The 144179-nt window shown below is 38.1% G+C and overlaps 1 protein-coding gene across 2 annotated transcripts; it reads left to right on the top strand.

Annotated features, from left to right (window-relative positions):
- Positions 1-9373: 9373 nt before the first annotated feature.
- On the top strand, positions 9374-109640 carry PLCL2 (phospholipase C like 2). Of its 2 annotated transcripts, none has more exons than XM_085568682.1 (7): positions 9374-9436; positions 10558-11098; positions 63574-66060; positions 69353-69556; positions 84847-84922; positions 99655-99764; positions 108385-109640. In XM_085568682.1, the coding sequence occupies exons 2-7, from the start codon at positions 10787-10789 to the stop codon at positions 108562-108564; spliced, it is 3369 nt and encodes a 1122-aa protein (XP_085424808.1). In that variant the 5' UTR covers positions 9374-9436; positions 10558-10786; the 3' UTR covers positions 108565-109640. The 2 variants fall into 2 exon arrangements, with proteins under 2 accessions (XP_085424808.1, XP_085424812.1); XM_085568686.1 differs by lacking the exon at positions 9374-9436 and adding an exon at positions 15679-15781 and having other exon boundaries at positions 10960-11098.
- Positions 109641-144179: the final 34539 nt, after the last annotated feature.

Below are 144179 nucleotides of genomic sequence, written 5' to 3' on the forward strand. Positions count from 1 at the left end.
CATCAGTGGTTGTCTCTTCCTTGATGAAAGTGAACATATGGTACGCCCAAGCATGTCACTGTGAATGAAATAGAATTCCCTTCAGGGTAGCTAATGTAGCTGTGGTTTTGCAGGTCATATTCTCAGTTGGTGTGGCCAACCTAACTTCATGTTCAGATTAATAATTGAGAGTGTGGCAAATTTCTCAACTGCTGCCTTTTTACAAAAAAAAAAAAAAATGTCCTGTATGTAATTCTTCTTATTTTCAAAGCAAAATACAGATATTCAGATAATCTTGGTAGTTTTAATTAAGTCACCATTCACAAGATGTAAAATATGTAATGCCAAGCTGCTGCCCAGCACTTTTTGCCTCTCTGGGAATAACTGGGAATAATTGTCCTGTTTGTATTATAACAGTTTTTTGCCAGTGTGAGAACCAGGAAATGAGTATATCAGCTAGGCCTGACTATATGTACTTCCACACACAGCTAGCATGACTCTTTATGCTCAGGTAAAGCAGAGAGGGGACTAGCTAATTGTAGTCTGCATTTGAAAGGAAAGCAGCTCTGTATGTAGAATGGTGTGTTTTAATACCTGGTGGATTTGTAATGGTCAAACTGTTGTTCTGAAATGTACAACTAAGACAAAAGCTTTGCTTTGCCTGCTAGGTATTTCAAGGAAATTTGTGCTAGGGAACTGAAAGGTTCAGCTACAAGGAAAAGGAAGAATTACTATGGAGTATATTTGTATATCTTACACTAGTCCTATCTAAATTTAAAAATATACTAGACAATTTCAGGAAAACTAGTTCACGTATAATGAAACAACTGTAATGCCTTAGGGTAAAATTTTTTCTTCCACTAAATCAATTTTGGATTCCCACTGGATTAATAAGTCATTCACATATCAAAATCTTAAGCTGATTTCAAAACTCAGAAATTCAAATAAAGTATCTATTAAAAGTACCTACTGTTTTTCTGGCCAATTTTTCTCTTTTCCTTGGACAAGTCATGTTTACATTTACAACCAGTATTTGTGAGATTTTTTCCACACTTTGTACTGGGGAACAGTGCAGTACATTGTTCTTTAGCTTCATTCACTCCTTTCACATAGTTTGTCTTGCTGGAAACATCTATTTCATCTGCTTCACCTAACTTCATCTATTTTTTTTTCCCAGAGAACAGCTTTGTATTTTATTGGGAAAACCAAGAATACTCAGAATGTGAAAACAAAGAAAATAGTTGTGAATGTGTGTGTATGTGTGTCTGTGTGCGCATAGTCATAATCCAGAAATCATGCTGATAAACAATGTGAAACAAAGCATTATTAATAATTCAAGAAGCTAGGCAACAGGGGAAAAAAAGTCTAAGAAATTGGTTTTTTCTTCCAGATGAACAATATTTAAGGAATTTAGGTGGTGCCTCTTCAGTAAGAAGAAATTACTGAAATAAGTGGAATTGAGAGTTCTGAGATAATTGGTCAGAAAAAGAGCTAGTTTTGAGGAGTTGGGGTAAATATACCTGCACTTCTAAATGCCCAGGGAACCTTTGTGAAGCTTTAAAAGATAGGAAGTTAACTAACTTATAACTTAAGTAACTCAGTGTCTGAATTTCATTGCCTATCTTATGTTAAAATGCTGTACTTAATGAAGATCAATCCAGATAATTTTCCTTTCATTGACACCATCACCCTTTGTACCCTTATTATAGCACCTTTTAGCTGAGACTTCAAATAAGATTTAAGTGTATGAGGTGCCTTAAAATAATTTAAACAAATGAAAAAATAAAGACGCAGACTGGTAGAAATCAGTGGGTATACACTGATTAATCCTTTTGGCATAACACAGTGCCTCAGTTCTTCACTGCTCTTTATCCTAAATTCCTTCCAGCTACACACACATGATGCAGAAAACATTTTTCTAGAGAAAGATGACCAAGTGCTCAGGAAGACGGCCAGAAATTTTGGAGGTCCTGATTTCTAAATTACCCAGAGAATGTCTGTGTGGTCTTTTGGGGGCAGATGCAAGATCACACTGTCTGTGTTCCAAACTGGATGGCTACAAGCCAGGTCTGAACTGGATCCATATATTTATAGGGTCTCAACAGCAGTAAGCAGCAAGCTGATGTTGAATGGGGCTTCTCTCTTACACAGGTACAAATATAATTAATTTTAAAAAGATAAAAATCAGTAATTTGATCTTCTTCTTCATCAATAGTCAAATTCATGTCTTGTTTCTTGCTTAGGAAGAACTTAGGAACTGAAGGGGAAAAAATAAAGAATTTTAAATAGAGAAAAAATGCAGCATCTCTTTCCACAGAAAGTGATTTTATTAAGTACTGAAATGAGCGATGTCAAATAGTCAAGCATGCATTTAAGCCTCGGCTGTTTCTGCTGGACAAAACACATATGGAACATATCAGTGTTGGCAAGGTAATCTACAAATCCCTTCTTCAGCTTGTGTCTGTGGCTCCCTCATTGCACCTGAATGTGAGGAACTCTTGCATTCATAATCATTCCATGTGATCAGTCTAGTTTCCTTCTTCCCCTGTACAGCTCCTGTACAGCCCCTTGGCAGCTAAGTTAAGTTATTTGAATTTTATTTTGATATTATATTTTAGGGCTTTTTTTGCAATAATATATTTTTCTTCCCTCTCAACAATCTTATTTAATTTCCATCTGTTTTCAATTTTGTTTTTTAATTCTAATGACTAACAGTTCTTATTCTTGTTCTGCTACCATGGTTCTTTGGCATTATCTCCCTCTCTAATTTCGACTGCTCTTTTGCTCAGTGTTCAGTCTTCTCTTTTTTCCTGTGTCTATATTAGTGCTATGGAATATGATAACAGTAATCCTGAAACTTATTATAAGTAAATGTTTTTACCATTATGTCCTATTTTCCTTCTCTACTGTCCCTTTTCATGAATTTTCCTCATTCATGTTCTTCCTCTACTATTTTCCTAACTTTTCTGGAGTTTCTCCTGTCCTTAAGTAGTAACTTAGGAACGCTCAGAGCATTGAACTTCCTTGCAAATTCTTATCTTGGATGGAGGGGGAAAAAGTAATTTGTACAATAAATTCAAGAAAAATGTATAGATCCCTACAGAAAGGGGAAGTCAGATGAGAAAAGGAAGGATGGAAGGGCTTTTTCTGTACAAAAAGGAGTTAGAGGAGTGCCAGCTGCAACAACTTTGTTTTCACAGCCGCCTGATACATGAAGTCAAAATGTGAGAGAACTAGAAAATCTTCAAATACTGCTTAGTTTTACTGTTATCCCAACAGAGATTCTCACTCCTGGTGACTCTTCTTCCAGGAGTAGGTTGCTATAGCAAAGAACAGAACAGAAGCTGGGAATTTCCTTCTGGTTTTTGGCAGAAAAAAGTGGTACTTTCCCTTTACTTCAGCTGCTTTTTACTGAGAAAGTGAGTATATTACTGCATTAAGGCTGTATATTAACATAGAGATTTTGTACAAGAATATATTTTCTGAAAATTCAGAGAGTATAGGAAAAGTTGCATTAGTGGTCAGGATCCTGAATTTCATGTCTGGTTTATGCAAAATATAAATGTTAAAATGAAATTAGGAAGACTGTTTTCTGTCTATTGACTCCTGTCAGTTTGTGAGAGTTGTATAATAGATGTTTTGTTAAGGTGTTCTGACCTGAAGTTTCAACCATAAACCTATTTCTAGTAAAAGAGTTTTGAATATGCATATATATAGCCATCTATAGCCATCTATAAATACTGTAGTTTTTTAGCATTTTTAGAACTAAAAATAAAGAAAACAAATATGACTTGACTTATGCTGCAAAAGTTGAAATATTGGATAAAAAATTAAATGGTGGAATTGACTTCTGTTAAGAACTGTACTGGTTAGTGCAACATACCCAAATCTCCCATCTCTAAGGGACAGGAACTGATGTTAATTGCTAATGTGAGCAATACAAAAATTAATGAGATTAAGGAACTCCATGACAAGCTTTAGGATAGGATACAATCTCACTGGCTGTTGTCTTGCAGTCTACCAGTATCCATGTCAAACAGCACAGAAAATTATGTCTCCCATGTGTTACCAGACCTTTCAAAACCTGCTTCAAATAATTAGTGTTGTGTGATTTTTCTCACATGACTGAAAAGAAATGCATTTATGTCTTACAGTATAACAAGTTTAATCAGCTCCTCTCTCAATCCCTGTTGTGGGCATATACTAAGAATAAAATGTGATTTCTTCTAATTCAGAAAAGTTGCTAGGCTAGAGTAAATTATGTGGATTTTGACTGCCATTCAATAAAAGCACTTAATTCCTCTTTTATACATATATATTCCTCCTTCTGTGGTATTGTGTTGCAAGATTTCTAACAAGACAAACTGACACCAGCACACAGTTAATTGTTTATCAGCAGAAGTGTGTATGTGTTAACTCTCCCATTAAACCCTCAAAGGTGAACACATAACACACTGCAACTCCTACTTAGCACATGTAGACCCAGTGTTTACTCTTGTGGACATAAGAAAATGAAGACAATTATAGAAGGAACTCAGGCTGTCAAAAAAATCCAACTGATATTATTTATCTACTCGCCTATAATGGAAAAGATGCAGTTTTTCTCAAAGGAGTGAAAGTGCTTGATATTCTGCTATGATGAGAATTCACGAAGCGTATAATTCTGAAATTACAAATGAAACATTTATGTCTTTGAGTAAATTTAATGAAAGCTTTTGATCACTACTAACATTTTTGTTAGTTTAAGGAAGTTTGGGTTTGAAGCTCATTGTGGGCTATTTTATTGGCATGCTCCTCAAAGACAGAGTCAGATGCTTCAAATGACAAAAATAGATGACTTATGAAATGTCTTATGTTTCATGAGTCAAATGCTTCTGTATATACCCAGTATTTACTAACAAATGTAAGGAGGGAAAAAATGAAATCCAATCCTTTGCAGAATCCTGGTGCTCCTCTGGTTTTTGTAACTGTAACTTCTCCTTGGAGGGCAGATTACAATGCCAGAAGATGGGAAACACTGTATGTATGTTCTTTTTAATGATGCATCAGAAACACTTCAAGAACAGGTTTGTTGTCCTGGTCTCTCTGATAAAACACATGTGCCTCTGCTGAAATGGGCATGATGCAAGTATTTTCCAGGGTGCCTGCCTTTCCTAGTAGAAGAAAATGCAAATTTTGCTCCACTGAAACTTTATCCAAAAATACATCAAACTGTATTGCTACAAAATAAGTTTTCCGAATGGTGATATTAAAGACAAACAAAGATTTGATTTTCAGCCTTTTCAAGAATGGCAAAACAATAACATGTTATTAGCTGTAATTTCCTGTTAAGATAACTCCAAGATTCCCAAAAGAGTTACTCAGATTTAGTGCCTAGGTCAAGACTTTTTAAAAAGACTTAATTTCTAGTTTGCAAACTGAGGCCTTAAGGGAGGCCTCTGATATCCAGTAAGTCCCTCCTGTCTGCTCTTTAACTTTCCCTTAAAGACTTCTCTTTTAATGGTCAGGAAGGGAATACTCTCTTTCAGTTTTTAAAAACCTTGATCTTTATTAAAACATATATACAAAGAGTCTCATTTTCATAACAAGGTGATTTTAAGCTATGTTGCAAACAACTAACCACCACAGCATGATAGTCTTAGAGAAACAGTTTAGAGAAGAACTGTTGAATTATCTTGATTTAGAAAAGCACTCCTTCTGGATTCAAGAGCCTGTAGAGGAAGAGTAGATTTACTGTTAAGCTCTTCTTAATTCTGAACCATTACATTGAGTAGGCTGGTAGCCAAACTAAAAGGCATTATAGGTAGGATAAAGAGCAAACATTCCTTAAGCTGTATTTAATAGGCTAAAATGGTTGAGCTGCTTGATTAAAAAAAAAAAAAAATCCTCACACTTGGAGTTATAGAATCCTCAAACTTAGTTATAGAATCATAGACTATCTGAAGTTGAAAAGGGCCAACAAGGATCATCAAAGTCCAACTCTCAGCTGACTCCTATAGTCACTGTTACTACAATGAAATTTCCAAAATTGCAAAAAAAATTATTTTCATGTACACAATGTTAATAAATGCTCTGCAGTAGACAAATCTGTCAATTTATGTTTTTCTACCTCTTTTTGCCACCTTTAGTGCACATTGTACCGTCTGCACATTTTATGTGCATATAACACACCTGCACTTTACAGATGTTGTATATAATAATGCATTATTTATAGATAAACTTTGCTTTGGATTAATTATGAATCAGATTCTGACTGTAATGGGACTGCTTAAACATGTATACTTAATTATAAACAAGTATAACAAACAAGCATGTGCTAGATTGTGACCTGAACAATCAAGTCGAGCAATTTAAATTATCACCAGAACGGTAGAGATACTTACAATAATGAAAAACATATTTCAAGCAGAGGTGTCAGAAAAGCAACATTTAAACAAGATAATTGCTAATTAAAGTTTTTCATGTTTGGAATAAAAAGTATTTGGTGTATTAGCAATAATCCAGTATTTGGCTTCTTTAAACACTAGTTATTTAGTCACTGGTTAGGGGTTTAAACATATCCTGTTTCTTGGCATGTTTCTACTGCCACACTGTTTGAGTTAGAAAAGTTCAGTGGGTAATGTTAGCTTAGCTGCGGAACTCTGATATTTAATAGGATTTTATGAAAATAGCTAATATGTGCACATGGCAGCAAGTTCTCAGAGTTAAATATTGTCATAGAAGGGTCTCTTGATTCCATTATAATCCTTATTTCATTTAACAATTAAACAAATAGAGCCTGCTGAGGCCACTATTGAATAATGATAATGAAAAAGTTTCTTCGCCCCTTGATCTTCAAAAAGTTCTGGCAAAGAAAGTACATAGTTCACATTAGTATCACATGAACTTCTTTGGAAACCTGAGCTCACAGGGACAAACAAGGTCTCTGTGAGCTCAGTCTTGGTGACCATTTCTGGGATTTGGTTTATCAGAAATGCCTCCTTCTGTATAGGGAAATATTTTTCAACTTAAAGCATTTAAAATGCATCTGAATAAACACTGTGCTAATGTAAAGAAGTCCTATAAAACAGAATGGCCAAATAAGAAAAATCAGTGAATGGTCATCAATGGTCTAAGAAGAAATCTTAGATTTGGGGAATTTGCTACCTCCATCTTTCTAGCACAACCTTTCTAGTTTAGTGTTTGATACAATGCTTTTATCAGTAATTAAATTTCAATATTTAGAATACGCATAATACAGATATTATTTTATTGATTTGTGTGCATATATCCTTAAGACTAGATTCAGAAGTTTAACTATTTCCTTTGTATTGAATCATCACCTTCACAGTCAAAAGTCTAGCAATGTCTGCAGATCTTGATATCATTCATTACAGAACTGCCAAGACTAAAGTTAAATTATTTATTTTTCAGCATTGTTATCTTGTTTCTATACAGGTTGGGCAGATAAGCAGAGTTGAAAAGGGTTTTTTTAATCTTTTTTTCTCTGAGACAAGACTGATCAAATTTTGCTAAAGGCCTTAAAACTGGTATTCTACTATGTGCATGTTAAGCAGCAAGATGACAGAAAACACACATCTTCCTCGTCAGTTTACTGGCAATGCTCTGTGACAAATGATTCTAATAATATTTTGTACCTGTTGCTTATAAATTTCATCGTTCAGAAGAAACAGTGACACTCATAATGACAAAATGTCTCCTGAAGGGATGGTTTGTGATGTCCACATCTGTAGATACAATACTGGGTAATATTTAATATTCAAGGCTGACTTTTCCTAAGTTAAATGGTGAGGCAAGATGTTCAGGCAAGAGATGTTCGCATAAGGGCAAATGGTAAAATCACTGTATTACCAGCTAATGAAAACCACAAACTTTGGCTATTTCAGATCTTAAGTTTAATATTAATGTCCATAGTGTTTACAGTCTAAATCCTGCAAATATTCACGTTTTCATTTAACCTTAAGCTTTGTTAATAGTTTGATTAAATTGGGACCATATATGAGTCATGTAGCAGTGTCAGGTTATAAACTTACTTGACCCACTAGAAATGATACGGAATAAGTAATATTCTCCAAAGAGCTTCATACTTTCCTCCAATCTGCATCACATCTTATGGTTCCTTTTCTGCTGCAGTGACAAACGCCATTGTTCAGATTGCAGACAGCATATTGAAGAAAATGCTCTTTACCAGCACCAGTCTGTAAGTTGGTGGCTGTTTAATGACTGTGGGGACACAGATGTGAATCTCTTCAGGAAGAGGAGATTGAAATGAGGGCTTTTGTGCTCCAAGTGATCTAAAGAGTAAAAACAGGCAGAAGACATCATCCATGTGGCTCTGTGTTTTGGAGGAGTGAGCTGTGCCTTGGTGTTCTGAAGGAAAAGATGGAGGTGCCTTCCTTTTGGAGACAGCTCAGGACAGGCAGTCACAAAGGTACGGTGGCATTGCTCTGCAGTCCATGGTAAAGCCGTGGAGCTAAGGACAGCGCTGAAAATTTATCCTGCAATCCACTGTTTTCACCACCAGTAGTATGTTGAAGGGGGATATTTATGCTGCCTTATTCAAGCTATGTAGGATAGGTATCCGATCTTTGTGCCAGCAGTTCCAGGCACAGTCAGTCAGCTCCTGAGGGCAACTGAGGGAACCTAAATTAAAAGTGTAGTGGTTTCATTCGAATATGATCTGAGTCAAGCTCCTGCATTAAGCACTTCAGCCAAATGCTGAAGGTCAGATGGTGTGGGCCATCTTAGGTGTCTCTTTGCTCAGTTTGACTCTGCACTGTTATTTCTGAGATTTCCAATTTTGCTGATGTTCTCACTGTATTGTCTCCCCAACTGACTCAATTTCTGAATTTCAAGCAAAGGGCTAAGTGCCTCAACTATGGCATTTCATTTCCCTTCATTCAACTTAATCGTGAAATATCAAGCTCTTGCAACATGCAGCTGTGTTATGAGGTATAAATAAATATGTGGCTTTCTGAATTACTGCTCTTCCTCCAAGTCCCTCCTGTTTGTCTCATAGCAAACCTAGACGAGTGTATATGGGGTATGGGAGGGTACTCCGGCCGAGAACGCTGTGCTGCGGACACGAGCGAAGGTAACCATCGAGTGCAGTTTCCGTCAAGCTTTTAATATTCCAGCACTCCATCACATTCGTTCCTTTACTAATTAACGGTTCTAGTTGGACTAATTGGGCTCTCATTGGGCTGCCAGCGCCCGATAGGGCGCGGGAACAGCCGGTCCACCGCCGCCCGCCGCCCGCCGCCCTTCCTGCCCGCCCGAGCGGCCGCAGCCCTCGGGTGGGCAGGGCGGGTGAAGGGCCCGGGGCCCCGACGGGAGGGGCGGGAGGAGCCGGGCGGAGGATGCAGCCGGGCGCGGGGGCCCGGGGAGCGGGCTCCTTTGTGGCGGCCCGGAGCCCGGGCGGGAGGCGCGGGGCGGGAGCGCTCGGAGGAACGCTCCGGTGAGCGCGGGGCGCGGAAGGGGCGGCGCGGAGCTGCCCTCGGGCGGAGCGCCCCGCGCTGCCGCAGGGGGTGCTGGCGGCGGGGCCGCCCATCCGCGCGGGGCCGGCCCTGCACCGGCGGCGGCGGGAGGGGGCTGCCCGGATCGCTCGCTCTGCCTTCTCCGGAGAGTTTCCTCGCGGGGGCGGCCGGGGCTGCCGCTCCCCTCGGCGCTGCCGGCGTTTCCCCCCACGGGACTGCTGCCGAGCATTGGGCCAGGGAAGGCGGCGGCGGCGGCAGCAGTAGCAGCGGAGAGCGAGAGAAGCAGCCACATGAATCAGTTTCTCTCTGTATCCGGCTCCGGGCAGAGGCGGCGACCATAGCGAGGAGGAGGGGAGAGGGGGGAAAGCGGCTCCTGCAGCAGCGGCAGCCGGGGCTCGGCTCGCCGCCGAGGTGGGTAGCGGGGCCGCAGCGTGCGGGCGGGGGGCGGCTGCGGCCGAGGATGCCGCGGGGGCCGGGGTGCCGCTGCCCGGCCGAGCTGCCTCGGCTCCAGAGCGGCTGGATGTCGGTAGGCAGCGGGAAGGGAGAAAAGTTGCCGAGGGCGCCCCGGGGCTGCCCCGCGGGGCGGCGACGGCGCCCCAGCTCCCGTTCCGCCGCGTCTCGCCGGCGCTCGTGGCCGGAGAGGGGCTGCGGCGGACCGTCCCCGCCGTGCGTGGGACGGGCTTTCCCCCGGGCCGGAGCCGGAGGTTTTGGGGCGTGTTGTTCTGCAAGTTCTCTTTTCGCTCCCGCTTCGTTGCTTCAGCGATTGTGGGTGTCGCTGTGTCCGGGTGAGAAAATACCGCCATCAACGCCTCTCGTTTTTCCCGGCTGAACAGCCCCAAAAGCGCAGTTCCTTCGGTCCCCTCCAGCCTCCGCCGCCCCGTGGCGGCCAGGGCGGGCGGGCTGGTCCCTGTCCCCGCGGCGGGGCTGCGCTCTGCCCGCTCGGTGGCCCCGGCGGGTCGCGCCTGTGCGGGCGGGGACCCGGGCAGCCCCTCTCCTCCCACGCGTGTCCGTGTCTGCGCGCAGGGCAGCGCGCCGCGATGCGACGCTCCCCCGCCTCGTGTGAGGACCACTTGTCACGTTTCGTCTCCTTTTCCCTCCCCAGGTGCTGCGGGACTGGTGCTCGCCGAGCCGCCACCGACACGTTTCGTCCGTCCCCCCTCCCCTCTCGGAGCTACGCGGCCTCGGCTGCCAGATGCGCGGGGGAGAGAGACTTAGGCTCGAAATCCCCCGATCGTAAATAGAGAGAAAGCGGAAGGAGAGCCACCGGCGAGCGGCCGCGGGAGGAGGGGAGGGGGGCAGCGGTGGTGCTCCTGCCGTAGCCAGGGAGGCTGATGGCGGAGTTTGGCAGCGGTGGCGGCACCGGCGGCGGGGGGCTGCCCTCCTCCCCGGGGCCGGTCCAAGGCAAGGTGGCGTTCAAGGCAGGAGATGGGGAAGGAGGAGGAGGCGGCGGCGGGAGATCCCGCTTTGACAGTGCGGGCAGCCGGGTTTCCAACGGGGACTGTGCCCAGCCGGGAGCCGGTGAGGAGCCGGGATCAGCTCCTCCTGCAAGCCCGGAGAGCAGCAGCAGCAAAGAAAGAGGATTTTCCACCAGTCAACAACGAGAAGGCAAACCCGGCATCCCCCGGAGGAGCAGCATAATTAAGGTAAGAGCTCTTGCTCCTTTCCATCGGGGTCTTTTTCTCTGTGACAGAGGCAGGGAGATAGATGCAGGCAAGACATCGGGTTCACAGAGCCTTGGCTCTAGATGAAAGGACAGGCAGCTTTTTTCTTTCTCTTTTTTTCCTCCCCCCTGTGGTGAGGGGACTTGATTTTTCCTTTGTCAGAAGTGGACAACAGTGAGAGGATGTCTTTGTATATGTCCATGCTTGTGGGTAGCAGGGCGTCATGATTTGAGATTTATTAAAGTAGAAGGCTCTAACTCCTGTTAGGAAAGGTGAGGGAAACTAGCTGGCTTGTGACAAGACAACATGGGCACCAGGCTGGCAGAGAAAGACATGAATTGCACAGTAAGCTTGTTATTTGGGATGCACCTGTGCAGAGCAATTTAGTGGCTCCATTGGCTTGTGTGTGTGACAGGCACACAGCAGGTGATGAGAGATTCAGGATCTCATTGGGCTGGGGGTGGGAGAAGGTATAATAGGGAACATTCTTCTTGTTAAAAATGACAGCTCGTTTAGCAGTAGGCTGAGTTGTACTTCACCTATAGAAACATCTTTATACATAGCTGCATATTCTGAATGCTTATGTTTCAGCTTGAAAAGTAGGGGGAGCATTAGTGGTAGAATGTAGCTTGGGCAAAAAGGAATGGGATTTTTTAAAAAAATACAATTATTTCTACAAATATGCTCGTTTTGGTTTCTTAAATCCACAATTCCTGAGATATTGGGTTAGATTTCCCAGTTTCCAATGAAAATGTTGAGAGAACATAGAGAAATTGCTCCAATGGTATAACAGCTGTGAAATGAGGCACAACTTCAAGTACTTAGGATCTGAGTTTAATCAAGATCAGCTAGATCTAAATTAAGCTAGATGTGTTGTCTTCTTAGATATTTATATGCTTCCAAAATCAGCTATGGTAGGATGACCTTGGCTGTTTTCCAGACACCCACCAAAGCCACTCTATCTCTCCCCTTCTCAGCTGGACAGGGAAGAGGAGATAGAATGAAAGGCTGAAAGGCTCATGGGTTGAGATAAGGACAGGGAGCAATCTCTCAGAAATTATTGTCAAGGACAAAACGTGACAGTAATTTGTTAATTACAGTTAATTTGGGGAAGTTAATTTGTTACTAATCAAATCAGTATTGGATAATAATTAAAACCAAATCTTAAAAGTACTTTCCTTCCATTCTGCCCCTCTCCTCTGGTGCAGGGGAATGAGGAAAGGGGGTTGTGGTCAATTTGTCACATACTTTTGCTGTTCCTTCCTCCTTATGGGAGGACTCCTCACGTTTTTACCCTACTCCAGCATTGGCTCTCCTCCCATGGGAGGGACCATGAACTTCTATAGCCTGAGTCTTACCCACAGGGTGTAGTTCTTCATGAACTCCTCCAGTGTGGCTCCCACATGGGATCACAAATCCTTCCAGGAGCCCTCTCCAGTCTGGGTTTCCCACAGGGCTGCAGACCTTTTCATGCATCAACCTCCTCTGCTGTGGAGTTCTCCACGGGCTGCTAGGGGACAGCCTGTCTCAGCATGGTCTTCTCTGTGGGCTGCAGGGAAATCTCAGCTCCAGCGCCTGGGGCACCTCCTCCCACCCCTTCACTGACCTTGGTGTCTGAAATATTGTTTCACTTGTGTATTCTCTCCCCTTTCTCTGGCTGAAATTGCTTCTGATCAGTTTTTTTCCCCTGCCCTGTTAAGTATTATCCCAGGGCACTACCACAGTCACTGTGGGGCTGGCTTGGCCATCTGGGAGCTGGTTGGCATTGGTTATGTCGGTCACAGGTGAAGCCACTGGCAGCTTCTCACAAGAAGCCACCCCACTGCTACCAAAATCTTGTCATGCAAAACCAGGAGACATTCTACCCCTTATCACCTCATCCATCATACAATCTTCACAAATTTCAGTGAAATCAACAAAAAATAATTCTCCATGCCAAAATCAAAAACAACACCATCACAACACCAAACAAAACACACAAATCACCACAATTAGAACATAAATTTCATGCAATCAGTCCTTGTTTTACCCGTTATCTCTGTTCTGTTGCTTGGCTGATAGAAGACTAGTAGTGTATTGAATGTTGTGTTACTGTCTCCTGGGCCTTGCTGTAAAAACCAAGGGGAGAGCAAGGGCAGTGAGCAGTGGAACACATTTGACAGGCTGTACCCACCCTTCCTGTTTGAGCAGTGATGCTGGGTGTGTGTGTGTGTGTGTGTGTGCTAAAGAAATCATAACAATGGACAGGGGGCAGCTGAGTTCGGTATTGGAATAGCTTCATATTTGCTGGATTTGCCAGTGATATTTTTTTTACAGGTCTGATAGTTTTTAACAATTTCTTGATTCTTCTGTGGTAGCCCAAGGAAGACAGTAGTGTTGTTTGCAGTATGTACCATGCTGTTCTACTACTTTGTAGTGTATGATTTAATTATGCTGCAACCTTCTGCCTCTCTGGGGACCAAGCAAGGTCACAGTACCTAGGGATTTGTGATATATTAAGATCAAGAAGCATGAGATAAGGAAATAGGTTTTGAATTACATTTCATGGCTACTGAGTCAAGGTTCTTAGTTTCTACAGCAATGATAGCACTTTGGAATACAAAATTATTCAACTTTCTGCTATTATTGCTGCTGAATACTGTTTTGCAGATGTGAACAGTAATCTGTGCAGCAGCCAAGAACTGATTACTAAAACTTTCTGTTATTATTTGAATACTTATTTCGAGTGGAAAAATGTGACAACACTGAATTTAAAGTTATGTGGTCCATATTTATTTTAGATATGACTGTTTTTATACTTCTGGGAAAAATCACTTGTCTAAATATATTCTGAATATGATTCTGCCTTCTTAGTTCAGCAGTTCAGGTGGTTTGAGTCCAGGTGTGTTGGTGCCTGGTTTTCACTTGAAGGCTTCTGGAACATCTGGCATGGGTAGTAAGCCTGAAGATGTTTCTTTCCTGCTCTTGCAGAGCAGAAGTCTGTAAAGAGTGGAGAAAGTAAGATGTAATATGCTTTTGGAAAGTGTTCCTGGAGTTATAATAGCTTATAACCGCTGAGAAGATACAAAGTAACCTTAAGGAACAGGTCTATTCCATGCAGATATAGATTTCATGTGATCATGAAAAACATGACTTTATAGTTGACCTGTAAAATGCACCTTTATGGAATATCTAATACTGCCAATTACTGTGTAGGTGCTTCGGTCACAAAGGGAAAATTGACATTTGAATAATAGTTCTAGTTCAGATTAAATTCTTTAGAACCATATGTTTGTGCATGAAAATCAGGAGCACAGATCCATGTTTTATTTTGGTTTCAGTCTGTGCTTCCATTGGCTGTCTATTTTCATAACTCTGAGAAGAGCAGTTGCTGCCTTTTTCCCTTTCCTTTCTTACTTGCAGTCTCTGTTCCCTTTTTCCAGTAGCTCCATATTTTTTTCTGTCTTATTTATTTTGTGCACCTGCTAATTTTGACTTTTTCTTTCTTGTTTGGTATAAGATGATGTACTCTTCGAGACTGAGGTGTCACCTAGGATGATGACAGGTGGTACAGCCGCTGTTACTGGAAAAAGTAACACAGTCTTTATACATAGCAGTTTACTTGGCCTTTCACTCTCATGTATCAGCTGTGTTTAGGCTGAAAGGATTAAAGATTGTCCTCTTCATTTGTAGCAATTTTTATAGAATTGACTGTTTTATTGATTGCCTTTGTTGAACCAAATTTGAGGGCCGGGACTACATATGTGTGTTTATAGAGACTTTCTGTTTCTTATTCTGTATTTATGAGATTCTGATTTTTCAAGAGGCAATAGTGATGATACATTGTGCATCCCTGGGATTAAGGTTCTTGGATGCCTGACTTGTGAACTAATTTATATACCACTTGTTTGTATGTAGTGGGTTTTGGGGTGCCTGTTTTGTTTTTCCATAATATTTTCCTTGGTGCAGCTATCTGTGATTTTCTATTATGTAATTTCCTACAACATTTCCTATAATATTCTGTGCAATTAATTTACATCTTGCAGTTCAAAGTGGGTTTAAGCATCCTGTGAACTTTTCTTAGCTCCTCTGACAGTTGGCAGTGAGCTTGTTTTATTTTTGTGCGAGGTTCCTCCACGCCTTTCTTAAAGAGACTTTAAGGTGGTAAGTGTTTGAGAATCTTTTAAGGCAGCAAGTGACTTGTGTATGGGCATGTTTCCTCAGAGCTGCCTGCTTCCAGGGGTGTCCAATAAATGCTTACAAAACATGATGGTTTCCCAAAGCTATAGACCTAGACAGAAAGAGATCCATGGGGATAAATATGTCTTTATTAGGAGACAGGTTGCAGTAATAAAATGAGAAGAGATACACTTAGGAGAGACTGCAGTTATTTAGGAAGGCAGCAGTGAGAAACACATGGAGGAAGGTGGCTTTAGCATTCTGTGAGCAGAAGTGTTTTTATCAACATGTCTGTGGAAGCAAAGTCCAGGGTGGTTTTTTTGCATATACCAATACTGATCTCAGTGTCAATAAATTTATTGCCTGATAACTTAAACAAATTTGCATAGTTCTTTTTTTCTTAGGTGTCTACAATCAAGTTTTCATTCTGTAAATTCATGTACTCTCTGAGCATTGTAAACTCCTAACTTTCAAAGCCTGGATGAAGAGAGGAACCAGATTTAACAGGTAGATACTCTAGGGTATAATTTTCAGCAGAGCTTTGCTTTGAAATGAGACATATCCGTGTCTTTCTGTGACAAGGGATTTAGACAGCATGTACATCAAGATCTTCTTTCTTGTTAGAATAGCAGTAGATGTTGCTAACTTGTTCAGTCTTCTGTGATCTCTAGTTCATACTGTAAACCCATTTGTATCAGGTGTAAAAAATATGAAATATGAAAAATGTTGGAAAGTGTTTTCTCAACTATGATTGTTTTAAAGGCTTTAATATAAACCCTTTTGCATTCCTGGTAAACGCCAATGTAACATTTTCAGTGGACTTAGGTTCTCTGCAGTCTTAAATTATCTTAGCCACAATGTTTGCAAGTCTTCATGGAGGCCCAGGAGTAGGTCATACATATTTGAATTCCATCTGAAAGAATATCAAGGAATTAGGTTGCTGGACTCGTTTGATGTATATGAAATTCTTAATTTTCAATTATTTTTCATATTGCAAAGAAACTTGTGTAATGATGCAAATAAACTTGATTAAGCAGTCTTTGGCCCAAAGAGCTAAGATTCCTTAAGTCTGAAGAAAACAGCCATGAAGAGGGAAGAAGGAAAAAAACATATTTGGTTTACTCATGCCCTTTCCCTTGGAAACAAAATACGACACTATAAGTGGAATTTCTTCTAGTTACACAAGATTTTTGGAAGAAGGTCGTGGATGTCCTAGCAGTAAAAGATATTTTGCCTAGAGCACATGTGCTAATTGACACCAAAAATGACAGCACAAAAAAAGCATTTATTTAGGAAAGAAGGCTGTGATAGTTGAGCTCCCACTGCATCTTTCCCTGTACAGCCATTCAACTACACAGCCAAACTAGGTTTTTCTGAGAGGCAGTTTCTGGATTTGTTTTTGTTTTTGTTGTTTTTTTTTTTTTCTTAGTTTTTTTCTTTTTGTTTCAATGCAGATCTGTCTTATCTCTTTGATTTGTCAGTATGAGAGACCTGAATAGCTGCTTGCAGCTCCATGAGTCCTGGGGCTGTCTTAGAGGATGCTGTCTCTGTGATTTGTTAGACTTTCAGCTAGATTATAGAAGGTTACCAGCACCTATCCATATTTGTATTCCTTCTCCATCCTCTACTACTGATTGTGTATTGGTTTCCTATTTTTTTAAAAATAGAATATAAAAAAAAATATATTTAACACCATAAAGAGCATATCCTCTGTGATACAAAAGCTGCATAACTTAATATATATACATTAGACTTATGTATCAGGCAGTTTTCTTCTTGTTAAGTGTGACACTATGCCACAGCCACTGAGTGGGTATGTTGTGCAATCTAGTTTTTTTGCATGAGTAATTTCTGTAGACCACAGTAATCAAAATTTTATTTGAAGATATGCAACACATAAAAAAAAGTTGTTTGTAGAAATGTATACGTGAGGATACTGCCTGTGATTTAGTTAGCTTATGTATTACACCCCACAAAGAGAAGTACTTTTTCCAAAAGCTGACTTGGAGTGGAAGCTTAATTTAGATGAATTTAGCTTCTCTGACTTCTCTTCTGGAAGAGCTTGTCTGTCTATTTCTCTTGACTGAGTAAAGAGCTTGGCTCGTGTGAATAATAGCAACTCGTTCACCCCCTCTGCCCACAAAAACTTAGACTATCCACAAAACATGTTCAGTCTGTTCAGTAGTGAAAAATTAATTAGTGGAATTAAAAATCATTATGAATACCATTATGAAGAGGAAATGATAAAATTGTGATAAAATCAGCATTGTGTATGTGTTGAAGGAGGTTTAAAAATAGGGCTGGAAGAGACCTCAAGAGGTCAGTGTACTCTGCTCCACTGCTCTGCTACAGGATCAACTGTTAATAAATTTCAGTATGATGCTTTTGTCTTTTAATCACCTTTTCATTATGATCCTTCTATGCAGGCTGCTGCCCGATTGTTCCCCTTTGTAATGGGCAAAAGCAATCATGTGCAAAAAGCTTGTACTTGTCCTACTAACTGCATTCTAATTATTTCAGATTATACCTTCAACTTGCCAGTTTCTTTCTGGTTTTAACTTACCTTCTAACATGCATGCAGCTCTTCCACCTTCAGGTAGACATTCTGTTTTAACTATGCTCTCATTTTATCACACGTGGTATGTGATTTTTTTTGTTTTTTGTTTTGTAGTTGTTGTTAAGTGATTGTACATTTCCGTACAAGATCAAATTATATATTCCATGGTTAAAATAAAAATGGGTTATATTTATTCTTTACCACCTTTGAATAGAGCAATACGATGTTGCAGAATCTATTAAAAAATACAATTTATGAGAAAATATTGTTCATTCTAAATATATTAAAATAATATATATTAATATATATTAATATATATTGGCAAGTACAAATTGATATTATTATTATTATTACTGGATTGCAGCACTGGCACAAAAAGGACCCTTTGAAAGGAGCTGGTTTATTTGTCTTTAAGGAGAGTAAGTAGCAAGTGGCCTTTTTCCCTGCTGTGCAGCTGTGTTTATGAAGAGTATTGTTACTGTTTTACAGTCAATCTTCGCATCTGGCATGCCTTTTAAACAAGGGGCAGTGCCACACTGCACTTTTCCCTGTTGTGGAAGACTGTGCATGAAGCAGTCCTTTGAAAGGATTGTTGCCTATCCTCTTGACTGCAGTACATCTCTTAATATCTGCTTAAATGGCTTCTTTTCCAGAGCCGTCTGTATAGACTCGTCTGTCCCTTGTTTCTGAAGAGGAACATCCCTGATCCACTCACCTGTTCCCCCCTAGACCACAAAACATGAATGTTCAAAACACTGAAGGGTGCACTACAGCAAGTGACTGGAAATTGGCAATACTGAGGCTCACAGTGTTACCTGGTGTAGCCTTGGGAAAGTAAAATAGCTGTGATTCATTTCTGCCTCTCTTGGGATTCCTTTTAATGTCATTAGGTCTTTTGGATTAAGTAATAAAATATCCCTGAGTACTTCAGATTGTATACCATGCTCAGGGATCTTTTCAGATACCAAATATTCACATTCTGGAAATAATGGCATGCAGACAGGAAGTATCTTTAAACAAACAAACCAACTCCTTTTCAGAATAGCAGCTGACAGTTTTCTAAAGTGAACAATAAAAAATAGCAAGATATTAAGCTGGATTTCAAAATAAAGTATAAATATCCTTAAAAAATGAAACTTATTTAGGTGTTTCATTTTGGTATAAGAAATGGGCACCTTACAAGTATATGGCAGATACCTGATATCATGCCTATTAGTGTAATGAATGTCCTAATGCCTTTGCTAGAATTGATTAAAATGGTTTGATATTTTCTTTAAATGATGAGATAATCAGTATTGCAGAAGAAAAAGAACTGCTGCTTTTTTTTTTTTTTTTTTTTTGGTAAAAAACACATCCACAGAATTTTCAAGATCTTTTTATGGCTGAGTTTCTGTGATTATAACTTTCCCTGCCTATTTTCTTATATTTGTTTTTTTTTTCCTTACCAGCATTATTATTTTGCTTACACTTAAAAAAGGCAGACCATTATAGAGCTCTGTGTGTGCTTTGATGTTTTAGCATCTGTGAATATATCCCCATCCTTTACTGCCCTTTTTAGTGTGGGATGGGAGAGGAAGAAGCAGCAGCAGAGTGGTTTCTGTTATGTGGAGTACCTCTTATGATGGAATATCCAGGATGCTTTATATATTTAATTACCTAGTTCCTTGTGATAAAAGAGTTTGATGCTGTCAACTGTTTGCTGTAGCTGCATTCTATAAAATAAAATGTAAATGACTGCTTATTTAGAAAAATATAATTCCATTGCTTTGTATTACCAAAGCGTAGTTTCGACTAAAAGGAAAGGAATTCAGCTTGTATTGAAGCTTTTGTTAAGAATGTTTTCTTTCTATTGTTGGGGGGTTTTAGGATAGGCAGTTATTTATTGATTTTAAGTAACTCCTGTGAACACCAAAAAAATGCAAGACAGTGACTTTGTATACTCTACCATGCTTCTTTTTTAGTCAATTTAAACAGAATGAATCTCTTTCATGCATATTGTAGCAAATGTTAGTTTCAGAATTTCTGAAATAATACTTGCATCATTGCAATATTCATGTTTGCAATATAAATACATACATTTTTACTACATAAGGCAGGAAAAATTCAGTAATAGTTGGAAATAAATCACTTCAGGAAATAGCTTGAATCAACTGAAATGTATTTTGCTGTTTACAGAGGATGGTCCCTAAATATATATATGTTTTTGAGATATATTGATGGCAGTTTATTACAAAAAGTCAGTGTTAATTCTAGAGTTCAAGACTAATACTTATGTGAAATGAGAATGTATTTAGTCATGGCACATTACTACCACATAGTGGAGAAAGCTAGGTCAGACATGAGTAGTTTGAGTCCCTGTAGTAATAAGTTTCCTTGGTTTTGAAGACCCCCTCAAGAGCTCTACATGGCTTATTGGATGTACTACATTTGTTAAACCCAAGTGTCCTTTAATTTCCCGTTGTTCTTTCTAGTCGTGTTAGTTGCAGAGATGTGTTTCACAAGCATTGTTTGAGGTTAGCACTTTTCAGCTTAAATAATGTCTTCCATGTGCCTCCTGCATGGTCCTTCTTCAGGGGGCAGCCAGCCCAGGCTGGAATCTGCTCTGAGTGGTGTATAGTATGAAGGCACCAAATGCTTTCAGTTGGTATAAGAATTATCTCGTGGTATTTTGTAGATTTAGAAAGATGCTGTGGAATTTCCAGTGTTGGTCTTTCACTAGCCTGCTTGGCCTGGATCTGGTTTGTGTCTGTCACCTCATCTGTTGTGTCACCCTGCCTGCTTGTCCCTCCTTTTCTTGGCTCTCTCTGCATCCTTCTTACAGCTTGGCCTTCCTGCCTCAGCACTGACAGCCTGGCCACACTCTGCTTTTTGTCTGGAACAGCTGGTGGAGAACCTTTTATTCCCAGCACAGGGCTGGAGCAGGGCAGAACTCGGTGTGCTCTGTGCAGTACTTGGTGTCTGCTTGTGGATCCCCAGAAGAGGAGTGATGAAAAGGGAGTGCAGATTCCAGTGCAGGGTGCCCAACCTTCTCAGTGGGTCGGAGTCCCGCGGGCTTTGGGGCTTGAACCTGTCTGTGATGAAGGCTGACTGCACAGCTTGGGGTAAAGGCATCTGTTTCCCCCAGCCTTCAAAAGCTCCCAGCCCTTGTGAATTTTAAGGATGGCTGCTGGGGTCAGGCTGAAAAGTCCACTTGGCTCATGATGCTGCCTCCAACAGGAAGAATGGAAAAAGTCTCCTTTCCTGACATTTGCTTCCAGCCTTAAGTGATCTGTGGCTAAGGCGCATTTAATCCTTACAGGTAGTTTTTCCCTACCATTAATTGTAAAAGGCCAGTTTGACTTTTGGAGGATTTTAACATCCTATGGCAGTTTCTTGACTAAGTGTTGTGTAAAGAAGTCCTCTTTTTCCCTCTTTCTTCTTTTTCTTTGCATGGTTTTACTAGGCAGCTGTTTACTTGTTTACCTGATATCCTCTGGTTCTTATGTTAGAACAACATTTTCTCTTTTCCACAGAGGAGCTGAGAGGTGTTCCTCACATTTGCCTTACGTATTTTTTTTTCTGAGCTAAAAAATATTGATGTTTTAGTGATGTTTTAGTTGTTCCACCTATTGAAACTTTTCTATGCTTTTTTAATTTACTCTGGTGCTCATATATTTTTTTTTTCCTTCCATTTTATTAATTTTTTGCAGTGCAGGACTAAAATGGTATTCCAAATGTGTGCCAGTCAAATATGTAAATCCATTATGACATAATGAATGTTTAGCAATATTGTGATACTAAATTGGACCTTAATTTATTTATTTTTAGTGTTGTTATCATCAAATATTTAAATGGTATCACTGCTGCTAATTGGCAGTGGGAGAGTGCTGTTAAAACCTTTTGCTAAATATTTAAAACCTTTTTAAAGAACTGTGTAAGAAGGGCAATGCTGCTGCTGATACTTTTGTTGGAAGTGGCTGCCATTAACTTCTTTGCAGGAGACAGTTCTGTTAGAAGACTTATAATGTGTTACAAAGTCTTTTCATGGTGCTGGTGACACCATTGCTGATTAGCACATTGAGCTTCTTGCTGTGGTTGACTTTCCAGGTTCTTGTCCAGCACTCATGTTAATGGATTTTTTAATTCAAGCTTTTATTTCTTTTGCTTTATAGTGTCTGAGGCTCTTGTGAATGCCTGTGTCAGAATCCAGAAGAGTCAAGAAGGCATTTTTATTCTTTAGAAAACTCACACAAAGTATATCAATGAGATCTGATAGCTTTCTGAAAATAGAATTTTTAAAGTTTCACTTCACTTCATTCAACCAAGGATTAAAAAGATTATTAAATACAGTAAGCAATGAAGGACAAAGATAACTAGAAGTTTCTGTGTCCCACAAGATTGATACAACAACATTATCTTGGAAGGAAATCCCAACATTGTTGCTTGTCTGTCTTTCTCCTTTGATGAAGAAAACTGGTTTTCCTTTCCCTTCTTCTTTACTTTCTTACTACTGAGAAGGAAGTTTCACTTCAGAGAATTATTCAACCAAGGATTAAAAAGATTATTGAATACAGTAAGCAATGAAGGACAAAGATAACTAGAAGTTTCTGTGTCCCACAAGATTGATACAACAACATTATCTTGGAAGGAAATCCCAACATTGTTGTTTGTCTGTCTTTCTCCTTTGTTGAAGGAAACTGGTTTTCCTTTCCCTTCTTCTTTACTTTCTTACTACTGAGAAGGAAAGTAATCCTTGTTTCCTTCTCAGTTGGGCTGCTGTGTTGACACATACCTTTGTTATTACTGAATTCCTGAGGATTTTTGAATTCTCATGCTTTTGTGTGACCATTTTGTGACAAGAGTCCAATGTCTGACTTAAAATTTCTGAGCATCCCTGTCAGCAGCATTATCTTTATGGAATTAAGTCTAAAAGCTTCAGTTCATTCTCCTGCTTGTTCTAAAATGTCTAATTATGTGCTATTTTTTTTGTGTAAATGACATACACTCAGCTGGAGTAGCAAGAATAGAATGTGACATGGCTTTTCATTTTTTCACATGTGGAAATTAATATTTCTGTCCATAAATATTGAGCTTAACCTCCAAAAATAGTAGTTTAGGAGTTCTTGCCTTGCTGGGAGAAAACTCACGGTTTTTTGTCCTCATAATTGCTGATGAATTTTTATATTAGTTGGAAATCATAGCTCAACTTTCAGTGGGTTCAGCTGCAGAAAAAATATTTTTTTCTTCTATATCTAATCCCAAATTCAACTCAGTCCTTAGTGAATATATAAAATTCACCATAATAATTTGAATGCCTTGTGATTAAAGCTTTGGCCAATAATAATGATTTACAAGATTAACCACTCGCCATATACCTAAGAATCTTGAAATAACTTTAAAAAAATATTCTAATTTATAATACAATCTTGCAAGCCATTTTTTCATGTATTAGAAGTATTCTGAAGTGAATTTATTGAATTACTGAATTCATTTCAGTTATTTCTCTCTTTTTCTGGTGAATTTAGTAAAATTACTTTAAGGGCTGCCATTAACTAAATGCATCTTTTGCTGGGAAAAACCTGTCACCTGGTGATGTAATGTAGTGCCTGATTATCCACCATCACAGAGGCTTTACGTAAATCTGCTCAGTGTACTTTATCAAATGGTGCCTTTGGCTGAGGTGATGGAGAAAGAAAAAATTTCTGATCATTCTGTTAAAATATAGTGTAGATGATAAATGTTTAAAAAGTTTTTGTGTGAAATAAATACAAATAATTTTTTTTAGTATATGAGACAAAGAGAGAATACTATTAATGAATCATGGTAAAAACTACTCCCTCCTTTTTTTTTTCCTCTTATAATTTAAACTATTTAGAATGCAGTTCTGTATTCTAGAAATGTACACCCTATGATTCTTTCTTATTCTAAATGTCTCATCTGCACTGCTTACAATACTTGATGGGAATAAGTCATGGACATCTGCTGAAAACTTCTCTTGGCTGCTTTTATCATAAGCAAGGTGGGCTTTTGTGTTTGCTTCTTTATTCCAGGATTTTTTTAAAATATAATACAGACTTAACTCTAGGTCCAAGAAATCTTATGTAGTTGTTAACATTGTACTTGCATAAACCTTCCTCTTTTTACTTGCTTAGGAGACTTTGGTGACAAACTTCTGGGAGTCCTTCTAGGACAAAGTAAATTGTATTGGTCTTCCTCTGATCAGGTGCTTATACAGTTAAAGATTCTTAAAATGATGTTGTTGACAGATAAAACTTCATAAAAAAAGAGCAAGGCCTCATTTCAAAGCTCTCAATTTATTATACTAGGAAGGATGAATAAAAGTTCTGTATTATTTCAGGCCAACAACTTGGCAAGAATTTAAATCTGAGTCCAAGGTTCCTGAAACCAGAGGCATGAGAATGCAAGCAGGTTGTAGGGGAAATACAATGAATTCACAGACAGCTGAGATATCACAGTCACAATGTTTAAAGGTGTTATTTGGAAAATCTAATATTCCATATGACAACAAACAGAAAGAGGTATGTTAGGTGTGGAATATGTTCCTTTCTGCTAAGTAGAGCAGTTTTTGAAAGCTGGTGGAAAAAAGAATGGATTTTTGGTTGTAGGTTAGGATGAGTTTTATGCAAAGAATAACATGACTGAAGGAGGCAAAATATTTTTGTGTCCTTTTCATACAGCTTTGGTAGCTCACAGTTTTCACAGATTTTAGCACCGTACAGCATTGTGGAAAGCTTGTATGTACTAGTATTTTGCAGTGGTGTTTTTTAAATTTTTTTTTTTCTTTGTGGAATATCAATCAATTTCTTGCTGGGAGGTGTCTTGGGAGATCTTATTGTGAAGCGCACTGTTGAGCACCAGCAAAATCCCTCTGTGGCCTATCAAATCTTTCAACACTACGGTGTATGAAATGAATGTGACATTTCTTAACCCTCTTTCTGGAAATATGATTCTTTTAATTATGGTTCTTAGTTTATAAGATTTCTTTTTTAATATAGACAGAATGAAATTTGTGTCTAATATTTTTGTTTTGTTACTTCCCTGTTTTTAATAAAAGTTACGGTCATCTTGGGGAGCAGGCTTCTTCCAGTGGGAAAACAAAACAAGACTGCCATTCTTGCACCTGCTATGTTGAGGAAAGGGAGAGAGGCAACATTTTAGAGAAAATAAAATATGTTTGAACTTGTGTCTTGCATTATACTACTGCTAAGAAATATTCTCATCCAGCTGTGTTCAGGTGATACAGGAGACCTCTCTTCACTATGTCTGTGGTCATTCTGTGCCTTACATTAGCTGCAGTTCTGTGAGGCAGAAATTGTACTGCTTAAAACTTCATTTCCATCTCTGTTATCTTTGTAGCTTGCCAAACTCATTACTTGTTTTAAATAAGCAATGAAAAGCCATTTCTTCTTGCCTCCAGGAAATCTTTGTTTTAATGTAATTTGTTACTGTAAAACACAATAAGAAATGTACTAAAACTCTAGGAGACTTTGAACCAAACTGTTACTGAAAAATTCACTTACTTCACATTATGCCTTTTCTTTCAGTATTCACAATAGATGACTGGGAGAAGGTGACATCTGCTAGAATTTTATAACACTGTTTTGCTTACATGTAAAAATTTAGAACTACCCCCTCCCTCTTCCCCAAAACATAAACCCCACATTTTAAGCTGTAACTGGAAAGATTTCAGAGGTTATGGGTAGCTTTTCTCGAGTTAGTTGCCCAAATTATTTTGGAATTCTTTACTGTAGATACTTGTTATACTTAGCTGTCATAAGTTGTTTTCCTTCAGTTATTGCAGAGATTTTCAGGTCTGAGACATTTGTTTTTCACTTGTGTATGGTAGAGAAACAAGATCTCAGAAATCTATGTCAGGGGCAGAAGCGTCATTAAGAAAATCTTTCCCAACAAATGCTTCAGAAAGAAATGGGGCAGTTTTCCAACTAGAGGAAATAAGCAAATGATGCAGAAAGCTGACTTTTAAGGTGGCATAATGTAAATCCTTCACTTTTAATTCTGTCCATGTTACCCTTCCGCTTTTTCGTGATTTTGGGGTTTTATGTTTTTGGGGTTTTTTTGTGTATGTGAGACTGGGAGGTCTCTTGTATGGCCCAAGTGTTATGTGAGTGCTAGTAGTTGACCTGTGTTGGTAGTGAAGAACAACTAATAGAGTAATTTTATTTATCTCTACTATAGCATTATTTTATTATATGTGGTTCTTGATTTTCTAGCATGTATATTCACTGTGTATCACCCCATGTTTTTGAAACATTTTCTTTAAAGGTAGTTGCATAAGGTGGTGTTACTTTCTTGGGTTAAACTTGTAAGCTTATTCTGTTTAGTGTGATGTGCAGGATTAATTGAATAGACTAGTTTTAGTTTGGTGGATATATATATATATAAAATATATATATAAGGGGAAGATGAATTTACCAGGAAGACAAAATACTCAGTTTAATATGAATAAACCAGAATTGTAGTTTTCATTATATTTTTTCTTGATTCATAGGAATGTTCCTGCTTCATAGGGTTCACTGGAAGAGCCAGATGTGGGAATAAAACAGAATTCCACTTGCATTTAAATGTGTCAGTATAAGCTTAAAAGCAGAGATATTTAAACTATTCCTTATTTAATTTGAGACTAATTAAAAATAGTTACTTTTGGGGTTTATTTCATGGCTTGGAGGTTATTAAGTACACGGGAAGAGAATATTGAATTGCTGTGATGTTCCTAATGGGCCAAGCAGCATCATGTCTATTTCGGTACCAGTTTGCTGTTCCAATAAGTTTGTATTGTTAAAAAACCATGCAACAAAGCAGATCACAGCCTTAAGGGAGAGTGCTTATTTAAAGGAAAGAGAGAAAGTTAGAGTACTGAAATTTCACATCTTTTGTTCTCAAGTTCTTTAACATTTCATTTTACTTTAGACTTTCAAGCAGCCAAGGATAAAGGATGGAAAATATCTCAAAACTACCCTTGAGCTACAAGGTGGAATGGTTTTAAATGAAAAGAGATGTAGAGTAGATGCTATGAAGAAATTCTTTATTCTGAGGGTGGTGAGGCACAGGAAAGGGTTGCCCAGAGAAGTTGTGGATGCCCCGTTCCCAGAAGTGTTCAAGGCCAGTCTGGATGGGTCTTTGTGAACCATATCTAGTGGGTGGCATCCCTGCCCATAATGGTGGTATTTAAGGTCCCTTCCATTGTCAGCCATTCTGTGATTATATATTCCTCTTGGGGCCATCCACAAAGGTGGTGGTATGATTGTTACCATGATTTGCTGCAAAGGCTCTCTATGCAGGTTCCTCAGTAAAATGCTTCTGCCTAGCTTGTGTTACTGTTGGAAAACAGAAGGTGGATTTTGGAAGCTCCTAAACTGGTAGTCATGAGCTGCTGTTCATTGGTGTGCTGTAAAGCTGGCATGGTGTTGCAACAATCTGCATAGTCTGAAATGGATCAGAGACTTAAAAACTGGAATATAAATTAAAGTCAAATACACAAATAAACAAATTCCTACATACACATAATTTCATAAGCTGTGTGAAGTCTTCTGTTAAGAATGGCCTTTTTACATCCAGCCCATCATCCTATCTCCAGCGGGCCTGCAGCGGAGTGCTTGAATGTGGGCTCTGAGAAGCATGGAAAGGAGACAAAGCTGAAGGTTGTTTAGGCAAAGGATAAGCAAGAAGACAGAATGAACTGATGCGTGTGCCCACTAAATAGATGCTAGATGGGGAAACTGCTCAGAAGAGTACAGGGAATGCAGTTGCATGGCTTGGTAAAGGCAGAACTCTCAAGAACTGAGAAAGGTAATAACTCAGTGCTGAACGTCCAGGCTTCACTGTCCCCAGTCCACAGGTGCTGGCTGGATTCTAGCCCTGGGAAGGACAAGGTATCACATTTAAGCCCCTCTAGACCCAGGTGCTTCCCAGTGGGGTCACCCTGAGGATACGGTCGGGCTGGAGCCGCGGCAGCCATCCCTCACTGCTGCCTTTGCCTCCTTGGCTGTTGATGGAGCCGAGGCTGCCAGCACAGGGCTCTGAGAGCTGCAGGAGCAGCCGAGCATGCAGCTGTGCAGCCTCACCACCGGTGTGCCTGAGAGGAGCTGCCCAGGCTGTAACAGCCTCAGCAGGAAGCAAGGACACCAGCCCCTGTTGTCCCAGAAGCCTCAGGGGGCACAAAGGAGGAGACAGGCAGTGAAGTGCTTTTACTTTTCATTACTCAAGTTTATTGTTTCCCCCTGCTCTGCTTTTTGCAGGGAGAAGTGCAAGGATGGACTAACCTGTATCATTATCCCTCAATATTGACCTAGTAGTTTTCAGTGACCTATTGCTCAAGGGTTCTTGGGGTCAGCAGTGGTATTCTCATATTTAGTATGTACATTTAAAGGATTGGTTTTGCTCCCATTTTTTTCCCAGTTTCTTTTTCAACCCTGTACACTTTGGCATCTGTGGCACAGCCCATGGCTCAGGGTTTTGTGTCTTGGGTATGCTGGTGAGGAAAAGGTACCCACTCTTCTTTATTTTGAATTTGCAACCTGCTAATTTCATTTGATGTATCTTTATTCTCTTTATAGGGTGAGATGGTGAGAATTAATTCCTTATTGTTCTTTGTTTTGCTTTGTATTCTGATGTCATGTTTGCTCTCCTATGAAGTAGTTAGGTATGATGTATAGATAAAAGATTTCTTAAGACTTCGGCATCTTATTTGAAACTGCCCTGTCTACTTTGAAAACATTGAAATATTTTATCAATAATGTGCTGTGTCCCTCAGCCTCTTTTTCCTCAATATGTGAAAGTAGATTGGTCACACTTGAAATCTCAATGCATAGGGATCTTGTAATATGTTTTGATGGAGTTAGTTTATCTGATTTAACTGTAAGGCACCTTTCATGGATAGCAGAACCCTCTACACTAACTTGTTTTGACTTTATGAACTTTTGTGCTGGCAGTAATTTCCTAGCGATAACCTTCATTACCTGGAGTTTCTGAAACATCTGCCACATCAACATCCTCATTTAAGTTTTGACATTCCTGTTTCTCCATCTTGTTTGTCTGCATTATTTAAATATCTCTTTCTGTTTTATCCTCTGTCTCTACTGAAATATAGTCACTTTCTATCCTCTCTCTTGAATATATAGTGTTAGTGTGGTTATTCCACAAAGGATTCATAAACTGTGATCTATTGAATCCTTCACAGCTTTTCTCAGGTATTAAAATTTAAAAGGTCACAGGAAAGTATTGAATTAATTCACTGTCACTGCTCTTTTTTGGTTTAGAGGAATCCTTCTTCTAGCATGTGTTCACTGTTTTCCAATTTCAGCAAATCTACTTGGAATTATTCTTCCTGGAATTGGACTCTCTCAGGAGATGGTATATTACTTATTCTCCTCCCTTTCCCTTCACCTCTTTCACCCATATAAGAAAAAAGCCCTTAGCTCTGAAAATGATTGGAACAATTTGATGTCTTCTGTGTGTGGGAGAGAGGAAAGTTATTTTCTTCATTCTTGATGCCTTTTTCTCTTTTTGAGGAGTTCAAGCTGGTCTTTTGTTAACAGAAATTGCTTGCTGCTTGAATCCATTAGCAAAGTTCTTGCATTGAACTTAAGGATACCTGTGGCAGTCTCATGGTGGGTACTGAAATTATTCCTTCACACTCAGCAGAAGTGGGAAATGTGGTGTGTACAAGAGAGGAAAATGAGCAGAAAATCTTTGGTGGTTGTCCATGGTGTTTAGTAATATATTGGTGGGAATTGATAAAATCCAGTTGATCTGAAGGGTCCTTAGGTCAATCTGAATTATTTGGAACTGAAGACTATTCCTCAGAGGTGACAGTTCTCAGTGTTCATCCCTAAAAACGGAGGCTGCAAGAGAAGTTTTCTTCCACAACTCCTGATAAGGATTCAGGCTTTAATGCTGCTGTGTATTTACTATGTGAACAAAAAAAGATATAAGAACTATTTATGGTATTTTTGTGCTTTTTAAAAACCAGTATTTTTTATTTTTAATTGTAATTCTAAGTTAAAAAACAGAATTAAACACACATCTCAGAATTGTAAGGAAGATGACCTTGTAAGTCTGTTTGCTTATAATGCCAGTTTCTGCCTGCAGGATTCTTAGGAGTTACAGTTTTGCTTTCAAATGAGAAATTTTTTTGTTACTTTTGAAACTAGTTGAATGCTTTGAACTCCAATCTATGTCAAGAAGTTTGGGAGAACCGTCCTTTCCTCCCAAGGGAAATACAGAGAATGGATAGTTCGTCAGAAGATTGTTGGACATGTTTTCTGTCTAGAGTACTAGAAACCAGAGATAATTTGGAAGTAGGATCTAGAAAAAGCAATCTGGACTGTGACTGGTTAGATTAAACAAATGGTAGTTTCTGTGGTACTGAGAAAAAAAATGGAAATGCTTTGGCAACACAGCTGTTGAATGGCATGGTAAAATGTCTCCTTCTAACTTAAGGATCTAAAATTATTTCCCTGACTTATAGAAATAGATAAAGGTTTAATATCAAAGTAATGAGAAGAAATTGAAGAAATGAGTTGGTAAGTTTTCTTAGTCAGATACTTACCCATTTTGTTATTTCTCAGCAGCATTTTTCTTGGCTGTTTTTTTCTCCATGTTTTTTTTCTCTATATATTGGTATTTTAAATACAAGAGGAGAGTGTTATTAATCCCAAGAAGATGCCAGTGGTGATCCTTTTTGCAGAAGTCAGGGTTGAAAAGGATCTTAAACTTACCACATGTAGTGGGTTGGTTGACCTTGGAGGGCAGCCAAGCACCCACACAGTTGCTCACTTGCCTGTCCGTCCCATGACTACAAAAGCAAAAAAAACTGCTGGTTTAAGAGAAAGACAGTGTAACAAGTGAAAAAAAGAGGAAAGAAAAAGAAGGGATGCAAAGGAAATTGCTTTCTACCTCCTGCAAGCATCTTGGTAGCTCTCAGCAGTCAGACCCTTCCTTACTGCTACCTGAGATTTGTGGCTGAGCATGAGGTTATATATGGTGTGTAATATCCTTTTGACCAGCTCAGGTAATTTCTTCTGTCTTTTTTCCCTCCCAGTTTTTTGTCCACCCCTAGCCCATTTGCTGGAATGGTGGCAGAGTGAGGGGGTGAAAAAGGATCCCTAAGACTGTGTAAGCACTATCCAGCAGCAGCCAAAGCATTGCTCTTATCCACACCCTTTTAAACACAGGTTTAAAACACAGCTCCATACAGGCTGTAGAGAAAATCAACACTGTCAGCCAGACCATGAGTTTCCCATGTGCCAGGGTGGAATCATCAGAGTAAAACAAGTCCTTAAAATAAATACATGATTGTATGGTCTGGAGTTTTTCTCTGCATATTTCAGTTTGGCACACTGATGTCTTTTAAATAAATCTCTTCTGGTGGTTTGATGTTGGTGAATGTAAAGGAGTATGATAGAACCTTTGTACAGCTACTATGGCTTTGAAAAGTGATGGCGTTTAAATGCTCAACAGCCCTCAGAATACTTAATTTTTTAGGTATTACATACATTAATTAAAGATTTTGACTCAATCTGTCATGGAGATTGAAAGCTAGGGCAGTGTGCAGGCCATCAAGCCTGGCTTTATAACTGCTCTGTCTTCAAACTTCCCTGGCTGCTGCCAATACCATTTTCTGTCTCGTCTGCAGTCATAGATGCATCTTCCTGTCATTTTGCCAGTTCAGGAGAGTGGCATTCATAACAAAAAAACTCTTGAGTCTGTTGTATATTTTCAGCCTTAACAAGAAAAAAAAAGACAGATGTTGGTCATTTGGAAAGGGGTAGTTTCATTCCTTTCAGTGCCAGAGAGCTAAAATCTTCATAGATTTTCAAAGTACTAGTTTTGTTAAGAGTAACAAGGGGAGACTTTGATCAGTTCTACGTTTCATTTCACAATCTATTGAGTTCGTCAAACTTCCTTATAACTTCAGAAATCATATGTCGGTTTTTAAGAATGTAGGTCAAAAAGTCTGATAAGATAATATTTTAATAGCATTGTAAAACAATTGCTTCTGAACGATAAAAATTTGTCTTGAATTCTAAGAGGAGGTGCTATGCCTTGTAATCTAAAGTACTTATTTTTGGGAAAAGTAAGCTTATCTTTCACATAAAAACTGTTGCACAGAAACTGTAGAGAAATGTTCATAATTATTGTTCCATTGTTCAGGCTGATTTATATCCTTTTTTATTATTATTCAGCTTAGCAGGAGTTAGAGAAATAGGTCCTGGATTTTGTATCTCCTGTTTTTCTTTTTTTGTGTATAGATATTTACAATAGAACCTTAAGTTGACTGGTACTGAATGCCCTTGTGTATTTTAGTTTGCATAAAAGTTTGGTTTAGGTGGTCGACTTAATATAACTTACAGTTAAAACCAAAAGTTTCTATCTTTGTGTAAAAACAACTAATGATTTCTGATTCTCTTAGTTATTCTTCAGCCTATATGGGTTTTTATAAAAGTATTATACACTTAGAGAAAATGCAAAGCTTGACTTGAAGCTGTAACTTAACTACATTGGCACAAATAGGTGCAATTTTATACATGAATGGTTTTGAATTAAATGAGAGATAGACCAAGTGCTAAATTAGCATTAATTGAATTGGCAGACATCTATTACTACTTTCTGTAGCCATCAGAATATTGCCAGCTAAAGTGCTCTTTGCTTGACATGTGAATGCATATTGTACACTCTCTGCTTAATGTTCCTTTGAATATTTTACAAAACAAGGCAGTGCTAATTTTACCTCTGTTTTGTTACAGAGCTCAGTGTGTGAGTGCCCTTAAGCACCTCAGGCTCTTCTTGTGCTTTTGTACAACACAGATGGGGGAATGGGAAAGCCCTTTTGCCTGATCTTGCACTTTGGTTTGCTGTGCAGCACTCTGGCTGTGCTGAACAGGCCAGCAAGCAGCTCATCGGGAGGCTTGAGAAGCAGACCAGGAAGGCAGCCGGACTCTGCGCTGTTACCGATGGAAAAGTACATTCCCGAGGCTGTCACAGCCAAAAACATCTGTGAATGCTCTGTCTGAAACAGTAGGGAGGAAAGGTTAAAAAGAAGCACAGTAATAATACTAGAAGCAGGAGAAAGCTGTGCCAAGACAGTGTTGGATTTATCCTCTGGTCAGTTGTCTTTCTCTCTGCAGTAGTGGTAGGACAGGGTGTGAGATGCAGACTGTGTTTCATTTACACCACACAGAAGCTGCAGGGACAGGAGTGCTGAGCTATCAAACAAGTTTTGATCAACTGTCTCTACAATGACAGATAGTTGGGGTTTTTTTTTGTGCATTGTTAGGAAAAGTCCTTTACTCCTACTAAGGCATGTTGGTCCTATTAAGCTTGGTGTCTTCAAACTGTAAAAGAGAAACTGCTCTTGTTTTAAGATTTGGGAACAGAGCAGTATTGTTAATGCTGGAACCAAGAACATTACACTGTTAAAAACAATACTTTGAAGTTGGTATTTTTATCATGTATTTCCTTGGCATTTTTACACTTACTCCTTAGTTGTTGCAACTTAACATATAAAACTTACCAAAGTTAAAGACTGTGGGAAGAGCATGGTTCTTAATTAGCATCCATTTAGAAGTTAGGGAACAGTGGTGGGGAGGAAAAATTTACTTTGCAGAATCTAATAGTTCTTCTGGATTCTAATACTTATATGCGTTACTGTGTTCAGTCTTTGAAGTATAAGATAATGTTGGTTTTTTTTTTTAAATGCTTGGAAGCTTAAAAATAGAAAAAGATTACATTTAATAGATGAAGGTAGAAAGGATTTGTGAGATGTTGTTGCATGTTACACAGCCAGCTGCATTTTTTCTTGGTGGAGTGCTCTAATGAAGACAAACCTTACTTACATTGCACTTGGCACTCACTAAAGCACAAGTAAGTGGCTGTTATATGGCTCAGTGCTAAACATATTAGTGCAAGGGTCATACCAGTAAAAGCAAAAAATTAACTTCTGGTGTAGGGTACAAGAATTTTTGCTCATGCTGTTCTGAAAACGAGATTGGACCTGAAAGGTAGTGTTTGCTAATTTTAAACAATGAGATAATCATCACACTTTTCTGCATTGCCTCCAAAAGGTGTCACTGTGAGTAGCTGGCTCCCCCGTACTTCATTAAGCTTACCCGTGCAAGGAACCTTTCTTCTAGATTCTGAGGTCATCTGAACAGCACTGCTTTTTTGACTTGTAGTCAGAAACAATAAAAAAATTGCAGATAAGCTTCAGTACTTTAAAATAATTGCATGAGCAAAACCATTTCTCTGAGTTGCAGGAGTATGTAGTTTGAAGATAAATGAAATTAAAAATACAACTTTTCAATTTCTTTTCAACTTTTATCAGACTGCTTGTAGTATTTAGACAAGGAGCAGTATGTTAAAACACAGTAAAACAATAGCAGAATCATGCAAGCTTGAAAATAGATGGTTGATTCTTAGGTTTCTTGGATATAATTAATAAAGACAAGATTGCAGAAATACACAAATAAAATGACCACTTTCGGAATCTTTTGCATAAAGCTTTGTACTCCTGCAGAGACAATAGCAGGCCACAGCAGCCTGATTTGGTCTGCCTAATGCTATCTGATCTTGGTCACTGTATAAATATACCTTTTGAAAGGAGTAAGAAAGGAGGAATCTTTAGTTGGAGACCTACTCATTTAAGATGCAGATGTTTAAAACTACTGATTATTAATGATAATGGTTTTTAATGCTATTAATAATAGTTAATATCCTCATTCCAAGGAATAAGAAGGAAAATAGTTCTGTATTGTCATGTCTAAATGTGCCTGCACAACACCATTCTGAGGCTGGTGCATTTACTTTGAAAGGGACTTGTGTGCTGGGGAAGGAGTATTATCTCTGTCCTGAGGACATAGTTTCTTGGGACTGAGTTTCTTTCCACTGCTGCAATGTTTTTCAGTAAAAAGTGGCCCAAAGGTGATAGGTTAGTTACCATGTGAAATGTTGCTCACGAGTCACCACCTCCTTTCTTCCTTACCCTCTTTTCCTTGTAAGGCTTCTTCAGGCTGCCTTTGCCTTTTCCTTGAGTTCCATGGTCTTGCAGGTCAAGCAGAACTTTCCAATCTTCATCAACTGGCACAAAATCCAGTCCTAATTTCTTAAAATCAATCAAACAAAAACACTACAGAAGTAATGTGACTTTTGCCTTCTTCACCAGTGCTGATTGTTTTCCTCTGGTTGCCCTCATTATGCTACTTTCTATGGTATATAATAACAATACCTTGGTGTTTCCCTCACTTCTCTGTGCATTATTTTCCTTTTATTTGGCCTTTCTTTAGGTTCTACCTGGTTTTATCCTATTTCCCTAGGTTTTATTCCATTGGGGCACTCTCAAGGACTCTTACCTTGCTAATTGCAAATGCTGTTTTATTCCCTCTGTGCTGTTCATTCTGTGTGCCCTGTCAGCGGTGAAAGGCAGTATATCTGTACATGATTTAATATTGAAGGATCTGGTAGCTCAGTGTATGAAAAAAAAATCCCAATATTTTAATGACACATTCAGCCTTGTTGTTCAGCAGTTTGTAGACTCCAGAGCAAAACATATGGACTCTTGATTTATTTCTGTAAACTCTGAAACCGGCAGTGTCTAATAACTATATTCAGGTGCCTTTCCTAACTGCGCCTCTGGCATTATCACAACATACTGTAGTAATTGTTTAACTGACATAGTTTTGCATCCACTTCTGTTCAAACTTTGGAGGTCAGCGTAGAGGTTATGTCTCTTCCTACTGCTGGCCTTCAGGAATTAGTGAAATGTGTGCAAACATGTGTAATCTCTCACCCAAGAGCAGAATAAATTTCCTGGGATAAATCTGTAGTTAGTATGCTTGCAGTAGCTGTTAGTGTTTGCTTAGATTTTATGGCATGGCAGCTAGAAATGTGGGTATGTAACTAACAGAAATTAGTTAATTACCAAGCAGCAGCTTCTACCAATTGTAAACAATGATAGGTGTAGAGTGCAGCACTGCCATTAGCAGCCTGTTTTTGTGACATGTATGCATAAGTACACAATCCACATTTTATAATTTAGTAAAGCTTAAAATATTTATATTTGCCCTACTGACATCACAGTTTCCTGGTGTTTATTTCAGTATGTATGTGGTTTAAAAGAAGTTCATGTGAGATAATGGCTAAGACTGTTTTGAAAGCTACTCCTACTATTCATATAGAATGTCATCTTTCACTGAGGACTTTGTGGGTAGAGAATGCTAACGTTACAGATCACAAGGTAATCGTAATAAGGGCTTGAATTTGCTAATGTTATATACAGTGCGATGGCAGAAGAATGGGTAAGATATTGACTTTCAAGTTTCCAGGTATAATGAACAAATGCAAATCAATGTTATCCATTGTTATTAAGGCCTGTAATAGCAAACTTCCAAATCAATATAGGTGTTTAAATAGCTTCATTAGAAATCAGAACTTGAAAAGTATTTTGTGAGTGGTGTTGACATTTTAAGGTATGCTGGGTTACACCTAACCATTAATATAATGTTGTGACATATACTTAGTAAATGCAGAGTATCAAGCACATTCCTTACTGCTTTATTGAGAAGCAGAAGGATTTTTTTTTGGTATGTTTGATTGTCAGTGGTCACACAAAGTAACCCTCTCAACCAAAGCAATACCACATTTGGCATTGAAAGTTGCCTGAATTGCCCCAATATCTGAAAGACTGTTTGATACAGAATAAATTTTTGTTTATCAGATCTGTATTGTTTGTTTATTATGATCTATGTCATTAGAAGAACCATGTAATTGTTTTCATGCATTGATTGTGTCTGCAACCCTTGTGTTACTGTAAATAGGAGATATAATACTGAAAGTGAAGTGTGTGAAGTGCTGATTGCTTAATAAACATTATTACTTCAATTACTTATATTTATCTGGGTACTTGACTGTGCTGCTGATGCAGTCACAAGTTTAATAATATCTAAATGTGTTTACATTCTGTATAGACAAATATAGAATGGGAGAAGAGATCCCTGAGAAACATGATATAAATTAATTGCTAATGTAGATATTACTAAAATCGCTATAAAATGCGTTGAAGTTAAAGGTATCATTTTAGTGTTCACTGGGTTCTAAAGTCTTTCAGAGATATTCTGAAGTATTTCACATGATTGTCCTGGTAGGGATTGCATTCTGCTGCAACATTCAAATCTTGTTGGACTGGGTTGCCCGAGGAAATTTTTTTTCGAATGTAAACATACACCAAAAGATGAGTCTGCAGTTTTTTTACATTTCAAGTAGTAAGGTGCCTGGCCAACAAGAAGTCTTGATGCCTATGTGCTTCTTAATTGGTGAACTTTTGTAGGCTCATGTAAGAGTACATGAAAATGAAGTTTCATTTTGACCATACAGCCAAGAAAAACACAGAAATTGCAACTTGTTGCAAGAAGAGGTAACAACAACTGTTGACTTTGCCAAATTCAGGAGGTAATCGCAAATAACCATTTTGCTACATTTTCAGAATATGATGTCCTCACTGGCAAATAATATTTAAAGGGAAGAAATATATATTACTTTTTGATTTTTGGAAAGTAAAATCGAAAGAGCATTTCAAAGTGGTGTGATGTAAGTTTTGGTTCAGGTTCTATTTTTAGAAGCACTGTGTATATATAAGATTTCTATACATTTATGTGTGCATGGGAAGAGATAGAAATGAATAGAAAACATGTAAAAGCTGTACAGTAAAAACAGTGTAATGGCTGTTGGTATGTTTGGACTCAGCTTATACCCCCCCCTACTCCCTATTCCCCTGACTGAGATTAAAGTCAGGATTCTTTAAGGGACTCATGCTGAATTGTTCTTGAAGCTGTCTTGTATTTAATATATCTCATTACCTACCAACAGTGATCAAACCTCAGATGTACTATTTTCTGCTCTGAATAAGTAGCACTAGCTTTTAAAAGCATGGAGCTAATTTATTCTGCAAACCAAATCAGGTCATCAGTTTTCATTATTTTTATTCTTAGCTGACTGCAATTCTGTAAAATTCAAAATATGCCCATAATAGCAGTAGTAGGACAAAAGATGCTTTAAAAACTGCATTAGTAAATTGAGAAATTCTAGTTTAAAATTGAAAATGCATAAGTTACAGATGAATCAGACATTTTTTCTATGTCTGATAGAATATGATGTAGAAATATGTTGTATTCTATCAGACATAGAATATGCATTAACTTTGTCATAAAAATACTTCACTCAAAATATATGAGATATAAGTTTTGGCAGCATTGTATCTTTCTGAGTATTCTATAATCCAAATAAACTTCCAAAGTTCCATAATCAGTTGTACAGCCTGGGAGAAAAGGGTATGCCTTATTTATAGGATGATATAGCATGAGGATATTCTGGGGCTGATGAGAGATTTCTGATTACCATCTGCTACAACTACTCAAGTTTCAGAGTGGATTAACTCTGTATACCAAGACCTTAAGATCTTAAATCCAGCTGTAGGCTGTTTATCAGTAGTGGTAGACTATGTAAAATCTCCTTTAGTAGAGTGTCTGAGCCCTTGTCTACAGCAAAAGAAGCTTGGCTGTTGGAAGTCAGTGTTAATGAAATGGTTTTTCAGGCAAAACTCAGATTTTTATTTCTTGAATGCCACTTTTCCATTTTGGAGAAGATGAAACTGGAAATGTAATCAGTTTGGTCTAAAGGTGAGACACTGGCCAAAATGACATTGCAGGAGTTTGCCAAATCAGCAGCTACAGTTTTGCTGTCTAAAGATGCTGAAGATGAGTGCAGAATATGCCTTTGTTTGAAATTCTGAGTCTGAGACATCTGATTCAGTGCAGATCTTGAGATTCTTGAACACTTGTGCATCTTTCTGTTTAGGAACACAAGGTGTTTTACAGTTGAAGAAATGAGTCTTTACAAAAGTAATTGTAAAGTTTGATAGCTATCTTCAGGGAGCAGAGAACTTTAAGAACATGATGGTGAAGTTCTCATGTTAAGCCCCATTCTTGAAGAGGCAGCTGTATTAGGTAGCTATATATTGGCCAGCTGGGTGATAGCTTTTCATGGGCATCTTAATTTTGCCCACTTTTTCTCCCTCTTTTTCACACCAACCTTTAGGAAAACCACTGCAATAAAATAATGTTAAGATAGCTGTTTCCTTTTTCAGATTTCTTTAGCATAGGCTAATACATTTAAAAGCTCTAGGTAGGGTACTACAAGAGGAGGAGACAGACAGCTAGGTAGACATTTAAAGTATTTACTGATGATCTGTGTGTTCTTAGAGAAAGTCAGTTTAAAATATAGAATTACCTGTGTCTAAAGGAAGACACTTGATTGCATCAATAAGGATAAAAACCCCTTTCTTTGGAAGAATGCCAAGCCCTGATGTGACTTCCCTTGTGCTTCAGTTGTCAGTCTGTCATAAACTTCCTGCCTGACATTCTTCTGTAGGAATTGGCTTTCGTTTTAGGGAAGCTTTTTGCTATGGCTATATGATTGCAATATAACTCTGGTACTCCTCATGCTAAATAATTTTTTAATGTACTGTAGTTTGTAACTGTAGCCTGGCTGAAGAAGCTTCCTAGTTGAATACATTTTGCATTCCTTCAATCTGCTGCATCCTCTCTAACTCCTGATGCAAGGTTCCTCTGTCATTTGAACCCTACAGCCTGGGAAGTGGGGGCAGGGGAGCTTCTTAATTATTCTTGAAACAGCTGCAGCAGCAAAGAGAATAAACTGTACTTAAACTCTTTTTGGCCCAGTGCTTTACCAAGCTAATCTTAGTAAACATGTTTTGTAAAGCCCATAAAATTAAAATGCATGTTCCAAGAGGGTTTTTTTTTTGTGTGTGTGTGTGGGTTGATTTTTTTTCTTTTATTTTTTTAATTGCAGTGGTTGATTAATTAATGTTTGTGGTACAGTCAGTGGCCTTATGAGCGGTAGTTAGAGGATCTTGTGGTTGGGGACTTGGCAAATAATTCTAAATGAAAAACACTTGCTAGTTTTTGCAAAATGGGTGGTAATCTTTCTGGCAATCTAAAGTAGCATTATTAGATGAAAAAGCACATTTTCGCTGTTTACTGAAGAATTTGCTTTCTAACTCTATGTTATCCCTGGATTAATACAAAATTGGTTTTACTCTTTCTTGTCTTTTTATCTGCCAAGTCTTTCTTGTCTTTTTATCTGAAAAGTACACAATTGTGACATTTCACAAAACATAAAGGACCATGTTTAGGAAATTATGAGTAATTTTGACTTTCTCTATCATGATTATTGTTGTTGGAATGCATGCTGTGAACACTTTTTTAGTGTCTGCAAGGGAAAAAACCCCACACATGAACCAAAATGTGCATAGTAGAATAAGCTTCCTACAAAGTTATGTAAGGAAGTCCATGGAGTCTGTGAACAATAGGATCACCAGTTATGTTCTGAAATGTCTAGAACAAGCTAGTTCTAGTGTAATTTTAAGGCTGTTCAGTCAAATTCTGCTTACTTGTAGTGCATTGCAAAACCAGAGTACTTGGTTTTAACATTTGGTTTAAAAGCAGGTCAATAAGGGAAATTTGGTTGCTATTCTGCAGGTAGTAGTTAGAGAGTGCCTGAGCCGAGAATGTTTCCCTTGGGGAAATTAGAGACAGTCATCAATTTTGGAAAAGAAAATTATTATTAAAATAGCATTACAATTTCTTTTTCTCTTGTTTTCTAATTTCTACTTGATTTTTTCAGTTTTTGCCTGAATATTTTTATAACATTATTTCATGTGCTTTACAGTAACTCCTAGAAGACTTCAGGCATGTTTTAATTTTGCACATTGCTAGCACTTAAGAAATTCAGTTGAAGGCAAATAATATGTGTAATAAAAAGAGGGGAAGATACCATTGTTTGATTCATATAAAAATGTGATAGTATATTTGATTAGAAATGCAGCTTTTATTTTTTGCTGTATAAGAGGTAATTTTTTCACAGATAGTCATTATTATAACTGTTTCTTACTCCACTGTGTTTTCTGCTAATTTATGGATGTTGACTTCAGAGGTTTAGAATCAGTTGCAAGGATGGGTTGCAGAGTAGACATGATCTTCATTCTCTGGCATTGTCTGCTTTGTCTGAACTGGATAAACTTATTTTTAGTAATCTATAAGTTTTCAGTTTTGCCTGTTTTTACACACAAAGTTTATTCAGGTTAAACCTACAGAGTCATGTAGACATGGCTCCAAGCAGACATAAAGAATCCAAGAATTACCTGTATCATAGAAACTCCAAATCAGTCCCTTATGTATGTGTTTGTATATATGCTATGGCTTTCTAAATGCAAATGTTTCTAGAGGAGATTAGAAAACAATTGTGATTCAGAAGTACATGGATCAAAATATTCTTCCCTCTTTCCAGTCAGAATGTGTAGCTAATGCCCTTCAAAATGTTTGTTCTGAAAGTACAGGATGTTCCTTTGGGAGTAATTCACTACTCACTTGATAGTAATTGAATATGTCTTAAAATGTTTGCATTGAAATGTGAAGGGCTAACACTCTCTGGGAGGAATTTCAAGACTTAGAGAATGTTGAGAATGTCACTTTTTGCAAGAGCAAAGGAGCTTCTGCTTCATTCTGCTATAGGTATGATCACTTGACTGTGCATTCAGAAGTAAGGAAATGCCTGGGAAAGTTTTCTGACTCTTGCTCCTGAGAACAATATTACACATTTTCATTGTTATAAAATGTGAAGAATGTACTGTACAGATGTAAAGACATAGCGAGTATGTCTGGGTAATAGTTGGAGACCAATCTAAACAAACATTTATAATTCTGTTTTCATTTTCATTCCTTTTTGGTACATTTCACTGAACTTTCAGAATGAATACCAGCTATTGTTTTTTGTTTCCCACTCATATAGTACGTGCAATATTTTATGCATCATTTGGGCCTCAGATGTTGTGGGTGAACCTTGTAATTCAAATAACATTTTTCATTGGAAGGAAAGTACATTGTTTCTAGAAACTCTTGTAAACAGTTTTTTCCAGTGCTTATCTATATAATTTATTGAATGCACTCCCCCATAATTTTTAGATCTGGATAATTCTTACTAATTGTAAAGCACTGAAAAATCAGGTTGAAATGTGTTGTTTAAGTTTTGAAAGCTTGTTGCTCTGAAATTGGGGCACTTCTGCATATGACAAATGGTATAGAAACATTCTGATTCAATCAAAGCACATAGGGCAGAATATGTGTAATGCAGGTGGCAACATTCGATGGAATGCAGGATGCAGGGCCTTGTGCTTCTTTTCAAAGTAGTAACTATATGAGACTGGAAGATGGCTATTTGCCCATTCTGTTTGACTTTTTGTGTTTACCAGTATTTATATCTACACAGCCAGTATCCCCAAAATTTCTCTCCCCTTCCAGGTAGAATAATTTTTTTTTTTCAGTACAGTTGTAGATTAATTTATTAGAGCATGTGATAAGCAATGATTGGGAATCATGGCTTGGTTCCACTGGAAAAATAGGTACTTTTTCAGAAATTTGAACCTTTACTGTGAAGTGTTTTTAACTCTAGAAAATAAGATATATATAAGACATTATTTTAATATTGAAAATAAAGTGTATAAGAAAGCCAAAGTATAAGAAAGTAGTTAGTCCTTTTTTTTTTTTTGAATTCTCAAAAGCATATTACTTTTTAAATGAAAAAATTCTGAGAACGTTCAAAATTTTTATATAGATTTTAAATTCTTAATATATTGTGGAGGGTTTTTTGCTTTGTTTTTGGTTTTTTTTAGGCATCAGGTTTGGAGAGTGTGATGATCAGTTTTTCATCTGTTACCACTGTGCTGAAGAGGAATAGGGACAGCTATTTTGAAAGTGGTTCAGAGCTGTGCTTTATTCTGTCTGGAATACTGAGCTTGGAGGATGATGCCAAAACTCTTACTGATCATCTGAATGTGTTTTGTTGAAAGAATATATAGATAATGGAAGTCCACTGGCTTTTTTACTGACTGATGGCATCTTCTAGAAATGACCTTTTTTTTTTATTCTGCAGGCTGGCTTGTCTAGTCTCCTTCCAAAAACAGGACATCACAAAGAGCAGATACTCTTCTATATTGCTGATTAAAAATTGTAGCAAAATGTTTATAAACGAAACTAAATAGAAAGCTGTCATACTTTCAGAGAATAGTGCAAATTAGTTTCAAATGTAAGAGTGAGTATAGTAAAGTAAACAAATTAGAAAGTTCTGTGTGGCAGCATGACTTACTGTATGTGAATGGAAACATTTTTGATAAATGAGAAAACACCCAGGTTTTGCTGTGTTTTCTCCAAGCCTGTAGTCTTTTCTATAAAATATATCTGTTTTTTATAAAGCCAGCAGGAGACAGATCTTTTGTATGTGCTTCCTGTCTGAAGGGCTTAGACAATATGTTTGCCATATAATGTGTTTTCCCTTTAATGATCCAGAGATTCAGACAGATCTCTTTACTTAGCTGAGGGAAAAAAAAAAAGCCAAAAGAGGCAGTATTTATTTTTCATGGCAATAACTTGGGGAAAATGCAGTCACTATCTGTTCTGTCAGCATTGATGTACTGAGCAGGTGCCAGGTCTGCATTGCCAGGACTTCCAGCCCAGATGTTGTTCCAAGTGAGCTGCAACAGTCTCTTGGCTGTCCTGCAAGCCATGCAAGCAATGGAAAGCGTCAGGATTTGCATGAGCCAGGTTAGGAGCATTGCTGGAGTTGGGAGGGGACCATACAAGATGGGAAGAGGTTGGTGGAGAGGAGTGAGCATGCTTGGCAAAATCAAGAATATGGTCAAACTCAAGGCTTAGTGTGACATGAGACCATTGTGGAATCTGGTGATGCAAGAGGACATGGCTCAGGCAGTGGTCAGGTGTGTTGAGGCTGAGAATTACTGTTTCCCTCCCCATGTTCCCCTCTGTTACTTTTGTTGACAGGAATTCTCCCTGAAGCACCCTTTTGGACTTGGGCTGTCTTGTAGGGCTGCAGCAGCTGCGTGGGTTCGATGCAGTGCCGTGGGTCGCAGTCATGCATGGTACATGCAATTTTAACATAAAGTGTTAAAATTGTGTCTTGAAACTTCTGTAACTTACAGTAGCTTGTGTGACCTCAGAGGTTGCCCTGGTAACTGGTGTCCCAGGAGCCTCTGGAAATACACTTGAAAAATGTCTCAAAGTCTACATGCCAATGTCTAAAAATATTAATTATGTTTATATTTAAAACTGGTTATCAAGGTGGTTTTGGTAGCAGACTTCCCCAATATAAAATAAGAAAGATTGCATGCACTTCAAAGTTATGCGGCTTAAAAATTCCTAAAAAGGCATCATGAGCACTCTCTGAAATGATAAACCATTATTTGATGATGCCTTCTACTTTAATAACATAACTAAATAATTGAATTAGTGTAGTATTCATTAGAAGAATGAATTCTGCCTTCATATGACATGAAAAGGAGATGTGTGGATTAAAGTACTTTAATACTGTTGGTCTCTAAAAGAAGGAAGGCAAGAGGATACAATTTTTTGACTGGGAGACAACAATAATGCTGCCTTAAGCGCTTCTTTTATAAAAGCTTCAGTAGAAAACAGTTATGCAATGGCAGAATGTTCAACCTCTCTTCATCTTAAGGAATAATTCTCATAATTTTAAGCATTTCTTCCCTTTCTTTGCCTCCCACTCTCTTAGTTGCAGACCTGGAGCATAAACTGACTTAGCAGTGTTGGCAGCTTGCATTTGTTTATGCAGTTCAGAGGAAGTTTGAGCTGTGTTAGTACCAGCTTTTAGTTGGAAGGTGCTGAAGTCATAGAATGCCTGCTCTCTCATAGTTACCTTGGCTTCTAAAATGCTTTTTTTTTTTTTTTTTTTTTTTTTTTTTTTTTGGTTTTTCATGATGAGCTATAAATAAAAATGGTAGAAAGAAGTCTAGTTTGTTCCATGTAAGAAAAAGTGGGACTTCTGAATCCTTACTTAAATCTTGACATGTGGTGAGGATTTAAATTTAGTCACTGTACAGCTTGGTTTCAAAACATACCTCAATTGAATTTCCTTAGTAAAACAAGAATTTAGACTAGTTCTACTGTAATCTCAATAAAATAAGAAAACCAGAAAAGTATACACTGCTGACAATTATTGGATGGTGAATAAAAGAATTGAACAACAATGTTAAAATATCAAAGGGTGTAACAGTGTATGCAGCCAATATGTTTTTGCATTTTGTAGTAAAGTGAGAGTGGTCCATTCCTGAAGGAAGTGCTGGTTTATTTTTCAAAGGGCATCAAAGTGATATTCTTTAAACCAGTTTGTGGTTGCACAAGTAATTTGTACTAAATACTGTCTTTAAATAAATGAATAATCTTACCAGGTGAATGTTATGACTGTATTCAAACAAGCTTCACAATGTTACTCATTCTATAAATACCGGCCTGCTGGGATAACATGGAAATGAATGAAAGAAAAACATATACAAAAGTACTATTCATCTCTGTTGCTATATTTTAGGGAGATGACTATAGGTACAGAATATATGATCAAACTCTTTGTATTTCATGTTCCTGAATCTTTGTCTTATCTCTATATTTTTCATCATCTTTGTCATTCTTTGTCTGATGACAGCAAGTGACCCATTTTCCTCAAACTTTGGCTACAGTAGTAGCATTTAAAGTTAGTTAAAACAAGTGAATCTTACACAGTGAGGCAGAGTTGCAGTCTGAATTTGGAACATTTTCCTGAAACTGGTTAAAGTCTTAGGATGAGAAGCATCCAAAAGATTTGCTGTTGTTTAGCCTTCGGGTTCAGCTGTTCAGTTTGTTTCTGGAAGCAGCCAGCGGATGTGTCTTCAGTCTCACCAGCAGCACTTGCTGCCTTCCAGTCACACATTCTTGAGTTTTCCACACACTGCCAGATCCAGAGCTGTGACAAGTCTGCCAGGTTTGCTTGAGGAGTCTTGCATTGCTAATGTGTATCTTGTTCAGTTATGTCCGCGACAAAATGATATGTATGGCTGACTTGCTATTCATAAAGTTATGTTTATACCTGGAGTGGGGTTTTGGATACAGTAATTTATTTCTAATCTCAGGCAGAATTGCAGCCCTATTACCATACAACATAGAATTTTAGGAAGGTTGCCTGTGTAAACATTTCTTGTTAGCCACCAGTGTCTTATAAATCAGTGAATAATATACTTGCGTACATCCATAAAACGTATCTGTTTTCTCTGCATAACATTTTTTATATCTAGCATATGAGAACAAAACTAAAATTATATTTCTGTAGCTGTGATACATTCACACGAAGTGCAGTGAATAGCTAAATGGAGGAGAAAATTTTTGGATATGTTTTCGTGCATCTTAAAATATAATACTGTTGGTATGATGTTACTTCACCTACTATTAGTTAGTTAGGAACTGAAAAAGGATTACAGTCCTGTAAGATTTGCTTGAAATCGAACGTGCATTAATGAGGAACTGATGATGATGTTGGACTGTTCACTTTGGGGTTCCTTAAAAGAGTGACTGATTATTGCCAGGGGTCAGGAAAATGGATCATTTAAAAAGCTTTGCTGGAAGAGCTGAAAGTTGAACTCCAAAAATAAATAGTTGTTCCAGAAAGTTATGGTCTATGTAATAACAATAACATTTTGGAACTTTCTCATGGGTTTTTAAGTGTATTTTAGTATTGTCTAGCTTATAGCCATCCAGAGTTACCTGGTAGTGTTATACTAGGGAAAGTTGGTGCACGTGGTGCTACTTTGTGTTTTCTGTATTGCTTAGAAATTAACCAGAAACTCTGGGAGAAGCATAGACTGTAAGTCATAAGTCTTGAAGAGCACAGAAGATAATATCTTGAAGTTTTCAGAATGTTTATAATCATCATTAACAAGCTAATCAGTAAACTGTGGTATGTATAGTATGGCTTTTAAGGATTTTTCAACACTGTGTCTTTTGTTGTTTTCTCATTAACCAGCAGGAAGGTTGTGTGCTCAAAGGGTATCTTTTCTCTCTAATATACAGAATATAGAGATATTTATGTGCCTTAACTGATCATTGGACAGGTCTGAAGGGTGGTGATGAATGGAATTATATCCATCTGGTGGCTGATCTCAAGTGGCATTGCCCAGGGCTGAGTATTGGGTCAGCTCTGTTTAATATGTTTATCCATGATCTGGATGGGGGATGGAGTGCACCCTCAGTAAATTTGCAGGTGATGGATGCCAAGCTGGGGAGGAGCGTTGATCTTCTGGAAGGTGGGAAGGCTCTGCAGAGAGATCTGGACAGGCTGGATCAATGGACTAAGGCCAGTCATGAGAGGTTCAACAAGGCCAAGTGGTGGGTCCTGCATTTGGGGCACATCATCCCCAGGCAGTGCTAAAGGCTGGGGCAGAGTGGCTGGAAAGCTGCCCAGCAGAAAAGGACCTGGGGTGCTGGTCAACAGCAGCTGAACATGAGCCAGGAGCAATCCCAGGTAGCCAAATAGGCCAGTGGCAGCCTGGCCTGTATCAGCAGTTGTGTGGCCAGCAGGACCAGGGCAATGATTGTACCCCTGCATTGGGTAGGCTGATAATGATTAGTGAAACAAGTTATTAAACAATAAGCAAAGAGGTTTGTAACAATGGATAAAGAAGCTGTGGCCAGCATTGGCACTTTGTTGAGAACACAAACAACTGCTAAATTATACTGAAATTATAATAGGTTGCAGCCAATAAAAACCTTCTGCATAATGGATTTTCATTCAGTTTATGCCACTGAGCACACTATCTTTAGGACCAAACCTCCTAAAATGAACTGTATTTAAAACAAACAAATTACACGGAAATGGTTCTAAGTTGTGATAAAAATGATCAATAGTACCTGTATCACTAGCGTGTTAACTTTTCTTTTTCCAGTTGACAGTCCTTTAGCTATTTTTAAGACCTATCGATGAAAACTGTTCATACTTTGCTGAGGAGGACCTTAGGGTCCTGGTGGATGAGAATCTGACATTTGGTCAGCAATTCACCTTTCCAGCAGAGGGCTAATGGTATCCTGTATGTATTGGGTAGAGTGCTGTCAGCAGGTCAAGGGAGATGTCAGCTTAATTTATTGATTACTAAGTGTTCTTGGTATATTTGAGGCACAAATTGTGCAGGATTATCTATCAGCATGTAAAGAGCTCTCCAGTTACTGTTATCCTTTGAACAGATGTGCACTGAATTGTCTTAACAATCAGTCATCAGTAAATGTGATTCTGAGTATCCCGAGGCTCAAAGCCCCCTGCCCCAGAGGAGCAGTCTGCAGAAGACTGCTCCAGTCACCCTCGTATGGAGCTCTGATCTCCCTGAAGAAAATAAATCAATTGAGATTAGGGTAATCTGAGGAGAAGGAGAATTTCTGAAATCTTGTGGTTTAATTCGGGTGTTGCAACACAGATGAAAGTGTTTTCATACAAGGAAGTTTCATGACTTGCTTGTGTCTGTCACCTGTCAGTATCTGCTAAGGGCACTGGAATGGCTGGTTTTGGTCAGATGCAATTTGCAGCTATCTTGGTAGAAAAAGAAGGTGAGGAGTACAATGCTGGTTTTAAGCACTTCAGGCAGTACGTGAATTTCCTACATTGAAAAAGACACTGTTTACAACAGTGGGGATTTTGACACAGGTTAAGATCTCTTCTGAAACCTTTCCTGTTTTCTTTCAAAATTGCTGGGAACTTCTGTGGGAAGACAGCAGGTCAGGCTCTGATGAGATAAGCTTCTCTGCTGTCTTCCCTAGAAGCGATAAGGAATCTTAGTCTGTGTAGTAGCAGAGAACTTTTTTGTCTTTAAAGAGGCAGGTACTCTACACCTGCCCTTCTTGGAGCAGGGTTTGATTGATAAGTTAAACAACAAGCTTTTGTTTTTCTTATCCAGCCCTCAGGAGTTCTCAGCTGTGCTGTAATGTCTGCTGAGGAAATCTCAGTGAGAGGCAATAAAGACTTCAGATGTTTAGATCTCAACATCATATATCCGTTCCATTTAAGTGAAGCCAGAATGAAAAAAATTGAAGGGAAAAAATTTTACATTGTGGAAAGTACAAGGTGATACCAGCTCCAGTAGGATTGTGTTTTGTGGGTTGACTTGAGGATTGAAGGAGGCATGAACTTTTGATCTATGCTTTTTTTAATAATCTGAATTTTACTGATTCATTTTTTATTTCCAACTGTCTGGTTTTGGCAAGTCTATGGATCATCTTTAGATCTCCACTTTTATCAGATTTATTTGAAATAAAGAAATAAGTTTTAAAGTTAGGAGAATGTGTGTCTCTTATGCATTCTTAGATGATGTGATCCCTAGGATTATTTTCCTAGGAAACCATCTAAAACATAATATATGGTTCATTGGTAGCCCTGGAAACAGCCTGCTTCTGTCTCAATCACTTCTATCATCATGGAGCTTACTCTGCCACGATTTCCTTCCTTTTCATAAATCTTTTAAGAAATATTTTTTATTGTAACTAAATGCCATTGTACGAAGTGTGCAAATACTGTGGTAGGGGAATGATTCTGTATAAACTGGGACATTTCTGCTGTATTTGAGAGCAGATAATTTAACAGAGATATCTGAAGGTTCAGTTCCTTAACATTCTGGAAATAATATTGTGCTGGATGAGACTGGCAGAAGATGATAGGTATTTAAAAGAAGGGTATTTATAATAAATTACTGAGGCAAAAATTTATTCTTTATTATGTCATGTGTGCAACTAGAACTGTTCTTAAAAAATGTTAAAGTAAATAATCCAATGCAACAAGCTGGGACCAAATTGTTGTTGATTTTCCAAATTTGTAAAGTTTGTGTAATATTTCTGCAGGTTTAAATAGCTTATTTACACTTGGTTGGAAGATTGAGATAGAGTTGCAGCATAAAACAAGGTGCTGAAATAAGCATTCAACATATATTGAATGAGAAGTTATCAAATGTCAGTGTGAAATAGTTATACCACTTATTGTTTGTTCCTTTCTACTGCACTATACTGCCAATTAAAATCTAGTGATTAGATAAAACTGGCCAGCAACAAGCTTTTGCAACCAGGAATAGACAGTACTTCAATATTGCCAGAATATTTTTGCTGTGTTCAGTTAACTTTTTGTCTCAGAGAATTGATTGATTTATAGTATTTTCAATGATAATGTGACTATTTTTAGTTCAGGATTCAAAGTGGGAAATAGATACTGAATTATATATTCACATTTGTATATGTGTATAAAATGAAGTATTCAAATAATAAATATTTGAAAAGCTAACTTTTCAATTAGCTATTGCATCAAGTTAGTTCAGCATATGATTTTCCTTTGGATGTGTTTTTTCTGTTCTTAGTACAGAAATCTAAATCTTCCAAAGCAGCATTCCTTTAATGGCACATCTGCTTCCTCTCACTTCTTATGCTTCCCTTTAGCCCTTCTGTAGTTTTAAACTTCAATTCTGTTGAGTCCAATGGGGCAAGTCATGTTGTAGTATGAATTTACAGAAACATGTGGAAATATGGGTAAAGCTGGTTGAAGATGTGCTTCTAAAGTGTTTTGCATATAATCTATTTCTAAAGAAAACATTAAACCCCAAAAGTTTTGAATTTTAATGTCAGTGCTATTTGTTGCCTTTAAAAAAAATTAATAATCTCTCTGCTTTGGTAAGAAGTTAAGGATTTACTATTTTAGTTTTTATATCAGTTAAACTATTTGGAGGGTTCTTAAATATATAAAATGTTGTTCCTTCAGATTTCATTATGGCATTTGAATGCTTGCCTTTCTTTTCAGGGTTCAAGAGTAAGTAGTAATACCAAAGGCTTGTCTGCTTTTGACTAGATTTATTGGTGTAGGTGACACGAGGGCTGGCTCCATTTTTAGGGACCACACAAATTCTAAGAGCAGGCTTTTTTTCTTGGCATAATTCAACTACTGGGAGGAGTAAGGCAGGTAACCAAAAGACACTTTTGCAGATATAACTGTGTCCATTCTAGTACTTTTCCTGGTACACTGGTGACATTTACAGCTAGGATTTTCTTTACATTACTGTCCACTGTACAGACAAACTTTGAAGTACAATCTAAATATACTCTCCACCACATCTGCATTAAACTATCAGCATGCTTTAGGTACACAAGTGGCTCCTGTGACACATTTTCAGTTCTGATTAACAGTTTTAGGAAAAGAAAACATTTTTTTCACAAAGGTTTCCATGTTGAAGATGAATGTTTAAAAAATAAAACATGAACTATTCAAATAATATGTCTGGAAAGTGTTGTATAACCAGTAGTTATAACAAAAGAGAAGTTGGAAGCTTGGAGAGTGAGGGTGTTGACTGTAAGAGAACAGTTCTAGTTTCTGTCTCTCTGTTGCATCAAACAAGAATAAAACTTCTCTCCTTAATCATTTAATCACTGTGAGTTTTCATGGTGAGTGGCTATAATGTTGAGATAAGGAAAATTTATATAGTTTCTAAGGATTATCTAAACTTTCCTTCTTCAGCCTTTTCTTGCCTACCCCTGGCATGCACATTTTTTCATGTTGATTTAGGCAGGGGAGTCTTCATGGTGGGACCCTGAGCTGATTTCAGAGGACAGGGATAGCTGTGAACAGAATCAGTGGAGGCCTTTGGTTTCAGAGTGAGCAGAAAGTAATTAAATTTGAGGAAAATAGATGAGATCGTTGTTTTGCTTCTGTGATTGGTTTTAGTTTTGGATATCATGGGGATTAATTTTTATGCTCTACACTGTAACTTTTTGAGTATTTGTTATATGTAAGGAATTAAGAAACCTGCATACAGGGTACTGAGATGTGGTATGTGAACATAGTAATGAAAGATTAATGATATTTCCCTTGTATGACTTAGTGGTTTAAAACAGGAATCTTGTTTTCCTAGTAATATTTTTTCCTCCACAGAAAACAATTATGGTACTAACATATTTTCATTATTGCCTGTACCAAATATTAAATACAGCGAGTTTTGAAAATTTAAAGTTGGATTTTTTTTTGTCTCACATGTTATAATGAAGTTTGAGTGCACACTGTATCCTTAGCCTTCCTCCACAACTAGAAGGGTTATAAACTGTATTTGATAATATTTTTAAGTTCTTTTATACTCTTTTACCACCCCAAGTGCTGTAATTCTAATTTATATTAAGAATTTCTCAGCAGCTACTTGCTGAGATGCTGCTGTTGTAGATGAGAATTTAAAAATTGTCTTCAGTGTATTTGCTCTTGACTCTTGCATCCTTTAATATCTTGGAACTGTAATGTCCTGTAGTGATACTTCTTCAGCATTCCTCACAAGGAAACTTGTAGCAAGCAATCAAAATAGATCCCTTTAAAATACCAAAAGTCTGAAGAAAACTGGTATACCTGCCAATTTTTATTTTTTTGGTTGTAATTATTTGATAAAACATGCTGACAGCTTATTAGGTTTGATTTGTCAAAGCTATGAACATTTATATAAATATAAAGATCGCCTGCCTTGCTTTTTATTTTGCTAAGGATAAACAAATACTTTATTTGATTTTTGTAGTCTCTCTCATGTCTTTCTGTTACAGGCATCTTGTATTAAATATTTATAGTTCACTGTTCTTTCCTAAGTGCCTGTAACTGTTATGAATAATTAAAGTTCTCCCCCCCGAGTTAAGGGGGGGAGAAGGGCATTGATGTAGCATTCAGCATGAGAATTTCCTGTAATTTTTTGACAACTCTAAATTTCATACACCTGAAAATCAGCAAGGAAAACAAGAAACAGCCTTATGTGGTTAGAAAAGGTACTTGGGTACTCATGTCTTGTCTGCCCATGTGATAACCTAGTAAGTGTATTGTATCTATATCATAAGAATTGTCCTTATAAATCAACAGCTAGTTATCACTGTTTAATTATCATTGCCACCTAAGTAATAAGGCTGAAGTAGCAACCCAACAATTTGCAAGACAATATTAGTTTAGCAAGCTGCACGTTTCTAAAAGTTCCAATTTTTGTATTTCATTTAATACTGAATTATTCACATGAACTCTCTGTAGTGTTGAAGAGTTAATATTGGTAATAGTCACTCTCCTAATTGACAAAAAGGAGCTTAACTCAAACCACACAAGGAGAACAACTCAGTCTGTGAAGTTCCATTTCTTTCTTTAATGTTATTTTGTGATATTTGCTAATCCAATTAAAATTAGTCCAGAAGCAAATCTGAAGACGCCATTCATCAGTCACTAGAGTGAAGAAAATCAGTTGATGAGTTGAAAGCTGCAGGGCAGTGGTAATGATAGTTTTTAGAATGAAAAAGAAATTTACATTTTATTACTCTATATCCTGAATGTCTGACTTGGAATAAATAACCTATATATGATAGTTTTACTTCCTGTTGTTCCCTGGAAAACACTCAGCGACAGGAAAGGACACAAAAACACCAGGAGCTTTCCAAGAGAACAGATGACATTTAGTTTGAAATTTGGACAAAATACAGAAATTGATAGTACAGGTGGAAGTGAATGTTTTGCCACATCAGGGAAGGTAAAAATGCATCATTTAGTCATAATATTGACCTGTAGGGATGTGTGAAAAAGCCATTCCTGTAAATCAGATAGCACATTTGTGGTCAATCTGCTGTATATTTTTTGTCAGCAAGAGATGCTGACAGTTAAGGGAATATCATGTAGACTTCCTCTTACAGTAAAGGAGAGAGACGAGGTATTTTTCTGCTTTCTGACTAAATTTGTCAGTCATAACAAACACAATTATTTTCATTTGTTGGCTGCATATGCAGCATTGAAAATAAGAATCTTGTCTGCATGGAGTAAGGCATTGTTTTCTATATTATAGGGTTTTTTTAGTATTTAAATTTATGTAATTTCATGGAGCACATACCTGTAGTGACATCCTAAGGTGTACACTCTAGAAGCTTGTTTTTGTCAGGTAGTTTGTTCTGGGTTGTTTTGAATCAGGTAGGATAGAGTCTTGGCCTGCTATGCAGGAAAGTTGGTAAAAAAACAAGTAAACCAAAGCCAGCACTTTGTGGGAAAATCTGGAAAAGCTGCTGAGAAGGCTTTCCCAAGAGTGGAAAAGGGTTGGGAGTCTTGAGCCAGTGCTCAGTCTCACCTCTTGCTGGTGATGCTGTTGGCTTCTCTTTCCCTATAACACTGAAGGGCAGCAGCAGAGGGAGAGGTGAAGCAGCTTTCTGCAGAACCTGCATCTGAAATTACAGAAATCTTAAACATAGTTATTCTGTTATATTTCAGAGTCACCCACATGCTGTACTTTTTCTTTAAAGGCTGACAGCTGTGCTACATATTTTACCAATTTGGTCAAATTGCTGATTATTACTGAAACAAGAAATGGAAAAATGCCATTTTTCCAGTACCAGTGGAACAAACATGCAGCTAGGAATTCTTGAAGGGGATCTGATACTCAATTTCAGAGTGCTGCATATTAAATCTTGTAGATATGTCTTGATTAGAATGCCCCGAATGTATCTTAGCTATAATGTTTGGATACATAAAATGTTATCAAAGACCTGAAAATGAAAATGCTCAGTGTTTAAATAGGTGTGCATGTGTGCAGAAAGAGCATCTTGCTGGTCTTGGGGATAACTGGGAAAACTCAGAGCCTTCTTCTCTCCTGAGTTGTGCTGAAACATGTTGAACCTTTTTGTTGAGCCAGTTTCAAATCCTTTAGTACCATTACATGCAGCATCAGCTTTGACATCTTCAGTTATTATTCCAGCTAAAAGCATCTGTACCTTCTATTACTTTTCATGATAACTGATGGCAGAAAAAATAAATGGTTATAATAAACGTAAGTTTATTGGTAGTAGTTAAAATTACCTGTTTATCATAGTTTAGATATAATTTCTTAGTATGTGAGAAATTAGAAACCTAAAAAGCTCTCTACTTACTTACCTAGGGTTAAAACTCTTCATGCCATCAATGAATTTTTAACAGCTTTCTGTCAGTGCAGTTTCCTCAGTTTAAGGCTAAGGACTTACTAACAGCAGTTTTTCATAAATTATTATTGCAGTTTATATGGATTTTGTTAAGATGTTGGTTATTTGGATCTGAAATATGCATGTTCTGTTTTTGTTTGAGTTTGTGAAGCTGGGATACCTCTTTTGCTTCGTTGGAAATGCTCCCAAGAAGGCTGAACTGTAACCGATTCAGTGACACTGAGAACCAGACATTCATGCCAAGCCCAACTCAGGCCTTGGCTCTTTCAGTGCTCACAGCAGTCTGGGGAGTTTCCTTAAATGCTTCTTATTTATTTCCTTTTCAGATCAGACTTTTTTTCCCCACTTGCCCCTGCTAATCTGTATTGGAAATTAACCTCTGAAACCAAATGACCCTTCATTTTAATTTCATAAATATGCAGGTGAACTCATACAAGAAAGAATGCCTCAATAGTGTTTGAATTTTTGTTTTGCTACTGCGTTTTAATGTGCAGATATAATATTGTGTATACAATATATTAATGTGTTGTAGAATTATAATGCCATACATAGTATAATATAATTAAATTATAAAATTGTTATAAAATGACAGAAACTTAGAATAGTATATCCTAGTATTCCTGCTAGAATGCCAACATAAATGGCATAATGGAACTGCAGAATGTGGAAGTCTTAGTTGCCATAGACTTTTTAAAATTTAGGTCAAAGTCAAACATAGTAAAAGTAGCTCCAAGTCCTTTATTTTCAGCAGAGTAGGCAATATCAGATTGTTTACTTTCTCTTCAAAAGAATATGGAGTGGATTTGTGTTAGAGCCGAGTGAGAAGTGAGCAACATCATCATGCCCGTGGATGTCTTTGGCATATTTGTGGAAGAAGTGTCTGCCTTGGGCTTGATGATCCTTGTGGGTCCCTTCAAAACCAGAATATTCTGTGAAACTGTATCTGTGCCGTGGAGCACAGGGAAAGCTCCCCTGTGACATCCTGTGAGAGCACTTGAATAATGAAAAACCTGAAGATACTTGACACATCAACATAAACTTATTAAAAGATGGTTTCTTTACTCTTGGTAAGCTGATCAAATGACTAAATAAGCTCTCCTGTAGGAAGTTTTGCAAAGAAAGCCTTTAGTCTAGACTATATTTGCAAAACCATATGCAGTTATTTCTTGGCTCGTCACAGTCTTTTGAGTTAAATTGCTGCTATAACAGCAGCAAGGCCAGCACAGGCTGCTGTTTTTCTCTGCTGTTTCTAATAGGTGGTGTGAAAGTAATTTCTCTCATGTCATTGAATCATAAACTTTCTGGTGTCCTATTTTCTTGAAATGAGGCAGAACAAAATGAGTCCAAGAGCCTGAGAACCTCAATTCTGTCAGTTTATGATGCTGGCAGTTCTTTCTTAAAGCTTGTATTTATGTTTTATGTATTTGTGAAATTGTTGCTGTACTCTGTGAGGTGGACCAAGATGAGAGATTTTGTTTTCCCTAAAAGAATTATGTTGGAAAAGACCCTCAAGATTATTGAGTCCACCACAGAACCTAATGACATAAAACTCTACTGTCAGTTCACGTAGGATTGGATTTCAACAGAAGAGTTTCAGCTACATTGATTTTAATTGAATTAATTTCTTGATAAATTGAGTGATTCTGTTATTTCCTTCCATTTTTGATTGGTTCCTTGCTTCTAGTGGTTAATTTGAACCAGTTCTGATACTTAGCTGGTCACATGGAAAATTGTTTCAGCTCACTAAAATTGCAGAAAACTAATTTGGAAGAAAATAGATTTTTTGTTTCCTGAGGTAGTGAAGTAAATTAACTTACTGTGTGTTAGACAGCTGCTAATGAGGGCCTGAGGAGCTGAACTGGGGAGAAGGGAGATGCAACTGGGGCAGGAGGAGGAAGAGGCAGGACAGAAAATTAATGTTTTGAAGAGGGGCTGAAGAGAGAATTGGTTTAACTGTATCATGAACCATGCAGTTTGCTCATCTGAAATAATATAGGTCATTTTTGTTTGAATATTGAGCATCTGCATCCTTATTCCTTTAATCACAGAATTACTTTACTAAAAAAAACCACAAAGCCAAAACCAAACCAAAACAAAAAAACTCCAACCAAACAAAAAACAACAACAAAAAAGTCAACCCGGTATTGTTACTTCAACTAATCACAGTTTTGTTCCTCCTCATTGTTATTTATAACATGGTGTAACTTGTGTCTGGCTGGGGTCAACCTGCCACACATTAGAAAAATATGTTCCTCTTCAAAGATTTCTGCAAACAACAGATATGTCACGAGTACCAGTTTTTGGGGAAATATTTAAATGCTGAGCGCAAATATAGTGATTCACAACAAGTGGGAGGACTTGTGTTTTCCAAATAGCTGATGTTTTGTCTCTCCTCAGATAGCTGTTGTTCCAGTGGAGGACTCTGCTTTGTTGTGCACTGCTCGCAGCTGTGTGCAGTTGAGCAGCGGCTGCTCAATCTCTTGGCCACAATCTGATTTAACACGTGCCCGTTCTGGAGTGTTTGGGATCCTGTCAGCTGAGCTGCTGATTACTTGGAGAGTGTTTCCTTGTTCTGGTTCCCGCATGCTCTGGAAGCTTTGGGCAGCTGGCACAGCATTAAAAAGAACGTGCCTTTTCCTGAGTGTGGGTCACTGGGTTAGTGAGAATCTCCAGTAATGGCAAATGGAAAGGTGCTGACTGGGAAGAGAGGATGCTTGACTGGAGGAGAGGGGCTGAGTGGTGGCTCTCAGCAGATTCTTCTGCTGAGTTGTTGATTCCAGGAGAATTAGGCTGAGAGAGAGAGGGTGCATCGAAGACAAGGATGTAGAGCTCCAAGCTCCTGCCTTTGGGGATGTGGGTCCTGATGGTGAAGCGCCTTTTCTGCACCACCACCTCTCTCCTTCCTCCTCCCAGCTCTTTTCTCCCTTTTCCTCTGCATTCTTCCAAGGAAGAGTCTCACTCTGCCTTGAGCTGCATGTAACTTCTGAAGTCAGGGCTAAATTTAATTACCAGATATTTTCCTTCCTTTCTTCCTATTGCCTCTTTTACACAAAAACTTGCTTAGCTTCTTTTATAATGCTGTATTCTGTGTTGCAGAATGAGTTGGCAACTGTGCATCGGTAAACTATATATAATATGATTTTTTTTTTTTGTACATGTTGGTAAAAACAAGTGGTCCTGTTCATCATTGCTGTTTCAGTTACAGGTGTTTTTTTCAAAGAAAACCCTAAATATTTTGTGCTAAAAATATTTATAAAGATGATATGATATTGACATTGCTTTTGTAGTTAATTTGCTCATGTACACTAGCATTTATATCTCTAAAATCACAAGTAAAACCTTGGAAAAGACTAAGTTACTAATATTATAATACTTTTAAGAAAATGCATTAAGAAAATTAATATTTTAATGAACTAATTTAAAGATGTGCTTTTTTCCCCTTTGAGTAGACTTAATTATGTATAGATATGCTTCCTTAAATATCAGGAAAATCTATAAATTTCAAAGTTTTTGTTTTGAAGAAAAATGCTTAAGAATCTTAATTAAATAAACAAAGCACCAATTGTATTTTTTTAACTTACCACTTCCTGAAACAGGCTTGTTATACATCATGTCTTCAAGCTAGGTGATTTTGCAATTACTGCTGAATTGCATTTGATGAAAACAGCCAGTTCTTGTACTCAAATTGGCTACATGAGTATCACATCTACTATAAAAAAAAAGAAATCCATGAGTTGCATAGTGTCAGAAGAGTCGTGCACTCTGTGTTCATTATGTAGATCATCAGGCTGCCTGTTCCCATCATAAAGTATTGAATTTTACTGAAACTGTTGGCTACAGAGGTACATTAAATTGCATCAAAATAGCTTTCATGCTGTATTATATGAAATAATGGTGTAATTTGATAAAAATGAAAATTACCACACTTAGGTCTGGCCTTTCTTCTCACCTGCTCACCTGTAATTGCTCAGTGTTAGCACACCACTGGCCTTATATGCAAAAAAAAAAAAATAAAAAAAAAAATTGAAAACTCTTGAGATGCTGTACATGATTGCAGTCTTATTACTACATCTCTGTGCAGACCTTTCTAGGCTGAATGGTTCACATTTATCTTGTTTCTAAGCCTGTTTGGGATGAACTAAGTAGGCATTCTTGAGACTGTAGCTCCTACAGGCAATGTGCCATCATTGCCTCAAGGTGTGTGAGTTTTATCAGAGGTTGTCAAAGCTCAGCCCTTGGCAATCAAAAATCCTGCAGTGAGGCACTGCACTTCAGGGGGTGTGTTTCGTATTCTTGTTTTGTGTTCTTGTTTTTTGTGTAATTGCTTGGCTGGCAGAGCACCCAGCTACTTGTGGAGTGGCCGGGCTCTGTCCCCTCTGCCTGGGCATCTGTCCCCTCAGCCACATGCTTGAGGGCACTCAAGATGAGCACGGGCTTTCCATGCTTTGGTGCACTTCTGGTATATAGAAATGCATCTTTATGGTTAGAGCATAAACAAGCAGCCGCAGGACCTGTCGCCTGGGGAGGTGTGTATTGAGTGAAAAAAATTTTCAGTGTTCAGGTCCTTGCTACGTGGACTGAATTTTGCATTCAGGGTCACCAAGAGAAAAGTTTGTTTTGTGACATCAGGGACTTTCACTTCCTAGATGAGTGCTCAAAATCTTTCATTGTGTCACTTCCTCTTGTTACCATTGTCTTTTCTGTTTGAAGTCCTCTGTTCTGAAAAAAGCAGATGTCTTTAGTCATGGAGAGAGGCAGGATCACAGGCACCCATCTCCAAAGTTTGCATGGGCTGGTGTGAGGAGCATTCTGTACTGGCAGGTGGAAGGAGTGTCCTGCACTGTGCTCCAGCTGCAGCCCCACACTTGCTACTTTGAGGGGGTTGGCAAGCCCCTGCTTTGGGTTGTGTTCTTAATTTCACTGGACCAAGTGGTACCTAAACATCTTGGCAACTCAGTTTAAATATTTTTTAAGTACTGCTTCTGGGGCATGATTTTTTTGGGCATTTACAGGTCATAAAGTTCTTTCTCTTTTTCCTTTCCTCTGGGAGGTATTTACAAACCATACACTACTCAGCATTTCCTCTATCATCCTGATCTGTTACATTATCTGCTTGAACTCTGCCCCTATCAGTAGCAGTGGTTATTGCCTTTTAGTAATTTTATCATAAAGTTGCATAAATTAAAAGCATTGCAGTTAAGGAATGATGTGCATCTCTCTTTCAATGTCTGATTCAAGATTCTTTTTTGTCTCCAGAATTCTATTTTGTACGTAGTACTGTCTTAGTCACACAGCTATTTTTTTTGTTGGTACCTTGAGAGGAATAAAAAAGTGTTATCATGGATTTATTCTTCCTTCCTTGTGCTTTTGATGCATTTTCTCCAGCTGTCTCTGTCTCTTAAGTGCCACAGGTGACAGCTGGGATTATTTCTGTTTTTTAAACTGCTAGATGCTTTTCTTTCTGTCACTAGGAACTCCTGGATAAACTTTGTGTGGTTGCTTGTAGTGGTTAGGAGCAATGTTTCAAAACAGTTTTATCTGTGGTCTTGTCTGTTCCTCAAAACGTCTTGCAGGTGACCTTGGCTGGGGCACAAATAGCATCAGGAAATGTGTTGATGAGGTGGTTGTTCTGGTTTCAGTGATTAAGTCTTATGAAACACAGACAAGTCTTATGGGGAAATCCTGTAATGATGACAGGACATGCTATAAACTGTAGATAGACATGGTTCTTCATTGTGTGAGAGATCCTAGAATGACTGGAAGTTGTTTCAGCACAAAAGTTGTTGCTGCTGCCTTGGACTGAATTATGCATCTGTGCTGTAGAGTCAGCGTCACTTTGAGCATGTTGAACAGCAAGAACCCTGTAAGTCTTACGAATGCCAAGAAATCACTCCTGGGTTTGTTCAGATACATGCAGTTTTCTGCTGTGCTATTCTTTTTGATTCAAGGTAGACCTAAGGCCATGACTTTACCCAGTTCATGAATGCCACCTCACTTTTGGGGTGAAATCCTCCACATCTTAGAGCAGAATAAATATGTCTCCTCCATGCCAGACTATATTGCCAAGGCTCACAAGTGATTTTCAGACAGTTTGTGCATGCTCTATGCAATTGTGTTCTTAGCTTGTAGAATGAGAGTTTCTTTTCTGTGTTTTTTTCAGTCAGGTGGGTAATTCAGACAGGTGAACTCTTCTCAACAGTGTCTTTTATAAAATATCCTTGAGGTTACTCTCATCACACAGAGATTGATCATGACTTCCATGTCTCAGTCAGGGTGGGGTCTTGGCACAGACAATCTGGTAGTTCAGGATTATTGATATCTGGAGAAACAAAAATTTATGAAGGGTGTTCTGGAGCTCAGAATGTTTTCACAGTAATTCACACTGTGGTGCTGCCTTTATATAAATAATCGGAGTGGCTATACTCCTTTACCCTGCAAAAATGAAGAGTACTGCTGAACTGGCTGTGAATTCATCTGGCAGGTGGCAAGATAACTTTTCAGGTGATATATTGAATGGCTTCTCTGATCCACATGCATGAGCTCCAAGTAACCAGAACTGGCAGTGGAACTGCCTTGAGATGGGCTTGTTTACATCAGATGGCATCAAGGAATAGAAGATATTTCTTTTCTTTTGTGGTTCAGTGGCTTGGATCGGATATGGTCCTGATCATAGAGAAAGGTGTAGACCTTTCTTCTGTTTGTGGTCAGGTAAGGTAATACTTGCCAGGTCTTGATGGTTCTGGTGTCAGGAGGTTGTCTATCAGCTATCTCTCAATCAACAGTATTCCTCCCCCAGGTCTGTGGCTGAGAAATCTGGAGCATTAAGGAGTTCCAAAATGCTTAATTCCTAGTCCTGAATGTCATTGCTCATTTATGTGGGACTGTCCTTTGCCACTTTTTCAGATTAGGAGATATAAATAGGTAGACAAAAAAATTAGGCTCAAAATAGAACAAAAACCTCTGTAAACAAAAATCACTTTTTTTTTTTTTTAAAGTTAAGGAAATTTGCTGTTGTTTGAAAACAACCCTTATGCCTAAACTACATGTAATGAGATTCTGAGAGTCAACCCTGTGCAGTATACATTGCAGGGTTTGATCTGCAGTTGGAATTAAAACAGTCCTCTGCAGGGTTATTCACTTTTACTGGTCTCCTGAGAACTTGAACAAAGCAAATTCTGCTGTCATTAAAGGTACAAGAATAGTATGGTTGATTAATTTTCTCAAACACAGAACATCAAATATTAAGGCTGCTCACTTTACTAATCATTGTTTTCAGTGAAAGACTTTTCAGATGCTTATAAATTAAATTACAAAACCATGACTCTGCATTTTTAATTTAATGAAATTAAGCATACAGCACATGTGTACTGAGCTGGAAATGAATTTTGTAATAGATGGTTTTTATTTGAACATCTGTTCAGCATAGCAATCTTTAAAAATATTCTTTCACTTTCTACCGTTTAAGCAATGCTGATTTGCACTGGAATATACTTCAAATGGAAAACCATTTCAAAAAATATAAATTTTTAAAAATAAAGCTGGAAAACTAATTTTTTGTGTTGTGCTGGTTTATAAGAAGAACACTTCTAGTTAAGATATCTAATATAAAAATATTTTAATGCAAGTGTTATATTAGACTAAAAGTTAGGTCCTCAAGACACATTGCTTTCAGAAGAAAAATCCTAGCATTTTTCAGTCTCAGAAAATGCAGATAGTGAAACCACACAAGTTTCTTAAATTCAGTTGTTAGGAAATTGATTATACTTTAGTCATGACTTGCTGATTTATTTGCACTTGTTTTAATTAATATAAATAGGTACAATAAAGTTAGCTAAATTACCTTTCCCCACCTTTTTTATGCTTATATATTCTTATATACCCAAGCTTTCTCTAGGAAAGTAAGACCTCTGGGTTATCTTATTGCTTTAACAGCAATAGCAATGGTAAATCACTTTTGCTTCCCTTCCTGACCAGGTCTTCTATTCAAGTTCTTTCTAATGACATGAAGATTCTTTGGAAACAGTTAAACTTAAACTGTCTCAGAAGTTCCCTTCTGAGTCACTGCTGTATTTTCTGAGACTCAGAACTTGCAGAGTTACATCTACTCCAGTCCAGTTCCTTGTGTTTCAGTGCAGCTTCTTTAGACTGTCATGGGTATTTTCTTGCTAACGGGCAGGATGTGCGAGTGCTGTGGGCAGTCTGTAGGAAGAACATGAGTGGGTGCTCTGGTGAAGGGAGCTTTGCATAAAGAAGTGCTTGCTATGTCTTGTATGCTTAGATTAGGGCCATGTCCTATGGATTTTATGTAGTTAATTAATAATTAATAATAATATAATTAATAGTGACATAATTAATATTTCTCTGGTGTTCACAAGGGCCATGGTATTAAAGCATTATATTCTGTACTGACAGGTGCAGCAAGTATTTGTAGGAGACGGTGTAAGGACTAAGAGAAAAGCTTGCTTTCTACTGCATTGACTTTAAAGCCTGTTTCTCTCTAAGTAGGATACAACTAATAAAATAAAATGCATACATGTATGCAATAATGCAGCATTATTATTTTTGTTAGCATTCAAAACTCATTTTTTAAAGTTCTGTGTCCATCAAAAGTAGTAAAAATAAACTCTGGCAGATTACTTACGGAAGCAAGAGCAAATATTAAGGCATTATTAGTATTTTCATTGTGATATTGACAGTAAGAATTTCCATCTTACTGGTCATCACACAGACTTTATTGAGCCTCTCGATGAACTTTCAGCTTTAAGTTGAAACCTATTTCAATGTTGAGAAAAATCACACTGATAGATTGTTTTTTTCTCCCCCCCCTCCTTGTTTACCAGGATGGTACGAAACAGAAGCGAGAAAGGAAGAAGACTGTGTCATTCAGCAGCATGCCCACAGAGAAAAAGATAAGCAGTGCAAGTGACTGTATCAATGCCATGGTGGAAGGCTCCGAGCTCAAAAAGGTTCGATCTAACTCCAGGGTGTATCACCGATACTTCCTTTTAGATGCTGACATGCAGTCTCTGCGTTGGGAGCCTTCGAAAAAGGATTCTGAGAAAGCAAAGATTGATATCAAGTCAATCAAAGAAGTAAGAACAGGAAAAAATACGGATATCTTTCGCAGCAATGGAATATATGACCAGATATCAGAAGATTGTGCTTTTTCAATTATATATGGAGAAAATTATGAGTCGCTAGATCTGGTTGCTAACTCAGCAGACGTTGCAAATATTTGGGTTACTGGCTTAAGATACCTGATTTCTTATGGAAAACATACTCTAGATATGTTAGGAACTACTCAAGATAACATGCGGACTTCATGGCTTTCACAAATGTTCAGTGAATCAGACGTAGATAATTTGGGACATATACCCCTATGTAATGCTGTACAATTTATAAAAGACTTAAACCCTGGTTTAAAAACTAATAAAATTGAATTAAAATTCAAGGAGTTACATAGATCCAGGGAAAAAGCTAGTACTGAAGTAACAAAAGAAGAATTTATTGAAGTTTTTCATGAGCTTTGTACCAGACCTGAAATCTATTTCCTGTTAGTTCAGTTTTCAAGCAATAAAGAATTTCTAGATACCAAGGACCTCATGATGTTTTTGGAAGCAGAGCAGGGTATGGCACAGGTCACAGAAGAAATAAGCCTTGAAATTATTCAGAAATATGAGCCAGCCAAAGAGGGCCAGGAAAAGGGTTGTCTTTCTATAGATGGGTTTACGAATTACCTTACTTCACCAGACTGCCACATATTTGATCCAGAGCATAAAAAAGTTTGTCAAGATATGAAACAACCTTTATCTCATTATTTTATAAATTCATCTCATAACACATACTTGATAGAGGATCAGTTTCGAGGGCCTTCTGACATCACGGGTTACATTCGTGCTCTAAAAATGGGTTGTCGAAGTGTTGAACTGGATGTATGGGATGGTCCAGATAATGAGCCCGTGATTTACACAGGGCATACAATGACATCACAAATTGTCTTCCGTAGTGTGATTGACATTATTAACAAGTATGCCTTTTTTGCTTCAGAATACCCTCTTATTTTGTGTTTAGAAAATCATTGTTCTATTAAGCAGCAGAAAGTGATGGTACAGCACATGAAGAAAATTTTGGGGGACAAACTGCATACACAGTCTCCAAACATTGAAGAGTCTTACCTACCATCACCAGAATCACTTAAAGGGAAAATACTAATTAAAGCAAAGAAACTTTCTGCTAATTGTTCTGGACTAGAGGGAGATGTTACAGATGAAGACGAAGGAGCAGAAATGTCACAGAGGGTGGCGAAAGAAGGGGTAGAACAGCAAAACTCAATGACAGGGAAAAGATTCCAGCTCTGCAAAGATCTCTCTGAGCTGGTAAGCATATGTAAATCAGTTCAGTTCAAAGAGTTTCAAGTTTCATTTCAGCTTCAGAAGTACTGGGAAGTGTGCTCTTTTAATGAAGTGCTTGCTAGCAAATATGCCAACGAAAACCCAGGAGACTTTGTAAATTATAACAAACGTTTTCTCGCAAGAGTTTTTCCCAGTCCTATGAGGATTGACTCTAGTAATATGAATCCCCAGGACTTTTGGAAATGTGGTTGTCAGATAGTAGCAATGAACTTTCAGACACCTGGCTTAATGATGGACCTCAACATTGGTTGGTTTCGACAAAATGGAAACTGTGGCTACGTCCTTCGTCCTGCTATCATGAGAGAAGAAGTTTCCTTCTTTAGCGCGAATACAAAAGACACTGTGCCTGGAGTTTCACCTCAGCTGCTTCATATTAAAATCATTAGTGGGCAAAACTTTCCTAAACCCAAAGGATCAGGTGCCAAAGGTGATGTTGTGGATCCTTATGTCTATGTTGAAATACATGGAATCCCTGCTGACTGTGCTGAGCAAAGGACGAAAACGATGCATCAGAACGGGGATAATCCAATTTTTGATGAAAGCTTTGAGTTTCAAATAAATTTACCAGAACTAGCTATGGTGCGTTTTGTAGTATTGGATGATGATTACATTGGGGACGAGTTTATTGGGCAGTACACTATTCCCTTTGAGTGTCTCCAGACTGGTTATCGGCACGTTCCTCTGCAGTCATTGACTGGTGAAAGTTTAGCTCATGCTTCCTTGTTTGTGCATGTGGCCATTACTAATCGAAGGGGTGGTGGGAAACCTCATAAGAGGGGCCTCTCTGTGAGGAAGGGCAAGAAATCAAGGGAATATGCTTCTATGAGAACATTATGGATTAAAACAGTAGATGAAGTATTCAAGAATGCCCTCCAACCTATTCGGGATGCTACGGATTTGAGAGAAAATATGCAGGTACAGTTTTATAATCAATTTATTGGTCCATATGTGTTCCTTTGTATTATGATGCATATAGAATACCTGCTTCTTTAAGTATCTTGTATGTTGAACTATTTTAGTCTAATTCTGAACAGCTTTAAGAATGGATCATGTCAGAGCAGCCTTTTAGGTGAACTGTCTACTGATGCAACCTTAAATGCACACATGTATTTTGTTGAATGTGAAGTGGAAGTATGACTCCAGTGTTAGAACTCAACCATCATCCTATATTGTTGGAAGGAATATTAAAAATACACTAAAAGTATGGCGATATTTTAGTCTTAAAAAATTAAGTAAACATGTGGGAAGAATATACAACAGATAGAAAAGGGATTTTAGTGCTTGTCAGAGACTTTATTTGTACATCTAAGAATGTTTAGCATAGTTTCACCAAAGCTATGGTTTTTATTTAGCCCCAAATAAAAGGCAGTATTTTCAAGAAGGATCTATTTGCTTTCCAAGATTCTTCCTAGTTATGTTGGAAATACATGGCATCAGTACTAAGGTGTTAGAAGGCATCTTCCAGAAGAAGTTGTCCTACTTTAGATGTCATGTTAGTAAACACATTGAATTTAGGGAAAAAGTGCAGTCTGAGGTGCTTTGTTTTGTGGAAGTCAAGAGATCTCCATTCAAAAAATGTCTTACTTGGAGAGTAAAATAGTTACTTTTAACTATTATGAACTTCTGATGGAATATTAGCAGTGATCAACACAATTAACAATTGTAATTTCAAATGGACTGACTTACAAATCCTCTTGGTGTTATACAGTGTTAAAGGAAAAGAGATTACAGGAAACGTCTGAGACCTGATCCTGGATTTTAAAGGCGCATCAGTGTATACAAATTTCCTTAATTAATAATCTTATATTAAAAAGATTCTAATAGTAATACAATTTAAAGCTAATTTTATATGAAAGAAGACATTAGTACATCATGCAGCTCTCCCATTCCACTTGGTATATAAATTTGCTCTTTTAAAAGATAATTTAAAAGATACAGGGGTGATAATTTTAATTCATAAATGTTTCATATTAGAGGGTGCAATGAACTTTACTAGTAGTTAACCTACTGAAGGCTAGAATTCTGTCATGAAGAATACTGTATTTTAAGATACTTTTCAAAGAAGAACTGAATTGAGGAAGCAGTGAAAACATAGAATTTTGTGTAGCTATATTAACTCTTGAATGTGCATGCTGCAGTATGCACAGTATAACGATACATTGCAAACAGACTCTACAGTGGGCTTTCTTTGACCATGAAATAGTAAAAGGTATTTTATGTATGTTATTCTGTCAGTTGGAAAGATGTGCTATCAACTAAATTAATAATTATCTCAAAAAGCTATCAAGATGATATTTTAGGCACATGAGGGAAGATTAGTTTTTCTTAACTTTGCTAACGAATTATATAATGTGAACCATTTAAACTGTGTAACTAAGTTCTTGCAACTAATAAAAGCAAATAAACCACTCAATTAAAATAAGTACCAATATATGCCAGGGAATGTGAAATTTACTAATTTCTGTATTACTGAAATGTTGTGTTATAAATTGTTATGATTTTTATGGCCATTATATCCTCAGAAGCCAGATTATAAAGGGCAAAGATGGTTAGTTTGATTTTTTTTTAATATTAAGATGGAATAAGAGGAAAAAAGAAAATGTGCAGTAGCGAGCTTAATAGTTTCTCTAAATCTGTATAAGAATAGCCTTTTTTGTTATTTTGTTTCTATATTACCATGACAAAAGCTGATGTCATAACTTTTTACATATTAATCACTGACAAAAGTATAATATGGGTAATTGAACTGGATGTGATGTTACATGTTTAAGTTATTTAACAGTATGAGGAATAGCCTCTGGATACAGAACTGGAAGTCCAAAGGCAGGAGTTACAGCAGTAGTACATATTAGCCCTCTCCTGCCTGTCATTAATGAATATATACAATCCCTGGGTCCTCATTAATCTCTCTGTAAAATGGTTGTTCATAATGGCTTATCCATGGTACTTGTCTCTAGTAAAATCTGTTTGAATGGATTTCCCAATGTCTGTCTCTTGAGCTGTGTAATTATTGTGTTATTGAAATGTACATCAGTTGTTAAAAAAAGTTTCTGTTTCCTGGACATTTACTAAAAGTACACTCTTAAGTGACTGGGTAGGTGCAATTTAGTGTTCACATAATTTTGCATTAATATGCTGTATATAGATATTTGGAAGTCTGCTTTGGTATTTTGTTTGATAAAGGGACAGCAAAATACTTCACATTTGATTCCTGTTTGAGTTAAGGTTGTCATTATGTCTTCCTAGGAGACATGTCCACAAATGAGTCTTACCATGCCAGCAAGATGGAAAGTAATTTGGATTAAAACAAAAATTTGTACCAGATCCTTTGCCTGAGTGCAGCATGAGAGAAAGGAGCACTGAGCACATTTGTAACTTAAATATACCATATTTTTGTTTTTATTTCCTACAGGATCACAAACTCCAGACCTGCCATAGATCACCAGTTCCCAATTGGTACAAAAATCCTAAGTTCTGTACAGTGCTGACAATATTCTCATCATGAAATGTCAGTGGCTACTTGGAGTCACACTGTATTTCTAATGCTGTAAACTTTCTTTGAGTTTAAACTTACGGCTTTATATTCTACCATACTGGATATAACATATGAAGAAAAAAATCTTAGGGCAAGGTGCAGAATCAGTATTTAAGTTAAAGTACCTTAAAAAATTCACTCTATGATAGGAATACTTCAATAGTGGCGTGCTGGGTTTGTGAATCACACCAAATGGGAGCCCGCACATCTACAGCACGTCTGGACTGTAGTTCAGGTATGTTTAAAGTTACAAATGTGCTGAATTCCTCCCTCTGCTTCACTTTGCTTAATTGAGACATTCAACATAGATTTTTTTTTTCTCTTTGTGGCATTTTAAAAATGTCTCAAAAATTTTCAAAATATATGCCCACTATGTTTTAGAATTTGTTTATTCCCCTGGTTAATGCTAGCCATGATAGAGAGGAGGTATACTTGTTCTAAATGTTCTAAATAGATGTTTTTTTCTGCATTCCTTGAATTTTTAACATTTTTGTAAAATGTATGTGTAATATTGGTTCGTTTCGAAAATGCCAGTTCTTCAGGGATAAGCTGTGGTAATTGTAGCTCAACCATTGTAGCTCAAGTATAACAGTAAAGCATTTCATCCTGAAATGACAAGACTTTAAATTTCATATTTAACTGTAAAGGAAACTCTTTCTTTCCTTTTTGCAGAATGCAGTAGTTTCATTCAAAGAATTATGTGGCCTCTCTCCTGTAGCAAATCTTATGCAGTGCATTTTGGCTGTGTCTATGCACTTGGTTGGGCCTGATAATACCCCTTTGGTGGTAATGAATCTCAGTGATCAGTATCCCACCATGGAGCTCCAAGGAATTGTTCCAGAGGTCTTGAAAAAGATTGTAACAGCATATGAAATGGTGAGTAATTTTTCGTGGTTGTCTTATATTGTCTGTTTGAAAGACTTTTAAAATACATGTGTAATATACTGTACCATGCCTGTTTTAAAAGTAATTTTAACCTGTGACTTCCTATTTTGTGCTTCATTACTTGTGCTTGAGTGATTCCCATGAATGTACAGCAATGGAAATTTTCATACAGAGTAAAACATAGAGATTATTAATATACTGCATGCAAACATGTGCTTGTACACTTCAGAAGGTAAAGTGGTTATAATAAAGGGGATTTAACATGAAGAAGAGGATGTATTGATTTACCTGTTTTTCAGTAGTTTAAAACTTACTTTGTATCTATAAACCTCTTACTACTTTACATTTTCCACTTCGGGGACCTTGGTTTATTTTGGCTTTGACTCCACTGAATACAAAAATGTCAGGCATTTTACGCATTGTAGTTTTATAAGCACCTTGGCATGTAAAATTTGACACATGCTCTTTTATTTTCCTTTTCTCTATTTTTCTTACAGATGTCATTTGATTAGCCATTTTTACATATGTAAGCAACTGTAACTTTAACTTCAGACATTAAGTTTCAGTAAATACATAAACTGTGTCTTTAGAGACGGGAAATTAAACACGTTGCAAGAAAAAAGGAAGGAAGAACTAATATGCCAATAAATACTGATTTACATCTGCTTTGCATTAATTTAAGATGTGGAAAAAAGATCAAGAAGAGTGTGATTTGCAATGTCCTCCTTACTTCCACTGAAGTTATATGGCAGAATGTGATTGATTATTTATTCTTTTATTTAATCCTGTATTTGGTGGTGATAATTTTGCAACAATTTTGTGTGCTAAAATGAGAAACCTCACCTGGCAGCATCAAATCACTTGCCAGAAAAAAAAAAAAAAGAGAAAAATTAACCAGTATCCCAGTTTCATACGTATCTTGTAACTAGCTTTCTAACAAAAAAATAGCTTTAGAATTATGCTATACCAAGGTAAAAAAACCACTCATTGATAATTAGCAATTTAGGCAGAGTTTGTCTAGTTCAGTGGTGCCATAAATACAAGAAAATCTGGTTGGAATGATAGCACAGCTACAAGAAGATAGTATATATCCTCTTAGTGGTGACTTACAGGGTATCGCTATAATTAGGATGTAAAGAAGCTTGACTATTGGGATTATAGCTGCAACACATAAAGTTCTGTTTTCTTGCTGGACATATCTCTACCTGCAGTTTGTTCTGATGTGGTGGTGCTGCTTGTTAGTTATTAAGCTAGTCTAAGTACTTAAAATTTTAGTTCTAAGTCTGAAGTACATTTTTTTTTTAATATCACTTAGTCAAAGGTGACTTGTGATTCCAGAAATCGTTACAATCTAAGTTTGGCTTGTTCTTTGGCTCTCACATATGTTTTTTTTCCCACACACACCTTATACTCTATATATGATTTAAATATTTGTGTACTTGAGAAATCTATACTTCACTTATACATGTGAAAGTAATTGAACATTTTTTACTGGGGAAAAAAAAAGAGCAATTTTTTTATCTTCTTGTCCCTAAAATATAAATACTCAGTTTCAAACAAAGAGTATGATAGTGCTTCCAGTTCTAAATGATATTGAAGATAAATAAATTTAAGGTTCTTTTAATCAAATATAAGTTATAAGTTAAAACAATGAGATGAGTTTAAATTTGTGACATTTGAGTTTTGCCATTACTCTGTTCAGTTTGACAAATGATTTTAGGCAATTAAAATCTGTAGGGTATGCTGGAAAATGAAGTCAGCCATGGGAGACATATTCCCATGCTCTTATTTCTGAAAGCACATTGTGAAATATGTCAAATGCTTTCCTCAAAGAGAGAAGAAGAAATGTGACAGTGTTTAGTTCATAAAATGATATTTGCTATAGTGGCAGATGTTTAGAGCCTGACAGTTCTATAGACTGTGGTGGGGGTTGTATGATTTTGGTGTGTATTTGTATAATGAGCCCTCAAAATGAGAAATCTTACGTCATTGGTTTTGACTTGGGATATTTTTGTCACTGCTAATTAATACGTGGGTGTAAAATTCTGCTTAATAGTAAGAGTTCTTTATGCCAAATTGAGAAAGGGTAGATGTACTCTGAAAGTAATGATTACCCACTTGTCTTATCTTTCTGCTGGCTTAGGCCTCAGTACAGATCAGAATAATGTAACTGTGTCAGGTTTTGGTATGAAATCATGTGGATAACAAAGATAGAGCTCAATGTTTTTGAAACTAACCTGGGTTGGTATATCAAAAATATATGCATAGGCCTTGTGTGTCCTTTCAATGTGGCACATGTAATGGCATTCTCAAAGTGTGATTGTGTCAGGTTTATGATATTTTTAGCTAATGAAAGGATTCTTATGTGTCAGAAATACTGTCTTTCCAATAAAATTATAATAAACATAGGAAGTAATATTTACTGTTTTAATTGTTTAGAATTTGTTTACATTGGGGGTGTTTGAAGGACTTGTTGCTCTGTCAAGCGAGAAAGGATGCAAGACGTTAACAGCAGGACAGTCAGTCCACCTTGAAATAATTGCAAATAAGTGCAATACTGCAGGGGCACATTGAAAGGAAAAAGTATCTTCAGTGTAACGTAGGTTTTTTTAAAGAAACAATGTGGTAAATGATAATAAAATAGTGTATTAGTAGATATTTGGGGTTTTTATCTTTAAGCCAATAGCACATAGTGCTTTCTTAAATTATCTGCATTAACTTAATGGAGAAGCTGTTAAGTGATCAAGGCTAGTAGTTGTCATGGGTTGAAAAACCCTCCTACCCATGTTATAGGAACTGGAATGTCATTTCTGGATAATAAAAATCAAATATAGCTAGGAATTTTTGAGAAAGGCAAAAGTTTTAGGTGTGTATTTTTATTTAGCTACTCCATCCTCCTGAGTATTTTTCATCCTACCATCTTTTCAGTGTTTAACAATGTTTTATTTTTTCCTCTTGTTCATGAACTTCAGCTTCCTTTATGTGATACTTCAGCATGCACTCTGTTGGTGTCATCACACCCATCACTGATCAGTGCTGCAGACTGAAGCTTGGAGTTAAGGCAAGTGCCTCTTCCACACCATTGCATGTTTTTTAAAATGTCTTATAACCTTTAAGATAAACAGTAAGTAAACCTTAAAGTCATACTATGGAAAGAGAAAAAATTATCTCACCCTCAGTCTGCAGCATTATTCAGTGATGAGTATAAGAGCACGTCAAAGATATACTAGAGTACCATTCAAATAAAGCTAGATACTGTTGAGAACTTAACTGTCTCTGTGTGCCCTTAGTGGAGGATGAAATGTCCCATCTGCTGAGAATAAGATTTTCTGAACCTTTCAAGCACGCATTTACTTCTAAGAGAAAAACTAACACAGAACAGGCAGGTAACTGTACCTGTGTGAGAAGGCAGTAGTGCTGCTACAGTAATTATGATTAGATGTTATTAAATCCTAATTAGATAATGCTGCTAGTTCCAAATTTTTTTCAGTTTATGGGGGTGGTTTTAAATATTTTTTTTTTTCATTTTGAGGTGATTTTGTAATTCAGAATGTCTGCAGAATGCAGTAGTGGTCTGTAGTTGATTTAAATGAAATCAAACGAGATAAATAGATTTTGTATATACGCCCTAGGGAAGGACTTGAAAGCAGGTTGTGTTTATTGGTGGTGGGGGTTGTGAGATAATGAGAATGAGAAGTATTAAAAGAGAGTGACACTATTAAATTGGAAAACACCTTATCATTGGGGATGAGCAGTGCTGTAGTAAGCTTAAATCTGGTTACCTTATTTTTGGCTCTTTCCAGCTACTGACTCAATACAGCAGATTGCAGGTGCAATCGTGCAGAAGTTCATGTTACAGAGCTGGAAATTTCGGCAATAAGATAAACTAAATAAAGCTGTATTTTGAGCTTGAACTGGAAAGCAAATAATTTGACACTATACCTGGTAGAGTTACAGTCTGGACTGATACGAATAAGGCTTATTAAAAGCCTATCTGAAAAGGACTTATTGTCAAGGTTTTGGTAAAATTTTAGTAGTCCTCTCAAACTTCAGCTACTGCTTAAAACTTTAAATATTCTTCACTTTTTAAACTCATCTTGATATTAATATAGATTAATTGAGTGGAGCACTTCTTTGTTGGGTATGGTGGATTGAACTTCATAATTCTGAAGGAAGCAAAGAGTATATCCATTGCCTCTTTCATTTGGCTTAAGAGTGATTAGCAGATCTGTTTTGATTTACATTTAGCTCGTAAAATCTGTATTGGTTTCCTGTTGTTGATGTAGGTCCTTGGTTATGGTTACTGTGCAAATACGGTGAGAATGATTACAGTCATGCTGTGATTATAGATTTGAGAAACAAGTAGAGCAAGACTTTTCTATTGCAACTCAGCCTACTAATTTGTCAGAGTTATTCAGCTGAGAAGCCTTAATTCCCCAAATTAGCCTTTGAAGTTGCAAACTTCTGGGGCAGCCAAAAAATGCTGGATCCAGTGCTGGTAATTCTCTCCTAAAACTGAGTATGTTGCTTCAACTCATGCACAGGCCAAAATACTCAGTTTCTGGTGGTGTCAGGGGATGCTGAGTTCAGTGTCACCAATCTCCTGTAGTAGAATCCAGTCTCTGGATATTAAATGTTTATAAATCACATGATAACATCTACTCACCAATTGCATTGTACACTTGAAGAAAATTCAGATTTGTCCATATAGTACCTTTCCTGAGGAATATGTGACTGGCATAGACCATGATGTTCTATGTGTTCTGTGCCCTGTTGGTTCAGAATCTTGTCACTGAGCCCATGACTGTTCCATGTTACAATTTACCTCTTAGCATTATCTGGCTTATGAAGAAGAGAATTTAATGCTTTGAACAGAAGATTGAAAAGCTATTATTCCTTGCTTTTATATTTGAGAGCATAACTACAGAAAACAAAACAAAAAGATTAAAGAAGTAGTCAAAAGAACAGACATCACAGATGCTAAAGATACTGCCTGGGGAGTTTGAAGCAAATATGTACCACTTATCAAAAAACACCTGGGGAGAACAAAATGGAGGAGGTTCTCATGAAAAGAAGGCATCTTCCAAATAGCTGAAGTCACATGCAAATGGGGAAGACAGGATCCATATTTAAGCCTGCCATGGTTAAATAAGAAATAAAAGAAAATTGAGAGTGAAGAATTCAAAAAATTATCTGCACAGACTTAAAAATAACACTAACCTCTTTTCTGGAAAAGCAGAAACAGAAGTCAAAGATTATGTAAGTTCACTAGCTGATCAACATTTAAAAGAAAGACGCAGCTAAAGAGGCAAAGCCACAACACTTAATTAGTTTTTGCATCCATATACCTATAGAGATCAAGGTTTCACATGAAACGCTTCTTTATGAAAGACTAATTGCAGAATTCATCTGTAACTGAAATGCTGGCAGAAGATATTACATAGGAATGGCAAAAGACTGGGAAAATAATACATCAGAAAGAGGATATTTTATATATATATATATTATATATAAAATATATAATTATATATATATATATTTATATTTAAGAGTTCTGAAAGATCTCAAGAGTTGATGTATCAAGACTGCTAATTGTTGTGTGTATTCTCTTGCTTGAAACTGACTATCAAAGTTGTTTGTGTGGTATCAGTGTTTTAAGAGATTTCCAGGGAAGATGATGAAATTACAGATCAGACAGGCTGACATGCTGACATCTGTACTGTGAAAATGAGTAGAAACTGTTTTGAAGAAGAAAATTAGAGGAAACGTGGAGAAATGTGTCATACTGGGGAAGAGTCAATGCAGCTTTTATAAAATGAAGGGCTCATTAATCCCTTGAAGTTCTTTGTTGTCATAAAGCATGTAGACACAGCAGATCTGTCTGGTTAGATTTTCCAAAGCATCTGACAAAGTTTCCTTTCAAATGCTCATATTAGAATAAAGTCGCCATTAAATGTTTAGGCTTTTAAAGTTATTAGATATTTTCTGATAGCTAAAGTGAATGTTGGACTCAACCTGGTGCTCCAGCAGGAAAGGAACTATTAAAGACAGTTTCTTGTGTTGATTTTTGCATTAAAGGTGTGTTTTTCCAGTAAATGGATTAGAGATAGTAGGTACATCTGCAACTTTGATCAGGCTCAAGTAGCTAAGCACTCTGGAAGCTGTATGAAATAATGCTGCCCCCAGATTTGCAAAGATCATTGAGGTGTGAGGTATGTAGCTGCTTAGACTTTCGACAACTTTCTCAGTCTTAGTGGTAGTTATAACATGTGTTAAAACAGTAAATTTCAGAGTTGGCAACACAAATGCAATATTTAAACTGTGATAACACACAGTGTCTCACTGTTTCTATTATTGCCTCTGGCTTTCTACAGTCTTGCTTACTTTCATTATCAGTCTCTGCAGAATAGAACTGTCTTTATTTAAGTAATAAATGGATATAGTTTGGTGGTGAAGAGATCTAAGGGAAAACATACATCATTCATTGCAATTTAGTATATCAAATAGCCCAGGTAGTGTTTTTTTGCCATGTTTAATAAATTATAGTAATTGTACATTCTGGTTTTTGAGATGAATTGAAATAGTTACTGATTGTTTAGCTGTTAGTCTATCACATAAACTGAAAACAAAGCATTCATGGAAAATATAGTGAATAGCTTGGACAGTTTCTTCAGAAAGAGTTGTGTTGCTTATTATCAGTTTTTATTTTCCTGTTTTATAACAGCATGAAGGTTGTAATTATGCTTCCAAAAACAGAGCTACAGATGATAACCTTAGCTTGTGCTGAGTTTTTTCAGTCCACAAAGCAAATGTCTAATTTTGGATACTCAAGACTCCAGTGCCAAATGTTGTAAATTAGGAGCTGTTTTGCATTGATTGAAAAGCTCTGATAATGACAATTTAATGCTTCTGTGAAGTCAAGATTTCTGCATTTCTTGTTGAGAGCATGAACAGTGAAGCTTTTTGTGTCCTCTCACTAATCCCATTATGTCTAATGGCTGACTCACAGTATTCATAAGAGCATAAAATAATATGGCTACTTAGAAGAGGAGTGAGTGTAGCTTTCTGTCCTGTTTTAATGTAGTCCAATGAAATGTTTATGAAAGAACATAAAAATAGGTCAGATGCATAGCAACTTCTCATATGTATTACATATTTCCAACAGGAGTTTTCTTTCTCAATAAATTTTAAATTTGGTTTTTTTGTCTTTTTGATTCCATCTGTGTGAAGAAAAAATTGTGGCTATTAGAGCTGCTACTGATAGTTCTCATTTCAGAAATAGCCTATTAACTACCTATTAATTTTTTCACACAGATGATAGATTTTTGCTTCTTATACAGATAGAGAATATTTTCATTTCATATACATGGTCTTACTTATTGTCCACTTTTCATGTGGTTTTTAATTCTATCAGCTTTAGTTTTAAAAATATGAAAATAATTTTGCTACAAAAACCAGACTATCAGGAAAGTGAAAAGCAGTGACTGTTGGATTTAAAGAGTTTGTTGTCCTTGGGTGCATAGTTTGGAAAAGCGCTGCTGATTATTAAATTTACTCTGTCTTCAACCTAGTCTTCCTCATATACTTGACTAACGAGCAATCAAGAACAAATAGAAGACTCTTTAATGGAGAACTTGTGGACTGTTTGTTCCTTTAGTAGATTTTCTTAAACTGGGGGAAATTAATTCATTTTGGGATACTGCAGAATTAAGAACAGATTATGTCCTATTTTTTCTAATCCCTGCAAGAATTAGTTTTGGTAAGTGGATTTCATATCTTTTGATCCTGCAAAATATTATGTCATAATCTTGTCTTGCTTCTTTCTGGAGAAAAAAAACATTTTCCATGTATGTGTTTTCTAGACTATAAGACATTTCAAAAAGAGGTGAGAGAGAGGAAAGGTAGGCTGGAAAAGTTAAACCATGAGTCTGTTCCTATGTTTTTCCCACATAAATGGACAAACTGCCACTGTCAGGTACAGCAGTACATTTTATTCATAATGTGCCAGTGAATTCAGTAAGCATAATGGAAATTTCATCTGCTTTTTTTTTTTTTTTTTTTTTTTGGAAGAGGGCAGCAGTTTAAAGAGAAAGATAATACTTGATTACATCATAAGTTATGCTGGAGAGGAAGTGATTCTTCTCTTCCATTCAGTGCTGTGTCTTGTCATGGGTTCCCCAGTGCTAGGGAGGCAAGGATGTGCTGAAGAGTCAAACACAGGGCCAATAAGGTGATGGAGCATCTCCTACACAGAAAGGCTGGGAGAGCTGGGACTGTTTAGTCTGCAGAAAAGAAGGCTGAGGGGGATCTCATCAATGTCTATAAGTGCCTGAGGAGAGGGTGCAAAGAAGCCAGAGAGAGGCTTTTTCCATTGGTACCCAGTGGCAGGAGAAAAGGCATGAAATGAAAAATAGGAGGCTTTGTCAGAACATCAGGTAACACTTTTTGGCTGTAAGGGTGACTGAACATTGGAACAGGTTGTCCAGAGAGATTGTGGAGTCTCCAGCTTTGGAGATACTCAAAAGCCATCTGGACATGGCCCTGGGCACCCAGCCATGGTAAGTGGCCCTGCATGAGCAAGGGGGTTTGAACCAGATGACCTCCTGACGTCCCTTCTAACTTCAGTAACTCTGTGCTTCTGTGCTAAATTTACTTTCTTGTATAGTTGAAGAAATATTTTTTAACTTAGACAATACATTTGCTAAAAATCTTAGTGTTTTGAAGGAAATTTGGCTTGATGTGATGAATCCTCTGTGTGTAGAGAAGTACCAGCTAGCAGCTTGATTTTCTTACCTTGGTACTTTGGACTGTATTTGGTAGGGGAAAGATCACCTTTTGTTTATAGAGCTTTGAACTTTCTGTGCAAAACTACACACACACACACACACACACAGATATATACATATATATGTATGTATATATATATATATATATGTATATATTTTTTTTTTTAAATCAATAATGAGGTTATTATTGATTGTTGTCTTGAGCCAGAAAGCTCAATTCTTTTGACTAGATGTCAACTTTACTATAATTCTTTTTTACATAGTCATTTAGGTTGGAAGGCAACTCTCGAGATCATCTAACCCCAACCACCCCTTGCTCAAAACAGGACCAGACAGACCAGGTTGCCCAGGACTGTCTAGTTGAATAAGCTGTTGGATATCATCAAGGGTGGAGACTCCACAGTCAAACTGGAAAATCCCTTCCAGTGTTTGACCACCTAAGATTTCCCCTGAGCCTTCCCTGCTCCAGGCTGACCAGTCCCAGCCCTCTAAGATTCTCTCATATAAAAGGAGTTTATATGAGGACTCCAGTTCCTTAAATCTGTGGCTTTGTGCTGGACAGTAGTCCGTATATTTATTGTACTGAAAAACCCCAAACTGGGATGGATGGTCCAGCTGTGGCCTCCACAAGAAAGAGACTGGAAAAACTCAGCATAGGTTTACAAAAGGGAAATCAGGGTTAGCCAATGTGTAGCCTTCTACAATGTGGTGACAGTCCTGGCAGAGCAGAGGAAAGCTGTGAATGTTTTTTTCTTGGTACAAGTTGGCTTCTGTTGTTAATGGTGGTCCTGCTAGAAGCTGGATGTTTCAAAATTCTTTCTGTGTGGTGTCCACACTGTTAGAACAATTCATTCGAGCTGTGAGGTTTGCAGTCTGATTTTACAATAGTTTCCTTTCTTATTTGGAATAACATCATTCTTCTCCAGCAGAAAATAAAGGCAGGACATACAGTTTAAAACAACTCCTTATGCAGCTGCATGGCAAGCTGACCATGGCAGTTGTTAGTGAAAGGACTAAGAACAGTTCTTCTGCTTGTTCTAGTGCCACAACAAAGATGCCTTCTGGTGCATTGACATTGAATACTGGACTGCTTGGGTACAATTTATACAGACATCCTATTAGTGCTGACCATATTTTGTTTGAGGTCCTGGTACCTATAATGGTTCTTAAAGGGCATAGAGTTTATAAGGAGTCCCTACCAGAGTTCCTTTCCTTGCTGTTACTGCTTGGGGCAATGGTGGCAGCTTCTGATCCTCACTGTGTAACACATCTTTTGAAGTAGGGCAGATGATATTAGCACTTTGGGATGCCCTGTGTTTGGTTTCCTATTTTTGTGAAGTGCTGTTTGATATTTGTGCTATTTGTACCATCCTGGACTTAATAAAATGTCTGGAAAATGCAAATTACATGTTTATTACTGCTGTTAAGAGCTCCAGTTTGTCTTCTGAATATTAAAGATACATACATTTATTAGAAGTGGTGTAGTTTGTGATTTCAGAAATATATCTAATATGCAGAGGTTTGGATGAAAGTAGAATGTGAGAGCCATTTTAATGAAGATTTGATTTATACCTACTGTAAGTATAGTTTCAGTTTTTCTGTTGTAGTGTAGATCCAGTTGTATTGGCAAACACGTCTACAGATTTTGAAATTTAAATGTGTGGTGTGCTTTTCTTGCTAAAAATAACATTTGTCCTTGGTGTTGCAGTTGTGTCAGTGAAGGTGTTGTCACTCACTGAGTTCCATCCAACACAGTTTATAGTTGGTCGATTTTTCCATTTTAAAATACAACTGATGCCTCCTTGGAACTGCTACCAAGCAGTTCCACATGCAGAGGATTGGATATCCTGGGGTTTTGGAAAGATTTCTTTCCCAAGGCCTGTGTTAAATGTGATATTTAAAATATTTATAGCTGAGTTCAGTTATATATTTTCCACAAGTTGAAGGCATAAACAGAATGTTTTATCTTCTACCAGAAGACCTGTCTGTGTTAACCTAGTAGAAATAGATCTTGTTCCAATTCATCTGAAATGAAATAAATGGTTTCAAATACATTCATGTTTACATACATGTGAGCACTTGCATTGATCTGCATGATTTAACTCTTTCATAAAACAGCAAATCAGACTAAACTTTGAAAAATAAAAAAAACTTATCTTAAAAGTGTAGTCCAGACAATTATATATATAATTATAAGTAACCATTTTAATGGGAGAGTTCTGTTTTGCTGAGAAGGAGGATGGATATTTTTTCAGTATATGAGTTTTTCATTTGGTTTGTGAGGACAGCATCATGTAAGTGATGAACTGTTAACAATGCAGCTCCATCTGTTTGAAGCAACAATTGTGATTTCTAATCATCATAATTGGCTTTTTAAGGCAGGAACAAGATATATCATAATACAGATCTCCAGTCCTCACGGAGAATTCTGGACTGATAATTTAGTGTTTATTTCTGAACCCCCCTTAATATTAATAATAATTTAATTAAAAATATATTTCATAACATTTATCCATTTGTTAGAATAACTAAGTAAAATACATGATTTAACCACTAGAGTTTATAGAATATAACAAACAGATTAAACTATTAACCTGGCCTCTGCAAAAATGTGATGACTGCAAGGCACATAAAGCATACCATTCTGCATTGCCCAATTTCCACTGACCATCAGCAAAAATAGGATAGTCCAGTCTGTAATGCATACCTGAGAAATTCTCTGGTTGTGCTGAGGTTGGGGTGTTGTGGTGGGGTGGGAATTGAAAGGAGAGTTGAAGCAATTTCAGCACTATATCTTGTAAGTTCTATATTTAAAATACATTTTGGATCTTCTTTGAATCTTTACTTCCAGAAAAAAGCAACATAGGTCATAAATGTGAATCAGTATTGTAAAAGACTTTCTAGAAAATATAGCTTACTAAGCTTCATGTAGCATGTGTTCTTTTCTTAAATATGCATTGGCTAATTTGCAATACATTTTTAATGATCAGGTGGTAAGTGCTTGTTCCCTATTACATTTGTTTCCATTTCTCTTTCCAGATTTGTCACTGATAATATTGTAGAAGTTAGATGTGGTTAGAAAATACCTGCTTATTGATTGCCTTGTTCAATATAGACTAGATTAGTGAAGAGCAGATTCTACCTGGTCTTTCTCCTCAATTTCCATGACTAATTTGCCTTGGGATTTCCATGTCTTACTCTGCTACAGATGTAGTGTTTTTCAGACTGAAGCTGTTGCTTACTCATCATTTTCTATTTCATTTTTATATCAATCAGACATATACATACCAGTACCATGTGGATTAGGCTAATTTTCTGTTTAAATATAGCCATCTATACATAGTTTTTCCATATGCTATGTCTGCCAAAAGTCTTTCAGTCTCTGTGAATGTCAACATGATTGTTTTCATGAGGTTATAACTTTGGCTTGAACACCAGAAAGAATTCATATGTTCAGACACTCAATAAGAGTAATCTAACAAATAGCTGAATCTATACTAAAAGATGACTGCGTGGTGGAGAGCAATGTAAGAATAAAATTATAACGAACTTTATTAATCAAGCACAACTAGAAGGTGACACTCTTGCACACAGCATACTGCTCATACTAATGCACACAGCATACTACTGCTATTTTCTTAGGGAAGGACATAAGAAAATTGGGGTGTTCCATAATAGTGACTGAATGTTAGTTGCAGTCAACCCCAGAATTATTGCTAGCTCAGCCAGTTTTGCTCTGCAGTGCTTTTAATTTTAAATACAGCTTTGTACATATTTTAGAGACCAAAGATAATGAAAGTAACTGTTGCTGGTCTTGATAATATAAAAGTGGATATTAGAATAATTTCTGCCACATGAAATGCATTGCCATTTTTCTTCAGAAGTTGCAAAGAGGGCATTCCGTTATATCTGGGAGTATTTAGCAGCTTTCCATTCTGGAACTGTGTAATATGAAATTGGGATGTTATTATAAATTCTTCAGCGTTAGCCTGACCATGATGAAAGAACACTGATACAGTGATTAGTTTCTTTTCCTTTCATCTACAGAACTAGTAAAACTTTCTTGTTTTGTCAATACAGAAAGTAAACAAAAAAGCAGTAATGTAAGCATTTTTATTCATCTTAGAATTCTCTTATTTCTGAAAATCAGTGCAGTGTCTCAGAGCAAGTTTTCTAATCAGCTGAGACTGGTTCTCCGCTGCTTCTAAATTGTCTGATGTTCATGTAGGGTATATGAAGGAAGAAGAGCAGATAGATATGTTCTGTGTCTGGAATAGGACCTAGCTTAGATGACTTAGAAATTAGGTTATTAAACACAAGGGGTCAGGAAAACAGAGTAGGGCAGTTGTAATATTTCTTACAATTCCTTCGAAACAAATACCATGAACAGGCAACACAGTTGTTCTCTTTTTCTTATGAACTCCAGTCAAAAGAGTGCTCAGGTGAAAGGACTCATATTGATAGGAAATCCCTCTCTTATTATTGTGTATTAACATCCTAGAAAACCCCAAGAGTCATATGTGCTCAGCATTTCATTTTTCAAGGTGATTTTCAATTCAGAAAAACCTGCTTTACAGTTTCAGCTAGTTAGCAAAATAACATCAGCTGCTGGAAGTATACATCACAGCTGACATCAGCTGTGTTTTGGTTCTCCCCATTTAAGTTAATTGCAGAAACAAATGTGTTATGTGACGTACATATTGAAACAGGTAAATCCTTGCCTGTCAAGCAAATTTACAGTGATCTTATTTCAATTTATGAATTCTCTTTTAGAGACTGAATAGTAATGAAACACAGTGAAATGGGGCTTTCCCCTTGACTGATTAGAAATAGTCAGTTTGCAGTGCTCCCTATATGGATGAGATACAATATTCTCTTACTTAAATTGTCTTAAATTTGTTACACTTAAATAGTGATCAGCATAATTCTATTTATAGAATTATGGTAGTTTCTGCTTGAGTGAAAATTGATATTTATATTCAAAGAACAATCCAGTTAAAAATGTGGTAAGCTAAAGGTTTTCATTTGCAGCTTAGCAACCTGATTTTTACTTCATATATTATAATTTACATTTATTTAAAGTAACCCCGACAGCTGACATAATATATATCAGGCTAAGTAGGTACTTTAAATAGAGATTAATTGGGATGTGAGGATTAAATTAAATTATCCAGTGTGATGACCTCCACATACTTTAAAGTTGCTTTTTCACATGCTGTTTGTGTGTAGCATGAGTAAAAATTCAGGGTTTGCATAATTTTCTTTATTGGTTCAAACTGAAATAATAGAAATAGAACTAGAATTATTTTTAAATGCTTTGTTATTTGTTTAAACCAGATTTTTGTGCTGCTGACAGTTACAGAAGCCTGTAGATTAGTTTGTCTGTGCAGGTGTTTTTACTCCTCACTTGCTTGCACACTTGTCACGATCAAAAATCTGAGACTTGCTTGCCTGCTTCTCACAATTGATTTATGCCTCACTTGGAGCAATGTTCAGAAAAACAGCCTCAATGTCATTCAGCTGGAGAAGGTTCCTTCTAATACGTGTGAGGAAGTCATGCCTCTGACAGTAATTTTTATCTAAGGAAGAGTGTTAGAGAGGTGTGGGCTTTTTTTCCCCTGTAACATTCCTTTTACCCTGTAAAATGCTTTTATGAGGAGAAGTGTTCCTCCTCATAAAAGCAAATTGTGATCTCCTAAGGAAAAGCAAATTCCACATGAACATCCACATAAGTAACATGTCAAAAATTTAGTCATTGTTTTAGTGGAGAGAAAATTGTCTGCTGGAGTGGAAACCGGAGACATCAGTGGGTAAGGTGTGAAGCAAAGTTGTTACTTCCCAGTACATACCCTAGGCTGAAAATTCTGCATGGTTCCATCTCAGTAACTGTGCATTCAGCTGGGATTCCCTAAAAGGCTTTTTGCTCAGAAAGATCAGCTAAAGGAATAATTTATTTTTCCTATCCTCCACTACCAGCCTCAAGTGATTTGTTTTCTTCCATAAAGCATTGTCTCATACATATGTGCAGGTCTAGCCACAAAAAGGAAGACGTAGAGGAAAAAAATCTGGAAAAGAAATGGAATGATGCCTAGGAAAAAGGACACACTGGGTGATGAGTGATCATCATCCTGAATGTTGCAATGAACGAGGAAGAAATAAATTGCATCCAGGTTATCTCACCCAGGCTACCAAAAGTGAATTGCCTGGTTTATCATTTCCAGTTCTTTGATAGGCAGTGAGCTGTGGAGTAGACATTTTGCTCTGGTATTCACAGATCCCAGCCCAAGACTGTTGTATTTTTTATGCCTTTATGCTACGTTTAGGGCACATCTCTGCCTCGTTATGAGCAGGAAAAAGAGTGTATTCATTATGTTAACAATAAATATTAGTTTATTCATTTCAGTTCAATTGTAAGCATCATTTACAGATTAAAAATTTTAATTAAAAATTTAATTTTACTGATATTCTGTATATTTTCATTTACTTTCTCTACAGATGATTCACACCATCAGGACTCTGGTTGAAAATACAGATAGCTTATATGAGAAGATAGTGCAGTGTCAGAAAGCAGGTAAGTACAAACTGTTTTTAAAAAATATTATACAGAACTTGCAGCAATTTTTTTATTTTCCAAAACTTATAATCAATATTCAACTATAGCAAAAAGCCCCCCCAAGCAGCCAAAACTCAACAACCAAACAACAAAAAACCTCATACAAAAAAAAAAGGATTATTGTAATTTTGGCACATCCAGTAAGAGTGAAATGCATTTCAAACCATAGAAAGCAAAGATTCATAGAAGTACATCTTGAATTTAGAAGTTGCAAGTATTTTACACATGGACAGTAGCTTATCATTTCCATAAATGAAAACACAAGGTTACAGGAAGCAAAGAGAATGATCTTTCTTCACACTGAAATTTTTTAACCATTTCCTCTTCTTTCTCTATGTGAGAACTTTTCTTCTTCTGTTGTGGTAGTCCAATGTCTTCAAGAGCCTTGTTGAAGCTTGAATTGTCAGAGGAACATTGCCTTCTGACAATTATGTGACGGTAGTTCAGGTGTTGGGTTCCTGTATTTCTTTAGATCTGTTGGGTGGATGCCCTCAGGTTCTGTGTTGTTCCCACAAGTTCTCTGAAATGTTTCCTGGGTCTGATATATATTTGAAATAGATGGTATAAGTACTTCTTGACCCCTTCACAAACTGACCCCTTTTTAATATGATATTTTGTAATTTTGTATTTTTGTCATTTGGACACAACTGAGTTTTGAAGGTTTCCTGCTTGTTTTGATAGCATATCTGACCTTGTTTTTTAAGCATGCTTGTTTTCTTTTGAACTTTTAACTGTTTTATAAATAATGTTACAAATTTGCTCAGTGTGATGCATCATATTTTGCATCAGAAACAGGAATGCTGCCAAGATTCAGCCAAAGCATTTACAGCTATGTCTTGCATGACTCAGTTGGAACAAAAGCTTTTTATATACAAATACATTTTTATCTATGTGATATTTAGCATCCTGTAGCTCCTGTTATCTTCCATGATTTTGTCCCGTTCTTTGATTTGCTTCTCTGCTCTCCTACAAATTCCAGTCCCTTTGTTTTGTTTCTTTTCCCAAAAAAGAAAAAAAATAATGCTCTTACACTCTGTCTTCCTTTACAAACTCTCTCCTATTAACAGTGGCTTTCAGATCAGCAGCAAGGAAGGTTTACCCTCTCAGAATTTCTAGATCTCCCCTGGATTCACAGCATATACTCCTCGGACACTGTGAACTTTAGTCAAACCATAGGACTGTCAAAATACCTGAAAATTTTAAGTTGCCCTATTTGCTTGAAGTTGTCAAACATAAATACCAAACATAAATACCATGAGTGACAAAATACTACTTCACATATCTTATTGATAGTTGCAGAGATTTATCTAAAATACTGTGGTGGTTTTGGCTGGGATAGTTATTTTTCTTCCTAGTAGCAGGTATGGGGCTGTGTTATGGAGTGCTTTAAAATGGGGCTGATAATGCAGAGATGTTTTTTGTTGCTGCTGAGCAGTGCTTACATAGGATGATGTGTGCACAGCTTTTGCTTTACCCATTTAAATGTCTGTATCTCAACCCACGAGCTTTCTCACTTTTACTCTTTCGATTCTCTTCCCCATCCCAGCCAGCAGGAGTGAGCAAATGTGCAGCACTTGTTGCTGGCTGGGGTTAAACCACAGCAGTACTGAACACAAAATGTATTGTGCTGTTCTAAGGATATTGCCTGGTAGATGTGTGTGCTTGCTTCTTAAATCATCTCCCAATTATGGGGTGAGAGTGTGCCTTTATTTTTTAGTGGCACCAGTATCTTAAGCAGTTTAGATCCTTGGTTTGAAGTAAGGCAAAAGCTAGTTGCCCAAATTTTTTTACTTTAGGACTGTTGCTCTTCAGAAAAGTTTGCTTTCTACTAGCTTATATGGATTCCTGTAAACTTCCATATATCTGACTTTCTTGAGTCTTACCACTTTATTTTACATGGGGGACATTGGGTCCAGGAATTCTTTGCTTAAGAATGCTAAAGACTTAAAGCTTGTGCTAAATAGTGGAGATTTTGATCTCCTTCAAATGAGAACCCTCCAGCATGGTGACATAAGCCTAAGTATGGATTATGTAATAGATCCTGCTATTTAGGGCAGCTTTAGCCCTGCAGGGTCAAGGCATTTTTTAAGATGAATGAGCTGAACTGAATTACCTTTTAGTATCAATGGGTTTTGAAGATTATTTTATGACTAATTGATCTCATTATCTCAGTAGATGCTACCCTAATTACGAGTAAAAGATTATACATTTTCCTATGTAGTTTCTTGATAAGGAAAAAGCAAAATCGTGCCTTTGTCTGGGGTTTTTTCTGCTGTGGCTCCAAGAGTGAAAAAGCTGCTAAAATAAGAAGTACACAAGCTGCCAGTAAGCAGTAAATTTTTGTTGTCATAACCAGGCTTATAAGATAATTGTGTTAAATAGGCAAAGTGGATTCACTCTATTGAACTGTTTTCTATCTTAAGTTTAATAATAAGACTTTTGACCTCCTATAGAATTCAGACCTATTTTGGAAATAAATGCAGTATTATTTCCTTGGTTGACAGTCTTTTGGACAAGCAAAGATACAATTACTGAGATTGCTATTTTCAGAATTCAGGTTTTTTGCTATTAATATTCTCTGAGCGCATTTAACTATAAACATCTCTCCTCATTTTGGTTCTTTAAAATTAAACTGTATTAAAAACCTCTCTGTTTTCTTCATACCAGCATATTAATTTCAGCTCAACACATTCTATTCTTATTTAAATAGCTATTGAAAGTATTTTAGATACATGAATAATGAAAAGATATGGGAACATGATATTGCTTTGCTTCCCAGTGAGCTTTTCTTCTTTTCAAAATTAAAAAATATCCAGATAACTTCAAGATGACTAAAGTGCCATTTATTTTGTTGCTATTAAGCCAGTTAAAGATGCTGCAAGAAAATAGAATCTAGGTGCTTAAAGGGAATTTGAAGATAATCTGGTCCATTCCCTGAATCTCTTAGAGTCCTAAAATGCTCCTGTATCTTTGGTAGAGTAAAGAATCTGAATGTTCAGGTCACCCTACCCCATTTATAGCCTCCTTTGTATTCAAATCACATAATTCCTTAACTCCTCTTACTGTCTGAGCTCATCCTTGGTTAAAAGACAGAACCATGACTTAGGAATTCATTTTGTGTTCAGCAGTGGAAGCTCGGAAGAATATTCCAAATATTCATTAAATTATGGGGAGTGATAGTTACTAAACACAGCTTGCTGGTGACAAAGAACTACTGAACTTAATCAAATGTAGATATGACTGGAGTATTTTTGATTCTATAATCTTAAAAAATACAAAATCAGTAATGGTAAATTAATGAGTGTTGGGGAAAAGACAGCCTTGACAGTACCTGCAAGGAATGGTCTCTGAGATTTCTGTTTTATTTCAGAAAATTAAGTTATTGTATAGAGTTCTAGCAGTGTTAGTTTAGTGTTAATATGATGCATAAATGTGTATTTCAGCAGTTTGCTCAAACTAAGGATAAATTCATTTTAAAGAATTCAGATTCATAAAAAACATACCTATTTCTTTCCATATGGTTTTTTACAGGCATAACATTCCATAGGCATCTGTGCAGCCAGAATTCTTTTTCAGATTCTTATTTTCTGGGATCTCAGCTACACTATCCTTTCTCTGCATTTGACCATCCTAGTTTTGCCTTATGCATGTCATTTTCCTGGTGTTGTTTTGATGATGTCTGTCCCTGGATGGATTTTTACACTTTTTTCCTCATTTTGTGTCAGGACCGAGCTGCTTTCACTTTTCTTGTGTTGGCTCATTTGGTAGCAAGACTTCCCAGTGCCTACTGGATTTTCAGTCCATGTCATGTTGTCCCACAGGCTCTCTGTAAACATCTACCAGGCTACTTCATTTGAATTTGTTTTTAAAATTATCCCACAAATATAGCTGATTGACACAAGTCCTCCTACCACCTTAACCAGAATAGTTTTCATTGTACTCCCCACTCTTCCTGTATCCATCTGTTCTCTTTCTTCCTGATACTTTGATTCTGAGTTGTTGGAGCAAAGTCTGTCTTATTTATCCCATTCTGTACAGTGTCTGACTTTATTTAATAATGTCAGTAATGAATGGCATAGAAGGAGTATATTTTCTAACATGTACTTCAAAGCAGTGTCAGTAACAGGATATGGTTTCAAGAAAGGAAGTATCCAGCCATTCTGGATGCCATTAAAGATAAACACAGTACATAGTATCTATTGGCAAAAGGTTAATCTGAGCTGCTTGCAGATAAATACTGGGATGATGGCCATACAAACACTTCAAATGCTTCTGGTAGTTGAAAATTAAAGGAGTAAAATCAAATTTGTTTGAATAGTTGGAATTATTACTTCCCCTCTGTTACTATATAAACTTTCCAGCAAATTGACACTTCTACTGAGCTGTTGAGCTTTTTTTTCTTGCTATTTGTTCAGGTTATTTGTATTCTAAGTAGGTTTTTGACTCAGGTTCACCAAAATAAAACATGTGAGGAAAAGTAATATTCTGGCAGATTAGGTAATCCACTAACAGATCAAAAGACATACTCAATTATTGAGAAGCACTTTTGGTATATAGGTAGGCAATTGAGTTTTTATTTAAACTGTGAAAGGCAATGACTATGTTCCCAATATTTCTGCAGTTATCCCTGACTTGAAAGAGAATTTATGGTTTTTATGGTTTTGGTACTATGGAGTTTAGCAGAACATGTAAATCCATGTCTTCTGAAATACTTCCTCTCATCAGTAGGTCTTGACTCGTGGTTAGAAGCCATTGCATTTAAACCACTGTTCTGTAACTAGGGAGTGAAGGAATGCCTCTCTGTTATTGTTGGACTTTGCACCTGAGAATATTTAGGTTTTTTAACTGCCATCAGTAGGACATGCTGATCTTCAAGTTACATCTTAGAATTGGATCTGTTACTGTATTTTTCATGAGGTCAAAATAAAGCAATCTATAATATTTATCACCATCACATAAACTCCAATGTCACCTAAAAGATTACTTGGAGACTCCTCTCAGCCAGTCTGCATGCTTTTGAAATACTTGCTTATTGTAAATGCAGGCGAACCCAATGGGAAGAAATGACGATGTCTGACTCAATTCAGAAGGCTGAATAATTTCTTTATTATAACTATGACTAAAATACATTAATATACTATATAAAAAGGAAGAGACTAAAACTACATACTACTCTATCTGTCGCTCTTAACACAACTTGTGACTCTCTCTTGAGAGTCTGGACACAGGCAGATAGGATTGGCCATCAGGCTCAAACAATCCTCACCAGAATCTAATTAAGCACTCACTCCAGGTAAACAATTCTCCAAACACATTCTATATAGGAAAAACAAGGAGTGTTTTCTCTTTCATTTCTCTCTGTGTACTTCTATGAAAAATCTTTAGAGGGAGAGAAATGTGCATACTACACTTGCTCTTTCTTGTTTTTTCTATGTCCCTATTTTTTAATAAGCCAGTTAGCAAATTGTTTTAACTCCTTTCTCCACACTTGTCACAACATCATTTTCAATGTTTATTAGCACAATAGACTTTTCCTGGCAGTTAAGGGAAAAAGGGTGTATTCAAGTTACTCCCTTTCTTTGTTTCTAAACTTTCTGTATTGTGTCCATCATTTTTACCTATTTTTTTTCTTGTATGCTCTTTGTCCTTTCTACTCCTTTCTTCTGTATTTTTTTCTTCCTATTTGTCCTTCCTCCTCAAATAACTCCACTAAGCCTCTCTCTCCAGGTACAGCTTCACAGCAGCTCAGATTATACTGTCATTGCCTGTACTCCCTGGGTCTGTAAACCTGTTTTTCTCCTGTGCCTTGAATAGTCTTGAAACCACATTCTGCTGGGGAGGAGGGGAAATAAAGAATTGCACTAAGATCAACTTAAATAGTATTAGTGAGTAGGTGATGAGTCATTTTTCTTTATGCTCACATGTTTGTCACCATAGTTATTCACACCAGTCATACACCACATTTTTCCTGTATTACTTCTCATACATAGCTTCGTGTAATACCTTGGATGGCATTGGATTTTTTTGTGAATCTGATATATTTTTTGGGTGGATGATTCCTAGGAGACATCTCACATACTTCTTAATGATCTCACTCATTGGTACAAGGGCAAATACTTGACCAGCACAGACTTTCGCATTACTCTCTTGAGTTTGCCTTTCACGTGAAGCCTTTTCCCCCCCCTTCTGTTAATGTAATGCTAGAAGAGAAAGATTTCAGTGCAAGTGTAAGAGATTCATTACTATTGCCAGTGAAACAATGTGGGCTCAGCCAAATCTGAACACTGGGATAAAATTACCGTGTGCCATAAATCAGTATCTTTGTTAAGTCTTCATTCTAACATTCAATAAAATCTCGTTGGTCTCCCTTGAGTATCAAGACTGATAAACAAAAGATGGAAACAGCAGTCTGTGGAAAAAAGAAAAATCCTTTCCTTTGTACCTCCCATGTGTTTATGCCCTTTATTGGCAGTCTTAATTCTTCATATATGGAGTGGCTAAACTTGACCCCCATTCAGAAATCTCATCTGTCTTCACACAGGAGTATATTTGTGGAATAAAGTTTTCTGTACATTGGGGGTGGAATACCATGAGTCAGTTTTCCAGAACAACTGTTTTATTATGTGAAGGTCTGCTTCTGTGTGAATTTTGTAGAAGCATTGTTTTGGAGGAACAGGAAAAGTGTTGGTGTGGGTTTTATGAGTTTTGTCAGTTGATACTGTTTTTGTTGACTCTGGTATGTAGAAGGGTAATTTTACATAGGATTGTTCTTGAAAGTGTTTGGAAGGGTGGAGTTGGTTTCTTAACTTTTGGAAGTAACAAAGTTGTAGCATAGTTGTTACACATTTGCTCTTTTCAACTTCATTTGGTAGTGCAGCTACTTTGAATCTATTCTGATGGTGTTTCTTGAAGAATTTAGTGAGCATCTGAAGTCCTCAGTGGCTCTCCAGCATTAAAGCCTCTTACATGGAGAGCTGGATTACTGTGATTGCCCATGAGACTGCGCGAGTCTGGACTGGAAGACTAAATACTAATTTAAAGGAAAGGATGGTGCTCGGCAGGCTGTGATGCCATTGTTGTTTGGGATGTTGGAATAAGAAAGTTCTCTTAAGTATGCAATTTGTCTTTACTGTTTTTCAAGAATAATAGGGCACTGAGCACCAAACAGTTTTTAACCACTTAAGTAGAGGCAGTACCTACATGTCTGTCTGTGTCTGAGGAACCTTTCCACTTACTACAGAGATAGTGCACAGTGCCAAAGAAGTCAAAGTAATTAAAAACTACTGAACAACTAATTAAGGTACTGTATTATTTTGTCAAGTAATTATCTGAATATATTGAATGCAAATAATTCATGCCTTGAGCATCTTAAATCTGCAGCAAAATATTCTTTGAATCTGCCAAGAAATTTTGATTCTCTAGTTATGGCGTGACATTTTTTCAGTTTTTCATTTTTTCAGACTCCATTTTTGCAGTTAGTAATGACTTTTTAAAAATACAGAGGTACGCTAAGCATTAGTTTATGAAGGTTCATTTTAAATCTTTGTGTGAATAGTGTTTTGTAAGCAAAATAGATGAGAATTTACAAGTATAGTGACTTCTAATGCTTCTCTAACGTGATGGATTTGATTTATTGTTGATATGGTCTGGTAGCCAGCCTCTTTCTCCAATCTCATTTTCTGATAAAATGAATTTTAAGAGGAAATTGTTTGTGAGGCTGAAATAGCTGACTGTTTAAGGAATATAATCTAAAATAAAAATATGAAGAAACACACTTAATGCTGTAAAAAATTAAAGCTGTGGTTTTCAAAGAAGTGGCAAAGAGTAGCAGCTGTATAAGCAAATTAAATATTTATATGTGAAATGAATACTTACAGCCTAAATCCTTTCCTAGAATTTTTCATTTCCTTTATTACCATTTAACCTACACAGTGGAAGAAGAAATATTTGAATATATTAACTGATTTCTTAGATTTTTTTTTTCTTGTAAAGGACAAATTGGTATATGCAAATTATTCACAGCATCTTTGTAAGTGTTTGAGTTGAGTCTACATAGTAGTAGACCTGCAAGGTGTGGTAATCTAATTAAAAACTGAAAGGTTTTAAATGTAAGGTATTTTCCTTACATTTAAAAATTCGTAATATTTATTTAATTTTATTTTGTATTTATAACTCTTATAGAAAGTATTTGATTTGATTTTAAATCAAAGAGCTCTGTGAGAAATGAAATAAACTATATTTGGCTTGACTGAATTTAAGTGCTTCATACCTGGAATATTACCAGTGTTTATTTCATATAGATGTAGTCAAATTTTGTTTGTTACTAATTTCATGTTAGGCGTACTCAGTATATGCATTGATTGCCAGAGTTTCATCACTGTGCTATTTCACTGATAAAGTTCTTTTTTAAGAGAAAAACATTGAAGGAGAAGCCCACCTGCTGTGTAGTCATGTCTCAGCTAGGTTATAAATCATCTCTTGGCAAGAAAGCTTTCCTCAAAGAAAACAAATGAGCATGTCAGGGAAAGATTTGGCTTTAGAAATACAGCTAAGCAAGTGTTGTGCTGGCTGTTTTGCTAAAGATTCCTTGAAAAATTAGTATCTTGGTTCTCAGTTAAAGAAAAGGTGTGAATTTTTTTGCTATAAACTGAGATTGACTGCCAGGGCTTTGTGATATGCCAGGGCTTTGTGATAGGAGTTCTTACGAAAGCAAACAAATCTCAGAGTTCCAAATGTTCCTGAACTTGTACTGTACAGGTTTGTACTCCAGTTTTCCATGTTTCAGTTTCTTTTCACATCTTGATTTTAATAAATATGTAATTATCATCAGACAGTTCAAACAAAGATACATATATTGTATGTAAAACCAAAATTACATGCAGCTCAGTGACCAAAGGCTACTTTCCTTTTTAATATATGCTTCTTAACTAGTTTAAAAATAGCAGAATCACTTATGCTGCTTTATATAGCACATTTTAATGAATATCTTAAATATGGTGCTTTGGAGCTATAGTGAGAGCCCAGTAGTGGGAGGAATTGCTAACCAGCTTCCAACAGGTGTCATTTTCTAGTTAGTAATTACGGATAATGAATTTCATATGAAGTAGCTTCATTTTAAAGAAAGTGTTTTTTCAAGCTAAATACAGTTGAAGATGAGTGTTCTTTATTAGTATTGTTACAGATAAAAATTGATCTAGCTAAATTAAAAAATAAAAATAAAAATTTTATTACAGCAATCAAATTCTCTCTGAGCTAGCCACAAGGAAAAGGACAATGCCGAGGCTGGGATCCACGCTGGGTGTGTCACAGAATGACAGCCTCAGCAGAGGGTCACCCTATGCACACACATCACCCTTCTAGTACAAGTGTTTTTTCTAGGGAATATTTCACCTGAAGCTGGGATTTTGGCAATCAGCCTTTTCTTTCCGTTCAAAGTCCTACACATTCATAAAGTCTCTTTTCTCTGCACTGGGTTGGAACAATTCGGTGTCAGGTGGTGATGAAACTCCCTGATGTAGTCACAGGAACATGCATTCAGATGGATCAACCCAGAGGGTTTCAGTGGCCAGGGATGGTCAATGCCTGGGCGTTCCTGTATCACCTAAAGGAACGACCCATCTCTGGACAAGCCACAGGTATTAGCTTGCAAATGAGGTTTTGTCAGAGACTGGTTTTCGAGTATGTGGGGGCAACTCCCAGTACCTACTTGTGCATATTCCAACAATATCAAATATTACATACATCATATTATACTGGCGTGAATTATATTCATTACACATAACAGTATCAAAAATGTTGCTTTTGAGGTATATCACCAAATAATATTTTTTGATGAAAATACAATGTTGGGATTACAACAATATGCAGGGCATCTTTGTTCTATCATTTCAAGCATCAGTAGAACAGTGACACATATTTTAAGCTCATATAAACGTTTTAAGTTCTGAATGGTTTTGTATCTACTGAACATCTTTGTGAAAAATTAAACACTAAGAATCCAGAACATAAAGCAAAGCTGAAGTTCCAGTCTAGAAGCTATTCTAACAGGGCATGACTGAAAATTATTGTCCTGTCAAGGCAATTATATTGCCTTGTATGTTTTATTTAGGAAAATTTCTTGTTATTAAAGTATGTCATAGCAATAAGGCACCTTGCTCTCTGTACTGTCATTTAGTCCTTGTTGAGAATATAAACATAAATGTTCCATCAGAATATGGCAAGCATAAATACAGGTTTGACATCCTATGCATGTAACACTGTAGGTCATCCTGCAGCTGGTTGAGAAAACACAGGACTGTAGGGTCCTTAAGTCTGCTTCCCAGTATACCTCTTGGAAATTGATCATGTTGAGCTGTATTTTAAAATGAATATGAGGTTTTGATCTGAATAATTTTCTCATTTTAAAATTGATCACATACCTACATCTACAATGGTAGTATATTTTACATAAATTCTGATTTTTCTGGTGAATATCCATCCTAATACTGTCCTTTAGCTGCAATGATCCTTTGAGGTCCGAGGTCTTACCTGACTGGTCTAGAGTATCTAGGGAGCAATTGCTCCTCTTTTGGTTTTCTTTTTGCAAGACTAACCAAGCAAATTTTTGTTAGTCTTCTCAATGATACATGGTTCTTACTGCATCAAGTAGCCTCCTAGTGCTTCTGTTTTCTTCATGTCATTTGAAGTTATTGAAAATGGGAGAAGAGAATTGTGTGTAAAATTTCAGAGTGGCATCTTGAATGTAAGGTATTCCTGGGGGAATGAAGAAGTGTTAAAGCCATCTAATGCATTCCAGGGCTGTGGGAATGGGTCTGAGAGAGCTGGAAAAGCTGAGACAATTCAAACTAACCAGAATTCACTGGGGAACCAGAGATTCAGCACTGATGGGGAAAATATTATTTAGAAATACTGAGGGATTGCTTATGAGAATGCTTTAGAATAAGCAAGTGTACTGCAGAGAAGAATATGCTGTGAAATCTCTGGTTATGATGAGGAAAATTTGTTGTCAGTGTTTTGTTCACCGTTTGTTCACAAACCTGCTGTTGAATCATGCTATTGCTGTTTTGCTACATGTATTACAGTGTATTTACATGCCTTTTGAAAGTTGGGATGAATGTTTCACTGGAAAGCTGCTCTTTTTAATGTGGAAGACTTGAATCAATTATCATTTTGCAAATGCTTAGGAAATTGTGTGGCTTCTGTCAACTCACCCTTACTTACGCAGTGATGACCAGGCTTCTTAATACAGGTTATGCAAACTAAGTGCCCATAGTACCCCCAAGCAGAAACTCAGAAGGAGATCAAATAATGATGTTTGAAACCTCATCACACTGTCATAAGCAGTAGAGTGAGCACAGACAAACAAGTTAAAGAAAGCTAGAAAATAGGACTAATCCAGTCAGCTTCACTTCAGTGGAACAAAAGGTGGGATATCCACCCTCAGTGATATTGAACAGCCACCTCAACAGGGTCCTGGGCCACCTGTTCTCTCTGATCCTGATTCTGAGCAATGGGGTCGGTCCAGAGCTGCCTTTCAACCTCAGTGATTCTATGCAAATAAGGATTTTAGTAAAGAGTTTCCAGTCAAAAGAGCTTTTTAGATCTGAGCTTTCCAGCTCAAGGCAACAATCAGTAATAATTTCCTTGTAAATAAATACATTTATCCAGTGTGCAAAAATTAAAACACAGAAAATACCATCCAAATAGAAGAGCACACATCCTATGTATTCTTCATGGTCACTCAGAAAGTTGTGAATAATATCTTCCTTAACATCTACCACAATAAATGGAAACTATGACTAACTTGTGCTTTCTTTGATTGAGGTGGTATACGCAAAAATATAATGGATGATACATCAGGTTAATAGTATGCCTGTTATCATTCAAGAGCTCTCAGGCAGTTAAAAATTACTAATTGACTAATAAATCTGGAAGCAATTAAGGCTCATAAAAGTGACTTGTTTGCTATATCTTAATGAGAGTGAGAGCTGAATTTTTATTTGCAAGGAGACAAAATTGTGTATATAAAAAAGTAATTTAACATTGAGTTTTCTTTGTAAGCATATCCTAAAGGCATGTTTACATGGGTTTATATGGACATGTAATTTATTTTATTAATTTAGCTGTACATGAGGGTGTTTTTCCTCTTTTTTCATTTTTCTGTTATCTTGTAACAAGTTTAATTTTGGAATTTGACACTTGTGTTATTCCTTTGTCATAGTTAATGCATGAAATAATTCCAAGGCAAAGTGGAAGAAAACCAAGTGACAACATACAAGAAGAATGCCAAGAGGGACATAGTCAACAGTTAAATGTTGTACTGCATTCATACTCTAAAGTTTAATTGTCCATATATTGCGTAGCAAATACAATTAATTCCTTGCAGCAGATGGAAACACTGAGACAAAGAGATTAAATAATTCATTTCAATTAATCAGGCAAGAGCTAGTAATGGAAGCAGAAGTAAAATTCAAATCTGCTTGTCCCTGCTTGTATGTTTATGGTTAGTGTAGCATGATGATGAGGAGTTGGCCAGTCTGTGAGAGATGTTGAGGAGGCCCCTATCAGTGTCAGTGATCAGTGATGTTTAAGCAGGAGGCACCTGTTAGCTGAGGGTTTACATGTGTGTGCCCTGCTAGGATGATATGACTGTTTCATTTTCTGAAGAGGGGTGATGAGATGTTCCTGCCAACTTCCAAGTGCACTTAGCTGTGGTGGAATGGCTTTGGCAGGGCAGAAATGTATCATAGCATGAGTGTAGACTGGGAAGAGCATCACCACAGAAGGTTATTGGTGAACATAAAGGAGCTTTTCTGGCTGGCAGAATACACTGTCACCATTGTGTCCACATCTGTGATATCAGGATCTTCATATACATCAAAATAATCTGAAACCTACGGAGCACCAATTCCACATTTAACATGCAGGCACTCAGCATTATTCTTAGTATATCTCTGAGTGGCTTTAATTCAAGCTATTATCGATTGCCAGTGTCCACTGACTTAAAAAGCAGTAATTGTTAAGATGGAAATGAGGTGCAGAACTTCAAAAGTTTGCCAGTACATCTCAGAATTCATTGTACAGATCAGAAAATCTGTACTGTTGTGATGGCTCTAGAAGTGTAATACTGTAAATAGAGATCTGTGTATAATCTTGCCATAATCATATTGGGAATTTATTATTTTGGTTGATGTGAACAGGAAGTGGATACTTACAACAATGATGGGTTTATGTACTTTAATTTCTCTCCTGTTATTTTGGGGAAATACAACGTGAACATTATATTTGATACTGGAGAGGCAGAGCTATAGAAGAGTGATTGAAATAAAAATGTTACAGTATGTTAATTCAGGGAAAATATTTGCCATTTATTTTTCTTGTAGCAAAATTTAAAATAGCAAGAAAAGGTAGAATGAACAATTTTGCCTTTCAAATGAATCTATGAATACTTTTTAAAATGTGTGTGTGCATGTGTGGGAGTAAGGTAAGGGAGTGTACAATGAAAACATTCAGTCATCTCTCTTTCTTTTAATGAGACATGAGTGTAGGATAGAGAGATTATGAAGAAGAGATAATGTCCTTAAAAGCCAGTCTTCTCTCAGATTGACAGCCAACCCAAGTTTATGTGCTTATTCATGGTAATCAAGTACATATAAATTTAGAAGTACATACACTCCCTGGGCAAATAGAAGATCACAACCAACATAGTTAAAATTATAATTTGTGCTTTAACTATTTTGTTCATAGGTGTATGTCACAACCACTTGCCAACTTTTGACCTCAAAATACCCTTTACATTATTAATGATAGAGATCCTGGGAACACAACTGAGCTATGACTTTCATAATCCATGAAATCTATGTTAAGTAATCCATGTTAGGTCACTCTGTGTACCCATGGAAGCACATTTGACTTCTCCTGAGTAAAGGAAACTCTTTAAAGTTTATTTTTATATGGCTCGTAACAGCAGCATAGAAAACAAATTGTTTCTGCTATCTTTGCAGTGTAAAAACAAACTTTGGTTGGTCTGCTTAGTGCTTAGATCACATTAATCTGAATTTTACCAATAATTTTTGATTTGGAGATTGTCAGATACAGGTTTTATAGACACAGTAGTTTACATGCTGTGGTAAAATGTTGTTGGCATTCCTTGGCAAGTTCACTTGCCATTCCTCCTTCACAGTTACTCCTTTATTCTGTGGGATAAGGTTAAGTGTTTATTTTCTGGCATGTTTACATGACAAACTCCACCATGTAAACTGTAAGCTGGATAACTGTGATGTACATGCATAAAAGAGCAAAGCACAAAATAAATTTATTGGGCTGGAGTGGTTAATAAAATTGCTGTTTCCATCCTATAGCAACTACAAAAGGGTTTTTACATGTGGTACAACACATTCAGTTGTGCTTGGAGATTACATTTCTATAGGAAATAATTGCTGGGCTCCATCTTTGTATAGCAATCACCTAACAGGTGCTTCGGTGGATTTTGACTTAAGAGAGATTTGTATATATTGACATGTTGTAAAACATTGCATCTTACTAAATCAGATAGATTTGTGCTGGAAGAATAAAAATTCTGAAGCTTTTTCACTGTCTTTTTGCCTTATTAATTTCAAGTTCTATCTCTCTATGATCACAAAAATGCACTAAAATAGACACTATATTTGTCCCTCTTTTATTTTCTACAGCAATGGAGTTTCATGAAAACCTGCACAATATAGGAGCAAGAGAAGGCCTAAAAGAAAGAAAACTGCAAAAATCAGTAGAAAGTTTTACGTGGAACATTACAATTTTAAAGGTAATGTGCCTTCCTTTAGTTTGTTACTGTATTTTTCTGTTCAGAACTGTCCTTCTAATATTGTTACTGGTCATTACTGTGTGTCACAATTCAACTGGGTTTATTCACTTCTATAATCATAGTCAGTTAGGTTTATATAACCTGAAACACAGCAGAGTCTCAATGTGACTTGTTATTCTCGTGTAGTGTTATGGAAGCTTATTTAATTTAGGTTGTCTGACATTTTCTTCTTGCAATCTTTTAACATTGCAGGATCCTTCGTAATCTTTAATACCTGGCTGACTTTTGCAAAGTGGCTCATGCTGGAAGGCAGCTATGCCATTGTTTAAACCCTGTTCTGTGATTTGAAGGGGAATAAGTGTTAAGGTTAATGCAGTTACTGAAAAACAAAAGGGAAACTGTTACTGCTGCAGTCAGTGATTAATGTAAGAAGCAAACTATGTTCATAATCCAGGCTGGAATAAATTGCCTGTATGAGGTAGAGTCTCTCTTGACATTTTGTCCAGCACATTTGCTTACATTTTGATAAAAGAGTAAATGGTAAAGTAAAAGAAAAGCTTTCGGCCAGAGACCTTCAGGAAACTAGAACATGGAGCAGTTCAGGTTTCTTATTGGTGATCTTTGATCTCAGCAGAATATATCAAAATTTGTAGAGATAGCAAAACTGCCTCCCTTAATTTATTCCCTCAACTCTAGCTCAAATTATTCAAGTTTGATGTTTACATCCACTAATGAGTTCTTCTCTCCCACTCAATCAAATACTTCTTCACTACATTAAACTATAAACTCTGTTTTAATTATAAAGAAAATAATTTCTCCCACCTAGTTTTTATTTTTAGCTCTTCTTGACAATACAGTTCCATACTGCCTCTTCTTACAGTGAACTATGAAAGAATAGCAGTAATGCATATGTATTTTTCCAGCTTTCCATGTTGGTTTGAACTGTTAAGCTTTTCATGAGATCACTTGGTACTCCAATCCCTCTTGTGTTATACTGCACAAATCCAATGCGGGGGAGAGTCAAAAAGTGGTGAAATTTGCTACAGCATGTACAGTTAATACATTCTAAAAATATGCATGCAGGTTCTGCTTATAGGTAAAGGACCAGAATATGATATTTCCTGTATCAGAACAGAGTTTCCTGAAGGCAGTGTATGGGATGTGTCATGTATCAGTCCTGTGCTTCTGAGAGGATAGAGAAGAGTTAGTTCAGTGGCTTTGAGCAAATGTCAAAGAAATAAATTCCTATCCCTCTTTTTCTGTCAAAGGTGTCAGATACCAGCTTGGATAGGCAAATCTATTTTAATGCTTCCTGAAACAGCAGTACCTTTGCTTTGCATCTCTGCTTTACATTCTGAACATAAGGGTTGGTGGGGGGGAGGTTTGCAGTTGGTGAGTGACTGAATGTGAAGTCGTGATTTCTGCGTTCGCCAGGAACTGGAGAAGCCACATGGTAGGTCTGGCTCTGAGGAGCACTGAAGGGCTTGTATACATGTCCTTAGGATAAGCATAATTATGATGTTAGAAGGCCTTCCTTTTGAAGAGATTATTGAGAAAATCTCATCAACAGTCATTGGGTGGTATTTTTCTACTCAGAGATTAACATCCTTTCTTTTGGAAGGCACGATTTGTCCCATAATTAATACTTCAGTTAAAAAAATTGGCGAGATTTTAAGCAGCCTGTTGTTGAAACTTTAACAGGAGGCATTACAGAACATCTTTAAAGTTATTTACAGGTACTGCAGTTCAGATAGACATCTGCTAAGTGCTGTTGCTCATGTTTAGATGTACAGAAAGTTAAAGTCTGAAATTTATTTCAAGTGACACACTGAGGTCTAAACTCTTTAACTGTGGGCTATACCCATACTTTCGTGTCATATAGTTAAACAATTTCTAATATATTATACTTCCTGTCTGGAGAAAAAGATCTGCAATCATAATTTTGATCTCACTGTCTTTCCATTGCCATGTTCCCAGTTCTCAAAAAAGTATGAGAGAACAGGGATGAAAAGTGAACATCTACATTTGAGTAGAAATTGAGCAGAAGAGCAACAATCTGAACCACTTTAAGTATTTCTTTTATGTGTTGAATTCCCTGCCTTCTTCAAATTAACTTCCTTCTCAAATAGTACAAAAATGAATGTGAAAATACACAATAAATATGTGGACTCTTAGTTGTGATATAGGAATTATTGTGGGGCTCTGAACAGCCTTACTAAATAATCCTACATGAGTGCCATCCTCAGCTCCTGCACAGCAGATTCATGGCATGCTCACATGGTGTGGCTAATGTATTTTCCAAACTGATCAAGCTGCATTTTACCCTCGAGATACATATTGATTGTTCTCTTTCAGTTGGGACATTTTGACTGCAGTTGATGCAATGGAAAGTTTGATAAAATAGCAAAATTGACAGCTTAATTCTAGGTAAACTTTGTTTAGAACATCTGATGCAGTTATTGAGTATCTCTATGTGTTTTGCATGCACATGCATTACAGTTACTTCTTTAAAGGATTTAATTTTTCTTAATTTGAAGCCATGTGGCCAAATTTATGAGTGGTAGTATATTTGAATTCAGCTGAAATACTTCCATCCAATTTGTGTATGTGTGTATGCACACATGCCCATTCTTATTCACCCCATATATGTACACAGATAGATTTAACTTCACAATATCACTTGGAGTAAATTTGGTCTGTTGCCTGTCTCAGAGGTTGTAAAATGCTAGAATATTAATCTCTTTCAATTAGACATTTATTTGCTAGTAATTTATTTATTGTTACTACTTAGGCTGATAGAATTCATATTTTCTAAACATAGATAATCACATTTTCTGCCAAAAGTACACTGTTGTAGGAGGAAAATCACTCTTATGTGCTGTTGTAGGAAACTCCTACAACTTACTGTAAAAATTTATGGACTTATCTGGCATAGAAAAACTTTGATAAAAACCTTCTATAAGGCTCAGAATTTGAGATGCCCATAGGAAGAAGATAGCAGCAACTGTAAATTAGTCTTGGCAATGAACAGCTGCTCTAAACACAAAGGGAGAGGTGAATGGAAATATCTGGAATTAACGTGGGACTCCTAACTTCAGCATTTGCTAGATGTTTCTTGTTGGCTATGAGCTTTTAGGCATGTCACATTATATGATGTGCATTACTTTCTCTTTCAAGGCATGCAGTCCATGGCATCTGTTATCTCTGTAATAGCATTAGTTCTGTACCTACAGTATTTAAAAAAATGTATTTATAAATGGCACATTCAAAGCACTTACAAGACTGCAGCTTCTTACTATTTAAAAAATAATCTGAACATTTTCAATCAAATTTCCAAGTGAAGTCTGGCAGCCACGGAGCATTCATAAAGACTCTGAGAGTTGCTGGCTGGTCCTGTAGGTCCTCAGAAGACATCCCAGTTCAGTTTTAATATCTGAAGCTACTAGTCTCTTGATGTTGCTGGACTGATGGGATTTTGTCTCCTAATTAACCCCTTATTTAGAAGTTAGGAAGCTAAGGCCTTTTGTCCTGATTCCAAAACTGCACTCAGATCACATCAGCTGGGCATAGAGCATTGTAGCATGTCACAGAATAATAGAATGGCTGGGGTTGGAAAGAACCTTGAAGGTCATCAGTTTCAGCCCTGCTGCCATTGGCAGGGACACCTCCCACTCCACCAGGTTGCTCAAAGCAATGTTCTGTTGTGCTCTGAGGAGCACTTTGAGAAAGGAATAGTGGCTTCTTAAATTTCCTGATAGGAGCTTTGGGTTACAGATCCTTAATTGGTTTACAATCATTAATTGGTTTACAATCATTAATTGGTTAATTAATTGGATTGGGTTACAATCATTAATTATAGAGTTTCTTGGGATTTTTTGGGGGAAAGGGTGCTCATGCTCATTTTAAATGTCATCTGTGCAATTTTACTTTCAGTGTGAACTTTCAGGTTCACATAATTAGTGAAGAAACAGTTGATCAAAAATCATAAGTGAATACATAATAGTTTATGAAGGTAGCTGTGCTGAGACATTCTAATTGATTCTGTATCTGTCTGACTCTGAAATGGTACCTCATTTTGGATGTACAAGAACTGATAAGGACCATTTTAAATTTGTTTTCAGTTACTGTTATGGAGCTATGATATAAAAACACTACCTCTTAGCCAAAAGTTTCAAAACAAACAGAATGTTTTTAACAATGATTTAAGAAACAATAAACCAGACTAGATGACACAGACAAACTGTGCCAGAGAGATTTAAAGGGTACTGAGTTTGGCTTCCAAATTAATCCATATTCTTTATTGCTGCTGTTTACTAAAAGCTTTTGAATGAATATCAGTTTTGTTCTTTGACTTCTTTAAGGTCTTTTTCTGTGTCTGCCTAGAAAACAACTTTTTCTGCAATCTGTAAACAGGAAATATTCAAGTTACATAGTGCTCAGTTCTGTAACTGAATTGTGACCATGGTGAAGGAAAGGGAGCCATGGTTGCCTTGTGCTGCTGTGAGGAGAGCCCTCTCCCAGTGCTCTGCGAGGCTCAGATCCATCCTGCTCCCAGCTGGGAATTACCACAAGCTGCCTGATAACCACAGTGCTGGTTTTTTTTGTGTGCTTGGCAGGCAACACTAAGGGCTAAATTAGTTTACATTTTGACCTAATCTGAGGTGAAAGCCTTGTGAAGACAGCCCTTCCACAGGCAGAAACACACCGATTTGCTTTACAACTGCTTCAGATCCCAGTATTGAGTTCTCTGTGCAAACCAGCTTTGTTTCTTGGAATGTGGATATTTTGGGACTCCCTTAAGATAAATCTGCTTGCCTAAAATTTGAGCTCTTTGAAATTCTCTTGTATTGACTTTACAATATGCATTTTATCAAAGCAAGTTGCTACAGTCATTTGGGTCTGCTAAGAACGGGAAAGAGCCCCGAGTAGTCCACAGATCTGAGAGATTCCCATGTTCCAGCTTGCAGTCAGCTGACCTTCCTATTAAGTCAACAGCATCCACTGTGAAAATCAAGATGCATAAAATAGAAAGAATTGAAACTGAATCTTGAGAGCCCTTGGAGAAGAGATATTTGATACCTAACTAGAAAGAAAGCCGTTGCAATTGTTAGATGGCAGTTTTTTTCCAGATCTGGATGACTTTTTAAATTTTATGCCGTTCTGATGCATTGTATTGCTTTTCAGTGGTGTTCACTTGAATCTTTGAGGTGCATGCTGTTTCATTTCCCCAGCATATGTCTTCATGATGGTGTATCAACAGAACTAGGCACTTCATGTGAATTGTGCAGAGCTCTCTCACTTGAGCTCATGGCATTTTTGGTAGTAGTGGTTGGCTCTTGTTTTATCTTGAGATCAGGATATATCAGCAGATAATGGCAACGCAGGTGGGTTTACAAACATTTTTTGAGTTCAACAGCATTCAGAAATAAATTCTGAGCATTGGAGAAGGGGGTAATGAGCACTGATACATTTTTCTATTTCACCCTGGTCTAAACATGATGCCACTTGGTCAACAGTGTTTAGTCTGAACACTTTGTCTGCAATAATCCAGGCTTTATCCTAGATCCTGTTTTGTCTTCAAAGTTCATCTTCCCTGATTGGAATTGTCCAGACACTCACAGTTCCCTGCTGAAAACCAGCCATTCCTGCTAACCCCTGATTCCTTCTTCCCCACTTCCCTATAGACACTATTCTGTTTCCACTTGGTGCCTAATATTTTCTTCTTCCTCCTTGCCACCTCTAGAGATCCTTCCCAATGAGTGTTAATTTTCATTTTCTCATCACCTTACTGAATTTGTTGCATTCAGCAGCCTTCTCCCTGCTCATTGTTTTTGTTTCTCTTTCTCACCAGCTTTTATTCTCATTACCAATCTCTTGCTCTTTTTGAGTTGTTAGTCCTACTTGTATATAATTTTCAGGCTACTTTCAATGTGGTGAATTTTGTCAATCTGTTTTCTTTCTGTATTCCAATCCCAAATGTTGCCTCAGTCTTTCCCTTTCTCTACTCACCTGTCAGATCCAAATTTAGTGTTGTCACGCTGTGTGTGTTTCACAATCTCCTCTTGCAGTAAGATCTAGCATTTGCCTTGTATAATGCAGTCCAGTTTCCCTTTCAGCAGCCCTAGGCCTCTTGCCAGGTCAGTCCCAGAGAATGCTCTTGCAATCCTTTTCCCCATCCACTTCTTCTCCAGTCTGTCTCAGGCTCTTCTTTCCTCCCCTCTGGTCTGGCTTTCACCCTGCTGGCATTGCAGCCCAATGTTGGTGGCTTGGAGAAGCCATCCAGGAAAAAAACCCAGCTTTTTTCCTAATGCACATTCATTATCCTGTGGAAATGGAATACTGTATTGCCACATTGCTGGAGCTGTCAAGAGATGAAGGATGATCAGGAGTGGAATCCTCAGTGATTTTACTAACCACATTCAAAATCTGATTTTTGTTTATTAAAAGCTCATAACTTGGATCTACTCCCCTGTAGTAAATTAGAAGTCCCTACCCCAAAAGAGAGTAGGGAAGTAAGTATAGAAGATTGTTAACAAACTTCTGATGGCAATTCTCCATTTTTATTCTCAGAACTGAATGAACCATATGGATGAGGTTAAAGAATAATATTAAGCAGAAATAATAATAAAATATGCCAAATCTGCCAATGGCAAGAATCCTACACAGAAAGTGTCAGCTTCAGTAGTTAAAAGTTTGGCAAGCATATAAGCAACTGAAAGTGGGGTGGTTTTTTTAACTGAGAAGTTTTGGGCAACCTTATGAATAGACTGTTTGCTAGCAGCTCTGACTGTAATAAACAACTTGATTAAAATTCCAGAACTATATTCTACTAATCCATGTAAACCAGAACTTGGGTTAGAAACAGATGCACTCCAGATATGACTCATTTAGTGTGCTGGAGTGTTTTAAATTAGCTTTTAGTTATTTGTTAGTTTGGAAAAAAAGTAAGTGAATTTAAAAAAAAAAAGTAGCCCAGTTTTCTTTAGAAGAAAATATTACTGAGGCTTGTGCTATGATTGATGACATTCTAGATTTTTTTCCTCTCTGGTAATCAGAAGGAAAGACTTTGGCTATTATAGTCTTGGGTGAGGAGATGGGGAAACATTATTTCTTTGAAGAAAGTAAAATTTGTTTTCAATTTGTGTGTCTCAAATATATAATTCTACTCACTTCATTAGATAGTATTTATGTTCTGAATTGCTGAAGATGCATCAGAAGTACCACACCATGAGTGCACATGTTTTTGTCTGTCTGCTATTCTATCTCTACTCCTATATTTTTAAAATCAAGAGGTAAAGGTGCATTTCAACCTTATTTGGCAGAGGAGAGGCAGTGTATTATCTTTGAAAAAGATACTAGCATGTTGTCAAGAGAAGTGTTTGTCAGGAGGCAGAATTTACCCAGGATGGACAGACATGACAGGAGAAGGTACAGTCAGTGTTCATCCCTCATTGGACACTGGTACTGGCAGTCCCCAGGAACTACAGTACCTGGACTTTTTTTGTGTGTGTGTGTGTGTAATTTCTCCCCTTCAGGTATGCATGTCTCTCCTTTAGATATTTTCCTGTGAGCTGTGAGCAGTTCTCCCTCAGGAGCACGGGCACAGCACAATCACTTTGGCCCTTGCAGACTTGCTTTTCCTGTTTTTGAACTTCTCTGTGCACACCAGTAAGACAGACATGCTCACCATGTGCTACAGCCTCACTCATTCGCTGCAGGTGGGCAGGGTGGGCAGAAACCAGCTGCAGGGAAGGCTGTCCACAGTCTCCCAGTGAGAGCTGTTGCTATTAGAGGGCTTTAACCAATATGAAGAGATGGAGGACTGTAGAACAAGAGCCAAATGACCTAAGCCTGGGACAATTTCTCTTACAGCTTTGCTTATAACTTAATTGCTATGAAGAGGAAGATTGATGTGGCTCTTAAGGACATGGTTTAGTGGTGGACTTGGCAGTGTTAGGTTAATGGTTGGACCTGATGGTCTTAAAGGGCTTTTCCAACCTAAACAATTCTATAATTTTGATAAGGGATAGCGATAGTGCTGAACTGCAGACAGCCCTGTGAAGTCTTTGTCATCACTGTCCTTTTTATGTATTGCTTGCCAGCCTGTGTTTTCATGTGGCATGCATTGACAAGCATTGGTCCTTTACCATCCTGCTATTGAGTAAATCACATAGCTAAGGAAAAAAAAATCCCTAGGAACCAAAAAAACAGGAAAGCTTTAAATGCCTGTCTGAGGTATTAAAATCAATCGTCACAATTTTCATTATGCAGAAGCATTTATAGTCCCCATGGATTAAAAATACAGCACAGATTACTTTCTTGAAAACTGTTGGGCAGAAATTGCCCCTACCCCATTTGCTGATGCCATTGATTGGCTTCAGAGAAAACAAAGAGCTTGATTCTTTCTAACACTAAATTATCAGTATTTGAGTTTTGTTTTGGTTTTTGAGGAATTTTTTGTTTGTTTCATTGGTTGGTTTTGTTTTTGGTCTTTCTTTTTTTGTTTGTTGGTTTTTTTTAGCAGGACAACTATACTTTTGATCTGAAACAAGCAGAAGGGTAAAAGAGAAAAGAATGATGTTATCAAATGTGTATTCTGACTGCATTTTTTTCCTTACAGGGACAGGCTGATCTTCTCAAATATGCTAAAAATGAAGCACTGGAGAATCTGAAGCAAATCCATTATGCCACTCTTTCATGTGGACTTAATAAGCCAGGCACTGAAAATGCAGAAATCTCAAAGCCTCGTCGAAGTCTGGAAGTCATACCTGAAAAAGCAGGTGATGAAAATGGAGAATGAGAGAAGGCTCTTCTCGTAATTTTGGAGTTTATAACTCTGTGACCAATTGTAGCTGCATAGGACATTTGCTTTGCACTTACTGTTGGAAAATATTCGGAATTTTTAAAGCACAACTGGAGAAGCTAATTACAATCTATTGAAACTGTGAATGTATGTAGCAACTCTGCTTGTGAAGGCAATGATTTTGTGTAACATGGAAATTACATTATTGGCCTAAATATAGCATATATATGTAAAAGATACTGTAATTCAGTAATTGCGTGCTGAAAAGTTCATTGTAGTGCCATCAGGAAATGAACATTTTTAAAATGATCTAGCAGGAAATCAGTTGACAGAATTTGGCAAGATGCCTTGATTTTCAAACCAATTCAATTCAAAGGTTGTTTCTTTCTTTGCACAGTTTGCTAATTGTGCTAGTGAGATATATAATTCTTTTGAAAATCAGGTCTAAAAAAGTGGAATCCACAAGTTTCACACTATATGTAATTCAGCCGCTTGGATATTTGGGTTTGAAGTGGTATTGATTTTATTGTTGAGCCATAAATTAAAATGAGAATGTAATTAGACAGTGATCACTGACTTCAGTGCACTATAGGAGAGCCATTATGTAAAAGGAAAATGTGCAATCAATCTGATAGCCTATGTCAGAAGAAGATACCTATTTTGCCTAAGATCTTCTGCAAATGTGTGTAGATAATGTGACCAAACCGCAAGCAAAATGATGTAAATAGTTTTTCATTTTGTGAAGTGAAGTGCTCATATTAAAAAGAGTTTTATGAGATTGCTCCCAAACAAGTAAAGCTTTTAACTAAATTTTAACTTTTTTATTTTTTGAGTATTTTCTTCCTTACAGAATAGGTGATATCTCAATAAGCAGGTTTGTCAAAAAATAAATCAATTGCTGTTCTGATCTTTTTTGGTTTTCTGACAACATTAGGTAAAGGTATTGTAGCTGATATGCTCATTGTAAAATGACTATACCAACCTAGAGTGTTCTCTTACTGTTTCTGATTTAACAATAAAATGGACTATATATAATTACAGAAGCTAATAAATTTGAAGAAAAACAAGTGAAATCCTCTGGAGATCAAAATGTGCTTTTTGTTCAGTTGTGGGGGAAAAGAGAAGATGGTGATGGTTGTTGAAAAGCATTCTTTTAAGTAGTAGTCTTCAAGACATGCATTCTACATGGATTTTTGTTTTAACCAGTTCAAGATGCTCTTTCTGCACTTAGAGTGTAATGAAATCCACGTAGGTTTAACATCCCATAAAAGTCAATGGAGCTCTGAACAAGAACGCCGTTACGCTTGCACCTCATTGAATTATTAGGGACTTCATTTGTTTTCTAGTCATTATAAAATTAAAGTGGGGATGGGGTGGGATGAAAACAGTTTGCATACTAAATGTCACATCTTGAGCCTGCACTTTTAAATGTCAAACTGTATGGGTTAGGAGCAGTTTTAGAAGGTGCTAAGCTCTTTCAGTGTCTAGTTACAGACTGTGTGCCCTAATGTTAGGATCTTGCTAGGAGTGAGTTCTATTCTGTGTAGTACAAAATGAAGCTTTTTAGGCAGTCCTTTTCTGTGTTGGCAGCTGAAAGTCTTCTGATGGAACCTGAAGTTGATGGGAAACAACTTGAAATTCACATTGTTAACTGTGTTCTAAGCCACTGTGAAATTAGTCTTCCAGGACCAAATATATCACATCTAAATCTGTTTTAGGGTCAGATTTAAATTTATCTACAGCCAAACAACTGCTTTGGATCAAGATCCATCTGTACCATAAATATGCAAGGTCAGTTTCACTTAATCAGAAATTCCAAAACCTAGGCTGCTGGAATTTTATTTCTGAACTTAAGTCCTAACTGAAAGATGTAGGCTGTGGGAAGATGTCATCACTGTTCACATTATGTTTCAGAGAGACCTAAAAACCAGTAAGGCCCCTTTTGCAGTCCTGCCCCAGCACTGTTTTTATGGCATTTACAGAATGACATAATTTATATCACAAATGAAGCATTTCTGTAAGAGTCTCTTCCTCCAGCCAGGTTATCAGAACTGATGTCTTGGGCATTCTTAGCATTGACATATTTCTGTTTAGCACATTACAACCTGAACAGAGGTGAGGGAACATTGAAAGGGTTCAACACAATTTGATGGTTTTTCCTTTGTCTTAAGGCAAAAAGTAGTAAGTGAAAATTGATTATCACATAGACAAGATTTTGCATGTTCCACTCTTACAATATATGTAATTGTTGATTACAAAACGGATCATGTTCTGCATTGTTGTATAATTTTTGAGCAATATAGATGCATAATATATATTTTTAAAAAGTTAAAATACATGCATTTAGCTAACTGACCCTTTAAATCTGTTAGCATCTGATTTTAGTGCTGATTCCTTAAAATGGAAGTCACTTTTGTGCATTATTCATTCTCGATCCAAAACTGTATGTACTATAAAATCATAAAATGAGCTGTCATCATCTTTCTGAAAGATGATGTGTAGCTAAAAGTGCTTCAGGAAGTTTACATGTTGCATGTTAAAAGAGTTGGATAATCACTTGCAAGCAAAGTATCTGGCTCTATTGTTAGTCCAGTGATGATGATTTCAACACCAAATGTATGTCTGGTTTTTTCAGTTGTATTTTCTTAAAGCATTCTTTGCATCCATATTATTAGTCCATTTTTTTTACAATGTTTATTTTAGGATATATAGAGAGATGCAACCAAGCCCCAGCAAAGTATTCAAAACAAAATTAAACACAGATTGACTTTGCACTTTTTGGGGGGTCTTTATTTTCTTAAAAGTGTAATGCAGTTGAACTGTTTACGTAGTCTTTAGCTGTGGAAGATTGATCCAAAAGATGAGTGACTGTTTACATGACTGCCTTTTAGCTTTTGTTTGGCTTCAATAATCATTGAGTGACTACAGGTATATGTCAATATATAACTCAATTTAAAATTAAAGGGCAATTGGGAAAGGAAAATTCACATACAGATTAATCATATAGACACTAATAGTTAAATCTTTTTTTGAACACAAGAAAAAGTTTAAACAGTGCCTGTTTGAAAAATGAGCACCTCCAAACCTCATCTGCATTCTTCCTCCCTTCCTCATTGGTTTTGCTTGGTGTGGTACATAGCAGCCATTGGATATTTAACCACAGAGCCAGGACCATGCCTTCCATCCTCTGTACACACCAGCCAGCTATAGCAGACAACTCTGTTCTCCAGGCATTCCCCCAGCAGCAGTTACCAAGGGGCACTCCTGAGCCTAGTGATGCCACCAAAACTGTGACAGCCTTCAAAGCAGAGCTGAGGGCAAGGCTGTACTGTTGAAGCTGTGGCCTTTCTGATGCCAGTGGTGCTCTTTACTCAAGTCAGTATGACTGGAATTTAAGTGTAGTTTTGCAAAATTTCCCCTTTTTCTCTACTCCTTTCTTTTTACACCTTCATGTTGTTCTGTTGCTGAACAAAGAATGCTAGAATGGTGCCCTGCACAATTTCACAAGCTGGCCCATTCAGCTTGAGAAGATGCTGTATGAGTCAACCATTTTTTCAGCTACTTTGTACAGCACAAGAATAATTTTATAAGACTCCATGGCTGGTTACTGTAGTCACTTTCTCCTGTTTTGAAGTTGAAACAGCAGAGAGAGACGATTAAGAGTTGCCAGGATGAAAAATGGAAGTGAGTTCCAAAAATTTTAACACCGGTCTATTAATTAAATAAACTAATCTGAAAGGACCCAATCCTTTGCCCTTTTAGTGCTTGAGTATCCCTTCCATTTATATGATTTCCTGGTACAGTTTTCTCTGGCATGGATTTTAAAAGTAATGCTGATTTCTTCTTGCTATATCCATTTGCTGCACAGATCAGGGAAGCTCCTGAGTGTCCTGTGCAGGGTGTAATAATCTTCAAATAAGCTTTAGCCTACCTAGGTTTGCATTTGTGTCAACTGAAGGTTAAAAACTAATACAAAGAGTGATATTTGCAGCTTAGAAGGGTAATCATACAGCCATAATCATGGCACAGTGTGCCCTTGCAAAGGCATGTTCTTCACTGTGAAATCATTTTATGCTTATATAGCTAAGAGTTGGAGTGCTGCTGCTGAAGGATGATGAGCGCATGGGGTTTTGATACCATGAGCAGAATTCTGAAACTGGTGATGTCCCCAGCTAGCTTCTTTTGACTTTACCGCATTTTTTTTCTCTATTCACACCTACTCATTCTGACCAGTTAAATTTTCTAAACTGAGTATCTAACAACTTGGTTTAAAGATTAATAGATCTGCATGTATCCTATAAAGGACCTTCAGTCTTTTGAGTTCCTTTAAATACGTCAATGAAACTCTCCACTGTTCTCAACACTCCCTGATTCCTGTTGCTCTCAGTATTATGAAAGCAGCTGTGGGACAGATCAGTTTGATAGTTTTCAAAACTAATCTGTGTGATGTTCTTTAGTCATTACAACTTGTTTGTTCTCAATCAGAAAAAGGCAGTAAACTACCTAAGTAAAACTCCTGAGGTTTTCTTGTTATTTCTGTTTTAGGACCCTATTAAACTTCCCTTTCTGACTCATCACCTCTTCTGTGGGTGGCTGAGGAAACACAGGGTAGCAAAAAGGAGTACAACAGAAAGATTAGAAATAGGACAGTATACAAGAGAACAACAAGTCATCACAGGCTTGGGGAAACATCCATTGTAGTCAACCAAAGTGAACAGCACTTAAGAATTGAAAGGCAGCATTGAGGAAGAGAAAGACAAGCAGAACTGGATGTTAAAAAAAAAATTAGTCCGGAGGTGTGGGTAGCCAGAGGATGGTATGGTCCCAGTACCATCCTGACAGATCCCTAATGTTTCCCATTGGTTTCTGGTACTTTGAGACAAAAGATAGTGTTTCTTCCTCTTACAGTATCATCTAGTGTGCTAAAGAGAGCAGTGATGCTGGGAGAGTGGTCAGGTACAAACACCAGACTTAATTTCTCTTTTTGGGCTTAGGTGAATGCACTGCTATGAGGTTCATACTTTTGCCACTTGAGCTCATAGGACTTCTCACTGTGTGCCACTTTGGCACAGCAGAGTTGAGAGGAAGGAGGATGTGTGTGTCTGTGATCAGGAGGAGGGTGTTCAAGAGGTGGTGTGGGAGAGTGGTATGAAAGGAGGCAGCTTGAGCTGGAGTGGGAGTAGCATGACCAAAGAGTGATTCAGCTGTCATGAACCTCTCCTGTTTGTCAAGAGCAATCCGGCCTCATTAAGCTATCTGCAGTCTGTGGAAGAGCTTTCTGAGTAAGCTTGGGTGTTTAATTAGTTACCTCTCTTCCATGGAGATAAATGTGGGGGAGCAGAGGCTCTTCTTGGCTGGCTGCAGCGTTGGCTTGTGTGCTGGGGACTGTCTGGGAGGGGGAAGCCGCACGGCCAGGAAACAGTGCGGGAACTCGAAGCCCTGTGCTTTGTTCTCCGGCCCTCAGCTTCCTCCATTGATAAATTGGAGGAAATGACATCTACCACTTTTTAAAGTAGCAGGAGGAACATACTGTGTAATGGCAGAAAAAACCAGCCCCCTCAGGAGGAGGCTGGGAGGGAAATAAACTGACACATAAATAAGTGCTTTGCGGGAAGGCAGCACTCTGTGTTTGAATGCTGTGTACACCAGGTTTCACTAGATCCTGGTTTACAGAGTGCATTAATGCCCACGTAGCTGTTCCGTGGCATGTACTGAGCAGGCACTCTTAAACTGCTGCTGATTGGTGAAGAGGGTTTTGAAATACAAATCCTATCAGTTGATTACAAACTAAGCATGTCTGTGTGGGGTCCCAGGTCCTGGAGAGTTCCAATATTTTTCCTGTCTATGAAGAGAGTAAAAAAGAATTTGTTATACTCTTATAATACAGACTTTAGGCTGTGGCTCACGGCATGATCACTTCTTTTTTTCTCAGATGTGTTATTCTCTGAATAAAAAACCCAAAAGCTCACAAAAATCTTGGAAAAAGCCTTAGGATTCAGCTGTCTCTGTTATGAATTCCAGATTAATGCTGTGATTTGGGTATGTCCTTATCCAAATAATGATTAAATTTTTCAACTATTAATATTTAACAAAATATTCAAATATTTTTTATATTACTGATGCTGTCACTTGTGCCAGGATTACTGAAAAAAAAGCAATTTTGTTGGATGGAGAAATAAAGATCCCATCTTGGACCAGAAGTCTAATTGTGGAGGAGAGTAGTGAATTTCCCAGGAGAGTGATGGCTGCTGCTGCTGTTCAGAGCCCCATGGCTGTCAGGGAGCAGTCAGCAAGCAGGACTGGAAACAGCATTTCACAAACAGCATTCTCTAGAGTACAATATTTTCAATATTTTTTGTTTACATTTATTGGCACACAATTATACAGAAGCATACACCTCACTGGTTTTTGTTTTTGTAGGTTTTTTTTTGTTGTTGTTTTGTTTTGTTTGTTTGTTTGTTTGTTTTGAGCCTGGATTCATAACCAATATTTAAAGTTTATCTGCTTGGAGAATGTTGGATTGGTTTGCTAACTGGATATTTTTACACCACTGTTTCCAACATGATTTTAACAGCTAATAGCTGACAAGTAGTAAGAGCTGGAGTGCATGAAGAGCACTGGTGATGTCAACATTGTGACAACACATAGTTCTGGACTAAAAATCTGGTCACTATAATGTGAGCACAGCCTAATGCTCAGGGAGGCTGCACTGGAGATATTAACTGAGGAGACCCACTAGCCCATGATGGGGAGGTGGCAGCTGTTACGAGATTAAGGAGAGAAGTGGGTATAAGAGATATGTTCAGTCCTGGGAGAGGAATCAGCTACTAAATTCAGCTCCTTCCACTACCCCATGTCACAGCCAAGATTTCTCAGACACGACACTTCAAGATAAAAACTCAATTTTGTATTGGAGATAACTCTCTGTAAGTGATGATCTGTCACATGTGATGGAGCACTCTGACAGCATCTCCCCAGAAGAATTCTAGCAAAAGAAAAATGGCATTTTCTACCTACATAAAAGATCTGCTACAGCTCAAAACCCAGAGGAAAACTACAAGAACAATGATTAAATATGAACAGTGTTTCAAGCTAATCAGTGATGTACTTTGTCTACCATAGCTACATTACCAAAAGTAGAATGATCCAAGAGTAGGACCCTGAAAGAAAACTTACACCTATAAAGGTGGAGATGCACATGATGGGTGGGAGCACTATGTGCTCTATAGTCCATCACCTCCACAGTTTTCATAATCCACACAGAAAAAGCCAACCCCAACCCAGTTTTCTGCAGTGCTATATTTGCCATGCACTTACTTCCTTGTATAGACACAAGCTAGAAAGTAGCTAATAAATAACACTATAATAAGAAGGCTGGAATTGCAGCTTTTGTAGATTGCCTAAGTGTATAACATGGAAATGACATTGGTGCAATTCCCCCAAGTGCTGAATCTCTGAAAATTAGACCCTCACATTTAAGATTCTGTTCACAAACTATTCATTAGGGGAGCCAGATTAAAATTACCTTATGATCTGTGCTGCAAGTAATAGTATCTGTAATGCTGTAAGAATTGCTGTATTTGATACTCAATATTGCTGTTTCATAGGTTCTGTGAGCTGTTTCAGATACAGATAAAGTAAGTAAATGGTGAAACATTAATGAAATAAAAGGCTGCAAAATACTGAAATCCATAAAGGATTTCTTCATAGTAGCTAGTAGTCACAAGCCACAGGATTTCATTGAGGCTTAGCAAGCTCAACAAGGATACCACACAACTTATGCAGAATAACAGAGTTATAGTGTGTTGCACTAAATAAAGAATGATTATATGTCATGCACTAGGGCCTTAAATAATCTCTATTTCATCATATTTGAGAGGACTTTAGGCTATCTACTGAAACAACTAGTACATGTCAAGGGTCATGCCAGTGAGATCTCCTGCTGCAGGAGATCTTCTGTTTTCTGTATAGGTATTTCTGTGTCACATTTAGCACATAACTTGCAGTTATAGTTTTTGTACCTTAAACATATTGAAAACAAGGCTCCCTCCTCCAGCATCAGTGACAGGAGGTGGGACTTCCCACAGATTTCAGGTCCTTTCAGAAGCACATGATTGCACTGAGTCCCATGAGTTCTGCCTGTACAGTGGAATTCAGAGACCAGGTTGTGTATTTAAATGTGTTTCCCAGTGGTATAGCAAAGCATCCATGAAACACCTGACATCAAGAGACGTCTTTAGCTTAGCAGGGCTGCTGATGGCTGCTGTGTACAGACTCTTCTCATAGACCTCAGAAACATGATTTGGTCACATTCTTTTTTTCCCCAATGCCAGTAGCTTCCAAAACTGCCGTTTCCATTGTGGTTACTGTTCTTTCCTGCAACAACTAGCGCTGACCTGGTGTGGGCTGCAGCAGGGCTCAAAACACCCTGCAGAGCAGTTTTGAGGCAGAGTAGAGCAGTTTTTGAGTTGTAGAGATGAACTATGGTTTTCATGAGCTGCTGCTAAACTGTGGGTTCCAGCAAATGCAGCTTTATCCCAAGGCCCTGGAGGCAAGAGAGAAAGTCTGCAGAAAGGAAGACTTTTCCTTGGTTGAGGAGGATTGGGTTAGAGATCATTTAGGCAAACTTGATCTCACAAATCCATGGCATACGCACATGAGTGCTAAGGGAGCTAGATGTTAAACACTGTCACCTTTGAGGGGTCATGGAGAACTGGAGAAATGCCTGAGGGCTGGAGGAAAAAGAGTGTCAGCCCAGTCTTCAAGAAGAGTAAAAAGGACCCAGAAAACTACAGGCCAGTTACCTTATCTCAATCCCTGGAAAGGTGATGGAACCTGTATGTCATCTCTTTTCAGTGGTTCCTGTGATGGGACAAGTCACAATGGGCACAAACTGGAACACAGGAAGTTCCACCTGAACATAAGGAGGGATTTCTTTCCTGTGAGGGTGACAGTGCACTGGGACAGATTGCCCATAGAGGCTGGAGCTATTCAATAGTCATCTCAACATGATCCTGTCCAAGCTGCCCTAGGTGAACCTGCTTTAGCAGAGGTGTTGGAGTAGATGACCTCCAGAGGTCTCATTCAACCCAGCCATTCTGTGATTCTGTGATCAGCCGCAGGATGGACTGTTCTGCAAGATCTGAGAAAGAAAGGGGCTAGGGACAGTGAAAGCACTTCTGAGACAGGAGTGAGGAAACCCTGCAGTATGAAGGAGCAGAGGGTCACACAGAAAGGCATGTGAAATCTAGTGCTCTTCAGATGCCCTTCTGAACCTTTCTTCTCAGTGTCAGTATGTATTCAGAGGCTTGTAATATCTTTGTTTAGTCTGGAGGGAAGACTAATAATTTTTGAATAATCAATCCAGAAGAAAAACAAATTATATTTGGTAATGCAAAAAACAAGATAAAAATACTTTTATATATAATCATATTTATATTTATGATGTTCCTATATGGATATAATTAAAAAACCAGAAAGGGATGAGAATGATCCTGACCATACATTTGCAGTGTGATGTGGCACATTCATAGCTTGGACTTAACTATGGTTTAGGGAAAGACCCTAAAGAGAAATTTATCACATTCTGTCTTTCCAGGCGAAATCAACACCTAGATACAGATAACCATTTTTTGTCAAAATCAGGCAACAACTTTGGCCTGGGTAATTTCTAGCTGTTTTAGACTGAGCATGGAGAAAATAACAAATCCTTTTGCAGTAATTTGTTCTGCTACTGTACTTATCCCCACTTTTCTGAACTGTCAAGCCTCATTTCTTCTGTTATGTAGATTGACAGTCCTCTCCATAGTAATTCTCATTATGGTTTGAAGGACACCATGGTCTACTTTTCTGGGGTAAGCACTGACCAAGGGAATTGTAACCATTGTCCATGGTGTTCTGTAATGCTGGTAGTGATATTTGGTTCCTTCTTCTATGCTGGCAATTTGCTAGACAGGACGATTCACAGAGCTGTAATTCATCAGCCAAAAGCTTGGGTGTAATAGACTGTGACAAGGTGACAAGTGTCCCAGTGCAGCTGATTCAAGCTGATAAAAACAGGGGGATTTCAAAGGTGCAGCTGCTGTTTTAATGTATTTGATGCAACCACTTTGAATAATAATGCACTCAGGATTACAAAGGGATGTAAAAGGATGGGTTGCTGAAGAGAGAGGAGGAACTTCCACTAAACCATGTGGTGGAAAGCAGGGTTTTCTCTGTGCTTGTCAGTCTCCTCTGAAATTATATCCTTCATGGAGTTCTATAAATTCATTACTAATTCAATATGAAAAAGGTTATGTTTCCAGCAAGCCTTTTATTCTTTAATTAGATTTTTCTGTTATTGATGCTCTCATAATAAAGGTTATATTTGAATGGAATTTATACACTTACATGACATTTAAAACTTCATAGAAACTGTGTGAAGTAATTGCATGCAAAAGTGCTATTAACTGCATGTCAGCATCAAATAAACTTTTAATCCTTTTTTAAGATCTTGAAGTTTATCTGATGTAGTGACATTTTATGGCATTTAAATGTCTCATCAGTAGGACTTTTCTCATGCACACAGCTCTTCCAGGACTGAAAGAGCAAAAGACATTGCAGATGAAGCAGGGAAGATGACAAAATAGGATGGATTGCCAACTGTTTCTCAAGTAAATTGTTGTACTCAGCTGAACTGCAAACATAAGCTGAAAGCTCAGGCTTCTCCAGAGGTTTGAAGCATGCTGAGGTGAGTTGGAAGGATGCTTATGCTGAAACCAAAGTTAAATTTACATTCAGCTGGAAGGCCTAAAGAGCAGAAATATAAAACATTAGTCTTGGTACCATAAAGCCATATTACCACATACTGTATGATCCATTGTGAAACTGTTCTCAAAAGTTTCAAACTGCCAACTGGTTTCAGGCACAATATAAAATGAAACCTGACACATGTGAAAATAGTTTAAATGACTGAGAAACAGAATGAACTGATTTTATTAACTGTTTTCCCTGCAGTGCTTCAAACTCTAATGTCACAGCAGTGGGCAGGTGAGCAAGGAGCCCAAACCCCAGCCCCAGCACAGCAGCTGCCTCTGCATCCAGCACACGCACGGAGCGAGTGGAGAGCAGGGCAGGAGAGTGGCCAGGTCTTTCCCCTTTGGTAACACAGGGAATGGGATTGGATATTTTACAAGTCACTGTTCTGTCACTGACTCCACACACTTGTTGCGAACACACTCCCCACCAACACCAGAGTTTTTGGCTTGGTGCTGTCAGAAGCTCACACGTGTGTGGTCTGTCTTCCACCAGGCCACGTACGGTCTCAGGTAGGGAGGACTGCGACCAACCAGCTCATCCATCCTGTGCTGCACCTCGACCTCACAGCCATACAGAGGACTCAGTGAAGGAGGAGCAGTTAATAGAAAGTGCAATGAATTCAAAAGAGTCACAGAGTCACAGCAATGGTTGTCTTTGTTACTTGGGTGCTTTCCTTGGTTTGTTCTGCCAAGCTGGATGCTGGTGTGCAGCACTGATGAAGGAGAGGATGTTGAGGCTTGTTGGACCTGGCCTGCCCCTAATTAAAGGAGCTTCTAATATATAATCTGTGCAAATTCATAGGAACATGAGATGGGTATGAGCAGACCTTGTGCACGGGTCTTGCACATATCATGTGCATCAGAGATATTTTGAGGTGCAATCCTCTATGTGTTCTTCCTAGTTTCCATGTCTGCCAGCTCATTGCAGAGCTGTCTGTCTCCAGAGACCTTCAAATGCTTGCACTGGTTTATTGCTTGTCCTGTTACTAAGCCAGAAAAGCTCTGAAATCAAATGGTTTTGTCTCATAAAGAGTGGCCAACACCCTTCTAAGAAACAGAATTTCATCTTTTTCCACGTAGTGTAAATTTTGTGCTTGCTGAGCTCAGCCTCCAAATTGCTTCCCTGAGGAAGCCAATCACACGTAAAGAAAGAGTTGTTTAGTGCCTGTAATTGAGAGGAGAAATGAGATCTCAGGGGTATTTGGAGACTGAACTGAGGCTGGTCTGGCCTGGAATATTTTGAGAAAAAAATATACTTTTGTAGACCTCAAACCATACCGTGTTGTTGAGCCCAGCTGAACACATGACTGAGTGTCTGTGGGACTGAATATAGGTGTGCTGGCATCCTGGGATGTGGCAGGAAGGCTCTGTATGATTTATGTGCAACATGTTACTTGGGGTACACCACAATCTATTTATGGCTACCCTGTGGCAGAGCTGTGGATTGTTTCCCTGAGGATACTTAACAAAACTAAACAACTTCCTCACTCACTGAGAGAGGTCATGTGCTATTTAGAAGGAACTCAGCTCTAGGTGAGCAAAAGCTGGGTCAGATAGATGTCATCACTGCTGTTGGGAATGGCTATACACAGACCAAAAATTCTCAAAATGGAGAAGCATCACTGAATATTAGGGTTTGTGGGGCTACACTTCTGGGACCCCATCTTTGAAATTTATTTGCATCAAGTCATGATGCAAATAGCCATCAGATGTTTTCCCTGGGATGCTTTACTCATGTAAAACATCCTGACTTTAGCCACTGACACCTATTTATATTCCAATTTTACCACACATTTTGTGTAAATATTAGTCTGTGGTCCAGGCTGAGGCTGTTTCTAACTTTGTCTCAGTTGGTTTGCCTGCCCCTATTTATAACATTCTTGCCTCCTTCCCTGAAAGTTGCCACACAGCTAAATTTATGATATGACAAGCCACTGTTTACTCTGCACCTCTGCAGAAAAGGTAAGAAAACATCACAGCTCCATCTCCTCAGCTCCATCCCTCATGAGGGATGCCACAATGCAGGCTTAAGTTGGTCTCAGATCCACTTTACTGAAAATTTCTGGCAAATATCCTTTCAATACATGAGAAAAAGAGGTATTCAGAAATTTAGGTTGAGACACTTCAGGTAATTTAGTCTGCCTAACACCACATATAAACACCAGTTCACCTAGTTTTCCTGCCTAGATTCTTCACCTGCAGCAGTTTTTTGAATCTACATCCCTTCCTTCATCAGAACTCTGAAACAATGAAAATTAAAAACGGAAGAATTTTTGTAGGTTATGTTTTTCAAAGGCTAGTTTTTCTCATGGTAGAATTTGCACTTTGAGATTGAGTTTGTCTGCCTTGAGCTTTCACTCATCCACCAAGATCACAGTTCCCTCTATAATCTGAAATCTTTCCTGTAGTTTAACCATGATGGAACATGTATTGTGTATCAGATTGAAGCATCTCACTGAAGTGCATTGTCAATGCCTCAAGTCACTCTTTTGCTTTCATTATTAATCCTTTTGGATCTCTCACCATAAATTTTTGATCTCTCAGCATAAATTTTGGTGTTGACACTATCAAAATGTTTTCAGAAATGACAGAGACATGATCCCTGCTAGAAATATATCACATGAGCTTCCATTACTAGTCACAAAGTTTTTCCTTTTGTAGATGTGTTTAATGATGTGATGTAGTCAAGTGATATAAATCCATCTGTACACATGATTTCATCTTACTTTCATTTACACTTATTTACACAGTTATATTTGTTCTCTGTAAATAGGATATTTGATTATATTGTTTTTCAGATCAGTATAAAGAAACTGAAAACAACCATCAGGAACTACATGGCACTCATCCAGAGAAACACTCCTCAGTGGTGTCTACCTATTTGAAATTAATTACATATCAGTGTCATTAAATTAATTTCATATTGATTAAAACTGAAGAGATTAGGCATACCATGGAGCATAGTAAAAAAATTACCAAGTTAAAATTGTATCAAAGAAGAATGTAAGCATACTTGACATTTTGCTTGGTAAAATACCTTTAACTGAAATCAAGTAAGTTGTCACTCTTCGATTGCTCCTCTATCCCCCTACCCAGCTGACCAATGTAAATAACACATTATGTTTTTTTCCATTATGGCCCAGATAATGAAAATTTCTATGTTTACTCATTTGGAATACTACAGGTCTTCTGGCTTTTCTGTCCTGGGAAAATTATCAGCTTACTACACTTAGTCATAAACAAAGTCAAATGTTCAGAAAGTTTCTGAACAAATCTTTTAATATTTCTACATAAAGAAAGAGATCCAAATCTATCTTTCTTACTTAAAGGGTACCACTTCTTTAGTAATAAACATTTGGTTGAAGTAATGTTGTATGGAAACATTGATTGACACAGTAAAAACAGATGGCATCTTCAGTGTGAAACAGGAGTTTATGCTCAATAAACAAAGCACAGACCAGGACTTGGGTTTTGCTGCTGAACATCATGTGAGTGTTGATGCTCCCCAGCAGGAAATATGAAACATAACATTGACTCACTTTGGTGTGTACTGCAAACCCACAAAACATTATTCTTTGAGTCTCACACGTCTCCGGCTTGGCAAAGACCACCAATTTATGCGCTTCTTTCATTTTTTGAAGATTGTTTTTTCTGAAGAAATCAGTAAAGCTTCTGCTGGCAAAGGGCTATGATGCTGAGAAACTGTCAAAACCACCTCATTGCCTCATGCTACCTCCCTTTACAGCACCCCTCTGTTTAAGGATGGAGTCATTGCCCTGAAACACTACCCTTTGGAAGGACAGAAACAAGCAATCCTAAGTTATATTCATTGCAAGTATCCATCAAAAAAAGAGAAGTTTTTGAAACCTATTTTTCTGATTTCAGAATAGACATGAAAACAAATTTTTAATTATCAAACCACAGCAGTTACCAGTTAGTATTTAATGAGTGACAGGTTTCATTCAGACTAATGTACGTGATTTTTTTTGTCTTTTTTCCCCCCTCCTTCCTTTCTGGCGCTGAAATACAGAGCCAGACTCTTTATGATAACTCTGTTTTGCTAATGAATCTAATTAAGTGCTGTATGTAATTTTGCAGAGTAGAGCAAGCTATTCAAGATTGTCATCATTAGGTTAAAGAGCTGACAATTGATGGAGATAATTTTTTCTTAACAGGCTGTAACCTTTCTGCAGGCAACCCCCTCCCCCAGGGGAGTTCTTCAATTAAATCAATAATGCTTCTGGGGAGAAAGAAGAACTTTGCTTTTTAAGAATCATGTAAACAGATCTTCAGCAGCTTCTCATTGCTTTTCTTGAGAAGAAAAGCAACAGCTGCCTATTAATACCTGCTGTGCTTTGACGAGTTTGCCTTGAAGAATAGCAACTAGTATCTAGGTATGGTGCAAGCTGGGAAGTAAAGGTTTTGAATGTATTGTGTGGGGTCTGGAGAAACCTCAGCAAAATAAAACAGCTTCTGGATTAGGTAAATGTCAGGACTTGGAGTGGTTTGTAGGCAGGCTGGGGAAATGAGTTTTAAACTGCTGGCATATTTGTTATTGTTTGGATACAAGAAGGCCTGACAAGAAGATAAATGTTACTGGAGGAAGAAGTGGGAAAAGCTCATTGTGATGACTTTTTCCAGCCTTAAGGCTTTAATAAGCAGGATGTGGTTGAGGCTTTTTTGGTTTTTTTTTAACACAATTCCCAAATGGCATTGTTTTGCCTGCAGAATACCCAGTGGGCTCAGAAGTCCTGGAGGACTGAGCATTCCTCTGTCCCTACAGGAAGGAGTCCCTCAGTCCTCAGTGATGACAAAATGCTGATGTCCCTGGTCTAAGCAAGCTCTAGGCAAGTTCAGTGGTGACTTCATGCAGGCAGGACAGAGCTGTGCCCATGGAGTGACCAAACCTCCATGTGCTTCTGATGGCTCTGGGGGCCTCTGTAAATGGAGGCACCTGTAGCAGCCAGAGGGAGATTTTCTTGTGCTTAGTCTAGTTAAGATGCCTGGTTATCTTCTCTGAGAAAAGGGTGTGTAACAGCTTGCTGTGGCTAGGTTTCCCCTCTTTTCCTTGGCTCTACTCCTTTCCTCTGCTGGCTCAGGGTGTCCTGAGGATGTGGCCACAGAGATGCCTCTGTCTCCCTCTCTGCACAGCCTGACCTCACTGGTAAAAAGCTTATCTTTGATAGCTCCTTCTTTTGTGTGAAATATCCCCTTGCTTGTAGCAAGGATGGCTACTTTATCTCTCTTACTTCCCAGCCTGATCCTTTAACCACAACAGTTCTCAGGCTGTCAGGCACTGGAGCTGTGTCTGCTGCAGAGCCCATTCTCCTCAGTGGACAGGTGCCAGCTCTGTTGCACAAGGATTTCACCAGTTTGGAGAAGTACACAGGGGAGAAAAGCTCACATGAAGTAATAGGTAACAACAAAACTTGGGCTACAAGAAGCAAGCCTGGAATACCACAGTAGCTTTTGGTTTTGGTCCATTTCGTACCATGTTACCCTTAGCTTGTTTGAGGCAGGTATCTGTCATCTCCACTTAATACTGTTCATTAAAAACTCCATCAATATGATGTGGGGTACACCATGCTCTATAAAAGGTCTCTAAGTATGGGTTCCCAATACTGAAAAAGGAAAGTTAAATGAAAGTCCAGACCAGTGCTAAACTAGTGTTCAGGGATCCCATTGAGCAGGGAATATTTGGATTAAATTAATTTGGAGAATTTTTACTATGAATTCAGAGACTGTTTTCATTTGAATCCTTGTACCTTGATCTATTGAACAAATTTCTAGCAGGTGCCTCAACTCAAAAGATTGGGCTTTATTTTTTTGCTATGTCTGCAACCATGAATACTACAATAGGTAATATACCGAAGCATGCCATTGTTTCTTGTTCATTTGTTAAATTGGAATTTGACTCTGTTAAGGACATTAGAAGTATTCCATTCCCTGTGTCATACAATTAAAGTAGTTTTTATTTTATTTGGTTTCTGTCCTTGGATGTTAGAGCTAGAAATTTACTTCATGTAATAAGGAAAGAGAATTACAGCTTAAAATGAGAAACCAATTTTATAAGGGTTTTGAAGGTTTTATTCAAGTCCTTACTACATTACCTTCACAGTATTCAGCTAAATTTCTCCTACAGATGCACACAGCAGATTGATCATAGAGGTGATGTCCCAGCAAAGCTGACTGTATCACCAAGAGAGGCAATGGCACAATGTAACTTCTATGTGACTACTATGCTATGGTGCCAACTGAAAGATTTCTGTTTGCATCCAAAAGAAAGTCTGGTCATAAAAATTAGGAAAAAACCCTCAACCACTTACTTTTCTGTTGCTGTTGTGTGTTCAGTGTGGTTTTAGGGACACAAGGACTATTGACAAAACTCAGAACTGATATCACAAGAGGTTCTTCATGCAGCAAATGTGGTACCATTAGCCAAAAGAATGATACTGAATCTGAAATGTTTTTGGGACTGAAAAGTGGGACTGCAAGTTGTGCACTGGACACCACTTCTCCTATGGGACATTTCCACTAAGTGCAACTGTAACTGTGCTCAGCATTGTTTCTGCTGAGGGATTGAATCATGAGCTTGTCAGAGCACAAGTGCTGCTGCAAGGCTGTTTGTGTAGCTCCTTGTCTGTGACAGATGCAGCGAAGGAAAGGGGCTGCTTTGATCTCAGGCGGGAGCAGAGTGGCGCACACGCGAGACACGAGCTCTCTTCCTGGCGTTGTCATTCAGCGCGTCAAATTGCGCCGGGCAAATCAGCTTCCGTATGTCTCTGCCTCAAAAGTGAAACAGATGGGCTGTATCAGCTTCCTCCCTCTGTTACATGAGGATGAAGCACAAACTGATGAAAACTCCCCCTGGGCAGATAACTTTGAGAGCTACAGGCTCCAAGGAGCACAAAAGGGTTAACCTTATAGAAAGGTGACTTTTTCCTGTGCTGTGCTTTTAATTTAACAAGAAGGGACATTTATTTTTAATAATTTTCTATTTAGATTTTGTCTTAGATTAGGTTTTGAGGATGGATCTACATTAACAGAATGTTCATCATGGTCACTGCACATGGCCACACAGACAATTTTGCCTTTAGGAGGAGGCAGCACATAAATGGCAGCACTCACTGGACATTTCTTCTGCTGTACTGGGGTTACAAAAGTGAAAACTCATGCCTCTGTGTGTGATGCTGTGTGTGATTTATGGGGAGCTAGATGGACATCAGTTTTTAAAATCCAGTTCTTTGTAAAACATAATTTTAGTAAGAAAATAACATCCGATACAAGTCAGAAACCAATTCAAGTCAAAATTAATCTAGAGATCATAGGTCTATACTACATAGTGATCTTGAAATAGACAAAGCAGCAGTGTAGATTTATACATTCATGTATCTTGCTTAACACTGTTTACTTCCTCTAATGACTTCAGTTTACTCAATCAATTTTCCTCCAGCATGGCTTATGGCTGCAGGGTGTTTTGGACTTATTCAAGCATCTCAAAATACTTTACAAATAACACAGAGGCAACTGACCGTAAAGCATATTATATTACCAGTGGTGTTATTAATATTTTCTCAACAGAAGTGATGGAGGAGAGAAAAGCCCACTCCCCCTGGGGAATGAGAGCTACATCTCAGGCTGGGGAGACCTAAGAAGGAAACTGGACTTGTAAATACTTGCCCTGCATCTTCAACACATTGTTTCTCAGGCCAGGACTGTGTTTTGGTAAAGTTACTGCAAGACCAGCATAAGCATTCTCTGCATTCCCTGGAAATCATGCAGGGATTACATGTGTATGTTGTTTGTGATCACCTTGTCCACAGAGTTGTGCTAAGGGTGACCCAAAGAAGCTGCTTACAGTGGAAGCAGGATGGATTTCCTGTGCAGATAAATCTAGGACAGGGGATGAATCTATTTAGTGTTGAACTGGCAAGGCAAAATAAAACAAAAAAAGGCAAATGCACTACATGAACGAAAGAAGGAACTTATTCAAAGCAAGAAATAAGATCGCTGGAATCTTGTCTGTTTTTAAAAATAAAATCTCTGTCAGAGTAAGAGGAAAGAGTATATTTAGAGCCTGAGAAACAACTTTGCTTTTCTGGTTCTATTTATACACAATTTTGCCAGACTCCAGCTAAAACCACCCAGTTTTTCCCCTCATAAAAAAAACAACCCTGTTTGCTCCCAAAACTCAAAGGAAACTTAATTCGCTTTAAGCTGCTAAAAAACCTTCCTGCATCTTGGGTTAGCATTGTGTGCCAGGCTTCAGCATGCTGAGAAATGAAAAAGTGCTTTGTAATGGAAAAGCTAGCTCATTCCTCACTATGTGGTGCTACAGCAATAAAAAAGAAGGTTGCAAACCTTTTGCTGGTAAAGAGGTCAGAAGGAACAGGGGATTAATTTAAAAAGTTCAGACTCAGGATCACTGTGATCAAAACTATAGTTTCTGTCTCTTCCCAGTCTCAGAGAATCTGGTTTTCTTGGATATTTGTTAACTCAATGAATTGCATGATAGAAAAAGAAAGCTGCACAAAGCTACACATTGTTATAGAGTGGGTGGTTAATGAAGTTAATTTAACAGACCAGTGGTGCAAACCTGTTATCAGATGGCTTGTGCAGATCCCAGATGGCTTGAGTAAAGCTGAGAGCTTGAAACAGGTACTTCACATTTTGTCTTTGGATTACTAAAGCATCCAGATACAGCTCTTCTGCAGCAAGGTTAATGACTTTCCACAATTATGTGTTTTCACCAAGAAGGAACACATTTCAGCACCTCTAAGCCATATTTTTTTGTCAGATAATTGAATTATTTTTCTCATGGTAGAACAGTATTGGAAAACCTCAGACCTTATCCTCAATTGCTACTTTGTGCATGAAGTAGGCATCATGCTGAGCATGAGCAACTCTTCATCCTTCCTTGCCAGCACTGAGGAGCCACTGGAAGGAGAAACCAAGAAGTCCCCACCTTATTGCTGGCTGTGGTAACTGCAGAGCTGGACAGGACAAGATACTCTACCCTAGCCGGGCAGTATGTAAGATGCAGAACTACCTCAGTTTCCAGAAGTCTCTTTGTATCTGTGACTAAGTTCCTCAGACTGTCATGTACCATTAATGCCCTGCCAGTTCAGTCTTTGCACCACCTAATGCTTGTAACACCAGCTGTCATACTTGAATATATGTAATATTATTGTTTGTTTGTAAAGCAAACTGTATTAATTAATTCTGACATTGCTCAGTTGGCCACACCATTCAGGTAAACCAGCAACTCTTCTTGACAGTCTTGGATCCCCCATCACAGCAGCTATGCAGTGAGCTACCATCACTGGCTGTCCTTTTGCATACAGCTATCCCCATTCTCTTCTGCAGATCTGTAGGCAGTGTTTTGATAATGCTGTTCTTCTAAGAGCAGAAAGGAAAGAAATCAAGTGTTTTGTTGCCCGTCTAGAAAAAAAATTCAAGGCAAGGTCTTGCAAGAGCAGGTGTGCTTCTAGGTTCAGGCACAGGGTTGCTGTGAGACTATGAAAAATTTGGTGGGTGTAAACTGTGTGTATATACATACACACATTAATATGTATCATCTTCATGGATATCCCTTTCATCCCCAGGACCATGTTTACTATAAACAGTTACAAAGTCCTGATGGCTGCACATAAGCCACCTGGATGCTTTGCTGTTTCAGGGGTGAGCACCTTGAACCACTACATCTGCACATGTGTTGCTTGATGAGATGCATGTTGGTGGAGGGCTGTGGGGAGGTGCCCCAGGAGTGACCTTCAGGTGGGACACCTACCTCCAGCTCCTTTGGCCACCCAGCAAGAGCTCTCTAGCACAGACCCATGTCCTGCACTTACCTGGACACTCCCTGGAGCTGTGGCCAGCACTGCTGCAGAGGAGACTGGGCTGGGAAGGCCAGAACCCTGTGACAACAGTGCTTTCCCTGCATCTCTTTGCAGATTTTCTTGGCAGCCATTGGAGGACAGAATGGCAGGCATCTACCCCATGAGCTGTGTCTATGCAGTTTAAATGTTTGCAGATGTCTCTCTTCCTCCACACTCATCCCAGCAGGCTATGGTCACATCATCCCTCTGGCCAGAATAAGCCCTGTGCCTGCCTCTCCCTGGGGACCTTAGAATCAGTCCACCCCTAAGGACAGAGGCACAGGCACTGGAGAGAGAACAGGAAGATTGCTAGTGCCCAGGCCCTTCTTCAGGGCATCAAACAGCAAGACCTGATTTCTGGAGACATCAAGAAACATTCCCTCTGAGCTAACTGCAAGAGCAAAGCATGCATGGGGGTCTCAACAACACCCTTTCCTGGCACTAGACCAGCAGATCCTGTGTGTGAGAGCAGCCCCTGGCACAGCCAGGGAGACAGAGAGGATAATACAATCACATAATAAATGTAGGTAACAGTAGCATTAACTGTAATAATCTATTGCTTTCATGGGCAAAAACACAGCATTTTAGTTAAGACATTGCATTTCACTTGCATCTGGTGTTTACACAAGCCAGTGATTCAATGCCAGACAAATAGTGCATAATCTGTTTGGTAAAGAGCTGTTGAAATAGCTACCCGCAGCATTTCTTCTCTGTCATCTCACTAGAGGCAGTGCCTGGTTCTGTGGGCAAGAAAAAGGCAATAACAGTTCCAGCTTAATCAGTTCATTCACCCTTTCAGGAGAAATGCCCAAAACCCAGCAACCATTTTATGTGTCTCCAAAATTGGATGACTTGGTAAAGTCATGTCTTCAAGGTGGCTCTCTTTTATGCATATTAAGGATGATATCATATGGCATCTAGGAAAGAGGAGATTTAAAGCTATGAAAGCTAGCTTTAATCTTCTAGAAGACTATAAAAGGATGCCTCAGCAAAGCTTTGTGGAGGTCACTAAAAGGACTTCTGCCAATGTTGCTTAAATAAGAGTAAACTCAGTTATTAATTTGTTTTTTAGTCCCTGTGTGCTTCAAGTTCCCTGTGAAAGATACCTTGATCTTCTTTCTTTTCTCTGTGCCTCGTGGCTGAGCAAAATTAGTAATTTGGAGTCTGGGGACATGGTAGGAGATGCTCTGTTGTGAAAGCTGCTTCAGACTGCATTTCTAGGGATCCTTTTTGTTTTTCTTTTCAGAAGAAGTATATTCCATGAAGAGACAGCCAGGTTGACTAGGTGCATCCCTGCACTTCTGAAAGTAAAAATAGGGATATCAGAATAAAAGGGAGAAACGGAGACTCAAAATGAATTTCCATGCTCTCATTCACTAATCCTACTAGATGTAAAGTCCTGTTTGGAGATAAAACTACTCTTTTTCTGTACCAATTTGTAAATGATACTCAGCATCCTTTGCTGAGACACCCAAATTTTGCTATTCAAGCGGAGCAAACAGATGTGTTGGTGTGGACAAGATTGGTGAATTAGGGTTAATATAGCCAACCAACCAAGAAAATAACTTAATGTAAACCATCATATGTATCCAAAGGCAAGTCATGAGTAGAATGCAAATGTTCAACAGAGGCACTCTCGAGGATAAGCTGCCACCAAGAACATGGTTTAAATTGCCCCTTGTTACTGCACATCTGCTAGGAGTGTGCTGCTTCCTATTGCTCAGATGGCAGTCTCAGAGGTATTTTTGGGAGAGAGGAGAAGTTAGCCCTGGTAATCATGTCCTGCTTCCAGCCATGGACATGATCTGTTTGGTGCAAGGCTGGAAGGTCTCTGCACTGCACTGTGTTGTCCAGATGCACCCTCACCTCATGCTTGAGTGGAAGCTCAAGAAATAAAACTAACTTTTATGGACGATCAACTCAGACAGGGCAAAAGGGAGATGAAAGCTAAAGCAACTGAGTGCTTATAATGAGTAATCCTGCCCAGTTTCATGTGGAAAGGCTTTTGTGCAGAAAACAAAAGGCATAAAAAAGTGACCTAGCTGATGATGACAGCTATTGTAGGTGACTGAAGGAGAAAGATACAATGTCCTTGCTTTCCCCACAGATGCCACAAAGGGCTGGGAACAGACTGCAGCACCTACCACTCCTGCCTAGCAGGGCATCTGAGCTGTGCTTTCCCTTCTTAGGGCAAAGATCAGCACCAGCCCTTTGCCCTTGGACTCCGAAGGGCATCCTTGGTGGAGACGAGGGATGTCTCTTGTCCTCTCTCTGCTGGAATGGGAAGTGCCAGCCATGCTGGCAGCTCCTTGCTTCTCTGTTCCAGCCATAACTATTTGGAAAGCAGCTCCTAAATTCTCTGTGGGGTTCATCCCAGACTCTCTGGAAGCACAGATGATGTGAACCACGATGCAGTAACTCCTGTTAGTAATACCTTTGTAGATTGCCATACATGAGATCAAAATTAAATATCCTGAAGAGGCACATCTTGCAGAGCTTTCTCAGCAAGAAGCACTATTCAGAAGCATGAATATACAACAGATAAAAACCCTTTAAAGGATCATGGTGAAACAATGTAGTAGAATAAAAGAACAAAGGAAGAAAAAGTCTCTCTGCAGCTTCACATTAACCTACCCCCAATTGCCTTCATCATGTTAGTTTGGTTTTTACACGTGTTAGATCGACAGGGAGCACAGATGGCTGCACTCACGTGTGAGGCTGCAGCCACCCACTGTGGCACCAGCAGCACCTCTGTCACTTCCCTGTGAGGTGGGGAGGGGGCTCCTGCCAGCAAAGCAACAGGAGTAGGTCGCTGAAGGTTAACAAGAGCAGTCAGCACATAATTATCACTCCCTTGTTAGCCTCAGCCTCTCAGGAATAAATTAGAGGGACCAAGTAAGGAGGAGCAGTGGGAACATCAGAGTGGGCTGCACTTCATGCTACAGGAGGGAGGGCCACCATCCTGGATGTCCCTGCTTCAATTCACAGGGGTATTTTAGAGGCAGCTCCATCTATCTGAGGGGAACTATAAGCATTTGAACATTTTAGGTAGCTGCATTAATTTTCTTTAAACATTTAATAGTTCTAAATAGAAATCCAGAGAAAGCAAGTTTTCCTTCCTTTTTAATCCAGTGGCCATAGGCACATCTGTCACATACATTGTTTTCACACATCTCTCCCCCAGTTCCTTTATCAATCTACATTACTCTGGGCTTGCAGTAAGAAGGACACTTTAAGATGATTAATAGTGCTCTTGAGACTACAGCTCCAGAATGCTGGTCTCATTTGCAACAAAGATGGTAACAGCTCAATTAGCCATCTCTTTGCACACTTGTAAGCAATGAAGACAAAACTTTCTCTGTACCAAGTTAAAGAAGCAGATGAATTCCCAAGGTAGAGTGTGTGCAAGGCAGAGCTTGCAAGAGTTGTGTTTGTGATTAATTTACTGCAAATTATTTCATCTCTATGCTGTCAAATAATGCATAAAATAGCTTGGGCTAATGCACTGTCGGAAACACTGGTCACAGCCCTAAAAGGTCACAAGTCACTATTCTGACTGATAGCAGAGCAAAACAAACTCAGGGAGAATAAAAAGTCCACCTTTTAGGTGGAGGGTAGAGTGAAGTTACAAAAATAAAGCATAAAACAGAGATATTCTGCTTATTGTGGGAAACTTGAAAGTCAGAAAAATACCACTTCTGGTGTTACTTCTGCTCGTTCATTATTAAACACCGTTCTCCTTATAGTTGTTTTCCCTTACACTGGTAACACATACAAACTCCTGAACAGCATCAGCATCAGAAACACTGAGGTGTTGCAGAACCTTGTGTATGCATGCATATCCTGCTGTGGCACAGCTAACACCTGATGGCTGGGAAATCTGGCCTCCTTGGAGCAGAGCAGAGCTGGCAAAGCCCTTCTAGGGCTGCAGCTTCTCAAGGTAATGGGTATCTGGCCACAGGGACTGTCCAGGTGTGTCCTGGTTTATTAGGCACCTCCTCCTTTCCTCAAAAATAGATTTGTCTTGATGCCAGGCACTTGGTCAAGTTGTCATCATCCTTGGGTGTTTATAGCTATTTTCCACTGGAACAAAGTTATAGACTGAAAGTCAGAAACTGTTTATTGAAAAAATAACTCAATTAGGATCATGCTTTGCCTATGTGGCTGAACAATTTTGTCAACTCTCCCTGAAAAATTGTAGGGGCAGGAAAGAAGTCATAGGATGACTTTGAGTCATTTGTTCAATGTTGAGAAGATACTGTGGCTGCAGGATGCCCTAAGCCCCAAAAGACTGAATGTGATGTCAGCCTGCATTCTAGTTTGCCAGTTCAGTTCTTTACACTGGAATTTACTTATATTTATCTGTTTTGGGGATGCTTACTTCCAAATGCCTTTACCTAGGTTAAATATACAATGAAGGCATCTCTTGGAAGAAAACTTCAGTGGGGTTCATAACCCCACCATCTGCATGCACCAAACTTCAGGGTTCCTGCTACCCAGCTTCTGCCAGACCTGCTGCCTTTCCTATATTGCATACAGAGAACATTTGCCTCATGAAAATTCCATGAGCTTTCCATAGAAGTAATATGCAGAAGTAATATACAGTAATATATCAGTGATCTTACGTACCTCCCATGTATGCCTCCATGTAGTAAGACACTCAAAAAATTTCTAAGGTCTATTCAGAACACCTCAAAGATCCAAAATATTCAGTTGGTGAAATCATGCCAGGTAGTAATGTCTTCACCAGGTAGATATCAAACCATATCTATAGATATGGGATCACTCTTCTCTAATATTCAATATTCCACAAGCATCGGAGCCATTTCCTCAAGCCTCATGTGTTGCCTGTAGTTTGTCTCTATTTCCCCCCAACATTCTTGGCTTCCTCTCCTCAGGAATCTGGGAATAGAAAATGAGTAATTTCTGCTGAACAAACCAAGGCTTTAAGAATTTTACCTTTGTGTTGTCTTGCTAACAATAAAAAGAAAATTACAGACACAAAGTTAAACAAAGAAGAGAATGGGTTGAAGAGATCCCTCTGTGGCTGCAAATTCCTAGACCCTGATCCATAGACTCAACAAAAAGTTAGGTACCTTTATAACATCAGTGGAACAAAACCATTTCTGCCTTTGCACATCACCCTTTAAAATCACCTCTAAATCTCAGAATGACACAGCAGCAAACATAATCTATAAAGTCACTGCCAGAAACTTCACAGGTCTCTCACTCTGGTGAATACAAATTCCTGTGTCACGTGTTCTCAACACTGAATACAAGATGTTCAAAAGTTGTGCATTCAGGACTTCCTGCAAAATCTGTTCCCTTATATAAGAAGCAATCACTTATCTGCAGGAATGTGCTTCTGCATAAGTCTGCCAATCATTCTGTTAGAGACAATTCTGCCCAAAGAGATTTTTCTTTTCCCTTGAGAAAGCACTAAGAGAACATATTCTTCTGCACAGAACAATGGAAAAACCCCACAAGCCCTTGTGCAGAGTATTCCTGCCTCTTGCTGCTTTTCCACCTTTTCTGTAGTGAGCTGGTGCGTGGCCTTGCAAAGCTGAACACTTTTGACTCACCCCAATTTTGCCACCTGAACAATGACTGACTTTGGCAATGTAGCTGTTGTACAAAGAGACTCAGCTGTACCTTACACTGCCTGGCATCTGGCCTTTTCTGAGCTGCATGTTTGCTAGAAAAATGATTAAAACTCCACCATGAGAACAAAAACTCTACAGCATCCTCCTGCAACACAGCTTTGTGGAGAGGCAGGATAATCTGGCTTGTATTGCCTGGCCACTTGACAAGATTTTGTTTGGGAAAGACACACGAAACAATTAACTCCTCAAGGACTACAGGGGAGTCTATGCTAGAAATTAACTCACAGAGAAACAGCAGTTTCATGGTGTTAAATTAGTTTCACCTGTAGATTAACTGAAGAATTGAGATTTCAGGAAACTTAGGCGAACACTTAACCACTGCAAAAGCATCCATCTCTCCCCGTCTCTCTATTAAACAACCAAAAAATATCTCAGCAACCACAGTTGTACAGCAATGTGACACTTTTACTGGCAGCTCCTTTCTTCTGATTACTCTTCTCTGTAGCTGTCCTATATCAGAATAACTTCCCATGGCTTGTGCTCTGTGATGAGGGCCTGGTTTGCTTGAAAGGCTATATGAAGTAAGGCAGGATCAGTCTGGCACAGAGCTGCCTTGAGCCACTCCTGTTACCCTTTATTCATCAAGATGTACAAGGCTGAAGTGAAACACATCCCTTTCCAAGTTGTACAGCTGCCTGCTGTGAAGATGCAGTGATGTCAGTGCTGAATAATTAAGTGATAATATAATAACTGTGAGATTGAGCTCCATTAAGTGAGCTCCTGCAGACTGCTTAATGAGCAAACAAACACCCAAACCCCATTAATATTATTCCTGTTACATTAAATGTAAGAAAGAAGACTCAAGTCCTTAACAGTAATCATCTGCGAAGCTTCTGAAAACACAGATCAAGATGGAGATCATGAATCACATTGCCAAATTTTTGAAAGAACCAGAAGCTCTTTTTCTTTTCGAAGGATGCAGAACTAGGTAACAAAACTGACAGGATTGCTGATTCCCCTGCATGACATCTAAAATCTAAATCCTTTTTGCAATAAGAGCCTTGAGGGTTCTCCTCTTTCTGTGACAATGCTGCAATGACTTTATCAGAGAGGCTGGGAAATGCAGTCCTTGGCTGCTGGGTGTTAGTAATTTGAGAGAGTCTAGATGAAATTTCCCTACTTGTCAATAAAACATACAGGTTCTATAAAAGATCTAAAACAATTCAGTGGTACAGATCTTGCTGCAATATTAGGGAAGGAGAAAATCTAGAGTCAGTTTTCCATCTCTGTTTCTCCTGCTAGGCCAGTGACTTAGTGTAACATCTTTTAGTGAGGAGCTGGATGAGATATGGCCATTGAAAGGAGACCTAGAGACCAGAGCAGCCTCAGGCAGCCAGAACCTCAAGTCACATACAGCTTTTAAGTTAATCTTGCTGCTTTGAAAATAAAATCATCATGGTTCAGAGATTAATCTGAGGTTTAGACTTCACATGAATGGTGACAGTCTCAACACAACAAAGCAAGTGATAGCCTTTTTGCTTGTGTATGATCTGTGGAAAGGCAGTAAAGCCTAGATTCCATTATTTTCCCCAGATGGTATTAAGGAAAAAACAGGATGTGAAGTTTACAGCTCAGTGCCCTAATTTCTGGAGGTCTGCTAGCTGAAATGGAGCTTCTAACAAAATATTTATATGCTCTTAGAAGTTTTCTCATAAAAAGGAAGAAGCATTATTTGCATTTTCACTGGTTTTATTTGAGAATCCTGGTTAACGTAAATTATTAAATGTACAGAATTTATAATCAAAGCCTAGAGAAACAGGCATTCTTCCCACATACCACAGAAGTGTGTAAGCCTAGTTTCAAGATTTGCTGTGCTATTAAGGGACTGAAACTTTGTACACAAATAATGTGAGCTACCTGCTATTTTGACCCATAACAACCTGCAGCACTCATCGGGGTGCACCCATGTTTGCTCCAACCAGCATGCTGAGCCCTACAGGAAATACAGTAAGATAACATGCAAGAATGACATGTCCCTGCTTCCTGAAGGACACTATGAGCAGGTGAAATGATCTCCACTAAAAGTACCCTGATCTATGTTGTTTATCATATGATCTGCAAGGTAAGGACTTCATACCCTTAGTAATCACACTGGGTATTTTTTAAGAGACAGTAATAATAATAAAAAAAATGAACAAGTAGAAAAAAATAATTGGGGGAAACAGCATGTAAATTGTCATTCTATTTTTATAGTTTGGAGCTCCAAAACATATATCTAAGGGTGAGGTAAACACCATCCCTGATCCTCAGGGAATATTTTCCAGTGATGCTCTTGAACACAGCTCTCTTCTCTAACAACTCCAGGAAAATTCCTCTCCATCATAAAAGCTGTCTTCCCATTCCTCCCATTCTTCAAAAGAAGTGTAAATCAATCCCAACAGAGTAATATTTGTGCCCTGTGCTGAGTTCTGTCTTTTACTGTAAGAAGGCAGGTAAGATGGAGACTGGGAGGTCCATTAGGGATCTCACTCCCTAAGATGTTCAGATATGGAGGAAGATCATATTAAAAGACCAGTTTGGAAATGTCAGCATCTTACAGTAAGTTCTTTGCTTCCTAAATCTTAGTGTATCAAAGGCACACTGAGGGATTTGCTTTTTAAAGCAAAACTTAAGGATCAGTTCCTCTCTATGACCATGGTGATTTTCAAATACCATGATACTAATATCTTATTTAGGGCCAGATAAACATTGCAAGCTAGTTATTTATTGTTTTAATGATGGTTTTCATTACATTCAAAGGGAACAAGTAAAAATACAGCAATTGCCAAAATGTTTCAAACCAATGTTTGGTTTTTGATCTTGGACAGGTCATCCTTGTCCAAAAGTCTTTCATCCTTCCATAAAGGCCTGCTTATGCTCCCCAAAGATACTAGGTCCTCTGTTAATGTCAGAGCTTTCCAGATGAAGAAAGATTATTTAAAGTCATCCCATGTGTGAGAGTTCATTTGTATTCTTTCCCACACATTCTAAAAGGAGAAGTCTTGGTTTCCAGATTCAAACATGAAGCATACCATATTTGTTCTGCACAGACTTCTACAACTAATTTTTGTTTCCAGGAACTTTCCTCTCCCACAAATTAAATGAACTAGTGAATTCAAATAAAGTTCAGCACTTTTATGTAAATATAATAAACACCCTGAAATAATAAACCACAGAAACACAGAATTACTTCTTCCTTTTTGCAGAATAGGTTGAATAGCAAAGATCTGGAAATGTACTTTGTGAAAGACTCTGAGGAAAAGAACCTGCTCTAAATTCTTTCATTTTCTCATGCTGCAGAGAGATTGCACTACATGATATTGACTAAATTGGCACGTAACAGTGCAGAGGCTGACGTATCCAACACCCTTTTTTGTCTGTGCTGTATTTATTCCTTAATGAAAGCATAAAGCTTGTCCAGCCTTTATTGTTGAAAACCACAAAGGTAACCTAGAGGATGAATTATTTTTCCAGTCATTGGCAAAGAATAGGCACTGTCTGTATTTTCTGTGTTAGTACACATAGGCAAGTGATAATTCAGGAGAAGTCATGCATCTATCAGTCAATATTTCCATGCCCTGAGAGTTAATGAAGTCACAGAATGATTTTTTTGGGGCAGCAACTTTCTTTCAGTGTAGCAAACACAGTCTCATCTGATTACTTCTGTTGCATGTACCTATTTGATCCAAGCTATTCTTCAAATGTGGCCTTAATCTTGAATCAGCAGAAAATCAAACCAGAGCAGATCCATGCTCAGCATCCAGGCCAACCATTGCAACTTTTTCTTTGCATTAATACAAACAAGTACGTGACACTAGTGATATATCTATAGTACCTTTAGCCTTAACCTCTGCAGCCAACTATTCTTTCTTTTTTTGCGTTTATAGCTATCAGAAATGCTGTAATCAATAGACCTACTCCAATGATCAATCTGAAGTTAAGCAGGGTCTTCCCATTACCTCAGCAGCAGAGGACACCACTTTTCATGTATTCATTATGCAATATTAGGGAAGAGCTATATTTATACCCTCCAGAGCTTTGAAAAGGGCATACAGAACAGCTTAGACAAGACTTTAAAGCTGCTGGCAGTTTCTTCTTTTCAGAAGCAGAAAAGCACTTCAGCTATTAAATCCAAATGTCCACTTCAGTGGTATTGAGGCAGCTAATTCATTCAAATGCTAGCTCTAGTCCTATCTCAGCATCTTATGCAGAGCCTTCTCTACCCTTGCAGATTACATGGGGTCATAAAAGAAACCAAAACCAGACAAACCAGCTCCTGCTCCTGCTTGGTGCAGCTCTGCCACTGTCTGAATTCAGACATCTGGTTTGCTGATGAGCTGTCACACTGATCTTCTCCAACAGCCAAGGAGAAGCATTTGACTCTTCAAATCTCTGTATGACCCTTGGGTAACTGGTGGAACTTGATGCTGTTGTGGTGGGAACTCAGCAAGTTCCCTGTTTCCATAATGACTACAGAGATTATAGCAGAGATGGCAGGATTACAGTTTCAAACTCCCTAGTCACAGGTCATCCATAAATGAAAAACAGCATGGGCAAGTGCCCAAGGTGGGGCAGAAAAGGCAGTGCTTTGTCTTGCATTGAGGCAATTAAATGGTGATTGTCAGCTTCCATTTGTTATGAACAGAATCTCTCTTCAACTCCCCATTTCTTGCTCTGTTCCTACTAAGAGTTCTGTGAAAATCAGAGCTCAGTGTAGATTAGACTCTCGATTTCAATGGTGTCTATGAACTTACAACATACATAAAGTTGAATCTGATAAAGCGCAGATGCTCCCTGAAACAATGTTGAGTATCCTATCCTTGTCTCCCTTCCTATTAGACCTAAACACTGGACAGATTAAATCCAGAACATGTTATCAGACCCATCTTAGTAAATTATTTCTGGAGGACAGTGCTACAAGGCTGCTTTTCATAAACAATTCATTAAGCCCTAATGTGACTAATACACTTGTTATTCATGTGTACTTAAATTTATTTTTTTGAGCTGTTTGTAAATCTGTTTTGAGGCAACTAGAAGTCAACAGCTTTCACAGTACTCTTACAGCCTCTCCTCATTATTATCATGGTACAGTTAGTTCCTTTAAGTCTCCAACACCTTTACTTTGAAAAAATCATCTTTAATCTTTAGCTGAGAAGGTAGGTCACAAAATCACAAAACACTATATAACATTTTTTAGAAAAAGAAGTTCTTTTAATGAAATGTTCTAGTTACCAAGCATTTCTAAAATTATCCTCCTAATCAATATTGCACAAGCATTTTCAGCTCAATCTCTCAGCCATGTTCATTAAGCTATATGAGATGTAAAATAAGGGAATTCAGGAAAACTCTGAATGCAACAGTAATTATGGTGCTAAAACATGGACTCCATAACAAAAGTCTAACCAGATGTTAGCTGCTTCTTTACTGTTTAAGAAAATCTATTCAAATGCAAAAGTCAGCAGCAGCAATGAGCTCATGCTTCTCCTTTCCGCTCTCTGCAGTCCTGTATCTCGGGATCTATTTTTAATGCTGTTTCAGGTCAGTGCAGATTCGCTGTGCTGTGGGGCACTGGCAGTCCACAGGGCACTGCCTGGCCCACGCACTGCATGGCAGAGGACCTTTGGTGATGGGATTCTTCACGCTCTGCTTATTGAAGAGCCTGGTTCACAGGGAAACTTGGAGGCTGTGCTGCACAGCTCCCTGCTCACATAGGCTGTGGCACAGCCTGTGTTTCCAGGGGTGCATGGGATGGGCGAGGGCCATGGCTGTACCTGCTCAGATGCAAACTTTTCCCATCATTGCTGGTGGTACCCCTTGCTCCTCTGGAACATGCTCAGTTCCCTGTTGGAGCCCTGTGATCATCACTCATGGCACAGAGCAGCACTGGAGAGGCAGTGTGCTCATCCCCAGGAGGAAGGCCTATGCACATTTAAAAGAAAGAAAATAACCCCCAACACTTCCCTGACTCTGGAAAAGCACCAACAACCCCCCCCTCCCCGCCCCCCCCCACCTCACTCCCCTGATAGGTTCAAGTCCCAAAAACAGCTCTGTGAAGATTTTCAGCAGGAACCCAATTACAGTCAAAAGGGAAACCTTTCTCCCCAGATGTAGCCAAAATGGATGTATGAAAATTAGACTACACCAGCCTGTATGAGGCTCAGTGCCCACTCACACTAAAAGCCTTTGCAAACTTGCTGCTGCCTGCACAGCAGCTCCAGAACAGCGACACATGATGCTGAGGGGCTGGGGAGCAGAGCATGGGGAGGATGTCTGGCACAGAATGTGCTGCAGAACGGGTGCCAAGCGCCCCACACAGCCCCCAAAATCAATGCAGCCTCGGAGGGAGTGGGCAAGGGCCAGGCAATGCTGTCCACACGCTGCTAGTGCTCAGCGCTGGGCTGCTGGCAAGCGTCCCATGCCCACCCCGGTGCAGAGGCACTGCCTGGCCTGTGATTCCTCTTTGAGACTTCCCCTGAACCGAGGTGAGCACTTCCAAGAAGTGTGAGCTGCTCTGCCGCCCTCGCTGGGGTTTGCTACGTGATTTAGCACCAGCAGCGGCTGCGGCAGGCGCTGACGGGAGGCTCTGTGGTGAACTGCTCCCAGCAGAGGTGTAAGAATGCTTTCAACACGGATGTTCTGTGCACACCCAGCCAGACCCACGAGTCCAAGTGTGAGCAGTGCCTGGTATCTTTGGAGACCAAGGGGTACTTAGGAGGTGTGTCTGCAGTGAGCATTTCCAGCAACCCTGGACAGGACAAGGACCTGTCACTTCTTACGGGTGTTTCAGAAGGGCACACACCATCAGCAGAGATGAACAAGTTCTAGCACAGAGTTATTTTGATGGAGCAGGAAGGGGAGAGGAGGTTCTCCTCAGTGCCCAGGTTACCCAAGTTAACCCACGCAGCGATGTAGCTGATAAACAAAATGCTCTCAATAAGCTTAGTCCTCTTTTATTCTAAGACTCTCAAATTTTAACAGATCCTCTTATCAAAAATAGATCAAAACTTCCCTGTGGTGCCTTTGCTTCTGGAGACCATTTGTGTTCCCCTGACTTGTTGGCTTGCAGCGCCACCCCCAAGCCCTGTGATGAGCCATTGATGCACATGGTTATCTAGGCCAGCAGATGTTGGATAAAAAGCAGCATACCTTGATCCAAATAAGCTGCTGTGGCTGTGGGCATCAGTCAAAGTGTGCTGATTCACACTCAGGGTGATCTGACCCAAGCAGCCTAGGTCTGCATTGCAGGCTCTGGAAATGGTGGCTTACCTCTCCCCATGGTGGCCTTGCAAGTGTGATAAGGTTAGAGAGAAGATTGTCCAGCACACTGTTAAAACCTTGGGTTAACCTCCTGGTCTTTCATCCAAAATATGGTGAATGCCAATCATACAACTAATGGTTTTGATAGTGTACAGGATGTACAGAGACAACAAACAGACAGAGAGACAGCTCCATCTGCCTAGTGTATGAGCCCTCCCTGACAGTGCTGCTTACCAGCCCTCCTAGAGGAGTGAATTTTTCAGGTCAGCACCAACCTCCAGCAGCCAGCCCCATAAAATGCCAGTCCTGCCTTTGAGTGTAAGCTGCAATGCCCCACTTTCTGTTTTAAATATCTCTCAGTTTTAAACTTGCTTGGCTCTGTTCGCAAGGATCATCCCGCAGCACTGGTCCACTCTGCCTCATATAGATTTTATTTCTTTTTAAAGATAAGCTCCTCTCCATCCAAAAAACAGTGAATTTATGAAGGAATTTTAAAACATAATGAATTGAAATATATTAGTTTTAAAAGTTTTGTATATATTCCACCTTTTGTACTTTTTGTAAAGGATTACATAAAGTTTCTAACTGAAATAATTTTGAACCAGAAGGTCACTTTCTCTTAGAAAGTATCGCAGTAACATACTTAAAACTTTTACTGTTTCTTTCTGAAGGAAGAGCTCACCTTGCTTCTACCTGATGGTTCTATTTGGTCTCCTCAGCATTTTGCAGCAGAAACTGGAGTTCATATTTTTATCACCAGTCCACAGCACGTCTTTATCTTGATCACGGCAGCATCCAGTGTGCATTGACAAGCTTATGAAATGTGAGAATTTTGGGCTGCTTCTCTGTGCTTGAGGTCTTTGCTGTGCATTTTATAAACTTGCTGAAGGTTAGGCTCATGTTTTCTGATTTTGAAGATAATGGATACAGGTATTCTCAAATAATGGTGCACTGCTCTATCATGTAGATTGCTTCCTACGAATGCTCCTCCTTCACAAGAGGCCAGACTTAACAGCCTGAGACCTTTGGTGTGCTTGTGGCTTTGCAAGGTCAGAGAACCAGTGAATGTTTGCTGGCAAGGTGTGACTTGCTAATTTGGGTCAGGCTGCAATTTGTATTGTACCCTCACATCTCTTGGTGCAGTTTTCCCCAAATTATTTGCAACTGGATCTCTCCTAAATCCCAACCTGGGGAAGGGAAAGCAGAGATGAGGAGATGAGATAGTTCTGCAAGTTGTGCACATGGCACGGTGTAGACAAAAGACAGAGGATGGTGAGGAAGAAAAACTCTTGACATATCTTATAGAAGCACAACAAAAAGGTATTTTCAGAGAACAAACATTTTAGAAAACAATAAGAAATCTTATATGCACAAGCAAGTACTGATTTTATTTCTTTAACAAAACCCAAAACTTGCAGAAGGCATACTCATCATATAACTTCCTCCAGTAAGGCCAGATGCAACTTAACAAACACTAGCGAAACACACAGTGCTCATGTAGATGAAAAATTGTAGATGCTTTTTCTCTCTCCAGCATATTTTAATAGACATTGGTTTTCTACTCAGTACAAGCTACCAAGCATACTAATACCATCACATAAAAACTCAGCACTTAGATTACAAGAATTTTAAAGATGCTCTGTCTCTCTCTCTTTTCTTTGGCTTCCTTCAGAATGTCTGATACATGGAGGAGAGAGGAGGGAAGTTGCTGCAACCCCTATGTGCATATACACCAATAATAAAACCCCATAATATTCACATACAGCAAAAATGTCAGAATATGAAAAAAATAGATTTTTATTTGCTCTTTATAAGCCCCTCTACAATGCAAAATTTGCATCCCACAGAAAGAAAACACTGAGGAAAGCATATTTCAGTGACTGCAATGCCAGCACAGTTAATGATGCTTGCAATTGCTTTCCTGTTTTTATTTCCTCTGAAGCTTAAAGATCCATGGAAGGTAAAACACACTAATTTGCATCTTCTGATCCTCCATCTGTCCAGTAACACTGCAGTCTGTGTTCCCTGCACAAGAATAG

This window comes from Lonchura striata, chromosome 2 (genome assembly GCF_050655825.1).
Source record: "Lonchura striata isolate lonStrDom1 chromosome 2, ASM5065582v1, whole genome shotgun sequence".
Classification (NCBI taxonomy): Eukaryota; Metazoa; Chordata; class Aves; order Passeriformes; family Estrildidae; genus Lonchura; species Lonchura striata.

Coding starts and splice junctions, on each gene's coding strand:
- PLCL2 (XM_085568682.1), top strand. CDS start 10,787: ATGGCGGAGTTTGGCAGCGGTGGCGGCACCGGCGGCGGGGGGCTGCCC. Junction 66,061..69,352: donor ATTTGAGAGAAAATATGCAG/GTACAGTTTTAT, acceptor TCCTTTTTGCAG/AATGCAGTAGTTTCATTCAA. Junction 99,765..108,384: donor GGAACATTACAATTTTAAAG/GTAATGTGCCTT, acceptor TTTTCCTTACAG/GGACAGGCTGATCTTCTCAA.